Below are 144,179 nucleotides of genomic sequence, written 5' to 3' on the forward strand. Positions count from 1 at the left end.
CTTTCACTTAGCAACTTGTAATTGGGATGCTGATGACTGAACCAGTTTGTTATGAGGATCTGAGCAGTAAAGGAAGCCTAACAGAGGGAAGTGGTCCACAGGAAGGAGAATTGAGATGGATGGAGAAAATAATATATGAGAGACCAATTCAGCCCAGAGAGAAAGACAACACTTTTGCTTATGTTTTAAATTTTATAACAGTTACCTTGGGAAGTAGGCAGGGCAGACGCTATTATCCTTACTCAGCAGATGAAGAAACTAAGGTCCATAGAAGTTGAGTGACTAATCCCAAATCACACAGCAGAATAGGTGCTTACATCAAGTTCTACCTCTTAAGTCTAGACCAGGATTAGAGTGTGGTGAGTGAGACACTCATCTTGAGCACAAAATTTAAGAGGAAGCTGAAAACCTTGGTAATCAAGATAAATAATATTCTAATACAATATTTAAAAATAGAAATTAAGACAAAAAATCCATGATGAAACAAATATCACAATTTTAAATAAAGGTGGGACTCTCCAGGGGCAAGCTGCATCATATTGGAGCTTAGTTATTTTTTTCCCATAACATTAAAGTTGCTGAAAAAATACTGAAAAACTGAAAAGTGAGTATACTGAAACTCATAACATTATTTTAAATTTGAGTGTTTTATTTAAACTCAAACAAGAATTTATTATAATTTTACTTTCCTGGCATTAATTAAAGCAAACTCATCAATCATATTTTCAAAATCTACTTCTGGGAAAAATTAACTATTAAAAATATGTATGTTGGGGAAAACTTCCCCAACCTTATACACAGTATAAATACACAAAGCATAAATGCCCAGCAAACTCCAAATAGAATAAATACAAATAAACCCACTCCAAGACATATTCTTATCAGACTCCCAAATACTGAAGAGAAGGAGCAAGTTCTGAAAGCAGCAAGAGAAAGCAATTCACCACATATAAAGGAAACAACATAAGAGTAAGTTGTGACTACTCAGCGGCCACCATGGAGGCGAGAAGGCAGAGGCATAACATATTTAAAATTCTGAGAGAGAAAAATTTCCAACCAAGAATACTTTATCCAGCAAAACTCTCCTTCAAATTTGAGGGAGAGCTTAAATTTTTCACAGACAAACAAATGCTAAGAGACTTTGTCAATAAAAGACCTGCCCTACTTCAGATACTAAAGGGAGCCCTATCAACAGAGAAACAAAGAAAGGAGAAAGAGATACAGAGAATTTTAACAGACATATATAGTACCTTACATCCCAAATCACCAGGACACTCATTTTTCTCCAGTGATCACGGATCTTTCTTCAGAAGGGACCATAAGCTGGGACATAAAACAAGCCTCAAGAAATTAAAAAAAAAAAAAAAATGAATATACTCAAAGCACATTCTCCAACCACAATGGAATACAAACAGAAGTCAATAATTTTTGAACTGTAACTACACTATTTACTTCCTCCATGATATAAAATACACAAACTCTAATGACAAATGAGTGGTTTTGAACTCAATGTAAAATATGTAATTTTAGTCAACTATATAAAGGTGGGGGAATGGCGGAGTATAGGAACATAGTTTATGTGTCCTATTGAAGTGAAGGTGGTATCAAAGAAAAACAAGATTGATATGGATTTAAGAGGTTAATTTTAACCCCCACAGTAAACACAAAGAAATTATCAGAGAATATAACCATAGAGATGAGAAGTAGAGTTTGGGTTAAGAGAAATGGGGGAAGAGGCAATGGGGAGTTAAGAAATGAATGTAGGGTTGCTGTTTGAGGTGAAGGAAAATTTCTAGTAATGGATGATGGGAAAGAGCATTACAACATTCTAAAGGTGATTAATCCCACTAATAGAATGCTAGAGAGGGGGTGGAATGGGAAGATTTAGGCTGTATATATGTCTCCACAATTGAAAAGAAAAAAAGACAGTCTCAATAGATGACAATTGAATGCCAAGAATGAAATTGAATGGGATTGGAGGATAGAGGACAGGTGGCTCAAAGGGACACAGTTGAGACATAAGGAAAAGAAAATATAGAATGTAAGCTTTGTATCGTTGTTGAATCTCTTGTACTTCTTAGATGCACTTAATGGGATTGCATAAAAGAATGTTCTTGTTCATGGGAAGTGTATACATGAATTATAGTGCATGTTCAAGGATGTGTGCAGCTAGCTCTCATATGTTCAGAAGACAGAGCAATAGATGATGGATGATAGGGAGGGAAAGAAATAGCAATGTGGCAGCACGTTAAAGTTGGTGGATTGAGCTATCGGGGGAGGGGGGACAGGGTAGGATGGAATTCTGTGTATGGGGTTAGTATTGTTTTTGCAACTGTTCCTATAACTTTGAATTTATTTCAAAATAAAAAAATAAAAAAAAATAAAAATATGTAAAGTGCTCACTTTGGCAACACGTATACTAAAATCGGAACCGAGAAGATTAGCATGGCCCCTGCACAAGGATGACACACAAATTCATGAAGTGCTCCATATTAAAAAAAAACACCATAAAAACATGTATATAGTGATGCACATTTTTCATTTTGCCTCAGGCTTCAATATAGTTCAGCATGGCACTGCTAAAGTCTATCTATTAGAGCTAAAATAACCAGGCAGTAGCTTTGGCAAGATAAATTCTTTTCACTTATTCAGGATATTTTCCATCCCTTCAAATTATTCTACATTAGTCAGTGTTAGGATATAAGCAATGTGGTATCCTTTTACTTCATAACCATTTTGTACCTAGAACAATGTCATAGAATAAGTAACTTCTCAGGATATATTATGCAAATAATTTAATTTGTGTCTGTGTCAGTATCAAATGATGAGCAACTTTAAAAATTAATATCAAGTGTCCATCAGCTGATGAATGGATAAGCAAAATGTGGTATATCTATAAAAAGGAATATTATTCAGCAATTAAAAGAAATGAAGTACTGTTACATGCTACAATATGGATGAACCTTGAAAATGTTATGCTAAATGAAAGAAGCCAGTCACAAAAGATCACATATTTTATGATTTAACTTCCATGACATGTCCATAGATACAGAAAGTAGATTAGCAGTTGTGTAGGATTGGGGAGGTTAAGGGGAAATGAGGGAGCGATTGCTAGTGGGTATGAAGTTTCTTTTTGAGGTGATAACTTTCTAAAATTGTTTATCGTGATGGTGAATATACTAAAAACCATTGTGCACTTCAAATGGGTGAATTGTAAGGTATGTGAATTATATCTCAATAAAACTATTACATATAAATAAAAACAATTTTCCCCTCTTTCCCCATCAAACACACATGCATCATCCACCTGGATGATCCTGCTTATTCAGCTCAGGATTCATTTCCTTCTGGGAACATTCCCTGACTCTCCAGGTTGGGTTAGGGATTCTTTGACAATCACACTTCCCTCTGCTTTCCTGAACCACAGTACACTTCACACACCATATTTATTCTGTTGCCTGTGTGCCTCTTTGGGGACAGAGGAATAATACAGAGCACCTGCATTGGAAGAGCTCAAATGTAAGTAGAGCATCAAAGGACAAGAACAAAGCTAGAGGGTATTTTAGGGGCATGGAGGAAAAAGGAGTCAATTCTAACTTTAACAAGTAATGTAGGGTTAAGGTATAACAAAAAAGCCATCCTAGAGATATTTAAGAATCAGCTGTATCTTGAAGAATGAATCAGACTTGGACAGACAGGGATTGGGGAAAGGCAAGGAATATCACACTGTGAATTATGGAAATGGCCCAGAACCTGGAATCAGCACCCTCAGCTCTGCCCCTGTCTTTCTGTGTGACACTGGGCAAGTCGCCCCCCTCAATGGGCTTTCAATTTCCTGGAAGTTAATGGAAGAGTTTGTACTAGATGGTCTCTCAAGGTCTTGCTCCTGCTTAGACCTATAACCTCATAGTACGCAATATTATTTCATTGATTCAAGAAGAATTTATTGAGTACTTATTATGTGTCACTGAGGGTACAATGAGGGTACAAAAAAGATATTTGTATATAGCTGGGGAGAATGCTATCAAGGTCAAGTGCAGACTTTAGTAACAAGGAAATCTGCTTAGTTGAAGATGAGAAATGCCATCTCTGAGAACATGGCATTTGAACTGATATCTGATAGATGAGGAGGGATCCCAGGCAGATGGGGAAAAACTTGTCAAAGGATCAGAGGTGGTGGGGAGTGAGGCTCAGTTGAGTGGCCCAGTAACTCAGCAGTAGAGGTGGGGAATGGGCTAGTGTTGGACTGATGGCAGGCATCAGATCACAGGGGCTTACAAGCCATGGAAAGGAATTTGATCATTATCCTAAGAGTAAAGGAATGGACAAACAAAAGATGGTACATCCATTCAGTGAAATATTATTCAGTATTTAAAAGGAATGAAGTACTGACATATTCTACAACATGGATGAAACTTGAAACATTAGAAAACTTGAAAACATTTTGCTAAGTGAAAGACCACATATTGTATGACTCCATTTATATGAAATGTCCAGAATAAGCAAATCCATAGAGATAAGAAACTAGATTAGTGGTTGCCCAGGGATGAGGATGAGGGGAGAGGAGAACTGAGAGTAACAGCTAACAGGTACTGGGTTTCTTTTGGAGGTAATGAAAAATGTTCTAAAATGGAGAGTGATGATGGTTGTGCCAGTTAGGATATATTATATACCCCCAAAAGCCATATTCTTTAATGCAATCTTGTGGAGGCACACCTATTAATTTTTTTGATTAGGTTGTGACATTTTGATTGAATGATTCCATGGAGATTTGACCCCACCAATTCAGGGTAGGTCTTAATTGGTTTACTGGAGTCCTATAAGAGAGCTGACACAGACCCAGACACCTGCTGATGCTTTGAAATGCTAGCCCAGAGTTTGCTCCAGAGAAGCTAAGAGGGGGAAAAAATGTCCCAAGAGCAACTGAGAGAGACTTTTGGAGAGACACTTGGGGGCTGACAGAGATGCTCAGAGATTATTGTAGTTGTGGGCAGAAGGACATTTGGAGATGCTAAGCTAAGGATGCACAGGAGCTTACAGAGGAGCTGAAACACAACCCAGGGTGAGCAGATGCCAGCCACATGCCTTCCCAGCTGACAAAGGTGTTCCAGACACCATTGGCCTTTCTTCAATGAAGGTATCCTCTTGTTGATGCCTTAGTTTGGACACTTTCATGGCCATAGGACTGTAAATTTGTAACCAAATAAACCCTTTTTATAAAAGTCAATCCATTTCTGATATGTTGTGTAATGGCAGCATTAGCAAACTGGAACAATGGTTATACAGCCATGTGAATATACTAAAAACCATTACAGTGTACACTTTAAAAGGGCAGATTTTATAGATGTGAATATATCTCAGTATTTTAAAAGTAGGAAAGAAAAAATTTGTGGTGATGATTGCACCTCTGTGAACATACTAAAAATCTTTTAATTATACACTTTTAATGGGTGGTTGTATGGTATGTGAATTATATCTCAAAAAAGCTGTTTTTAAAATTAGTGTCACATAGTTTAGAAATGCAATGGAAATTGAGGGCCAGTTTTTCCTATGCCTATAAAACTAGAGGGCAATCTGGGATCAGTTCAAGTACTCTCAGTTTGAAGTAGGGTGAAAGAAAGTTCCAAAAAAGAAAAAAACCTTTTTGCGTTGGTGTCATTAAAGGAGAGCCCTGTGGCACAGTGTCTGCCATTGAAGGGCAAATGTTTGTGCTTGGTCTTTCCCTTTAGAAGGCATCTGGCTCCCAGTACAATCCAGCCTCATCCCTTTACGGTAACAAAGGCTTTTCTTGATTGCCTCCTTGGTAGTTACGTACTACCAAGGATACGCCTCCTTTCATCAACCAGGAAAGAGTGCAATTTATTTTCAATTCAACTGCAAATGCTACTATTTGATTTCATTCATATGAAAATTTTTGTTACATTATGTTTCAAAATATCCCTATTTGCTTAATTTAGTAAGTTAAAAAGCCACTTTCATTTTATTTTTGTTGGTTGAGCTTCTTTTTGTATGGAAGAATAACACCAGCAAAGAGAGAAGCATGTTGGTAAAATCCTAATAAATAGTGCTGCCAAGACAGTAACAAAGACTCTTTTTTATTTTTGAATAGAAGAGCCAAAAAATAAGTATCTAAAACTTGGTAATTCCTACCCCTCTGGACTTAGAAACTCTGAAAATGAAACATAAAATTCAGGACTTACAAAAATAATCAGACTAAACACTCAAAAAATCATTTTTAGCAGATTTAGAGACAGGCTTAAAAATGTTTAATATTTGATATACCTATCTGAGAGACCATAGCTGGTAAATTTAGATCTCCTCAAGAATATTATTTTTCTGGAGTTTATTTTGTAATTTTGTTTTGTTAAAGTACACAATGTCATCTATGGCATAACCTAAACTAAACTTAGGAAAAGTGATAGGGAAACAGTGTTTCTTCTTTAAAATTAAAACTTTCTATAGCCCTGAATTCGAAAAATTTCAATTTTGACCTTGGGAATAAAAAAAATACTGTTCTGTTATATTCTTTCTCTCCTTAAAAATGGTTGGTGGCACCCATTGCTGATAAAATCAATTCCAAATCTTAGTTTGTTATTCAAACCCTCCATAATCTGGTTGCAATCTATTTTTCTAGTCTTATATCACACCATTCTGTCCCTTATCAGACTCCTTCCCCTGTATATGAGGCTACTATTAAATCCCTTGGTGGAGCTGTATGTACCCTAGAAAAACATGTTCTTAAATTTAATCCATTCTTGTGGATGTGAACTCACTGTAAGTAGGACCTTTGGATGAGGTTACTCCAGTTAAGGCATGGCCCAGACCAATAAAGATGGATCTTAATCCTATTACTAGAATCCTTTTTAAGTGGAATGAAATTCAGACACAGAGAGAAAGCCAAAGAAAGCAAGAAGCTGGACATCAAGGAACCCAGAAGAGAAAGGAGATACCAGGAGATGCTGCCATGTGCCTTGTCATGTGTCAGAGAAGTCAAGGATTGCTGGCAGCCAGTCCTAGAATGCTGATTTTGGAGAAGAAAGCATCACCTTGATAACATCTTGATTTGGACTTTCTTTAAACCTCAAAACCATAAGCCAATAAATTTCCATTATTTGATGCAACCCATTTCATGGCATTTGCTTTAGCAGCTTCAGAAACTAAAACAAATCCCAAAATAAGCTCCCTTTCCCCTTGTCTGTGTAATGGTGATCCCTCTGCCTGTGCTGCTCTTCTCCTAATTCTCTGCTAAGCAAAATACCGTTCATTGATTCAAGACTTAGCCTAGGGTGTTTCTGTTATACTGCAGCAGGTTCCTATATGACTTCTCTGCAGTCCACCTTGCATATCACTTTTAAGCTGATCTTAGTAAAATAATAATTTATACTCTTATTATTAATGACTGGGGTTCCTAGTTCAGCATTATAGACTGAACAATTACTGTTAGAGAAGTGGGGAATACAGCACTCCTAAATATTTCATCTTCTGATCTTCAAGAAAGAATGAGGATATCCTCTTACATTGTCACAATAAAATTGTCACCCTCAAGAATTTAATATTCATACAATATTATCTAAGTACAGTTCATATTCAAGTTTCCCCTATTGTCCCAATACTATTCTTTATAGCTTTGAATATGTGTGTGATCCAGGATCTAATCAAGTTTCACATGTTTCATTTAGTTGGCATGCTTCTTTAGTCTCCTTTAATCTAGAACAATTCCCTATTCTTTTATTGTTCTCTCATAACATTGGCAATTTTGAAGAGTATAGGCCAGTCATTGTGCAGAATGTGCTTGAATTTGAATTCATCAGTTTTCTCATGATTAAATTAATGTTAAAAGAAAATGTTTTAGCAGGAATACAATGTCAGAATTGTGTCCTTCTCCTTCTCAATGTGTATCAGGTAAGGAGGCAAATGATGTCAGTTGGTCCCATTTTTGGTGATGTAAGTTTGATGACTTGGTGTCCTGGTTTGCTAATGCTACCATTATGCAAAATACCAAAAATGGATTAGCTTTTATAATGGAAGTTTATTTGGTTACAAATTTATGGTCTAAAGGCCATGAAAATTTCCAAATTAAGGCACCAACATGAGTATACCTTCACCAAAGAAAGTCCAATAGTGTCCAGAAAACCTCTGTTAGCTGAGAAGGCACATAGCTGGCATCTGCTCATCCTGGGTTGTGTTCCAGCTCTCCACTAAGCTCTTGTGCATTCTTCAAAATGTTGCTCTTGGGACATTTTGTCCTCTCTTAGCTTCTCCAGAGCAAACATTGGGCTAGCATCTCCAAAAAGTCTTCTTTCAATAGCTGTCTCCAAAATTTCTCTCTTAGCTTCTCTATGTTCTGTTTGTGAGCTCTTTCATAGGACTCCAGTGATTAAATCAAGACCCATGCTGAATGGGAGGGGCCACACTCCATGGAAAAATCTAATCAAAGTTATTATCCACAGTTGGGTGGGTCAAATCTCCATGGAAACAACCTAATCCAAAGATCCAACCTAATCAATACTAACACATCTGACCCCAAGAGATTGCATTAAAGCACATGGTGTTTTGGGGAACATAATACATCCATATGGGCACACTTGGTTTGATCACTTTTAGATTTTTTTTATTGTAAAAATATATCTTCCCTTTTTAATTAGTATATAATTTGTGGGTGCTCTTTGGGACTGAATAACATGTTCTCAACAAACTTATAGCTAATGTTTTTAGCATACATTGACTTCTTGCATGAATCAAGTATTTCTAAGGAGGTTATAAAATGGTGATTTCATAATTCTATCCTTCTTTGTACATTTATTTGTTGGCTTTCTGTACTTATCCCCTTTAAATTAATAAAAAATTATCAGTATGGACTCACAGATTCTTTTTTATTCAATATGTTATAATCTATTACTACTATTATTTATTTTGATCTCAGATTTACCCAAATTTAACCAAAGTGGACCCCCTTCAAGCTGACTCACTTGTCCTTTTGACATGGTCCTTTTCTGACCACTTTCTTGCTTTAGGTGCATGAAAATGTTTCAGGCTCACTTAGTGCTTTCCTTGCCCCAGCCCTGGAATCAGCCAGTTCTTCAAGAGTATTGGTTCCTTTTAATTGGAGTAGGTTTTAGAAACTGACATCTGGGCATTAATTGTGTTCATTGCCACTGGAATGAGTTACCAATATGAATATTATAAAATGGATATATATAGTATCAATATAAACTATTAGAGGTATCAGTATAAATATATACTCATACATACATAAATACATACACACACATATAAATGTACATACATACGGATACCTCTAATTCTAACCCAATTCCACATCACAGGGTTCTTTCTCTTCTTCTGGGGTTATACTTTACATGAAGGTCAGTAAGGCCCCTCTAAGGAGGTGATACTTGAGACAGAATCTGAATAATATTTAGGGAGCAGCCATGCAGAGATCTGGAAGCAGACCACTACAAGCAGAGATACCTGTAAGTACCAAAACCTAAGGCAGTGAACTTGAAGAGAAGAAAACTGAAATGATTCAGGCTGAGGAAAAGAATGAAAAAAAAAAAAAAAAAAAGCCTGAATGAAGAAAAAAGAGTGAAAAAAGTGAACAAAACCTAACAGGCATGTGGAAAACATCAAGTATACCAATAAATGTATTATGGGTGACCCAGAAGAAGAAGAAAGAGAGGGACAGAGAGAATATTCAAAGAAATAATGGCAGAAAACTTTTAAATTTAATGAAAAGTGTGAATATGCATATTCAAGAAGCTCAGTGAGTCTCAAACAGGATACACATAAAGAGAACCATGCTAAGGACAAGGAGAGATATTATGGGTGGGATCTTTTGATTAGGTTGTTTCCATGGAGATGTGACCAATCCAACTGTGGGTGAGAACTTTTGATTAGATTATTTCTATGGAGTTGTGACCCCTCTCATTCAAGGTGGGTCTTGATTAGTTTACTAGAGTCCTTAAGAGAACTTAGGGGCTGACACAGAAGCTAGATGCTTGGAGATGCAGACATAAAGACATTTGGAGATGCTAAGCTAAGAGATGAAGCCTAGAGTTTGCCCTGGAGAAGCTAAGAGAGGAACCTCAGATGCTTAGAGAGAAATGCTCTGGGAGAACAAGCAACAGTACACAATGTGAATGTTCCCCTGGTAGAAGTCTTCCTTAACAGTAACTACCTTAAATGTAAATGAAGATATTCCATGCAAATAGTAACCAAAAGTGAGCTTGTTTGGCTATATCAATATCAGATAAAATAGACTTTAAGTCAAAAAATGTTACAAGATATTAGAAAGGACATTATATATTAATAAAAGTGTCAATTCATCAAAAAGTCATAGCAAGGATAAACATATATGCACCAAACAACAGTCCCTGAATATATGAAGTAATCATTGACAGATTTGAAGGGAGAAATGAACAGTTCTACAATAATACACCACTTTCAACAATCGATAGAGACTGCAATACACCACTTTCAACAATGGATAGAACATCTAGACAGAAGATCAATAAGGAAATAGAAGATTTGAGCAGCATTATAAACCAGCTAGACCTAACAGATCCATACAGAGCACTCGATCCACCAGCAGAATACACATTCTTCTCAAGTTCACAAGGAATATTCTTCAGGGTAGACCATATGTGTTCTGGTTTGCTAATGCTGCCATTATGCAAAATTCCAGTAATGGATTGGCTTTTATAAAGGGGGCTTATTTGGTTACAAAGTTACTGTCTGAAGGTCATAAAATATCCAAGGTAAGGCATCAACAATAGGGTACCTTCACTGAAGGATGGCCAATGGCATCTGGAAAACCTCTTTTAGCTGGGGAGGCATGTGGCTGGCATCTGCTTGCTCCTAGGTTGTGTTTCAAAATGGCATTCTTCAAAGTGTCAGCTTCAGCTTTCAAAGGCCATCTTCAAAATGTCTCTCTAAGCTGCAGCCAACGTCAGGGGTCCACAACTCCAAGTATTTCTGGGCTAAGACCACTAGCATCTGGGTCTGTGACAGCATTTTTAAAGAACTCCAGGGATTAAATCAAGACCCACACTGAATGGGCAGGGCCACACCTCCATGGAAATAATTCAGAGTTGTCACCTACAGGTGGGTGGGTCACATCTCCATGGAAACAACATAATACAAAGATTCCAACCTAATCAACATTAATACATCTGCCCACACAAGATTGCATCAAAGAACACGGCATTTTGGGGGATATAATAAATCCAAGCCAGCACAATATGTTAGACCACTAAACAAGTTTCAATAAATTTTAAAAGATCAAAATCATACAAAGTATCACATCTGACCACACTGAAATGATGCTGAAAATCAATAACAGAAGGAAAGCTGGAAAATTCACAAATATGTGGAAAATAAACAATACATCCTTAAACAACCAATGGGACAAAGAAGAAATCACAAGGGAAATTAGAAAATATCTTGAAATGAAGGAAAGCAAAAACAGTATATCAAAACTTATGGAAAACAGTGAAAGCAATGCCCAGAGGAAATTTATAGCAGTAAATGCCTATATTTAAAAAGAAGAGAGATATCAAATCTGAAACCTAACCTCACACCTTAAGAAACTAGGAAAAAAAGGACAAACTAAACCCAAAATGCACAAAAGGAAGAAATTAATAAAGATTAGAATAGCAGAGATAAAGTAGAAAATATAAAAATACAATCATTGCAAGCAGAAGTTGGTTCTTTGAAAAGATCAAATTTGACAAACCTTTAGCTAAACCAACAAGGAAAAAAGAGCAAAGATGCACATAACTAAAATCAAAAATGAAAGTGGGGATGTTACTGTTGACCTTACAAAAATAAAAAGGATTATAAGAGAATACTATGAACAATTGTATGCCAACAAGTTATACCATCTAGGTGAAATACATATATTCCTAGGAACACACAAATTACCATGTGAATGCTTCCCAAAGAGTGACATAAGTAGAGGAAGATGTTAATAATCAGGTGGACAAGATGATCTTTTCCATGGATGTCAGTCAGCCTCCTTCAATACCCACCCTTGTCTTTGCCCAAAGGATTCATAAAAAAAAGAGGGCAAGAGATGGAGGCTACTCATGGACTCAGCAATATGGACTCACTAATGCTAATATGACCATAGACACATCTGAGTGCCCAAACTGCCAACAACAGAGACTAACATTGGTTTTCCATTCCCTTAGGGGATGAGTCAGTCATCTGGTGACAGGTGGTTACATTGGACTTCTATCATTCAAAAGTCATCAACTTTGTTCTCACTGGACTATATACTTGCTTTGGATATAGATTTGCCTTCCCAGTTCACAATGTTTCTCTCAATGCCACCATCCATGGACTTCAGAATACCTTATTCACCATCATAGAAGTATTGCTTCTGAACTTCTAACCGGGTAATAATTTTGCTTTCATCAAATGAGGTGTGACGATGGGCTTATTCTCATGGAATTCACTTGTATTACCATGTTTTCATTACCCTGAAGCAACAACCTGATACAATGATAGAAAGGCCACTTGAAGGCTCACTTATAGTGACAGCTGGTTGGTAATACTCTTCAGGGCTCTGGCAGTACCCTCCTGTTCAGGTCCAGACTGAATGCATGCAGAAGCACAGGCTGTTGCTGCTGTGAGACTGAAAAACATGGCAGGCACAAAAATAGACATAGATTTATTGGTACTTATGAACAAGAGAAACTCCCTGGTGGTGGCTGATCCAGAGGTTTAATGCTCCATGAGGAACAGGGGCACAAGGGGCAACATATGATTCTAGGACAAAGACATTACATATAGTATGACATCGAGTCCCTAGTATAACCATTAGAGGGACCTAAGACCTGATGTTTTACTAAGATTAGTGTTTAAAACTAATATACAATCAATTCAATTTTTACATCCATGTTTACATTCTTCCCCCTCTGGGAAGATCATTTTCTTGACCTTTGTATTTTGCTAAACCAGGTTTGTTACAGGCCATTTAGGAGGGGGCCCAAGCCCTGGGCTACAACAGTACACCCCCAACCCCCCGTAACAGGCTGTGTTGGCCATAGGACAGGCATTGCATCCATATACAACAACAATATAAAAGACAACAGAAGAATAATAATCCAGCACATAGGGCAGATAATCCTATAAAGAAATGCCACCAAGGCTGAGTAAGAGAATTAAACTAAGTAGAAAGGGGATCAGTAGTTAATTGATTAATACTGTGTATGTGTTCTTACATATGTTACATATGATTTAAAGCTTGTGAAATATTATGTGACTGATTGGGAATATATACACAATATTGTATGTCCATAAGGGCACAGGTTTCACCTTGTGCCACAATTAAAATTTCTAAAACCATTCTATTATGTAAAACAACTTTCCATAAATGTGTTTTTTTGTCATTTAACAATGATATTGCTAATTTAGATTCATTAAGTGCTTGAGCTGTGTGGTTAACTAAGGCTATTACATGCTTTTTGGTAATGATACCAGCTCCCCCTGGGGCAAGAATAGCTAAAGGATAAAACCACCATGGGGATGCTTCACTCAGTATCTAGAGCTAACCATTTCCGGGTTGCTAGGAGTGTGTGGTAAAGAATCATATAATGTGGCAGAGACATACAGCTCCTCCCATGTACAGTGTCCTGTCCAATTGTAAGGTAGACAAGGGCATCTAAATTGCCCACAAGTCCATAGCCACTCCATGGGGGAGGAATAACACTCCAAATGTTGGACACAATTTGTCACTGGAAAAGATTATCATTTTGTAGCTTAAAAGTAAAATTACACACTTCTGAGGGTAACCACCCCATATCTCATTTCCCATTAAGATGTTGCATGCAGACTGGGACAATACAGTCTACGATTACTCCTTCTGCTCTCAGCCACCCTATTCCATCATGTATAGCATAACCTAATTTAGGCTGGGGCTTATTTACTTGCCCCCATCACAAGGGAAAAGATATAAACCAAAGATTCATTATAAGATGGTAATTAGATTTCAATCTTAAAAAGGAAAGTCTCACTCCAGAATTGTCAGTGTGTTGAATTCTGCCACATCAACAAGGCATTCAGTGTAGACAGTTAGCAGGATCTATGGTCCATGGAAGGCTGGTAGCACCCTATGCTGGTTTGAAACTGTTATGTACCCCAGAAAAGGCCATGTTCTCTTAATCCAGTCTTGTGGATGTGGACTTATTGTGGGTGGGACCTTTTGAGTAGGTCGTTTTCATGGAGCTGTGACCCACCCAACTGCAGAAGACCTTTTGATTAGATTTCCATGGGATGTGTGACCCTGCCCATTCAGGTGGGTTTTGATTAGTTTACTGGAGCCCTTAAGAGAGCTCAGGGGCTGACACAGACCTAGAAGCTTGGAGGTGCAGGCAGAAAGACATTTGGAGTTGTTAAGCTAAGAAATGAAGCCCAGAGTTTGCTCTGGAGAAGCTAAGATAGGACCACCAGATGCTTAGGGAGAAATACCCTGGGAGAACAAGCAATGGTGCATAGGAGCTGAGAGAGAGAAGCTAAGAGAGACAGAGGCTCAGAGACATTTTGGAGAAAGCCATTTTGAAACCAGAACCAGCAGATGCTAGCCATGTGCTTTCCCAGTTGACAGAGGTGTTCTGGATGCCATCAGCCTTTCTTCAGTGAAGGTATCCTCTTGTGTGGAGCCTTAGTTTGGACACTTTTCTGGCCTTAGAACTGTAAATTAGTAACCTAATATATCTTCTTTATAAAAGCCAATGCATTTCTGGTATTTTGCATAATGGAAGCTTTAGCAAATCAGAACACGCCTGAAGATGGCAAGTCCATGCAAACCCAACACTGGGTTCGTTTGTGGGCATGAGTTACTGCCGAAGCCCACTGTAGAAAGGTGTTTGTTAGGGCACTATGGGCAAAAAGAAAGGTGTTTAGGGGGAAAAATATGGGGTAAATCTTGCTGATTTAATAATATACATGCAAGAGTTCCATTGGTAGATAGTAAGGTACCACGCAGAGGGACTTTGTGGGGAGATTTTAAATATTAGATATTCTCCCACTGTAAACCTTGAGAGTCCTCTACCATGACAGCAATCATTAGTCTAGGCATAAGAAGACCCACATATTTATAGGGTTCCTGTGGGAAATGGAGGCCCTGGATTGGTGATAAAAATGTTAACAGGCATTTTTGGGTATAAATTGTGGCCATATCACAATGTTTGGGTGACTTGTATTCACCATGAGCTTAACAGTCCCAAAAAGTGTGGCTTCAGAGGCCAGCACCAAGGCAAAAGGACTGCATTTTCCCCCATTTTATGGTCTTCTGAGGCATAGGCAACAATAAATTATTATTATTCCCTCCTTTAGCCTGTAAAGTGACTGGCCCTTTAATTTGTATACTTAGCACATGCATTGGTCCTTCCATTAGCATTTCAGTAGGAGCTGGGGCTGCAGCCCCCTCCCCATGTAGAATTTAGGTGCGTTAGGGTCTGATAAAACATTTTAGTCCATTGTTGAAGGGATTTGTCATCTTTAGGCTGTTCCTTTGAGGAGCTATTTATTCTTTCCATAAGGCCTGTGCCTGTGGGTTTAGGAGACAGATGAGAAGTCCACATTACATCATAGTCCAGAGCCTATGCTTGGGTCATTTAGCCAGTGAAAGGGCTTCCCCAATCACTGTCTCTTTGTGTAGTATCCCATAGAGGGTACTTACCCTTTCTAGACAGCATATTGTTGCTTGCTGATTAGCTTTACCCACGTAAAAGTTAACAGAAGTCCCATGGCAGTGTCTACTGCAGTGAATGCATACCATGTACCCAATGTAGTCTACTTGCCATTGGGTCACTGGAGCCTGTGATCAGCCAATGTGTCCCATCCAGTGAGGCTGTTGGCATGATTGTTGCAGGGAACACAATGGGCACTCCCATTTGTTGTCTATAAATTATTGGCCTGTGATGGGTAGCTGGAACTGCTGGGCTAAATGCCATAAGGTTTGATACCCTTGGTGTCCACCTTTTCTATGAAACCACTAGGCTGTTTCTCAGGTTTCAGTAATGTGGCTTCAGATTTGAGCAAGGTGTCTGCCTCAACATTCCTGGGTAGGGTGTTAGGAGTGTGGGTGGGAATATGATAGTTACTTTTCCTCACTGGCACACATTCCAGATGTCTTGCCATAGGTCCTGTCCCATAGGGGGTGACCTATGACTGTCCCTTGTTTTTGTTTCCAGGTTGCCATCCAGGACATGAGGCCTTTGTAAACAGCCCAGCTATTGGTGCAGATAGTGCATCTTCTGGTTCATGCATTATAACCATCCATATGGCTCTTAATTCAGCCCAATTGACTACTTTGCGTAGCACCAGTCTCCCACTATACAGTGTCAGTACTGGATTGTACTGCCATGGCTGTCCATGTGGGAGGCTGCCTGTTATCTGATCCATCAGTTTACCAAGCAGGCTAGGGAATTTTTCCTGTGCCCTCTATAGTGGGTATTTCATCAGCTATTTCAGGTGGAGAAATCTTAGTTGTTGAATCTTCTATGTATGACACTGGTCCTAAAAATTCATGCATCCTGGCACTAAGAAGGCCAGTATTTGAAAACACTGTGTTGCAATAAGTAAGCTTTCCACTTTGTTAAGGTACTTAATTGTGCACTGCCAGAGTGTGGCTTATTGGCTGTGTTTGTAATCCAACCCTGTATAGGGAGGGAGGTCCTCAAAGTGACAGGACATTTCCGCATCAGACCTTCCACTTGCAATAGAGCATTATATGCAGCACACAGTTGCTTTTCCAAGGGCTATATCTTCATTTTGCTCCTTTCTATAATTGTGACCAGAATCCTAGGGCTACTCACCTGAAACCAATATCAGTGCTAGTCACATCCAATTCACAGGCAAATCAGGATCTACTCCCCCTCAGTGCTTGTGCCTGTGCTATTGCCCTTTTTGCTTTTTGAAAAGCAGCCTGCTGGAGTCATCCCATTCCCAAGTATGCCCTTTTCTAAGTAGCATGTACAATGGTTTAATATTTGGGCTAAATGGGGAATGAAAGGTCTCCAATATACTAGTAGTCCTAGAAAGACCATTAATTCCTTTGGCATATGCAGCATAGGAAAACATTGTACCTTATCAATTACTGCAGAAGGAATAATTTTTGCCTTATCTGATCATACAACAACCAGGAATTTGACAGAGCACCCAGGGCCTTGTAGCTTGTCATGATTGATGGCCCATCTCTGGCTCTCAAGATGGGATGTTAACATTTCTGACACCTCTTTTAGTCCTGAAAGAGAATTGCCAGTTAACATAATATCATCAATATGATGAAAAAAAGTCATAATTTTGGATTTCTCCCAGTTGTTCAAGTCTTTTGCCACTAGGCCATGGCAAATGATCAGGCTATGTAGCCTTGCGGGAGCATGGTGAAAACTCTTTATCATCCTTCCTAGGTGAAGGCAAAAGCAGATTGACTCACTTTATCTAAGGGAATACTGAAGATAGTATTAGCTAAATCTAAAACAAAATGATAATGACATAAATGAGTGCTAATTTCTTGTAGTAAAGAGACAATATTTGGAACTGCTGCATACAAAGGTGGCATTACTCTAACTTGCAGTGATCTATTGTCATATGCCAGGTTCCATCAGGTTTCCATACTGGCCACACAGGGCTATTAAAAGGACTATGGGTTGGTATTAATATTCCCACTCTTTCTAGTTCCTTAATGGTTGCAGGAATCTCTTGATGTCCCCACTGGGTGTTTATACTGTTTAGCAGCTACAATTCTATGAGGTTGTGGTTCCTTTACAGGGGACCATTTTTCCTTTCACTTTAAGACCACTTTCACTACTCTACACCAAAGGCATAATTCTCCTATGGGAGTTTGTAATGTGGAATTTAATAGAAGATCAGTTTCTAATATTTATTTAGATATAGGAGAAATATATACAATGTATTCCCAGGTGGGGGGCCATCTCCCAACTTGCAACATCAAATTATGCCATTTGGCTCTGCTTGTCTTACCCCTATAGCCATCTATGGCCAGCATGGGTCCATTAAATCAGGCTACATTTCCATAAATTAAGGTACATTCAGCCTCAGTATCTACTAGTGCTAGCACTCTCTGTTAGTAGGGGATCAATAAATAGCTAATTCTACATGTGGCCTCTAATTCCTGGAGTCCCCAGTAATTGCTCATACCTGGGAGTCTTGATTCCTCTCCTATGGGAGGGGAAAGGGAGCTTGCCAAATCTCCTCTGGGAGTATGGAGGGTTTTTGTGTTTTGAAAGGGGGTTTCTTAGTCATTTTATCTTCCCCTTCAGCTGTTCAGGGATTTACTTTAGTAAATCTTTTGTGTTTGGGTAATTTGTTCCACAATGTAACTAAAACAGCATTTGGTTGTTTATCTATGGTTTCTAGTCTGTCCCCACAACAATTACATCAGACCCCACATTTGCTTACATGAGACCTGATTAGGGTCATCATGTTCTCTCTTTTTGCTAAGATTTAGTTGTCCTTTTATCTGTCACAAAACTGTTAACAACCCCGCTGGAGTTTTTAGGGTATCCCCATATTCTTGTGGTGGTACCTATCTATCCAGGAGGGCAGCCACCCCTCCCTACATGGCAATGCAGGCCAACCCAGGACTTCCCCCTAGTCTCCCTTCCCCAGACTGATGCCTACTGCTGCTGGTTGCATCTCTCTCCTGGCTGGCTTGCCAATTGTTCAAGCCCAGACCAAGTTTGTGCAGAGCATGGGCTGGTGTTGTCTTGAGATTGAAAAACACACCAGACACAGAAGTAGACATAGATTTATTGGGTCTTATGAACAGAAGTTCTTTAGTGGCAACCGATCCAGAGATTTAGCACATCGCAATGATCGGGGACACAAGGAGCAATATATGACTTTAGAACAAAGGCATTCCATATAGCATGGCATCAGATCTCTGGTACAACCATTACAGGGGTCTAAGACCTTATGTTTTACTAAGATTAGTGCTTAAGACTAAGATACAATCAATTTTGTTTTTACATCCATGGTTACATTCTTCCCCCTCTGGGGAGATTGTTTACTTCCTTGACCTTTATCCTTGGCTAAAGCACATTTGTTACAGGCCATGTAGGGGGGCCCAGCCCTGGGCTGTCACACCTCCAAGATGTGGTATATGCTCATTTACCAATATATCATGCTGATTGTTTCATAGCTGAGATTCTCAGGTCTAATAACAAGGGGTGAAAATGGGAATGACTCATTATTACTCTTAGTGATCCAGTAGTGAAGTTTTGCTTCCTTTATCCAGAATGATTATGTGAATTTTGCTGCATTTTTTTTTAATAGGAGGGATATTGCTTCACATAAGGTTATTGATTTTGTTAAGGTCATGATTCTCTTATTTTTATTTGAAGGTTTAAATATGGTAAAAGTGTAAATGAGTGCCAAATTGATGGTGGGTGGTCTGTGGTGGTTTGTACTGTGTTAACTTGGTTAAGCTAGAACTGTGTTTCTGAGTGCATTTCCCTGTATTGATTTGGCTTAGAGTGCTCTCAAATAGGAATTTGAGCCATATTTGGAAGGCGGATTTAGGCAGAAGCCATTACTCTATGATGGTCCTAATGCTTAGATTTAGTAACAGAGTGCAGAGAAGCCAGTGGGTTCCAGCTTGTCCTCAGTCTGCTCTGTGCCCAGCTCTTCTTCCCAACATCTAGCTCTTCCTCTCAGCCACTGACCATGTTGTCATATGATAGTCCCAGGTCCGCTACTGGATACTTGGCAGCACACTGTCAAAGGAAGTTGCTACTCAGAGGCAGAGCTTCCCACAGACATTCCCATAAGCCTACATTTCCATTTTCATTGTGGCAGATGCACAAGTGGCTTCTATTAACTGACTGATAACTCCTCTGATTCTCCAGCTTCCTCCTGAAACTTTGCTCCCCTGGATCCTCTTGCAATTGTTTAAAATTTAATTTATAATAAATCCCTTATACCATGCCTAATAGTGGTGGCTTTTTCTGGTTGAACCTTGACTGATAAAAATAAAGTCCTGATGGAATTTGAACCTTTGTTCCACCTTTTCCTGAGCTCACTTACAACCCTGTGCTTCCCACATTTAGTTGTTCTACCATTTGGATTCTATGTGTGAAAGAAAATATTTTTTTCCTGAGCTAATTTGAGTTGGTTTTCAGGTATTTGCAGTCAAAAGAACTGTAATATCCTGTGGCAATGTTAGTGGCTGGATAAGGACTACAATGAAACTATTTCCTACATCAGCGGGGTAAATTGCCCCATCTTGCATTTTTGCAATATATCGGCAATGGGAGCTATATCGTGAAAGACCCATTCTTCATGGGTCTTTCACATTTCTGCATGTCTTAAGACCACCTATGTTACAACTTTCCTTTCAAGGATGTTCATATAGTAAATAGCCTTGGAAAACAGAGACAGTGTCTTCCTCTGGGGCAAAGGGCAGGCATGCTTGTTGTCTAATATTAAATATTTGATTCCTGAAACTTAAGGCACCTTTCCCATGATGCTACCTACTATGTGTTCATATATTACCTGGCCATCTTCACATTATTCTGTGGGAAATGTGGCTCAGGAAACTGAGGCAAAAATGATGATACCCTGGCTGCTGCTACTGCTATGAATAAGAAGTGGCCTTTTGTCTCTGATCAAAGAGTCTTACGTCTTGTGTCAGAATCCATGATACTTTTGCAGGCTCACTGGTCAGTCTGATTGTGGGGCAAAACCTCAGATCCTTCACAGTTACTGAAAATAAGATTATTTAATACTGTTGTATAAGAATTTCATAAGTGCTGCTCAATGGGTTTTTCAAAGAGAACATTGTACACATCTATGATATGGAGTAACATTTTAACAAACAAGTAAATGTGTTGGATTTGAAAAAATAAATTCAATTTATTATATTATTATAGTATAACAATTACCTTGCCTTAGTTTGCTAGGGTTGCTGTAATGAATACCACAGACTACTTGGCTTAAACAATTAGAATTTATTGTTTCACAGTTTTGGAGGCCAGAAATCCAAAAATCAAGGTGTTGTCAGGTCATGCTTTCTCTGAAGACTGTAGCATTCTGGTGGTGGCTTGCCAGGAATCCATAACTCAAGCTCTACCTCTGTCACGTGACATCGGTCTCCTTCTCAGTCATCTATGTCTCTGTCTAGATTTCCTCTCCTTATAAGGCCTCTACTCATATTGGATGAACGACTACCCAGATTCACTTTGGCCTCATGTTAACTAATAGGATCTTCGAAGATCCTATTTACAAATGAGTTTATTCACAGCTCCAGGGTTTAGGGACTTGAATTCATCTTTGTGAGGGACATGATTCAATCCATAACATACTTCATATGCATAGATATCTCTATTTTTCATTTGTAACATGGACAAGAATTTAGTTAGGATGCCTTGGTTGTAAGAACAGAAATAAACTCTTTCTAGTTTATGCAAAATGGAGAATTCATTATAAAGTTATCAGGCTATCTCACCAAAGCCAAGAACAACAGTTAAAGCCAGGCCTCAGGGATAGTGGCCAGCATAGAAAACATAATCTCGCTCGCTGAAGCAAAAAGGAGAATTTATAATTAGGATACAAGGCTACCTTTCCAAGCCAAAGGCAGGATTATGGTGAAGCTTACTTCATGAAAAGCTGGAGCAAGGGAATTGAACACTATTATAAAGCCAAGAATCACACTCTCCTGATCTCTCATCTCTGGCTTTTCACTTTGCAAATACTTCATTGCTTTCTCACTGCAGATTTCCTGTTTTTAAATTCCCAAACCACAAAATGGGATATCACTGCCCCTAGTTCCGCATTTCATATTTCCTCTATTCCAGAGACTAGTCAGACCAAGACTAGAATCTATTATCTCCAACTTCAGATTCCTAGGAGAGTTTGGGGATCTTCCCAAAATTAGAGATTACTTCCTTTTCTGGGATAGGTAGTAAGACAGAAGTTGCAGGATACCAAGAGACAGAGGCCAGTTTAAATTTTTTGTTTCTACTGCTCTTTAGAGAACTTGAGCTGAATAGCTACTGACTTAGGGGTGGATAGAGAGGGATGTGCTTAAAACCCACTAGCATAATTTGGGAAATGACCAGGTGACTGCATCAAAAGAGAGGAGTGTTTTAATCCTTTTTAATATTTCTCCTGGGACAGAAATGATGGGCCTGGATAACTCTATACTTTCATTTAATTTATCTCTTGGGAAGTATGGACAGGTCTGGGTGTGGAGTAAATTTTTTTTTTTAATCTTCATTTTATTGAGATATATTCACATACCACGCAGTCATACAAACAAATCGTACTTTCGATTGTTCACAGTACCATTACATAGTTTGTACATTCATCACCTAAATCAATCCCTGACACCTTCATTAGCACACACACAAAAAATAACAAGAATATAATTAAAGTGAAAAAGAGCAATTGAAGTAAAAAAGAACACTGGGTACCTTTGTCTGTTTGTTTCCTTCCCCTATTTTTCTACTCATTCCATCCATAAACTAGACAAAGTGGGAGTGTGGTCCTTAGGGCTTTCCCAATCCCATTGTCACCCCTCATAACCTACATTTTTATAACAATTGTCTTCGAGATTCATGGGTTCTGGGTTGTAGTTTGATAGTTTCAGGTATCCACCACCAGCTACCCCAATTCTTGGAACCTAAAAAGGGTTGTCTAAAGTGTGCGTAAGAGTGCCCACCAGAGTGACCTCTCGGCTCCTTTTGGAATCTCTCTGCCACTGAAGCTTATTTCATTCCTTTGGGTGTGAGTAATTTAAGCAATTTTGTAGTTACTTATCCCAAGAGAAAGAATAAAAAAAGGATGCTTATATGGAGAGTGTTCAGGAGAAAGAGGGGAAAAAGATCAAGTACAAGGTGGGTGTCAAACAGCCCTCAAGCCCAAAAATAGAAATGTGAGCAAGGGTCTCTTAGACTGAGGAGAAGCTCTGATTCATCTAGCTTGAGGCAGGTACCTATAAATTTAAACTGCCCCCCATTCCTCATCATAGTGGAGGGGGAGCTGAGGGCCATTCCGAAAAAAGATATGGGAGAAGGGGAAGAAAATGATTTTCTGGATTCTTTGCAATGTTCCAGGCTCCCCCATAGAAGCAAAATTATATTGCTTACCAGCTATGATATGATTAAGATTTGAGTAGTAGGTGATTTATGTATTAAAATTCAGAAAAGCTGATATAGGTATTCTCCCCATTCTACCCATATTGAAATAAATTTAAAATGTCAAAAGCATAAGGAAATTCTGTGACTGTTTTATTCAAAAATATATTTGTGCGGAAGATTTCTTAACGTATTTCTACTGCATGCTGAAATGCATTCCTATTATTTATTATGTCCTTTGAAGAGATACAAGGAGTTAAGCTTAATGCTTATGAGATCACTCTGGTTCTTCCTACAGTTCTGTTTCTAAAAATAAGAACCAGCAAGGAAAATAGGGCCACTTTGTGGTAAAGAACAATTCAAGCAATAGTAGCTCGGCCATGTTAAGAGACTGAGAAGCTGGTATTTCAGTTTTAACTTCACCTGATTTCAGTGGTATACAAGGTTTCAAAAGAAAAAAGTCATTCAATATCATTTTGAAGGTTTTGTATTTCAACCTCTGTATTTCTTCGTGAAATTTTTTCCTTAATGCTGTCATCTTTTTGATCATCAAAATGTGTCTTAGTCAGTACATTTTCATTACAATCTTCCAATGAAATGGTTGACAAGTAATGAAATACTTTTTCCATTAGAGGTTCCTTGAGAAGAGGTATTGGAGAGTTCTTTTTCTCTAGAAAATCATCAGAAAAACCAGTCATCTGTTGCTTCTATACTTCGGCTGTAATAAGAATCAGATGATAGTGTTGATAAGCTTACTGTAATACTGGTTGTAAATTTGTTGCTGAGCTAGTCTCTGAGGGGTCACAAATGACCTTTTTTGTTGCAAACGCTGAACTCATCTTTAGAGTTATCTTTACTTGCTGTAAAAGAAATAAGATTTACTGTAAATATTACATATTCATGAACCAAATCTTAACTATAAGGATAATGTTATATTTAAACATTCATACTCTTTTAGGGCTATAATGGACAGATAATGCTGTAGAGATAATTCTGAGTTATCATCATCCATACATATTAAATATGCAATTGGAAATTACAAATATTTTCCTTATAATTAAGAGTAGAAAAGTCTATTCTACATAAAATTAAAAAGAAGTATATGACATAACCTTGTCTTAACAGGAAAAGATTCTAATCAGGTTAGAAATCTGAGTTCTGGAATAACCCTCAAAAATAAAAAAAGTGCAGATATTTTCTTAACTACTTAAAGTCAATATTGCTTTATTCAGAAAAATCAATTAACAAATAAATGCCTCCTTAAGCCTGAAAATTACAAAAAGTTTGGTCCACATAGGAAGGGCCTTTGGGTTAGCTCTTTATCAATAGTGCCTTAAGAATTTACAAAGCCTTTTGATATACCTCCAAATCTCATTTATTGTCTCAATAATTCTTCAAGATAGCTACCATAAGCACAATTTCACAAAAAAGGAAACTGAGAAGTGACTTACCACACTTGACTCAGATAAAAAATGGACTTAAATTAGATTTCCTTTACTCTAAGTCATGCTGTCCCTATTTTATTATTGCACACTTGGTATTAAAAGATAGAAACCCTTATTAAAACAGTACATTTACAACAACCCAAAATACCTTTTATAATATTTTGCATATTATTCTTCAGTATTTCACATACATTTATTTTTAAAGCTGTTTCAAATGCACAATTTCATTTATATTCAGAATTTCTAACTATGTAGGAAGTAATGGTTTGAGGTACTAAAACATAAAATATCTAAGGGATTACAAACTCTCAATGTCTTTTTGACTCTCAGGCATTACTATATGATATCTTTGGATACAAATAAGAGAAAAATTAAAATTTCACATTTTTACTTAAGAAATGACATTGCAAGTTTTGCTTTCAAAAAATAGATGCCCATTCACATAAATAAATTAATGTGTCCTTTGAATTTTTCTGACATTAAAAATAATTAGATAGATTTAGGATAGTCTCTGATTCTTTATGAATTGCTGTGAGTTGATTAAGACCCTTCTAATGAATTATTGAAAAAAAGTACCTTTTATATGCTCTGTTTCCTTTTTTCTTTGGTCCTCCTGCATAAAAAAAATGTTATTTGTATTTTAAAAAGAAAATAGTTATTTGTAATTAAAAAAGTGAAAATATGTAATTCATTTAAATATATGTGATTTATATGTTTTATATGAGAATAATTCATTCTAACATTGTAATAAATTTTTGATGGAATTTTTTCCCCCACAATATGAATTTCTTTTTCACCAGAAAATATTGACAAGAATAAAAAGTGTTCAGGTATCACCTGAAAAGAATTCAGAATGGACTGAGAAGGCAGTTTCCAGGATAGGGGATGAAATGGGTGAACTAGAGTTCAAACAGGATTATTTCTCTCTATCCTTCACTAACTTAGTGTCATTGGTCGAACTAGAGACAGCCAAAATATAATTAAGAATTCCTAGACTTAGTCACTTCATAAACTGAACCACACACACAAAAAAAGTGAATTCTAGTTGAAGGCCTTCAATAAAAATGAGAATATTCTTTTAAAGAAAATAAAACGTGCTTAAACAATACATTACAGATGTGTTCTGGGAAGTGAAATAGTGCAGCAGCTCTCAAACTTCAAGGAATCCAAATCACTTGGTGTGCTTTTAAAACACTCATTCTTAGACATAATCTTACTAACCTACTTATTCAAACAGAATGTCTGGGAGTGGGGTTTGGGAGTCTGCCTTGTAGCATGTTAGTTTGTGTTTTTTGGGGAGAAGGTGTTAGTACTCTGTGCTGAACTGCATCGTCTTGTTTTCTAGAAAGAACACACACATCATTCTAATACATAGGCATTTTCCCCCGAACTAACTTTTACTTCTTTACTACTTTCAACTTTCATTAATAACTGCATTATGGGCATCTTGAACTTACCTTGCCTGGATTTAGGACTAGTTCAATTTGTGACCCTTGCATAAATTATACCAGTGCATTGCTTCTTCTCAGTATCTAATTGTGCCTAGGAATTATCTGGGGATATTGTTAAAAATGCAGATTCTGACTCAGTAGAGGCAGATCTGGGGTGGGTTCTGAGATTCTTCATTTCCTAGTGGACTCTCAGGTCTGGGGACCACCACTTCAAAACAGTAAGGGCCTAGACTGAATTAAAATGCTACCCAAACTAAGTGAATGACAAAAATGGATATTCTTATATACTGTTAGACATAAAATAAATAGAAACTTTCCTGAAGGGCAATTTAACAAATCCATTTCTAGAAATTTAATAGCCAATAAATAATTTTGAATTTGTATAAATATTTAGTTATTACAATGTTTATCACAAATTGTTTAACATTTTAAAAATCTGGAATTTAAAAGGAAATAGTTACATGCATTATGATATATAGTTAATAATACAATAGACACTCTTTCAACTATTGGAAATCACATTACAGTATTGGAGAAAGAAGACCAACAAAAAGACAAACAACCTAGTTAAACAATGGGCAGACTTGAATAGACATTTCTCCAAAGAAGATATAAAAATGGCCAATAAGCACATAAAAGATGCTCAACACCATTAGCCATTAGGGAAATGCAAATCAAAACCACAATGAGACACCACTTCACACCCACCACGAGGCTATTATTAAGAAAACAGAAAATAACAAGTGTTGATATTGTGTGGAGAAATTGGACCCCCTTGCGTTGTTGGTGGGAATGTAAAATGGTGTAGCCACTATAGAATACAGTTTGGTGGTTCTTCAGAAAGTTAAACAGAATTACCATATGACCCAGCCATAGGTCTAGGTGTAAAACCAAAGGAATTTTTTTTTATTTCATTTTTTTATCTTCATTTTATTGAGATATATTCACATACCACGCAGTCATGCAAAACAAATCGTACTTTCGATTGTTTACAGTACCATTACATAGTTGTACATTCATCACCTAAATCAATCCCTGACACCTTCATTAGCACACACACAAAAATAACAAGAATAATAATTAAAGTGAAAAAGAGCAATTGAAGTAAAAAAGAACACTGGGTACCTTTGTCTGTTTGTTCCTTCCCTATTTTTCTACTCATCCATCCATAAACTAGACAAAGTGGAGTGTGGTCCTTATGGCTTTCCCAATCCCATTGTCACCCTCATAACCTTACATTTTTATACAATTGTCTTCGAGATTCATGGGTTCTGGGTTGTAGTTTGATAGTTTCAGGTATCCACCACCAGCTACCCCAATTCTTTGGAACCTAAAAAGGGTTGTCTAAAGTGTGCGTAAGAGTGCCCACCAGAGTGACCTCTCGGTTCCTTTTGGAATCTCTCTGCCACTGAAGCTTATTTCATTTCCTTTCACATCCCCCTTTTTGTCAAGAAGGATGTTCTCTCCGTCCCACGATGCCAGGTCTACATTCCTCCCCAGAGTCATATTCCACGTTGCCAGGGAGATTCACTTCGCCTGGGTGTCTGATCCCACGTAGAGGGGGAGGGCAGTGAGTTCCACCTTTCAAGTTGGCTTAGCCAGAGAGAGAGGGCCACATCTGAGCAACAAAGAAGCATTCGGGAGGAGGCCTCTTAGGCACAACCATAGGGAGGCCTAGCCTCTCCTTTGCAGCACCGTCTTCCTTCCAAGGGTAAAACTTATGGAGAGGGCTCAACCCATCAAACCACCAGTCCCCTATGTCTGTGGTCATCTTAGCAACCATGGAGGTGGGGTAGGCCAATACCCCTGCATTCCTCAACAGGCTCCTCAAGGGGGCACTACATCTTTTTTTCCTTGTTTTTCTTTTTTTTTTTTTAACTTTCCCTTCTTTTTTAAATCAACTGTATGAAAAAAAAGTTAAAAAGGAAACAAACATACACTAAAAGAACATTTCAAAGAGACCATAACAAGAGAGTAAGAAAAAGACAACTAACCTAAGATAACTGCTTAACTTCCAACCTGTTCCTACTTTACCCCAAGAAAGTTACATAATATAGCAACATTTCTGTGAACTTGTTCCTACTATATCCATCAGAAATTAACAGACCATAGTCATTCCTGGGCATCCCCAGAACGTTAAATTTACCCACGATAGCTTATGTGTTCTTATTGGATTATTGTTCCCCCTTCCTTAATTGCTCTCTATTGCTAGTTCCCCTACATTCTACATTATAAACCATTTGTTTTACATTTTTCAAAGTTCACGTTAGTGGTAGCATATAATATTTCTCTTTTTGTGCCTGGCTTATTTCGCTTAGCATTATGTCTTCAGGGTTCATCCATGTTGTCATATGCTTCACGAGATCATTCCTTCTTACTGCCGCGTAGTATTACATCGTGTGTATATACCACATTTTATTTATCCACTCATCTGTTGAAGGACATTTGGTTGTTTCCATCTCTTGGCAATTGTGAATAATGCTGCTATGAACATTGGCGTGCAGATTGTGTCACTGCTTTCCGAACTTCCGGGTAGATACCGAGAAGTGCAATCGCTGGATCAAATGGTAACTCTATATCTAGTTTTCTAAGGAACTGCCAGACTGACTTCCAGAGTGGCTGAACCATTATACAGTCCCACCAACAATGAATAAGAGTTCCAATTTCTCCACATCCCCTCCAGCATTTGTAGTTTCCTGTTTGTTTAATGGCAGCCATTCTAACTGGTGTTAGATGGTATCTCATTGTGGGTCTTAATTTGCATCTCTCTAATAGCTAGTGAAGCTGAACATTTTTTCATGTGTTTCTTGGCCATTTGTATTTCCTCTTCAGAGAACTGTCTTTCATATCTTTTGCCCATTTATAATTGGGCCGTCTGTACTATTGTCATTGAGTTGTAGGATTTCTTTATATATGCAAGATAACGGTCTTTTGTCAGATACATGGTTTCCAAACATTTTTTCCCATTGAGTTGGCTGCCTCTTTACCTTTTTGAGAAATTCCTTTGAGGTGCAGAAACTTCTAAGCTTGAGGAGTTCCCATTTATCTATTTTCTCTTTTGTTGCTTGTGCTTTAGGTGTAAAGTCTAGGAAGTGGCCACCTAATACAAGGTCTTGAAGATGTTTTCCTACATTATCTTCTAGGAGTTTTATGGTACTTTCTTTTATATTGAGATCTTTGGTCCATTTTGAGTTAATTTTTGTGTAGGGGGTGAGGTAGGGGTCCTCCAAAGGAATTTAAAACAGGAACTTGAACAGATATTTGTACACCAAGGTTTATAGCAGCATTATTCACAATAGCAGAAAAGGCAAACAATCCATGTCCATCAAAAGATGGATGTGTTTTTAAAATGTGGTGATCCATGCTATGGAATATTATTTAGCCATAAAAATGAGTGAAGTTCTGCTACATGCTCCATCATGGAGGAATCTTGAAGATACTGTATTGAGTGAAATAAGCCAGGCACAAAAAGACAAAGATTGTATGATTCCACTTATATGAAATATCTAGTATAAGCAATTTCATAGAGACAGAAAGTAGATTAGCATTTACCAGGGTTGGAAGAAAGGAGGGATTGGGAGTTATTGCTTAGTAGGTACAGAGTTTCTGTTTGGGGTCATGACAATGTCTTGGTAATGGATGGTGGTGATGGTAGCACAACATTGTGAATCCAATTAATATGACCAAAGTGTATCCTTAAAATGGTTACAATGGGAAAATTTGTGTTACACACACACACACACACACACACACACACACACACACACACACATTGCCCAAATTTTTTAGAAAAGAAAGGAAGGGAGGACTAAAAAAAATGGAAAAATGCCCAAAAGGCAGAAGGCCCATATTGAAGGGCTGGTTGAATTTGGGGATATTGGGGTATCAAAATAATGAGAATAATGCATTATAATTCACTGAATAAAATAGAAACTGATAAATCCATATTGTTAATAGATTGACAGATAGAAAAGGGGGGCCCTCTTCCTTACAGTAGGAAGTCAAATAATAAATGAGAGAGGGGAATGGTTGAATTGGAAAACCATTTTTACACATCACACAATCATCATAATTTAGTAAAGGTTGGCTCAGGCAAGAATCATCAGTGGATGCCATAGCTAGGAAGTAAAGTTTGATGAAAAGAAAGATATTTGCACAGTTTCAAACTGTCTTCACAAAGATCGCTTATTAATTAAAAGGTAAAAACAGGAATAACACATTTAGGAAAAAAACAGACATTATCTTGATAGTGTGATAAAAACTAAAATCACTAGTGAAGGGAAGACAAATATTGTTGTGCCTTCAGATGTGATAGCCAGAATCTTATCACAAGGAAAATCTAAACTGAGGAGCAGTCTATGATCTATAAAAAAACTGGCTTGTATTCTTCAAAAATGTCAATATCATGGAAGACAAAGAAATGTTGAGGAACTGTCACAGATTAAAGGAGACTAAAGAGACATGACAACTAGATGTGAATGTGATTCTGGACTGGATCCTGTATTAGAAGAAAAATTCTGTGAAGGATATTATTAGGATAATTGACAAAAATGAAATATGGATAGTAGATTATATAAAAGTATTGAATCAATATTAACTTTCCTGAATTTTAAAACTATACTGTGGCAATGTAAGAGAATATCCTTATTTTTCAGAGGTACACTCTGAATTATTAAGGAGTAAAGGAGAATAACAATATAACTCACCCTCAAAGGGTTTAGAAAAAATAAACACACACATTTTTGACACAATTCATAATTCCTATCTTCTTGAACACTTTCTTTATGAGGCTTTTGGGACACCTTGATTCTTTTCCCACCACAATGGCTGCTGCTAAACCTGTAGTTTGGAGTGCCTCAGGAATAATTATAAGTATTTGCTCTTCTCTTCCTAATATCACTGTATAAATCTGTTTATCACAGCCAAACTCCAGTGGTTGCCATTCTCATTTGTAGCCTTCACAGTTATAATAATAACTGGTACTCCTGTTTTCAGTTTGCTTTCCTATTTTTCACCTAGCAACCAGAGTGATCCTTTAAAAATATAAAGTCAGATAATGTAACTTCTGTTCTCAAAACCATCTAAAATTTTCCCATATGACTGAAAGTTAAGTCCAGAGTTCTAACTATGAGCTACAAGGATGTACATGATCTGGCTCTCCCACTGCCTTGCTGACCTCAGCTCCTGCCACTCCTAAACTATCTTCTCCGTACTCTATTCTACCTCACTAACTCCTCTCCTGGCCCAAATCCTCTATTAGAAGGAAATGTTTTCTTCCCAGAAAGAAACTCCTAGAGGAAAAATTATTTTCTCTAAACATTTTTGGTCTCTTATCCCATCCCTTACGTCTCCCTAATGAGATGCAGTAATTACTTTTGGTAGGCAACAGTAAAAAATCCCTTTAAATTGGATGGAAACAATCTAAAAAAAAGTCCTGAGCTCAGGAAATAATAAAGAGAACAGAAATCAATAAAGTATAAAACAAAAATAATAGAGAAAAATATGCACAAAAGTAAATGAGATGGGATTCTAAAGATCAAGTAAACACAAAAGAAATCACAATGGATGAAATGAGGGATATATAAGGTCACAAAACAAGTATCAATAAATTAAAAAGACTGAAACCATGCAAAGTATCTACTCTGAACACAATGGAAGGAAATTAGAAATCAATAATAGGAAGAAAACTGGAAAATTCAGAAAAATGTGGAAATTAAACAATGTACTCTTAAACAGTCAATGGGTCAAAGAAGAAATGACAAAGAAAATCAGGAAACATCTTGACACTTGTGAAAATGAAAACACAGTTTACCAAAACTCAAGGGATTCAGCAAAGGGAGTGCTCAGAGGGAAAATTTAGAGCTGTAAATGCTTACATTAAAAAAGAAAAAAGAAGGAGAGAATTGTGAAAGATGTGGTAGGAAGCTCCAGGAACCACTCCTTCCATCCAAACAATTACTGAACTGGCAGAAACTGTCTTAATCAACTTTCTGTAGCTCTGGCATCTAGTGGAACACTGTACAGCATCCAGGGAAGAGCTGGAAGAAGAGGATTGTAAATTGCAGTAAATATCAGTGAATTTCACCCTCTGTGCAGTGGCTATCATCCACAAAATCTCAACCTCATGGCAGGAAGCAATGGGGACTGTAGCTGGAACTCTAGATGCACTTGCTGGTGTCAGAGTGGGTTAAAAGGACTTGGTCCTTAAAAATCCAGGTGTGTGTGGTCTGATCACTGATCAATGCTTTTGATCAACTACTTCAGATCACTTATGGGCCAGCTTTTGAGGGCAGTCATTGTTCCAATCCCCTTGAGGTAAAAGGAGCAGAAGAATCTTAAAGACAGCACCAAATTTTTTTTCCCATTTTTCTTTCCATTTCCTTTTGGGAGCAAAAATAGCTTGAAAAGGTCACAAATTGATGGCCCTGGCTCTCAACAACAACAACAAATGTAGCAATCCCAGAGCAGTGGGAGAACTAGATTTCCAGAGTTATAACAATACTCAGAATTTTCAGTACCCCCAAAAAATTACAAAACACATGAAGAAACTTGGAAGTATGGCCCATTCATAAGGGGGAAAAAAAATGCCAGAAACCATCCCTGAGGAAGTTCATACACTGGAAAAATTAGTTGAGGAATTTAACTCACCTGTCTTAAATTTGTTCAATGAGCTAAAAGAATCCATTTACAAAGAATAAAGGATATTAGGAAAACATTGTCTGAACAAAATAAAGACATGGAAATTATAAAAAGGAACCAAGAGAAATGTGGAGCTGGAAAGTATAGAAATTGAAGTGAAAAACTTGTTAGATACAGAAGCAGATTTAAACAGGAAGAAGAAAAGATAAGTGAACTTGAAGACAATAAAAATGAAATAGCCCAATGTGAGGAGCAGAAGGAAAAAAAATGAAGAGGAAGGAACAGAGCCAGAGGGACTTGTGGAACACCATCAAGTGTACCAATAAGCATATCATTGGAGTCCCAAAAGTTCAAGAGAGAGAGAAAGGTACAGAAAAAATATCTGAACAAATAATGGCTGAAAGCTTTCCATCTCTGATGAAAGACATGAATATCCACATCCAGGAATCACAATGAACTCCAAGCAGGATAGATGCAAAGAGATCTACACCAAGATATATTATAATGAAATTGTCAAAATCCAAAGACAAAGACAGATTTTTAAAAGCCGCAAGAGAGAAGCAACTTGTTGCATATAAGGTATCTCCAATAAGATTAACAGCACGTTTCTTCAGAAATCATGGAGACCAGAAGATAGTGGGATGGTATATTAAAAGTCCTTAAAGAAAAAAAAATGCCAACCAAGTATTCTATATCTGACAAAATTATTTTTCAAAAATGAAGGAGGAATTAAGATATTTATAGATAAACAAAAGTGGAAAGAGTTTATTACCAGAGGATCTGCCCTACTACAGATGCCAAAGAGAGTTCTTCAGGCTGAAATAAGAGGACACTAGACAATAACTCAAAGTCACAGGAAGAAATAAATATAGTTACCTGTAGTTACCTAGTAAAGGTAACTACAGGTAACTATAAAATCCTGTAATACCATACTCTTGGTTTGTAAATGCTCCCCCCCATATGACTTAACAGGCCAATGTGTAAAAAAATATTGAAAATCTATGTTAATGGGCATACAATGTATAAGGATGTAATCTGAGATGCTAATAATATAATGGGGGATAATAGCTGTAAGTAGGTTAGTACTAGTCAAGCTAGGTTGCTATTACTTTAAGGTGTTAATGGTAATTAAAAAGTTAACCACTAAGAAAATAACTTAAAAATATAGAGAATAGAAAGAAGAAGGGAATCAAAAGTTTACACCATGAAAAAGCAACTAAGTAAAAAAAGAGGAGTATTTGAAGTACAGAAGACATGGCACTCAGAAAACAAACAGCTAAACAGCAAAAGTGAATCCTTTCTTCTAAGTTAATACCTTAAGTTTCAAAGGTTTAAATACCCCAATTAAACGGCGGAGATTGGAAGACTGGTTGCAGTGTACAGGAAACTCAATACAGGTCAAAGACACAAAGAGGTTGTAAGTAAGAGGGTAGAAAAAGATATTCCACGCCAACAGTAATCAAAGGGAGCTGGAGTGGCTATATTATTGTCAGACAAAAAGACTAAGTCAAAAAAGATTACAAGGGGCACGTCTCTGCTCTGGCTCTCCAGACCTGCGCGGTGCTCGTCCCGGTCCGACGCCTCCCCCCACTCGCCTGCTCCTTCCCGCACTCCTCGCAGCGCCACGCGAACCTGCTGCCTCTTTGTCTCTCACGAATACTGAACGGCCCCTGTTGTATTTCCTGAGCTCCACTGAGGAAGCCAAGGCTCGCCATGTTGTGCAGGGGCGCCGGATGCAGCGGTGGCTTGCTCCAGAGTCTCACTCCCGCCGCAGCCAGCGGAGCCCAGGAGTGGGGCAGGAACGGCAGCGTCTCAGGCTGTGCAGACAGATGGTACTCAACCATTAAGCAAAACATGGGAACTCGGTTTATATGAATTACAGCGAAAACCTCAGAGATTGCTTGTATTGGAATCTCAAAATCTTTTGCCAGACAGCATGGAATATATAATTTATGATCAAGATGGTATAATTTTTGAAGATGAAAGAATTCTTAGTACTCATTTAGCCCTAACTACCTGATTTTGCAGGAGGCAATAACGGATGGTCTGGAAATTGTGGTTTCACCTCCAAGTCTACACAGTGAATTAATGTGCCCAATTTGTTTGGATATGTTGAAGAACACTATGACTACAAAGGAGCGTTTACATCGTTTTTGTGCAGACTGTGTTATCACAGCCCTCAGAAGTGGCATTACCTGTCAGAAAAAGCTAGTTTCCAAAAGATCACTAAGGCCAGACCCAAACTTTGATATACTCATCAGCAAGATTTATCCAGATTGTGATGAATATGAAGCTCATTGATAGCGTATTAGCCAGAATCAACAAGCACAATAATCAGCAAGCACTCAGTCACAGTATTGAGGAAGGACTGACGATATGGGCCATGAACAGACTACAGAGAGGCAAGAAACAACAAATTGAAAATGGTAGCGAAGCAGAAGATAATGGTGACAGTTCTAACTGTAGCAATGCATCTATACATAGCAATCAGGAAGCAGGACCTAGTAACAAATGGACCAAAACATCTGATGATTCTGGACTTGAGCTTGATAATAACAATGCAATGGTGTCAACTGATCCAGTAATGGACAGTGCTAGTGAAATTGAATTAGTATTCAGGCACATAAGTATTCCCACACTTACGGAAAAAGATGACAGTGCACAGACAAGATACATAAAGACTTCAGGCAGTGCAACTGTTGATCACTTATCCAAATATCTGGCTGTGAGGTTAGCTTTAGCAGAACATCGCAGCAAAGGAGAATCAAACCAGATGAACCTCGATACAGCCAGTGGGAAGCAGTATAGTATTTACACAGCAACAGCTAATGGCCAATTCACTGTATTAAATGGCTCTTTTTCTTTGGAATTGGTCAGTGAGAGAAACTGGAAAGTGAACAAACCATGAAACTTTATTATGCACCCACAAAGGAGCACAAATAAGCATTTCCTAAAAACAATTCTGAGAATGGACTTTTTAATAGCCTATTTGTTTAATATTAAAGATGCACCCTCATTACTTTTATGGACAGAATTTTGGATATGTTTTCTTTCTGAGCCAGACTCATTTACATAGAGTCTTTTCCTTTTAATTTAGCATTTTCTTTTGGAAGAGACTACAATTATTCTGTACTTGTTCTTTCCTTTAAGGAAATCTGAGTTGTATATTTTCAGAATGTGGTTCTATTTAGAAACTTCTTCTGACCCAGGAATTTTTCATAGTTCTTTATTCTTAAGTGAATATTCAGTTTGCCATCCTTCTTAAAAATAAGTTTTCTAGGCCTACAGAATGTTAAATAATATGTATTGTGACTTGTTTTCCTCCAGAGTCTTGTATATTTATAGTTTTCTGTATAAACTATAGTATCTTCATGAAGACCAAGGCTCAAATTAACTGTGCTTAAAATCAATTCTCATAGGATTATTAATTTCATGGTATTTTATTCCATATCTCATTTAAAAAGAGGTTCTTTCTGAACTTATGTCTATTGCCATGCAATGTTACTTTTTTCCATTTTTTCCTGTAATAATTGTGAAATTTCTGGTTCTGGGAAAGAGCATCCAAACATTTACAGATTTCACTGAAGAAGGAAAAATTAAATTGATTTTATGTAGTCTTCATGTGTGTATCTAAAGAGGTTTTTTTTTTGTATTCTACTGTCACTTCAGTTCCTTAATTGTGTGTGTTTGATGTTTTTGCCTCTTAAAATACCAGAGATATGGAGATCTGCACTTTAGCCTTAATGAAAAGTACAAGATGAGTTCACAGCTTCCCTATTCATTTCTTATTGGTAGCCACATAAGTTTCAAGAATAACATGGCACATAAAAGTTACAATGAGAAAAAGAAGTTTGCTTCTTTTTGAAAAGTGTGTTCAGCATTTTGGCTTGTCATATCAGTTTATAAATTTGGTGCTCTGCTGATTATATGCTAGAGAAGGAGGTTAACAGCTTGACCCTTGCCTTGATATGTGGTGAAGGATAATCTGCAGAAGAATGCAAAGCAGTAGGGTAAAGTCATTCAATTCTTCTTAATTTAGTTTTATGTGGAGAGGAGGTGGGAACAGTCCTGGGTATTTGGGAGCCAGAGGGCTTTATCCTAGCAGGTCAGAAACGATTGACTTGTATATTATTTTTCATCTCTGTCCTGATTCTACTGGTATGTTTCCAACTTCATATTACCACAGTATTTACAGAGATATGTTTGCATTGAAAATTAACCCCTAAAGGATTTCTGATGGGAGGAACTAGTCTTCCAGTGTCATTGTAATTAAAGTCTGTCTAGTTATTGTAAATATTTATCTGTCAATTTTGACAGATTGGGGCCAGCCTGATGTTTTAACTCTTTAGCCCAGTATGAAATTTTCAAAGGCTTATTCAATTTTTTTTACAATTTTAGTTAAATAATTTAAAGTCTGTTTTTACAGGTTTTTTTTGTTTTGTTTTGGTAATCTGTGCGATGGTATTTGAAAACCACCAAAAAGTAAGGGAAAATTTGTATTTAAGTTCTTTTTTGGTATAATGTTAAGTTGTATAGATTATTAATGCATGTCAACTGAATATAACCCTGGTTTTGTGATATAACTGCTTAGATTTTATTGGTAACATTAGATTGGTGGTTGCATTAAATAAATTCCCATTGTGATCATTAATTGAAATTTTGTCTTTAAGCAAAAAGTTATTTGTGAATATAAGCTTTGTGCTTAGAGAATCCATGCGCATTTATCTATCAGTATGGGAGGATTTAAACTCTTTGCATCATTAGTGAATTCATTGGATGTGTAATCCTTTGCATAATATAATTATAGGTATTTGATAGAGCAAAAAAAAATTACAAGACACAAAGAAGGGTATTATATGTTGATAACAGTTCAGTCCAGCAAGAAGTAACAATTATAAATATATCCCCTCACAGCAGAGTCCCAAAATGCATGAAGCAAAAATTGACAGAATTGAAGGGAGAAATAGGTAATTCTATAAAATAGTTGGAAATTTAGTTACATCACTTTCAATAATTGATAGAACATCTAAACAAAAGTACAATAAGGAATAGAGGACTTGAACAACACTATTAACAGTTAGACCTAATGGACATATACATAAAACTCCACCCAACAACAGCAGAATTCAAAGTTTTCTCAAGATTTAACACCATAGATCACATGTTAGGCCACAAATCAAAACTCAATAAATTTAAAAATCAAACCTCACACAAAGTATCTTCTCAGACCACAATGGAATAAAGCTAGAAATCAACAACTGAAGGAAAATTAGAAAATTTACAACTATGTAAAAATTTCACAATACACTATTAAACAAGCAATGAGTCAAAGAAGAAATCACAAGAGAAATTAGGAAATATCTTGGGATGAATGAACATACCCTGAGGGACTGGGGAAAAATGCAGAAATATTAAACTTCCCCAACTGGGGAATTACTGATATTCTGACAAGCAATGGGGACTGCCAGTTTAGAAGGCTGAGCCCTCTATCTTGGGGCTTGCCCTTATAAAGCTTGTTACTGCAAAGGAGAGGCTAAGCCTCCTTATAATTGTGCCTCAGAGTCTCCCCCAGAGAACCTCTTTTATTGCTCAAATGTGGCCTCTCTTTAAGCCCACTCAGCAAGTAAACTCACTGCCCTCTCCCCTTCATGGGACATGACTCCCAGGGATGAGCCTGGATCTGGCATCATGGATTTGAGAAAGTCTTCTTGGCCAAATGGGGGAAGAGAAACAAAACAACATAGTTTTAGTGGCTGAGAGATTTCAAATGGAATTGAGAGGTCATTCTGGGAGTTAGTCTTATGCATTATATGCATTATATAGATATCCTTTTTTTTAAGTTTTTAGTGTGTTGAAATAGCTAGAAGGAAATACCAGAAACTGTTGAACTGCAACCCTATAGCCTTGGTTTTTGCAGATGATTGTATAGCTATGTAGCTTACATGCTGTGACTGTGTGATTGTGAAAACGTGGTTCACACTCCATTTATTTAGTGTATGGACAGATGAGTAGAAAAACGGGACCAAAAATTAAATGAATAATAGGGGAGATAGGGGATGGAGTGTTTTGGGTGTTCTTCTTTACTTGTATTTTTATTCTTATTCTTATTTTTATTTATTTATTTTTTGAGTAATGAAAATGTTCAAAAATTGATTTCGGTGATGAATGCACAACCATATGCTGGTACTGTGAACAATTGATGTACAATGTGGATAATTGTAGGGTATGTAAATATATTTCAATAAAACTGAATTGAAAAGAAAACACAACATACCAAAACTTATGGGATGCAGTGAAGGAGTGTTCAGGGGGAAATTTGTAGCAGTACATACTTACATTAAAAAGAAGAAAGATCACAAATTAGTAACCTAACTTTACACCAAAGGAAACTAGAACAAGAAGAACAAACTAAACCCAAAGTTATTAGAGGAAGGAAATAGTAAAGATTAGAGCAGTGACAAATGAAATACAGAATAAAAAAACAATAAAATCAATGAAACCAAAAGTTAGTTTTTGAAAAGATCAATCATATCAACAAACATTTAGCCAGATTGACAAAGAAAAAAAGTCTGAAGACACCAATAAATAAAATCAGGAATGAAAGTAAGGGCATTACTAATAAGTTTACAGAAATTTAAAAAATTGTAAGAGAGCACAATAAACAATCATATGGCAACAAATGAGAAAATCTAGATGAAATGGACAAATTCCTAGAAACATACAAATTACCTAACCTGATGCAAAAAGAAATAGAAAACCTCAACAGACCAATAACAAGTAAAAAGATTGAGTGAATAATCAAAAACCTCCCAACAGAGAAAACTCCAAAACTAGGTGATTTCACTGCTGAATTCTACCAAATATCTAAAGAAGATTTAACACCAAACATTTCCAAGAAAATAGAAGAGGAGGGATTACTTCCTAACTAATTCTGTGAAGCCAACATTACCTTGATACCAAAACCAAAGAAAACACAAGAAAAGAAATTAGACATTAATATTCCTTATGAATACAGATACCAAAATCCCCAACAAAATAATGGCAAACCCAATCTAACAGTGTGTTAAAAGGATTATACACCATGACCAATTGGGATTTATTCCATGTATGTACAGGTGGTTCAACATAAGAAAACCAATCAATGCAATACACCACATTAATGGAATGAAGAAAAAGACATAATCATCTCATTTGATGCAGAAAAAGCATTTGACAAAATCCAACAACCTTTTATGATAAATAGACTCAGAAAACCAGGAATATAAGGGAACTTTCTGAATATGATAAAGGGCATTTATGAAAAACCCACAGCAAATATCATACTCAATGGCAGAAGACTGAAAGCTTTCCCAAGATCAGGAACGGGAAAAGGATCCCTGTGTCACCATGGTTATTTTACAATTGCGTTGTAAGTTCTAGCCAGAGCAATCAGGCAGAAGAAAGAAAGAAAAGGCAACTAAATTTTTGTACATATGTTATATTTCACAATAAGGAAATAACCATAACTCAAACTGTGGAACTGTAACCCATAACATTTTTTGAAATTTGCTCTCTAACAATTTGTTAAATTGCACTTGGAAAGTTATCACTTCTATGTAAATATATTATATTACAGCATAAAAAATAATATTGAAAAGGCAACCAAACTGGAAATTGACAGTCAAATTATCCCTATTCACAGATGACATGATCCTATATGCAGAAAGTACAAGAATCCATAACAAAGCTACTAGAACTAATAAAATTCAGCAAAGTTGCAGGATACAAGGTAAACATACAGAAGTCAGATGGGTTTGTACACACCAGTAATGAACAATCTGAAAAGGAAATCAAGAAAACAATTCCATTTACAGTAGCATCTAAAAGAATAAAATACTTAGGAAAAAATTTAACCAAGGAGATGAAAGACCTGTACACTGAAAACTACAAAACATTGCTGAAAGAAATGAAAGAGGTCCTAAATAAATGGAAAGACATCCCGTGTTCATGGATTGGAAGACTTAATACTGATAAGATGTCAATACTGTCTAAAGTTATCTACAAATCAATGTAATCCCTATCAAAGTCCAGCATCATTTTTTGCAGAAATGGAAAAGTTGCTCATCAAAATTATATGGAATTTCAAGAGGACCCGAATAGCCAAAAGCACATTTAAAACGGAGAACAAAATTGGAGGACCCACGCTTCCTGAAAGCCAAATCTCCAAAGCACCAGTAATTAAAACAGTGTGATACTGGCATAAGGACAGACACAAATAGAATTGAGAGTCCAGAGATAAATCCACACATCTATGGTCAGTTGATTTTTGACAAGTGTGCCAAGACCATTCAATGGAGAAATAAAAGTCTCTTCAATAATTAGTGCTGGGACAACTGGAAATCCACATGCAAAAGAATGAATGTGGACCCCTACCTTTCACTCCATACAAAAATTTATTGAAAATTGATCAATAACCTAAATATAGGACCTAATATTATGAAACTCTTACAAGAAAACAGGACTTTGTAGTAGGCAATGGATTTTTAGACTTTACACCAAAAGCACAAGTAACAAAAGAAAAAATAGAAAAAATGGACTTCATCAAAATTAAAAGCTTTTTGTGCAACAAAGAACATAATCAAGAAAGTGAAAAAACAACTAAAACATGGGAGAAAATATTTAGAAACCATATATCTCGCAAGGGTTTAATATCTAAAATATATAAATAACTCCTACAATTCAACAACAGAAACGTAAACAACCCAATTTAAAAATGTGCAAAGAACTTGAATAACTATTTCCTGGAGAAGAAACACAAATAGTCACTAAGCACATGAAAAGATGCTAAACATCATTAGCCATTAGAGAAATGCAAATCAAAACCACAATGCCATATCACCTCAATTTTACTAAGATGGCAATTATTTTTAAATATTAGACAATAAAGAATTGTTGGCAAGGATGTAGAGAAATAGGAATGCTTTTTCTTTGCTGGTAGGAATCTAAAATGGTGTAGCCACTATGGAATTCAATTTGATGGTTCCTCAGAAAGTTAAAGTTAGAATTATCATATGAGCTGACAATTCTGCTTCTAGTTATGTACCTAGAGAACTGAAAGCCACGACTTGAACAGATATTTGTACTTCAGTGTTTATGGCACCCAAAACATGGAAGGAACCCAAGTGTCCATAAACAGATGAACGAATAAACAATATATGGTATATTTATACAATGGAATATTACTCAGCCATAAAAAGTAAATAGCTCTGATGCATGATACAATATGGACAAATTTTGAAGACTTCATGCTGAGTGAAATAATCCAGATACAATAGGACAAATACATTATTTCATTTATATGAAATACCCAGAATACACAAATACATAGAGACAGAGAATGGATTACACATCACAGAAGCAGGAATGGGGATAGACATGAGGAATTATGGCTTGATGGCTACAATTTCTCTTTGGGGTGATGAAAAAATTTTGGTAATGGACGGTCGTGTTGGTAGCACAATATTGTTAACTTAATATCACTATATTGTACACAGGATAATGGTTAAAATGGGACATTTTTCTTGTTTGCATTACCACAATACATTTAAAAACCAAATGATAAGAAATAGGAAATATAGTGCTACAGTTATAACACAGTATGCTGTAGTTTAAAGACAAATCATTCTCTACACAGAATACGAAGTTCAAGAAATAGATCAATACATGGACAGTCAACTGATTTTCAAAATGCCAAGCCAGTTCAATGAGGTAAGGCAAGTCTTTAAATGTTTTTTTTTCTGGAAGAACTGTGTATGTTTATGGAGAAGATGAACTTTGACCTGTATCTCATGTCATAAACTAAATTTAATTGGGGTGTATCAGAGACCTAAACATATAACTCAAAACTATAATGTAACTAAAAAAAAACATAGGAGAATATCTTTGCAACCTTAGGAAGAAAATATTTCTTAGATGATACAAATTTGTTTTAAAAGAAAAAAAAAACATAGATTGGACTTCATCAAAACAAAAACAAAATTACTGATTAAAATATACCAATATAAAAATACACTGATAAGCCATCTTCTGGGAAAAAATATTCACAACACACATATCTAACAATGGACTTGTATCCAGATTGCATGAACTCCTACGTGTCTTTAATGACAACAACAGACTAATTTAAAAATGGGCAAAAGACTTGGACAGGTCACAAAAGAAAGTTATACAACTGCCGGTGAACACATAAAACATGTTTGGCATCTTTAGTAATCAGGGGAGTGTAAATTAAAACACAGAGGAGTGTCTTTTCACACCCACTAAATGGGCTAATTTAAAGGTACTAATAGCACCAAATGTTGGCAAGCATGTGGAGCAATTGTAACTCTAACTTATAGCTGATGGGATGAAATATGGTACAACCATTTGGAAACCTTTTTGGTGGTTTCTTATAAAGTTATACACACCTCTACCCAAGCCTCAGCAATTCCATGCTCAAGTATTTACCCAAGAGAAATGAAAATATATGTCCACAAAAAGTCTTGTGCATGAATATTTAGAGCAGTCTTAGTTATAGTATCCAAAAACTGAATACAATTCAAATATCTACCAAGAAGACCTGAGGAAACTTGCTTAGATGATAAAAATATTCTGTATTTTGTCTGGGTGTTGGTTGAACATGTATACAATTGCCAGTGCTCATTGAGGGGAACATCCAAGGTCTCTGCATTTTATTATACATAATTATACATCAATTATATATTTAAAAAATCATATCAGTTTTACCTTCATGGTATTCTTCCCCCAAATCTATAACCCCAGTCTAACTATAAGAAAAACATCAGACAAAACCACATTGAGGGACATTTTACAAAATAAAGGTAAATAGTAAAGGCCAGGTAAAACAAGGAAAGACTGAGATACTGTCACAAACCAGAGGAGTCAAAAGAGACATATGACTTAATGCAATATTGGTATCTTGTATAAGGTTCTAGAAGGGCAAAAGTACATTATGTAAAAATTGGTGAAACCCCCAAAAATCTAGTTTACTTAGTAGTAATGTACCAGTGTTGGTTTCTCAGTTTTGAAAAATTAACCATAATAATTTAGGATTTTAACTATAGGGGAAACTGGGTCAGGGGTATATGAGAATTCTGTATTATCTTTGGAACTTTTCTATAAATCTAAAATTATTCCAAAATTTAAATATTTACTTAAAAATCATCTCACAAAAACAAAAACATATACATTTTCCAATGATAAAAGGTAACATAAGATGTGTAAGCTTTTTATGAAGATAATTATAAAGCTTTATTGAAAGATATTAAAAATAATGTATATAATTTAAGAGACATACCATGTCCAGAGATATAAGGACTTATATTGTAAAGAATTTGTTTTTCTCAAATTGATATAAAATTGCAGTGCAGTTCCCTCAACATAACAAAAGTTATTCAATAAATGCTACTGGACACTTAGATAAACCTATAGAAAAAGTGTAATTGGGTCCCTATTTCCACCAAACACAAAAGTCAATTCTAGAAAGATGGTAGAGTGAGATGCTTTAGGGTTCTGTCCCCCAACAGAAGTTTTGAGCAACCAGCAAACCTGGCACATCTTTCTCAAAGCACCAGAAAAAAGTTGAAGGACTACAGTAACAAGGCAAATACCAAGTTAAGGGCAAGACTACTTAGAAGTGGTAGTACGATCTCATGTGCACTGGCTGGCCCCTCCCCTCTCCTCACCCATTTGGCATGAAGCTGTCCCACACTCCTTATGTGGATCCCTGTTCCCAATTCTGGAGGGAGCAAAGTAACCTTGTGCATGCACTGGAAGGATGTATGTCTGGCCCAATCTGTCTGGTGGTGGCCTAAGGGGCTCACTATCCCAGAATTTACTCTGTATGTAAAAGGCAGCTTATGAAACTCTACTACAGAATGTTTTGGGAGAGCAGTCAAGTCATGCTGCCTGAGGCAAGGGATTGCTGACTGAAGGACATACACTGTTTCCTAGGGAAGAGGGGACATTCCAAACCACTTAAATGGGGGACTTCCTAGGACCACATTTGCATGCCCAAGACAAGAAGCATGCACAGAAAGGCTCAGACTCATCCTTACACACTGGTATGGAGCTATTCTCTAAACTCGTTGTGTGGATAAACCCTGAAGTATTCATACAGGTCAATCAGCAAAGACTGGAAGTGTGTTTTCTTTTTCTCCTTCCTTCTCTTCCTACTCCTTCTCTTTCTCCTCCTCCTTCTCTTCCTTCTTCTCCTCTTCCTTTTTTTTTTTTCTCTTAGCTCCTGGCAATCAAGGAATCTCTGTCATAATACTAGCGGGATACAAGCTTACAGAACAGATCCCTCAGAGTCTAAATTCCATGGTAACATGTCCAGGTATCAACAGAAGATTACAAAACATACAAAGAAACATGGCAAAGGAGAAGATTAAAGCATTAGAGACTGTCAATGAAGGAGACCACACCTGGGATATACCAGATAAAGAATCTTAAAATATGTTCTCAAAGAGCTAAAGGAAAACATGAACAAAGCACTAAAGGATATCAGGATAGTGATATATGAACACAAATAGAATATCAATAGAGAGATGGAAATTAAGAAAAGGAATCAAACAGAACTGATGATCACAGTAACAGAAATTAAAAATTCCATATAGGGGTTCAACAGCAGATTGGAGATGACAGAAGAAAGAATCAGAGAACTTGAAGATAAGACATTTGAACTCATAAAGCTTGAGGAGCAGAAAGAAGAAAGAATGAAGAAAAGCTGGCAGAGCCTGAGGAACCTGTGGGACCCCATCAAGCATGCCAATAGACACATTTTTTGAATCCCAGAAGGAGAAGAAGGAGAAAAACAAATAGAGAATATTTAAAGAAATGAGCTGAAAATTTCCCAAATTTAACAAAAGATATGAATATACACATCCAAGATGCTCAACAAACTCCAGACAGGATAAACCCAAATAGACCCATGCCACAGCATTTTATCATCAGTCAAGTGCTGAAGATAGAGAATTCTGAAAGTATCAAGGGAGAAGGAATGTGTTATGTACAAGGAAACCTCAATTAGATTGTGCCAATTTCTCATTAGAAACCGTGGAGGTAAGATGGCAGTGGGGTGACGTATTTAAAGCACTGAAAGCAAAAAATGCCAACCAAGAATTGTCTATCTATATCAAGACTGTCCTTCAAAAATCAGAATGAAATTAAGACATTCTCAGATAAACAAAAGCTGTGGGTGTTTGTCACCACTAGACCTGCCCTTCAAGAGATGCTAAAGGGAGTTCAGCAGGTTGAAAGGAAAGGACAACAGATTGAAGCCACGTGGAGAAACAAAGATCTCTGGTGAGGGTAATAACATGGGTAGATATAAGTGCCAGTACTATTGTATTCTTGGTTTGTAATTCCACCTTTTACTTCCTACAGTATCTAAAAGGCAAATGCATAAAATGTAATGATAAATCACTGGTTTTGGACTCAATATATAGACATGTAATTTGTGATAAGAAGTACATAAATATAGGGGAGATTGAGGAGTATAGGAACATAGTTTGTGGATACTATTGAAGTTAAGATGGTGCATTAGTCAGGGTTCCTAGGGAAACAGAACTGACAGGATTTATACACACACACACACACACACACACACACACACACATATATATATGAAAATATCATGAAATTTTTATAAGGATTGTCACACAACTGTGGGGATGGGAATTCCAAATTCCATAGGGAAGACCTCAAGCTGGGAACTCTGATGAAGGTTTCTGTGAATTCCCCAGGAGAAGCTAGAAGCTAACTGGCTGAGGTAAAGATGGAAATTCTCTCTTCTGACTGATGAAATCGTCAGTTCTCTTTTTAAGGCCTTCAACTGATTGGATGACTTCTCTCATTGTTTGAAGGCAATGTCCTCAGTTGATTGTAGATATAATTAGCCATAGATGCAATCAGCTTAATGATGATTTAAATCTATGAAATATCCTAACAGTAACAATCAGGCCATTGCTTGCTTGACCAAACAACTGGACACCATAACCTGACTAAGTTGACCCATGATCTTAACTGTCACAGTTGGTATCAAAGCAAACCAATTTGTTATAGATTTGGAATGTTAAATTTAAACCCCATGGTAACTACAAAGAAAATACTGGAGAATATGCAAGCTTATAGAGACAGAAATTAGAGTACAATGTGCCAGGGTCAGGAGGAAGGGGGAATAGGGAGTTAATGCATAATGGATGTAGGGTTTCTGTTTGGCGCAATGGGAAAATTTTAGTAATGGCAGTGGTGAGGGTACTGCAATATTGTAAATGTGATTAATCCCATTGAATGTAAGCTTGAGAGTGATCTAGATGGGAATGTTTATGTTGTACAGATGTTCCCACAATTAGAAAAAAGAAAGAAAAAGCAACTGAAGAGACAATGATAATTAAATACAATACATTTGGATACACAAAACTTAAAACGTGATATATGCATACAATTCATATACCAGTAAAAATAATGAACTATGGCTATACAAATTAACCTTCGATAGACTCTAGCAAGGGATCAGAAAATTCTCAAAGGGGCATCATTGGAACACATGAACAAATTGGAATATAGACTCTAAGCTTTATATCAATGCTAAATTTCTTGAACTGGATAAATGCACTTAAGGTGGTTACATAAGTGAATATCCTTGTTCTTATAAAATGTACATGGCAGTATTACATGTTCAAGGAGCATGTTGTATACAATCTACACTCAAGTGTTCACAAAATGGGTAAATAATAGATAGATAAGAAATGAGAGAAAGCAAGAAAGAAGGAAAGAAAGAAAATGGCAAATGTGTCAAAATGTTTAATGGATGGATCTGGGTATCTGAGAGGCTAGGAGTATGTTGGAATTCCTGTATGGGGCTTGTATTATTTTTGCATCTTTCCTTTATGTTTGGAAGTATTTCAAATTAAAAAGTTAAGAAAAATCAATTCTAGATTGATTGGAGACCTATGTAGATAAAATTATAAAACCTATGTAGACAACATAGATGAGTATCTTATGACTTAGGACTAGGGAAGAAAATACTAAATCATAAAGGAAAATGCTGAGAAATTAGATAACATTCACAATTAAAGAATTTTTGTTCATCAAAATAGAGCATAAAAAGAGGAAAATGAAAAGCCACAATATGGATGAATATATTGAAATTAATGTAATGGACAGACTTACTATTCATAATAATAACTCTTTTAAAACAGCAATAAAAAGACAAAAAAAACCTAATAGAAAAAAAAGGGGTAAAAGTTTGAACAGGCATTCCACGTAACTGGAAACAATAATAGCCAGTGAACTTTAGAAAAGTTTTTAAAAGGAAAATACAAATGAAAACCACAGTGAGATACTATTAAACATCCATTAAATTGTCAAAAATTTAGAAGCCTGATAAGATCAATATTTGTTGATAATATGAAGCATTCTGAGCACTACCACATGTCTTGGGGAAATATATATTGATGTAGCTACTTTGTAAAACAATTTGGAATTATCTAATAATGTTGAATGTGCACATACTCCATTATTCAACAATTCCACCATTAGATATATTTCTTTTAGAAGTTTTCCAGAGAAACAACTGTAAGCAACCCAAATACCCATAACTTAAAATGCATACAATTCATATAATAATAAAAATAATGAACTATGGCTATATGTTTTAACATGGATGAATCTCAGAAACACATTGAGCAAAAAAGGGAAGAATATATTATATATGGAGACCAAAAGGAATATAACATTTAATAATATATTGTTCAGGAATCCTTATCATTTGTGGTAAAACTATAAAGAAAAGCAAGGAAATGGGTAACTGTGATTATAGGATAATGGTTTCACCAGTGGAGAGTGTGTGTGAGCAGAATGAAACTCAGGATACCTCAAAGGTCCCTGTAACATTCTATTTCTTATTCTGGAAGGTGAGTATCAAAATGCCATTTATTATTCTTTAAATTATACATATATATTCTCTTGTATGTATTCCATATTGCACAATAAAAGCACTTTAAAAAACCAAGCCCTAATTCTTTCTTATATTAAACCATATTTTTTTCTTATAGTTTTCATCCTCCTGACACATAGGGGAAGTCTGTCTGTAGTAGAAAACAGAGAGGCAGAAATTGAGATGAAAAGCAGAGGGAAATGAGAAAGAGTCATTTCATCCTGAAACTGATAGTAACTGAAGTCAGCTCTATCTTTATCTTTTCATACCATGTTTTTCTTTATTCTAGTCTGAATTGAGTTTCTGTCATGGAATACTAAGAATCCCAAACAACATTTTGAGTTTGATTGTAAAATATTTAGCTCTCCCACTAGACTATAAATTTCATGAGAGCAAGGACTCTGTCTCTCTTGTTCACCACCAAATTCTGAGTTGCCTAGAACAATGCATGGCACATAAGCACTTATTATGTTTGTTGAATGAATAATAAACTACCTACTTAAAATTTAGTATTCCTATACATGTAGTTCTTCCTTATAGTATTCATAACACTTTTGTAATTGTCTGTGTTCTGTGTCCACCATTAGATGAGCACTAGTGCCTAGTAATATGTCTAGCATGGGAAGGGTGCGCAATAAATTCAATTAATATTAAATGCATACATGGAAATATTTGTTTCCTCTGGGAAACAATCTCTTTTTCAGACTGTCTTTCATTTGAAAGTTAGAACTAATGGCCTTGAGAATTAATTTGATCTTGATGTGCTCCTTCTTAAAAAGACATCCAGGAATAATAATAGAATACTTGTATGGTGGTCACTGTGTGGCTGGGCATCCTTCTGGGTGTTTTTCACATATGAATTCATTTAATCCCTATGACAACCTATAGAGGTGAAATTATCCTCTTTATGTGATAAGGAAACAGAGATACAGAGAAGTTAAGTAATTTGCCTAATGTTACACATCCCATAATGCCTCCAGTGGATTTGTATAAAGTATGCATTAAATCCAAAATCCTCAGGGTGTAAATGAAGCTCATGATAATCTCATTTCCAGGTTCTTTCCCCACCACTCCTTACTATGAATTCTATACTTCAAACATTATGACATTTTTACTGAACATGTTACTTCCTTTCATAGTTGCAAGCCTTTGAACATAGAATGTCCTTCATTCTCTTTCCTCCTGGAAAGCTTCTATTCATTTCTCAAGATCCAGCTCAAAATTCTTCTCTGTGATTTCTTCTTCCCATTGTTCATTACTACTGTACAGAAATACAGTAGTATTTTGGGGTGTTGATATTATACCCTGCCACTTTTATGAATTTATTTGTTAGCTCTAAGAGCTTCATTGTGGGTTTTTTCAGGATTTTCTGTCTACAGGATAATGCCATCTACAAATAGGGAAAATTTTATTTCTTCCTTTCCAATTTGGATGCCTTTCATTTTTTTTTCTTGCCTTATTGCTCTGGCAAGAACTTCTAGTATAATGTTGAATAATAGTGGTAACAGAGGGCATCCTTGTCTTGTTCCTGATCTTAGAAGGAAAGCAATCAGTCTTTCACCATTAACTTTGATGTTAGGTGTGAGATTTTTATACATGCCCTTTATTATGTTGAGGAAGTTTCCTTCTGTCCCTTCTTTTCTGAGTGTTTTTATTAGGAAGCAAGGCTAGATTTTATCAAATGCCATTTCTTTATCAATTGAGATGATCATGTTTCTTTCCCCTTCATTCTGTTAATTTGGGGTATTATATTAATTGATTTTCTTATGATGATAAGATCATGGTTTATAATTCTTTCCATGTGCTGTTGGAGTTGTTTACTAGTATTTTGTTAAGGTTTTTTACATCTATATTCATAAGAGATACTGCTCTGTAACTTTCTTTTTTGTGATATTTTTATCTGGAATTTGTATGAGGGTGATGTTGGCCCTGTAGATTGAATTAGGGAGTAGTTCCACCTCTTCAAATTTTTGGAAGAGTTTGAACAAGATTGGTATTAATTCTTCTTGGGATGTTTGGTAAAATTCACCTGTAAAGCTGTCTTCCATTTACAATAGCAACTGAAAGAATCAGATACCTAGCAATAAATCTAACCAAAGATGTAAAGGACTTGTACACAGAAAACTACAAAACATTGTCCCAAAAAATCAAAGTCCCAAATAAATGGAAGGACATTCCATGTTCATGGATTGGAAGACTAAATATTGTTATGATGTCAATTCTACCCAAAATGATTTACAGATTCAATGCAATCCCTATCAAAATTCCAACAACCTTCTTTGCAGATGGAAAAGTCAATCATCAAATTTTTATGGAAGGGTAAAGGACCCAAAATAGCAAAAGTCAACTTGAAAAACAAAGTTGGAGGACTCACCCTTTCCAATCTTAAAATTGATTACAAAGCCACAGTAATCAAAACAGCATGGCGCTGGCACAGGAACAGTCATATAGACCAATGGAATTGAACTGAGATTTCAGAAATCAACCTTCACATTTATGACCTACTGATTTTTTTATTCAATTTTATCGAGACATAATCACATAACATAAAATCATTCAAAATGTACAATCAGTTGTTCACAGTATCATCATATAGTTGTGCTTTCATCACCACAATCATTTTCATTACCCCCAAAATAAAATTTAAATTAAAAAGAACATCTAGAACATCGTATTCTCCTCCTCCCTCCATGATTCATTTACTTTTTTTTAAAATTGAGATTGTTCATCTACCATACAATTATTCAAAGATCCAAAGTGAACAATCAATTGCTCACAGTACCATCATACAGCTGTGCATAGTTTGCAGTAGGTATATATATTTTCCTATATGCCCCTCTATTATTAACTTCCATTTATAGTGTCATACATTTGTTCTAGTTCATGAGAGAGATTTCTAATATTTGTACAGATAATCATGGACATTGTCCACCACAAGATTCACTGTTTTATAAATTCCCATCTTTTAACCTCCAACTTTTCTTCTGGTGACATATGAGACTCTGTGCTTACCCTTTCCACCACATTCACACACCATTCATCATTGTTAGTTATTCTTACAAGGTGCTACCATTGCCTCTGTCCATTTCCAAATGTTTAAGTTCACCCAAGTTGAACATTCTGCTCATAATGAGCAACAATTCCCCATTCTATACCCTGCTAATATTTTTCATGTCTATGAGTTTACATATTATAATTAGTTCATATCAGTGAGACCCTGCAATATTTGTCCTTATGTGTCTGTCTTGTGTCACTCAATATAGTGCCCTCAAGGTTTCTTCATCAACCCATTTTTTTTTTAGGACAGTTTTCTTCTCACACACTGTTTATTCTGTCCTAAGTAAACAATCGATGGTTCCCTGTATGTCATGTATTTATGTATTCACCACCATCACCTCTATCTATATAAGGACATCTCCATTTCTTCCACAAAGAAGGAAGAGTCAAAGAAGGTAGAGAGACAAGAGAAAAAGAAAAAAAGAAAGAGAAAAAACAAAACAAAACAAAACAAAACATGACAACTAGGAAGCAACAAAAGTAAAGATAGCATTAAACTAAAGTGGAGTAAAGAGTCAGACATCACCAATGCCAAGAGTCCAATACCCTTCCCATATGTCACCCCCATATGCCTTTAGCTTTGGTATATTGCCTTTGTTGTATTAAAGGAAGCATAATAAAATGTTTCTGTTAATTATAGTCTCTAGCTTGCATTGATTGTATTTTCTCCCCAATTCCACCCTATTTTTAACACCTTGCAATGTTGACATTCATTTTTTCTACCTCATGCAAAAACATATTTGTACCTTTTATTACAATTGTTGAGCACCCTAGGTTTAACTGAGCTATACAGTCCCAGTCTTTATCCTTTCTCTTTCCTTCAGGTGTCCCACATGCTCCTAACCTTCCACTTTCAACCATACTCACAGTCATCTTTGTTCAGTGTACTTGCATTGCTGTGCTACAATCTCCCAAAATTGTGTTCTAATCATCTCACTCTTGTCTTTTCCTTTCTGTCTCCAGTGCTCCCTGTAGTGTTTCCTGTACAGCACGTATCTTGTTCATAAACTCTGTCATTGTCTGTCAGAGAATATTTTAAGCTCTCCTTCATAGTTGAAGGACAGTTTTGCTGGATATAGGATTCTTGGTTGGTGGTTTTCCTCTTTCAATGTCTTAAATATGTCACACTACTTCTTTCTTGCCTCCATGGTTTCTATTGAGAAATCCACACATAGTCTTATTAAGCTTCCTTTGTATGTGATGGATTGCTTTTCTCTTGCTGCTTTCAGGATTCTCTTATCTTTGATGTTTGATAGTCTGATTATTAAGTGTCTTGGCATAGGCCTATTCAGATTTATTCTGTTTGGGGTATGCTGAGATTCTTGGATCCATAATTTTATGTCTTTCATAAGAGATGGGAAATTTTCATTGATTGTTTCCTCTATTATTGCTTCTGCCCCTTTTCCCTTCTCTTCTTCTTCTGGGACACTAATGACATGTACATCTCTGCATCTTGTGTTGTTGTTTAATTTCCAGAGATGTTGCTCATATTTCTCCATTCTTTTCTCTATCTGTTCTTTTGTGTGTAGGCTTTCAAGTGTCTTGTTCTCCAGGTCCTGAGTGTTTTATTTTTCTGCCTCTTGAGATCTTCTGTTGTATGTCTCCATTGTTTCTTTCATCTCTTGTGTTGGGCCTTTCATTTCCATAGATTCTGCCAGTTTTTTCCCAAACCTTCAATTTCTACCTTATGTATGCCCAGTGTTTTCATTATATGCTTCATCTCTTTTGCCTTAACTTCCCTAAACTTTTTGAATTCATTTAGTATTAGTTGTTTAAATTCCTGTATCTCAGTTGAAGTGTAAGTTTGCTCCTTTGACTGGGCCGTAACTTCATTTTTCTTAGTGTAGGTTGTAGTTTTCTGTTTTCTAGGCATCTGGTTACCTTGGTTACCCCAATCAGGTTTTCCCAGACCAGAACAGGCTCAAGTCTTGTAAGGAGGGAATAGTATCCAGTTTTCTAAGAGTGTGTCTTAGAAGATTGGTACATGCTGTGAGGCCTCAAGTCACTGTGCTTTTCCACCCAGGAGATGGTACCTGTCGGCCTGTAGCTCCCAAAGACTGGTGTAAGGAGGTGTGTCCTGTGGCTGTTTTCCCCCAGGTTCTGGGGTCTGGTTCTGAATGGAAGGTGGGTAGTAGAGCTGGGCCCCACCTCTTTCCTCTTAGGGAAGATAACCCCCCTAGGGAGAGGTCATTAGCATTTGAATAGACTCTCTGCCTGTGCTGTCTCCACCCTTGTCTGGGTCAGAGCACTGGGAACTGAAAATGGCTGAGGCTTTCTCCACTGAGTCAAAAAAGGGACAGAAATCCCCCCTTCAGGGCCAGTCCATGGCCACCCTCAGTTTCACCCATCAGCTGGTCCTCTGGGCTACACTACCCTCCCAGAGAGTTCCTCTGGCTCTCCAAGGTCAGTCATTACCAAAAGCCTCTGTCTGCTTGTTGGAGATTCATAGCTTGTATTGAGCAGTCCATGTTTGCCAATTAAAACCCCAGTTGCAGCTCAGCTGAGCTATATTCACTTGCTCAGAGAGTGCTGGTCTCCAGCACTGTGAGGGTTTGCAGTTTGGGCCATGAGGGAGGGGGGCTCCTGGCTTGGATCCACAATTTTTACTTACAGATTCTATGTTGCAATCTTGGGCATTCCTCCCAATTCAGCTTGATGTATGATGAGTGGATGGTCATGTTTGTCCCCCAATAGTTATTCTGGGTTATTTACTAGTTGTTCCTGGTTGTTTATTAGTTGTTCTAGGGGGACTAACTAGCTTCCACTCCTCTCTATGACCTATTGATTTTTAACAAGAGCCAAAGACTACTCAACTGGAAAAGAAGAGTCTCTTCCACAAATGCTGCTGGGAAAATTGGATCTCCATTTGCAAAAGATTGAAGGTGGACCCCTACCTCACACCATATATAAAAATCAACTCAAAATGGATTAAAGACTTAAATATTACATTGAGAAATATAAAACTCATAGAAGAAAATGTAGACAAGATCTCTAGTTTCTTAGACTTTACACCCAAATCACAAGCACAAGCACCAAAAGGAAAAATAGATCAATGGTACAACATCAAAATTAAAAAAACTGTTAAAGTGCCTCAAAGGACTTCATCATGAAAGTAAAATGACAGCCTACATAATGGGTGAAGATGTTTGGAAACCACATATCTGATAAGGGTTTAATATCCAGAATATGTAAAGAAATCCTTCAAAACAACAAAAAGACAAACAACCCAATTATACAATGGGAAAAAGACATTTCTTTGAAGAGGATACACACATGACCAAAAAAGTACATGAAAAGATGCTCAACATCATTAGCTATTAGGAAAATGCAAATTAAAACCTCAATGAGAAACCATTTCACACTCACTAGAATGGATACTATTGAAAAATGGAAAATTATAAGTGTTGGAAAGGATGTGGAGAAATAGGAACACTCATTCAATGCTGGTGAGAATGTAAAAATGATGCAGCTGCTGTGGAAGATAGCTTGGCACTTCCTCAGAAAGTTAAATATAGAATTACCATATGACCTGACAATCCCACTTCTAGGTATATACCCCAAAGGTTTGAAAACAGGGACTTAAATAGATAATTTCACACTAAAGTTCATAGTGGCACTATTCATAATTGCCATAAGACGGAAGCAACCCAAGTGTCCATCAACAGATGAATGAATAAACAAAATGTGTACATACAATGGAATATTATTCAACCATAAAAAGGAATGAAGATCTGATACATGTGACAACATGGATGAACCTTACAGACATCATGTTGAATGAAATAAGCTAGACACAAAAGACAAATATTTTATGATCTCGTGATATGAAATAATTAGAATAAACTCATAGAGTCAGACTCTAGAATATATGTAACCAGGGCACAGGAACAGGGACTTATGGCTTAAAATGTACAGAGTTTCTATTTGGGATGATGGAAGTATTCTGGTAATGGATGGTGGTGATAGTACTACAATATTGCAAATGCAATTAACAGCACAGAATTATATATTTGAATGTGGTTAAAAGGGGAAATTTTTAGGTTGTATATGTATTACTAGAATAAAAATTTAAAAAATCCATGGACCTGCACAACACAAATAGTGAACCCTAAGTTAAACCATGGACTAGAGTTAATAGCACAATTATTAAAATGTACTTTTGTCAAATGTAGCAAATGTACCACACCAATGCAAGGTGTAATAATAGGGTGATATATGGGAACACTATATTTTATGCATGATTTTCCTGTAAACCCACAACTTCTCTAATAAAATTAAAAAAATTTTTGTAAGCCTTCTCTATGAAGCTTTCTGAAATTCAAACTCCTTTGCTATACTTTTTTTACTATGTCACTTTTATCACATTATGTTGCAATTATTCATTTATATGTTTTTCTTCTCTACTATACTTTGGGCTTATCTAGGACTGGGCTCATATTTATTTATGCAGCCTTAGTGTCTAAACTAATGCTGCCATATATAAGGCACTCAGTAAATATTTAACAAATGAATGAACACTGAGTTAGTTCAATATTTAAGATTCATAGTGAAACTTTGACATCCTGTGAGTTTGTCACTATTTTCTATTAATGCAATAGACCACTAATCTGCTTTTTGCTTTATTTTGCTTTTGCTTTTTTGTTTATTTGTTTAGCCGTATCACAGTTTTAAATTTCTACTGGTCTCTACACATTGTTTTGGCACTTACCACAAGACACAAAGTTAATTATTCATCTGCCTCTCCCACTTTTAATACACAAGCAGCATATTTTACTACCACCAGCAGGGAGGCCTATATTGTGGTATATAAGAAAGATTCAATAAAGCCATGTCAAATTGAATTCAATACATAGTCTGGCTGTCTGAATATCTCTTATCTCCGAGTCTCTTTCCTCTGACTGGCCTGGTACTTTTGCTTTCAGTTTTTTGTATGCCATTTGCTCATTATTTATCTTCATTACCAAAGCAATCCCACTATGGGGAAAGTAGGTTTTAGGGCTAGAAATATAGAGAAGCAACTAAAGATGGCGGCATATTTTAATTTATTTTTTTTATCTTTCTATAGGATAAATTCTAAGTTTGAGTACTTTAAAGATCACTTAGTTCCATATTATTGTCTCTAAAATTTATAGATAATAGTGCAAATTTAAAACTTTAAAACTTAAAGACAACATGCTAATGACATGGTTGTCAAAAGAAATTATTTTAAAATATTGCTATAAAATATTACACACTACCTGTAATTGGAATCTTCCAGTATGAAAATTTCGAGAAATAAAAACACACTGAGAATGAGATTTAGTCCTCATCTTTGGTGGTCTTTGCCTGCATCTCTTAGCAGTTGCCATGGATTTGGAATTTTGAAATATTTCTCTGCAAAATATTTTATAGAGTATTATTAAACATGAATTAGATTATAAACCAATTAAAATTAAATTATTTCTAATATTTATACACAAAGATTTTTAAAAATAAGAATAACTGTTTATACATTTATTTTTAAAAGCACAAGTAACTTTTATACTCTCACACAAGGTAACTGATTTCATTACATCTATTTTATTCATATTTTGTAAATAAAGCTACTTCACATGCAGGATTAATTTTTTCAGTCTGAAGATTAACCAGAAGTCTTTGATATCCTTCTTTCTGGTTGTGACATAATCAAATGATCTTAATGTTAATTAGCCTCTTCATAAATTTGCCTTTACTGGCAAAGGAAATGAAGAGAAATGAAACTCATTGGCCATTTTTGATATTTCAAAATTGACATTTTATATTTCTCTGGCAAACAGCAAGTAGATGGAAACTAAGTTGAATTTAATGACTTATAATAGAAAGTCCTTTTCAATTATGCATGTAACCAAAACAAATGAGAAAGGGTTAGAAATAATGAATCAGCAAGAAAAATCCCAGCTATTCAAAAGCATGTAGTTGAGTATAAGAGGATGTAACTTCTAAAACTAAGGATTTGAGAAATAATGCTGATTGCCATCTCTTCTTTAAGCAGTACTAGAAAATTTCCAAATTAATGAGTGGATCATATTATGTTATTCAGTGAGATATAAATACATTAGGATTCATTCATTCATTCAATTCAACTCACTTCCCAAATATTTATTGCGCTCAAGGAGTCGTAACATTAGTAGGGAAGAAAGACATTAATAAAATAATACAAGAAAATGAAAAATTACAACTGTGGAAAGTGTTAGGAAAGCTACCTTGTACTGTGTGAGTATATGACATAGGGAATTAACCTAGTTAGAGAGGTCAAGGCCAGCTTTCCTGAGGAAGGGATGACTGAATGGGCATCTGAAGAAATAGTAGTTTCAGGCAAAGCGTGGTGGAGGAGGGGAGATGTAGAAGGAAGAATGTTGTAGGCAGAAAGAATAGCAAGTACAAAGGCCCTGTGGCCAGATTAGGATAATGTAATGGAAGCACAGAAAGCAAGGGAGAGAGTGGAAGATGAAACTGGGAAGCTTATGCCTGGGCAGACTGTATAGGGTCTTTAAATGATATCATTTAAAGGCCCTATACATTAAAAAGGCCAATGGTAAGGCCTTTTTAATCTGATGGAGGTAAGATAGAGGGTATGATTTGATCAGATTTACATTCGGAAAACAGCTGAAGTGCAGGAAGAGATCAAACAAAGACAATAGTTAAGGGAGGTGTTCAATAAGAAATAAAACTGCAGTAGTCTATGTGGGATTAAGCATGATAATGGACAGAAATAGATTTTAGTGATTTATGAGGTTAAAAAAAAAAGAACTTGGTGATGGTTCAAATTTAGTGGGCCTCAGAGGAGCTAAGATGCTGGCATAGAGAGGAGTGGAAGACTGTTAGTCCCCCCCAGAACAATCCATAAATGACCAAAAAACTAGTAAATAACCTGGAATAACTGTGGGGAGACAAATGTGACCGTCCACTCATAATCCACCAACCTGAATTGGGAGGAATGCCCAAGATCACAGCATAAAATCTGTAAGTAAAACTGCGGACCAGTGCTGAGAGCCGAGAGCCCCTCCCTCACGGAAGCCTTGCAGTTCTAGAGAGCAGCACTCTCTCAGCTCAGCTCCAACTGGGATTTTAATGTTAACTGCTCAATACAGACAGCAAATCCTCAACAAGCAGATAGAGGCTTTTGGTGACAACTGACCTTGGGAGAGTCGGGGGACATATCTGTCTCAGAACAAGGACCCCAGAGGTTTGGGTGCTATCTCTGGCTGATGGGTGGACATGGGAACTTTTCTGTCCCTTTCCCTCTCTCTGGAGAAAACCTCAGCTGTTTTCAGCCCACAGTGCCTTGCAGTAAAGACAGCCTCAGCCATTTTAAAATCAAAACACTTTGATCAGCAGAGTCAGAGAAACAAAGAACTTATTGATATGCAGGGACCTCTCTGGAGGGGGCATAGCTTCCCAAGAGGAAAGGGAGGGGCCCAGCTCTACTGCCTGCCTTTCTGGAACCAGACCCCAAAGCCTGTGGGAGGAGAGCCAGAGGCCACACTCTCTTACATCAGCTGGTGACAGGCTGACAGGTGCACCTGCTGGGCAGAAAAGCACAGGTGTATCAATCTTCTAAGAAAAACCATCAGGGAAACCAGATACTGAATATTTCCTCCTTCTGTGACCTAAGCCTGTTCTCGTCTGGGAAAACTGGATTGCGGTGGCCTAGAAGGTCAGATGCCTAGACAACAGAAAACTACAAACTACACTAAGAAAAACGAAGCTATGGCCCAGTCAAAGGAACAAACATACACTTCAACTGACATACAGGAATTTAAACAACTAATGCTAAATCAATTCAAAAAGTTTAGAGAATATTTTGCAAAAGAGATAGAAGCTGTAAAGAAAACACTGGGCATACATAAGGCAGAAATTGAAAGTTCAAAAAAACAACTAGTAGAATCTATGGAAATGAAAGGCACAACCCAAGAGATGAAAGACACAATGGAAACATGCAGCAGCAGATCTCAAGAGGCAGAAGAAAACACTCAAGAACTGGAGAACAAAACACCTGAAAGCCTACACGCAAAGGAGCAGATGGAGAAAAGAATGAAAAAATATGAGCAACATCTCCAGGAACTTAAGAATGAAACAAAGTATAAGAATGTATGTATCATTGGTGTCCCAGAAGGAGAAGAAAAGGGAAAAGCAGCAGAGGCAATAATAGAGGAAATAATCAATGAAAATTTCCCATCTCTTATGAAAGACATAAAATTACAAATCCAAGAAGTGCAGCGTACTCCAAACAGAATAGATCTGAATAGGCCTAAGCCAAGACACTTAATAATCAGATTATCAAATGTCAAAGACAAAGAGAGAATCCTGAAAGCAGCAAGAGAAAAGCAATCCATTACATACAAAGGAAGCTTAATAAGACTATGTGCGGATCTCTCAGCAGAAACCATGGAGGCAAGAAGGAAGTGGTGTGATATATTTAAGATACTGAAAGAGAAAAACCGCCAACCAAGAATCCTGTATCCAGCAAAGCTGTCCTTCAAATATGAGGGAGAGCTCAAAATATTTTCTGACAGACAATGAAAGACTTTGTGAACAAGACACCTGCCCTACAGAAAATACTAAAGGGAGCACTACAGAGTGATAGAAGAAGACAGGAGTGCGTGGTTTGGAACACAATTTTGGGAGATGGTGGCACAACAATGTAAGTACACTGAACAAAGATAACTATGAATACAGTTGAGAGAGGAAGGTTGAGAGCATGTGCGACACCAGAAGAAAGGACGAAAGATAAAGAATGGGACTATGTAACTTGGTGAAATCTAGAGTGTTCAACAATTGTGATAAAACGTACAAATATGTTCTTTTATGAGGGAGAACAAGCAAATGTCAAACTTGCAAGGTGTTAAAAATGGGAGGCATTGGAAGAGGGATGCAATCAATGTAAACTAGAGACTGTAACTAACAGAATCATTGCATTATGCTTCCTTTAATGTAACAAAGGCGATATACCAAGATAAATGCAGGTAAGAGGGGGGATAGGGGAGGCATGTTAGACACTTGACATTGGTGGTGTTGTCTGACTCTTTACTCTACTTTGATTTAAGGTTACTTTTCCTTTTGCTACTTCCTAGCTGTCATTTTTTTTCCCTCTTTCTTTTGCCTCTCTACCTTCTTTGACTCTCCCTCCTGCCTTGTGGAAGAAATGTAGATGCCCTTTTATAGATAGTGGTGAAGGTGGTGAACACATAAATATGTGACCATACAGAGAACCATCGATTGTTCACTTACGATGGAATGTATGGTGTGTGAACAAAACCATCTTAAAAAAAAATGGATTGATGACAAAACCTCAAGGGCAATATACTAAGTGAAATAAGCCAGACACATAAGGACAAATATTGCAGGGTCCCACTGATAAGAACTAATTATAATATGTAAACTCATAGACATGAAATATAAGGTACCAAAATATAGGACGAGGCTTAAGAATGGGGAGCGGTTGGTTAGTATGAGCAGAATGTTCAACTAGGATGAACTTAAATGTTTGGAAATGAACAGAGGTGTCGGTAACAAGAAGTGAGAATAACTAACAGCGCCGAATGGTGCGTGAATGAGGTGCAAAGGGGAAGCTCAGAGTCATATATGTCACCAGAAGGAAAGTTGGAGGTCAAAAGATGCGAATGTATAAAACTGAATCCTATGGTGGGCAATGTCCATGATTAACTGTACAAATATTAGAAAACTCTTCCATGAACCAGAACAAATGTATGACAATGCAACTAGAAGTTAATAATAGAGGGGCCTATAGGGAAGAAATATATACCTATTGCAAACTATATACTACAGTTAGTAGTATTTCAACATTCTTTCATAAACAGTAACAAATGTACTATACCAACACTACGAGTCAACATTTGAGGGGGATTGGTTAGGGATATGGGAGGATTCGAGTTTCCTTTTCTTTTTTTTTTCTTTTTTCATCTTTCACTTTATTTCTTGTCTGGAGTAATGAAAAGGTTCTAAAAATTGAACAGAAATTAAGTGCAGAGATGGATGCACAGCTGTATGAGTGTACCGGGGCAACTGATTGTATACTTTGGATTTTTGGATAATTGTATGGTATCTGAACAACCCCAATAAAAATTAAAAAGAAAAAAAAAATTAGTGGGCCTCAAAGAGAGATGGAAATACGAAGTGTGTCTTTCATCATTAGAAAAAAAGCCTTCCTTGATCCCATGTTCTCTTCAGCTCCTGTCCCAAAAGTATGTCCCAAAACTGTCATAAATTCTGGAAAATTCACAGGCATTATCCTTTAAAATGTTGCTTTTTCTTTATTCCTTCTCTACTCTTCTTCTAAAACTCTGATTAGATGAATATTAGACTTTCTCAATCTATCCTTCCTGTGTCTTGAACTTTTTAATTTTCTCCTGTGCAGTTTCATACGATTTATTCAAATTCATCTTCCCAGTCTTCATTTTGAGTGTAAGATTTTCCATTTCTAGAAATTCTGTTGCTTTCCATATTGTGTTTGTTATTTTAAAAAATATTCTGTCACATTTATCAGTTCCCCTTCACAAAATCTTCCTCACAGGGTGCTCTATAATTGTCTCAATTTTCTCACCTCTGGTTTTCTCCTTAAAGGTGAGCTTCTGAACCAAGCACCCTACCAAACTGCTCACCAAGGTCACCAATGACCTCCATGTTGCCAAATCCTCATCTTTTTCAACTTCTAGAGCACTTTCAACATTAACTGGCCACAACCTCATTGAAACATTTTTAAATTTTGGTTTTCCTGACACCACAGCTTTCTGCTTCTCTTTCTTCTCAGATTTTGTTGATTCTTCCTCTTCTGCCAAATTTCTAAATGTTGGTGGGCTGAAGGAAACAGTCCTAGGTTCTTCTCTTCTCTTTCAACAATCATTCCCTGCATAATCTCATCTACTCCTATGACTTTAGATACCTTCTATGTATCAATAACTTGAATATTCAGCCCTGACTTTTCTCCTGAACTTCAAATGTGAATATCTAATCACCTATTTGACTTTTCTCCTGGATGTTTAATAGGCTTTCACATTCAACTCCTAGTTTATTGCCACCCACTCTCCCAACTTGTTTTCCCCCAAATGTCCTTTAATCTCAGTAAATTGTGTGACTAACTACTCAATTGATCAGAGTAAAAATCCAAGTGTCATCATTTATTCCGTCCTGTCACTAATCTTTCCCTACTTTATTCAATCCATCAACTAGTCCAGTTGGCTTTACTTGCAAAACATACCCCAAATCCAACACCTTTTCATCTCCTCTGCTTCCGTGCTATTCCAAGTCACAGTCACTTCTTACAATAGCCTGAAGAGGAGACAAGCACTTCCTGTTTTAGTTTCCCAGCTGCTAAAACAAACACCATGGGATGGTTTAAACAATGGGAATTTACTGGCTCATGGTTTTGAGGCTAGGAGAATTCAGCAAGGCAATGCTTTCTCCCCAAAGACTGTGGTATTCTGGAGCTAGCTGCACCTGACCCTTAGGTCTTGGCTTTTCTGTCACATGACAATACACATGATGGCTTCTTCTCCTTTCTCTTCTGGGTTCCACTGATTTGCAGCTTCTGAGTGCTCCCTGTGGCTTTTTCCTCTGTGACTTTCCCTATAAGGCCTCCAATAAGAGGATTAAGACCCGTCTTAATTCAACTTGACCATACCTTAACTAAGTAACCTCATCAAAAGGTCCTACTTACAATGTGTTCACACCCACAGGAAAAGATTAAGATAAAGAACATGTTTTTCTGGGGTATGTAACTTCAAGATATCATACCTCCTAACTTGTCTTTCTGCTTTTATTCTTGCTCTGTTACAATTTAGGCTTCACACAGCAGTACGAAATAGGTTTTAAAAATATAAATCAGAACACTCATGCATTGCTGGTGTGTATATAGAATGTTATATCCACTTTGGAAAACTGTTTGGTGGTTTCTTATAAAGTTAATCATATGCTCCAGCAATTGTACTCTTAAGTATTTACCCAACAGAATTGAAAGCATGTGCACAAAAAACACAAGAGTGTTCATAGCAGCCTTACTCTTAAGAGCTGAAAATTGGAAATGAGCCAAATGTCATTGGATCAACTGTCAATGGATAAAGAAATTGAGATATTTTCATACATTGGAATACAACTCATCAATAAAAAGAATAAATTATGGATAAATGCAACAGCATGAATGAATTTCAAAAATACTATGCTGAGTAAAGGAAGCCAGAGATTTTTTTAAAGTCTATATGATTCCATTTATATGAAGTTCAAGAATAGGTAAAATTAATCTGGTGATAGAAATCAGGAAATGGTTGCCTCTGGGGTAAGAATGAGGAGCGATGCCTGGAAAGAAGCATAAATGAACTTCTTAGGTTGATGGAAAAGTTCTATATCTTGAGTGGGGTTGTGGTTGCAGGGGTATATATTTGTTGAAATTCATCAAACTATACACTTAAAATCTATGCATTTTATTATATGTGAATTATACCTGAATTATAAAAAAGTGTTATAAAAATGTCAGTCAGCTATAGGAGCTATTACAGAGTCTTTAAAATGGGAATATTACTACTACCTCATAAAGCTGGTATGAAGTCTAAATGAGATAACATATAAAATGCTTAGAACCATGACTAGCATATAGCAAACATTCAATAGTAGCTATTTTGATGATGATACTGTCATTCCCCTACTTAATACTTTCTAATGACACAATGGATAAAATTCAAATTCCTTATTCCCGCCTACAAATTCCTATCTGTCCCCTGCCTCTCTCTTCAACTGTACTGCATATCATTTTCTTCCTTTCTTACTATCATCTATCCACACTGGCCTTCTTTCTGTTCTCTGGACAATGACAAGATCATTCCCACCTTGAGGGTCTTTCTACTCATTATGCTTTCAGCTTAGAAAGCTCTTCTCCAAGGTCTACACATGCCTGGCTCTTTCTTTTAGCTCAGGTCTCAGCAGTTTCTGACCACTTTATCTATTTGCTCATTTTATGTCTCTTCCCAGTGGTACTGTAAGTCTATGAAACAGGATCGTTGTCTGACTTATTTACAGTTGTATCCCCAGTAACTAGGACAATGGCAGGCACTCAATAAATATTTGTTGAAAGAATGAATAAGTGAATAATTTCTAGGTTTCTGACTTGTGCATGTGGATGCCTTGCATGTGTTCATTTTCTGAGACAAGGAATGCTGGAAAAGGAACACGTTTGTGTGTGTGGGAACATCAGACAAAGCGAAAACTGAACTGCTTCAATAATTAGAAACATCAGATTTTAGGATTGAAATGAACTGAGGTGTCAAGTAATTTATCTTTCTGTTTCTGGTAGAAGACTACTTTTAGACCATTACAGAGCATCCCGTCAGCTCTTTTAAATATTTCCCAAAGAGAGTCCTCCTCTCTCAGTAATGCTTTTAACATCTAAACTGGGAATAAACATATTTTATTATCTAGCCTTGTATTACTATTCAAAACCAAGTCTTCTAGAGAACAAAATGGATTTCATATTCCTTAAAGTTTTAATGCAAGAAAATTTTTATGCTACTCTGAGACTTCTCCTTTCAGACTATTTAAAACATGTAAAGCCTCCCACCCCCTCCCAACTAAAGGGCCTATCATCCAAGTCCCAAATTACAGAGTCAATACTCATATAGTTATTTAAGTTTAATACCATTTGAAAAAGTCTTTCATTGAATTTTTAAAAGAAAAAAAGTTAAACAAACATCTAATAAATCCTACCTTCGTCTGCAAATCAGGAACCACAAAGCCGATGCCAAAGCAAAGAAACCAATTCCCAAAGTAACAGCACCAGCAGCCAGAAAATAGGTTAAGTGGTTAAAAAAACCTATACAAATAAATTATAAAAGATGATTTCATGCATGTATCTTCATTTGCTAGGTAAAATTAAATGATATTTTTATTTCAAACGATATAATATCGGGCAGTGTTAAGACATTAACCAGGTGGTTGGAAACCTGAATACCAGTCCTGTCCAATTCTAATAAACTTTGAGATCCTGAGTTAGAGAATTATACACAGCCTCCTGCTGATTAGGGCCCAGGGCATACTTTTCTGACCCTGCCAGGTTTTGAGACCAAGGCTTTGTTTGCTTTTCTAACAGTTGCCACCTCCTTCTTTTCTTATATGGTTTTGTTCCTGCCCAGTCCACCCATGAATTTTTGTTATTTCTGCAGTATCATTCTTTGCAGTTCTCCAACATAAGAGAGTTTTCATTTTAAGAGTCATATTGTTAATCACTACAAGGAGGCAGATGAGGATAACAAAATAGGAAATGAGAAATTTTTAAGATCTTGGAAATCTCAAAAAGTTTTATTGCTACTTTATCTCAGGCACAGTAAAAGATCATAACCAAAAGCTAAATAAAATAATAGTCTATTACAAGTTGTAGAACTGGAAAAGCCTACAAGAATGTTATGGTATAATCCCTTTATTAAAACTGAGGTCCAAGCAGGACAAGTAACTGAACTAAGGCTACTCAGTAAATGAAAGCCAGTCCTCTGTTTTTCCTATCTTATCCCTGCTATCAAACATCTAAATACTGGTATGTATTTCAAAGAATCAGGAATAAAGAAAGCATGAGGTGATTATAGTCAGGCTGGCCAAGCTTTCATTAAGATTCTGAAATCTGCTACCTCAACATAAACAAGCTGTAGAAAGCTTTCACAGGCCGAACAGAAACTAGATGGGCCTTAAGACAACTTAGGAGCATGTTATTTGGAAAAAAGGGTTGAGAATTATAAAAATAATTGAAGGGTTTTTTTTTTATGTGAACATATCACTAAATTCCACTAAGGGCATGACATGATAAAGATTTTGTTTCTGTACTTTTGTTGTTTCCTAAGTAATTTTCAGTTTCCAAGATGTTGCTTCTCAAATCTTACTTTTCTTTGGTTTCAGAAATGTCTATATTCAGGAATTAATTAATAGCACACACAAAAAAAAGATATATAAGGCTATTTTCAAAGTGATACTTACAATTCAAAAAAAAAAAAAAGGCAAAGTAAGCTAAATGTCAAAATTTAGAAAATCAATTAAATGAACTATTTTGATGATGTATATTAAAATCTAGTATTCTTTAATTATTTAGTGCAAGGTTTCTCAGCTGCAGCACTACTAACATTTCAGAAAGGCTAATTCTCTGTTGTGGGGGAATTGTCCTATGCATTATAGGATGTTTAGCAACATCCATAGCTTTTGCCCACTAGATGTCAGTAGCATCCTTCCCACTCCCACAGTTGTGACAACCAAAAATATCTCCAGACATTACCAAATATACTCTGGGAAGCCAAATCACCCACAGTTGAGAACCACTGATTTAGTGGTAAAGAAAATACCAAATAATATTAAATGATGAAAGTAAGATAGAAAAAACCTGTATTTGAAACAATGTAAAAAGACAGTTGCCCTCAAATACAAGATAAAGATCTGTATAGCCAAGAAAAGAAACATAGAGAAGTAAGTAGGGGCAGAAACCATGGGAATACTGGGTTCTGAGTTCTGGAAGCAGGAATAAGCTAAAGCAAGCAGAGAAAATCACTGAAACAAGACCTAGGCCAACCATCTTCTGGTACAGTGAATTTGTATTACCAAATCATTGAGAGAAGGGAATCCTAAGCCACCAACAAAAGACCAATTCAAAAAAGGACCAATGAGCTTAGGATGATTGTACAGTATGTGACTCTATCTCAATAAAATCAAATTATAAAACAAAAGGACCAAAGAGGACTCCTGGAGCTGAAAAATTCCAAAATTTAAAAATGGAGTAAACTTTACTTTGAACACAGTCAGGGAAAGAATTAATGAAATGAAAGATAATACTGAAAAATTCACCCAATTAGATAAAGAAATGAAAAATATGATAAAGAAATTATGAGACATGGAAAAGATTAAGAGGCTATAACATAAAAATACTAGGAGTTCCAAAAGAGAGAATAAAGTAGAGAGAAGTAATATTTGCAAAGATACAATCTAAGAATTTTTTTACTTAAAAATTTTTTTTAATCTACATAGAGTAAAATTCACATTTTTGGTGTGCATAGCTATAAGTTTTGACAAATACAAAGAGTGTTTAATCGCCACCACAGCCAAGTTACAGAGCAGCTCCATTATTCCCCCTCCCCCCAAATTCCCTCATTCTGCCTTTTTGTGTCAAGCACTAACTGCTAGTAACCCATTTTATTTTCCATCCCTAGTCTTTATCCTACTTAATAATTTTGCATTTTTCAGAATTTCAAATAAATGTGTTCATACAGAATGCAGCCTTTTGAGTCTGGCTTTTTTTCACTTGGCATAATACATTTGAAATTCATCCATGATGTTGGAAGAAAGTTCATTTCTTTTTATTGCTGAGTAGCATTACATTGTGTAGATGTGCTGCAGTTTGTTTATTTCCCAGTTGAGGGACATTTGAGCTGTTTCCAATTTTTGCTCATTAGGAATAAGGCTACTATAAACACTTGCATACAGATTTTTGATTGAACATAAGTTTTATTTCACTCACACAGCAAGTATATATTTAAATATATAGGAAACTGCCAGATGGCTTCCCAACATGGCTATACCATTTTGCCTTTCCACCAGCAATATTCAAAGACAGGTCCATGTTCTGTATCATGGCCATCAGTTGATAATGTCATTTTTTCTTCACTTTAGCCATTCTAATAGATGTGTAATGTTCTCACATTGTGGTTATAATTTGCATCTGTTTAATGATTATTGGATGTGGAACATATTTATATGTGCTTATTTGCCAGCCGTATATTTTATTCAGGGAAGTACCTGTTCAAATCTTTTGCCATTTGAGAATTCAAATGAGTTTTGAGAATTCTTTATATGTTCTAGGAACAAGTCCTTGGTCAAGTTTCTGATTTGCAAATATTTTCTCCCATTCTCTAGTTTGTCTTTTTAATTCTCTTATCAAATCTTTCAAAGAGCAAAAACGTTTTAATTTTGGTAAACTTCATTCCATCACTTTTTTTTCTTTTCTGGATTGTGCTTATGAGGTCATACCTAAGAACTCTTTGCCTAACCCAGGTCACAGAGATTTTCTCCTTTGTTTTCCTATAAATGGTTTATAGTTGTATGTTTTTTACATTTATGATCCATTTTGGATTCATTTTTATATAAGGTGTAGATTATCAGTCAAGTTATTTCTTTTGTTTTCCTTGGGGGGAGGGCACATAGATATCCAATGGTTCTGACACCATTTGTTGAAAAGGTGATGCCTTCTTCATTAAGTTGCCTTTGCATCTTAGTCAAAAATCAATTGGCTATATTTGTGTATGTTTATTTCTGGACACTCTGTTCCATTGATTTATGTTGTCTATCCTTTCACCATTACCATCAACACTAATATCTAATATTTATATGGCAAATATTATAAGCCAGGCATTGTTCAAAGTGCTTTACATATATTAACTCATTATTCCTCATGACTCTATGAGTTAAGTACTATTTTCCTATTTTACAGATGAGCAACGGAGGAAAAGAGAGGCTAAGTAACTTATTCAAAGGCATACAACTGGTAAGAGGGGAATAGGAATAGTCTAAAGATTGCCAAAACTCTTCCTTGTTTAGACTGGATGAAGGCTAGAGATACTGAATATCTTTAGACTTTGTTAGGAAAAATAGATAAGTGGGGATGTTAAAAATTTAAGGATGTCATAAAAAGAAGTCTAAGGGGTCAACAAACATATGAAAAACTTCCTTAATTATGAGGGAAACACAAGTTAAACCACAATAGGATACTACTACCACCATCCATAATGCCTAAAATGAAAGTGACCAAAAATATAAAGTGGCAAAGAGGCAGGGTAATTTAAACTCTTATTCACTGCTGTTGGGAATGTAATTTGGTAGAATACTTTGGAAAACTGTTTGGTACTATTATTAAAGTTGACTTTGTTAAAGCTATGACCCAGCAATTCAACCTCTAAAGCATAAACTCAACTGAAATAAATATATATGTTTACTAAAAGCATGTACTAGAATGTTTATGGCAGCACTATTTGAGATAAGCACAAACTGGAAACTGCCCAAATGCTTTTCAAGGTTAAGGGGATAAATTAAAAAGTTAAGTGGATTAAATAAAATAGAATATTCCAAAACAGTGGGAAAGAATGAACTATAACAATGCACAACAAAATGGATGCATTTCATAACCATAATGTTGGGCAAAAGAAGCCAAACATGAAGTTCAACAACAAGAATCTGGGGAATTTCTGGGGTGCTAGCAATGTTCTTTTCTTGATCTGGGTACTGATTACACAGGTGTGCTCAGTGAATATTCATTAAGCTGAACACTTATGACTTATGAATAAACTAGATCCATAGATATCGGCATGAATAGCACTAAGAAACAATGTTCAGTGAAAATAGCAAGTTCCATAAATTTATATTCAATGATTCCAATTATGTACTGATTCCTTTTATGTACATTTAAAAAACCAAAATAATTTTTGCAATTAAACATAATAAAACTATTAAAATACACCAAATTCATATTATTTGCCTCTGAAGAAGAAATGAGGGGAATGGGACTGTGGTTGGAAACACAGACTTTGTCTGTAACGTTTTATTTCTAAAAGAAAAAATGAAAGAACTAAAGCTTATATGGCCAAAAGTGTTAATTTAGGAGGTGTTAAAGAGGTATTTGTTATTCTTTACACTTTTTTCTTTGCACTTTTCTGGTTTTCTCAAATATTTAAAAGTGTATAAACAATATGATCTCAATTTTGTAAAAAAAAAAAAAAAAGAAAGAGAGGAAGAAAGAGGAGGAGGAAGATGAGAAGGAGAAGGAGAAGAAGAAGAAGAGGAAAAAGAAACAGAAACATTTGTATAATGAAAAGAATCAACATTGGTTATTTCTGGGCTAAGAGCTTATAGGAAAAATTTTCCACTCTAGACTTCTATGTATATTCAAATTTTCTACCATGAATATCTAAAAGTTAGAAAATCAGAAAAAAATTTTTGAAACTTCATACATAATTTCCAAATCCTTTACTTAGATTTTACAGGTCTCCTTGTCAGACCTAAGGGTTTATAGCTCACTTAATTTTCTCTTCCTCAGGGTCTCTGCCCTCCTCCCAATCTTCTCTTCCTTTTAAAAATTCTCCATCAGGGCAGAAAAATAGGTATAATCAGTACACCATTCCAGCCCCTAGTTTTCTCAGGGGAATTTCAGTGGGAGTATAAAGAATCTGAAAGTTCCCAAACCACTTGATCAAGAAAAATGCAAATTATGTGTTTGCTAATATCCTCAACAAGTCACAATTTCTCTGTAAATCAGTGTGTAAAATGAGAAAGCGTGACTCTGTGATCACTAAGGTCACCTCCCACTCCGAAGGTTCAGTCAATATATATTATAAAACAACATTAATACACAAAGGTAGCATTTTTACTTTCTTGAGTCTGCCCTCAACTATCTAAAATGATGACTCAACAGTTTACCATATTACTCTCTTTCTTGTCTTTAATAATCACTATTATATAAATAATCTTCTTTAACTATTAATTAATTGTCTATTGTTTGTCTTCTTCCACTAGATTATAAGTCTTGTTCTGATTGCACAAGAAATGATAGAATTTTTAATGAATGAATGACAGGCATTGTACTAGATGCTAGCATTAGAAAAATGAATAATATAAGGTTCTTTCCCTTAAGCGTGTTGTTTAGTAGAAGTAACACACATGCAATAAACAAATAAGTGGAATAAAACATACTATAGGTGTTATAATGGAAGAAATAAGTACAAAATATAGACACAGGAAGATCTATAGGAAGAGAGAAAAAAGTTAAAAAAAAAAAAAGCTTCCATATTTCAGTTAAACATTGCCTGAGAATTTTCTATTGCCAAACCCTTGTCAAGAACTGGTGATTCAAAGATTATGTCATATAACCATGGAGTTTACAATTTGGAAGGCAACAAGACATTTAAACAGATTTGTTTGTCAAAATATTCTAAGTGCTATGCTAATGACCTGATGACCAGTTCTAAGGCAATAGAAGCATTTGGCCCCAGAGCAGAAACAGTTTCCTAGAGATGACATCTGAGCTGGGTATTACAGATTGAATAAGAGATAGATAGCCAAACAGATTAAGTCTTAAATCTGATTATGACTCTCCCATCTTAAAATAAACAAACAAAACTCTCTTTACCTACAGCATGCTCCAGCTTATAATTTACCCTTTTCTTATCATTTACAGCTAAAATTCTTAAAATGAAAATTTCTACATCTTCACAACTTCTATTTCCAATGTCACTAATAACTTCATTAGCACTAAATCCAAAGGTCACTAGTGACCTTTCTCTCCTTGAAATGCCTTGCCTTGGCATCTGTGACCTGAATTCATTTGGTTTTGTTCCTATTTCTCCGAACATAGTTTCATTGCCTTTGTGAGTCCCCAGACTACCTATCCTTTAAGTTAAATATAAATATATTTATGTATTATATAAACCTAAATAAACAAATTTAACCAGCATTACCAGGTATTTTCACCATGAGTATTTTCAGAATACTTTTTGCAAAGCTTCCAGAACTACAAGTCCTGCTTTATTTTCTAAGTATTCATGAACTACCTGTTTATCATGCTCTTTTAGAGTTTTGATGCATTTCAACCTCAGGCTTATGTTTTTTATGAGTAGTTTAGTCCAATTCAATAAACAGCTATTGAACACGAAGGGGAGATAAAAAACTACTTAAATAAGAATGAATTTTTGCAGTGAGGATTTAAAAATCTACAATGAAATATAAGCAGGGCTGATATGCAACCAGGATATAAAATATGACCATACTTGCTCATATTTGGCGACTTCTCTATTGGATATAAGACCAACTGTGAATTTGAGAAAGTAACTTAATATGGTGGCTGAATTTCAATGTTTTCATTGAAAAAAAGGACTCATAATATCTCAAAAATTGCTGTAAGGAATAAATAAGGTAATTTTGAAAGGAATTACTAATATAACAAATAGAAAAGCTGTAAACCAAACTCAACAAGTTTTATAAAGTCATTATCATACTAACATATTTTTTGAACTCATGTGTTAAAGAAGAAATCAATGGAAATCAGAATACATAGAATTAAACAATAATGAAAGTACTGTATATAAATACTTGTAGGAATACAGCTGCAGTCAACTTAAGGGGAAACATATAGCCTTACAGCCATATATTAGAAAAGTGGGCTAGAAAAAAATGAGCTTAGCATCCAAATTACACCTTGAAAAAGACAAGCAAAATAAACCCAAAGAAAGTACAAGAAAGAAATAATAAAGAGCAGAAATCAATGAAATAAAAATTAAGATTTTTGATAAAGACTACTAAAATTGACAAATCTCTGTTGAGATTAACTAAATGAAAAAGGCATAAAAATAGAAGGCAAATTAAAATGAAGAAAAGTATCCAAGGAAACATGCAAAGAACTCTTAAAACTCAACAGTAAGAAAACAGCCCAAATACAAAATGGGCTAAAGAACTGAAAAGACACCTCACCAAAGAAGATATACAGATGTAAAGTAAGTACATGAGTAGATGCTCAACAGCATGTCATTAGGGAACTGCAAATTACAACAACAATCACTACACAACTATTAGAATGGTCAAAATCCAAAACACTGATAATACCAAATGCTGGTGAAGATGTGGAACAACAGGAACTCTCTTTCATTGCTGGTGGAACTGTAAAATGGTACAGTCACTTTGGAAGAGAGCTTGGCACTTTGTTACAAAGCTAAACACAGTCTTATCATACAATCCAGTAATCACAGTCCTAGATATTTTCCCAAATGAGTTGAAAACTTACGTCACACAGAAACCTAAACACATGTTTATGGCAGCTGTGATGGTTTGAAGCTATTATGTATCCCAAGATAGTGTTCCTAAAGCTAATCCACTCCTGTGGGTGCAGACCTATTGTGGGTAGGACCTTTTGATTAGGTTATTTCAGTCGAGGCATGTCCCGGGTAAGTCTTAATTCTCTTACTGGAGTCCTTTATAAGAAGATGAAATTCAGAGACAGAAAGAAGGAAGCACACAGAAGCTGCTAGAGAAAGCTACAGAAGCTTGGAGATAAAGCTTTAGAGGGAGCAGCAAGAAGCTAAAAGCAAGGAAACCCAGAAAAGAAGGAAGACACCAGCAGACAATGCCATGTGTCTTGCCATCTGACAGGGGAGCCCAGCAGCCCAGGATCACTGGTAGCTGTCATTGGAGAGAAAGCATTGACCTGTAGATGCCTTCATTTGGACATTTTCATGACCTCAGAAATGAAAGCTTGTAAGTTAATAAATCCCCACTGTAAAAGCCAACCCATTCTATGGCATCTGCATTTAAGCAGCTTTAGCAAATTAAAACAGCAGTTTTATTTAAAACTGCCAAATTTTGGAAGCAATCAAGATGTCCTTCAAGAGATGACTGAACAAACAAATGGGTATGTACATACAATGGAGTATTATTCAGTGATAAATAGAATAACTACCAAAATATGAAAAGATGGGGCAGAAACTTAACCAGTTTTAAAAACCTACATATTGTACGATTTCAAATGTATGACATTCTGGAAAAGGCAAAATTATGAAGACAGTAAAAAGATTAGTAGTTGCCAGGGGTTCAGGGAGAAGGGGGAGGGAAGAATAAATGGGGGCACAGAGCATTTTTTAGGGCAGTGAAACTATTTTGTATGATACTGTAAAGGTGAATACATGATATTATGCATTTTCAAAACCCATAGAACTATACAAACCAAAGAGTGACCCCTAATGATACATATAATGTATCAATATTGATTCATCAATTGTAACAAATGTACTACACTAATGTAAGATGTTAATAATAGAAATTGTGAGTGTGGGAAGGAGAGGGGGTAAATGGGAACTTTCCATACTTTCTGCACAATTTTTCTATAAACCACAAACTGCTTTAAAAATAGTCTACTGAAAAATGAAGAAAACACAATTACAGGCACAGCAGAATTAAAATTAGAAAATACTTTAAACAATTTTATGCTAATGTATTTTAAAACTTATACAAAATGATATATACCTAAAAAATAACTTACAACAAGTGACTCAAGGAGTAATAGAAAACCTAAATGAATATGTATCCATTAAATTGAATCAATTACAAAGTTCCCCCCAAAGAAAACAGCAGGCCCCAATAATTTTACAATTTCTACTGTATACCCATGATTCAAGTATTTCTTATCTTATACAAGCTCTTCCAGAGAATGGAAACAGATTGCTGGCTGTTTGTCCAAATACATTTTCCTCTTCTTTCCAGGCAAAAAAGCTAGACTACATTTCCCAGCTTCCCACACCGTTAGGTGAAGCCATATGACTGAGTTCTAACCAATGGAATTTAAGTGGCAGTGATGTCATAAAACCCTCCTAGGAACCCTTGTCCTTGCTCTTTCTCCCATTAGGGTGACTGTGATGGGGATTATCCTGGGAAAATTTTGGAAGCTGTGTGTCAGTTTTGCCACCATTAAAAAACTGGATCTGTCTTGACATTTGTAGAACGCTCAGTCCTCAACAGAAGAATGCACATTTTTTTTTTTTTTTAGTACTTTTAATGATACTTTTCTCCTACTTTTTTTTTTTCTCTGCATGGTCATACATTTATGTGTTCACCATCTTCACCACTATCTTTATAAGGGCATCTACATTTCTTCCACAAGGCAGGAGGGAGAGTCAAAGAAGGTAGAGAGGCAAAAGAAAGAGGGGAAAAAAATGACAGCTAGGAAGTAGCAAAAGGAAAAATAACCTTAAATCAAAGTAGAATAAAGAATCAGACAATACCACCAATGTCAAGTGTCTAACATGCCTCCCCTATCCCCTCCTCTTATCTGCATTTACCTTGGTATATCACCTTTGTTACATTAAAGGAAGCATAATACAATGATTCTATTAGTTACAGTCTCTAGTTTATGCTGATTGCATCCCTCCCCCAGTGCCTCCCCATTTTCAACACCTTGCAAGGTTGACATTTGCTTGTTCTTCCTCGTAAAAGAACATATTTGTACATTTTATCACAATTGTTGAATACTCTATAGTTCACCAAGTTACATAGTCCCAGTCTTTATCTTTCCTCCTTTCTTGTGGTGTCTCACATGCTCCTCACCTTCCTCTCTCATCCATATTCATAGTTATCTTTGTTAAGTGTACTTACATTGTTGTGCTACCATCTCCCAAAATTGTGTTCCAAACCACGCACTCCTGTCTTCTATCACCCTGTAGTGCTCCCTTTAGCATTTCCTGTAGGGCAGGTGTCTTGTTCACAAAGTCTCTCATTGTCTATTTGTCAGAAAATATTTTGAGCTCTCCCTCATATTTGAAGGACAGCTTTGCTGGATATAGGATTCTTGGTTGGCAGTTTTTCTCTTTCAGTGTCTTAAATATATCACACCACTTCCTTCTTGCCTCCATGGTTTCTGCTGAGAGATCCACACAGTCTTATTAAGCTGCCTTTGTATGTAATGGATCGCTTTTCTCTTGCTGCTTTCAGGATTCTCTCTTTGTCTTTGACATTTGATAATCTGATTATTAAGTGTCTTGGCATAGGCCTATTTACATCTCTTCTGTTTGGAGTACGCTGTGCTTTTTGGATCTGTAATTTTATGTCTTTCATAAGAGATGGGAAATTTTCATTAATTATTTCCTCTATTATTGCTTCTCGCCCTTCCCCTTCTTGTCTCCTTCTGGGACACCAATGATACGTACATTATTGTACTTTGTTTCATCCTTGAGTTCCCGGAGACGTTGCTCATATTTTTTCATTCTTTTCTCCATCTGCTCCTTTGCATGTAGGCTTTCAGGTGTTTTGTTCTCCAGTTCCTGAGTGTTTTGTTCTGCCTCTTGAGATCTGCTGTTGTATGTTTCCATTGTGTCTTTCATCTCTTGTGTTGTGCCTTTCATTTCCATATATTCTACTGGTTGTTTTTTTGAACTTTTGATTTCTGCCGTATACATGCCCAGTGCTTCCTTTACAGCCTCTATGTCTTTTGCAATATCTTCTCCAAACTTTTTGATTTGATTTAGCATTAGTTTAAATTCCTGTATGTCAGTTGAAGTGTACATTTGTTCCTTTGACTGGGCCATAACTTTGTTTTTCTTAGTGTAGGTTGTAATTTTCTGTTGTCTAGGCATGGTTTCCTTGGTTACCCAAATCAGGGTTTCCCAGACCAGAACAGGCTCAGGTCCCAGAGGGAAGAAATATTCAGTATCTGGTTTCCCTGCGGGTGTGTCTTAGAAAATTGCTCCACCCTTTGATGCCTCAGGTCACTGTGCTTTTCCGCCCAGCAGGTGATGCCTGTTAGCCTATAATTCTTGACTGGTGTGAGGAGGTATGGCGGTGTTCCCCTAGGCTCTGGGGTCTGGTTCTGAATGGAAAGGGCCCCACCCCTTTCCTCCTAGAGAAGACAGAGCCCCCAGGTGGAGGTCATTAGCATTTCAATGGTCTCGCTCTCTGCTTATGCTGTCTCCATCCTTCCCCAAGTCACAGCCCTGGAAACTGAATATGACTGGGGCTTTCTCCACTGAGCCAAAAAAGAAACAGATAGTCCCCTTCAGACCCAGTCCAAGGTGACACTCCAGCTCTCCAAGGTCAGTCATCACCCAAAGCCTCTGTTTTTTGGGGATGCGTACCTGTAGTGAGCAGTTCACACTCGCTACTTAAAACCCCAGTTGGAGCTCAGCTGAGCTATATTTGCTTGCTGGGAGAGAGCTTCTCTCTGGCACCACCAGGCTTTGCAGCTCGGGCTATGGGGGAGGGGGTCTCACAACTTGGATCTGCAGGTTTTACTTACAGATTTTATGCTGTGTTCTTGGGCATTCCTCCCAATTCAGGTTGGTGTATGATGAGTGGATGGTCTCGTTTGTCCCCCTGCAGTTATTCTGGATTATTTACTAGTTGTTTCTGGTTTTTTGTAGTTGTTCCAGGGGGACTACTTAGCTTCCACTCCTCTCTATGCCGCCATCTTGCCCTGCCTCCTCTCCTACTCGAATGCACATTCTTTTCAAGTGCACATAGTGCATTATCTACTAGGGAAATAGTTGAAAACCAGATAACATACTTCTAAATAATCCATGGGTAAAAAGAGGAAGTCTTAAGAGAAAACAGAAAATATTTTCAATGGAAATAAAGTTAAAATACAACGTATCAGAATTTGTGGGATGCCACTAAAGCAGCACTTAAGGGGGAAAGCTATACCAAAATATGGTATATTAGAAAAAAATCTCAAATCAATTTTAGAAAAAATTTCAAAACAATGACCTTAAAAACTAGAGGAAATTAAACCCAAACAAGAAAAAATTATTAAAAATCAAAGAAATATGTAACAGAAAAACAAGAGGGAAAATTAAAGACACAGTTTACCAATATCAGGAATAAGAGAGATGGTATCATTACAGATTCTATAGACATCAAAAGAATAATAAGGCAATATTATGAACAGCTTCATGCTAGTAAGTTGAACAATTTAGAAGAAATGAACAAATTCTTTGAAAAAGACAAATTTTCAAGCTCACTCTAGAAGATATAGATAGCAGGTCGTCGTGTGCATCGCCACGTGATGGAAAAGCCGAAGAACTGCTAGGTTTCCCTGCCAGCCGGAAGATACCTCCTGGGGAGCAAGCAAGCTTTCTAGCCTCTGAAACTGTGAGACCACCAGTTCCTGCTATTAAGGAACCTACTGTGTGTGTTTCAGAAGAGCATGGGGGAAATACAGAACAGAAGGGAGTAGCCATTACACGTGAAATATTGTCGAGGACACTGAAACTCCCAGTTCTTAAAGCTGACTTCTGGAGGCTCTTTGGCAAGATCGAGGAGAAGGCGGCGGACAAAGAGTGTTTTCAGGGTCTCCAGTAACCAGTCACACATCAGATGCAAGTTTGAAATTGGAGGAAAAGCTGAGATTGCAGCGAACACTGTTGAGGGACTAGGCTGGGCTTGAGAGGAGACAGAGTACCCACAGTGTCTTTGAATTCCATATTCACTACTGAAGGCCTCCACCCCCATCTTTAATTGGCAACTCAGGCTGACCAAGGAATCTACCTGGAGAGGCCCCAAAGAGGAGAGAGGAGAAGGGAATAGTGCCCCTGAGAGACAACTGGAGTTCTGAGGATTGGGAGAGTGGAGGGAGGCCCAGCTCAACTGGCAGTCCTCCTTCTGGGAATTCAGACCCCAGGGGCTGGAATTCAGATTCCGGCTTCAGTCAGCCACGCCCCCGACAGGATCAGAGTCACCAGGAGAACTAAAGGCTCCACACCTCCTTACACTGGTGGGGGAGCTGCGGGCTGGCCAGCGCCACCTGCTGGACAGGAGAGGAAAAGCACCAATTCTAAAGGCCTCATAGGAGGGTCTCATTCTCAGGGAAACTCCATACCCTCCCAATGAGACCTGGGCCTCACTAGACTGGGAAAATCTGACTAGGGTCGACCATATCTGAGGAGACCCACTCACAAAAAGGTTACATAGAGGCAGAGCAAGAAACAGAACAAACAAGAGGGGAAAAATTCTGATCAACTAAATAGAACCTAAGTTAGAGGTCTAGAATAAGTTGAACTGAATAACAGAGGCCAGAAAACAAAGCCAACCAACAAGAAAACCACTAGGTAAAAGACAGAAAACAAGCTCCAAAATAAACTAATCAAGAAAATCAGATGCCTAGACAACTTAAGATAACAAGCCATACCAGGAAACACGAAAACATGGACCAGCCAAAGGAACAAACTAATAGCTCAGCTGAGACACAGGAGTGGAGGCAACTAATGCTAAATAAATTTGATGAAATGAAGGAAGATATAGCAAAAGAGCTGAAGGATATAAAGAAGACACTGGCTGACCATAAAGAAGAATTCATAAACTTAAAAAAACAAATGGCAGAACTCATGGGAATGAAGGCCACAATGCAGGAGATGAAAAACACAATGGAGGGACACAACAGTAGATTTGAACAGGCAGAAGAAAGGATCAGTGAACTGGAAGACAGGTCATTCGAATTCATACACACAAAAGAACAGATGGTGAAAAAAATGGAAAAATATGAGCAGGGTCTTAGGGAGCTGAGTGACAACATGAAACGCACAAATATACGTGTTACGGGTATCCCAGAAGGAGAAGAGAGGGGAAAAGGGGCAGAAAGAGTAATAGAAGACATATTCACTGAATATTTCCCAACTCTTATAAAAGACAGAAAATTAGAGATTCAAGAAGTACAACGTACCCCAAATAGAATAGATCCCAATAGACCTACTCCAAGACACTTACTGGTCAGATTGTCCAATGTTAAAGACAAAGAGAGGATTCTGAAAGCAGCAAGAGAAAAGCAATCCATCACATACAAGGGAAAGTCAATAAGACTATGTACAGATTTCTCTGCAGAAACCATGGAGGCAAGAAGACAGTGGCATGATATATTTAAGATACTGAAAGAGAAAAACTGCCAACCAAGAATTCTATATCCTGCAAAACTTTCCTTCAAAAATGAGGGAGAGATTAAAACATTTTCAGAAAAACAGACACTGAGAGAGTTTGTGAATAAGAGACCGGCACTACAAGAAATACTAAAGGGAGTGCTACAGGCTGATAGGAAAAGACAGGAGAGAGAGAGTTGGAGAAGAGTGCAGAAATGAAGATTATCAGGAAAAGTAAAAGAAGAGGAAAAAATAAGATATGACATATAAATTCCAAAAAACAAAATGGTAGTAGAAAGTACTGCCCTTACAGTAATAACACTAAATGTAAATGGATTAAACTCCCCAATAAAAAGACACAGACTGGCAGAATGGATGAAAAAACAGGACCCATCTATATGCTGTCTACAAGAAACTCACTTTAGACACAAGGACAAACATAGACTGAAAGTGAAAGGTTGGAAAAAGATATTTCATGCAAACAACAACCAGAAAAAAGCGGGAGTAGCTATATTAATATCAGACAAATTAGACAAAAGCAAAACAATTAAAAGAGACAAAGAAGGACACTATATATTAATAAAAGGGTCAATTCATCAAGAAAACATAACAGTCATAAATATTTATGCACCAAACCAGAATGCCCCAAAATTCATGAGGCAAACACTGCGGTCACTGAAAGGAGAAATAGATACCTCTACAATAATAGTTGGAGACTTCAATACACCACTCTCATCAATGGATAGAACATCTAGACAGAGGATCACTAAAGAAACAGAGATGTTGAATTGTATGATAAATGAACTAGACTTGACAGACATTTATAGAACACTACATCCAACAACAGCAGGATACACTTTTTTCTCAAGTGCTCATGGAACATTCTCTAGGATAGACCACATGTTGGGTCACAAAGCAAGTCTCAACAAATTTAAAAATATTGATATTATACAAAACACTTTCTCAGACCACAATGGAATGAAGTTGGAAATAAATAAAAGGCAGAAGGTCATAAAATTCACAAACATATGGAGGCTAAACAACACCCTCTTAGAAAACCAGTGGGTAAAGGAAGAAATTGCAAGAGAAATTAGTAAATACCTCGAGGCAAATGACAATGAAAACACAACTTATCAAAACTTATGGGATGCAGCAAAGGCGGAGCTGAGAGGGAAATTTATTGCCCTAAATGCCTATATTAAAAGAGAAGAGGGAGGGCGGGGCAAGATGGCAGACTGGTGAGCTGTATGTTTTAGTTACTCCTCCAGGAAAGTAGGTAGAAAGCCAGGAACTGCGTGGACTGGACACCACAGAGCAATCTGACTTTGGGCATACTTCATACAACACTCATGAAAATGTGGAACTGCTGAGATCAGCGAAATCTGTAAGTTTTTGCGGCCAGGGGACCCGCGCCCCTCCCTGCCAGGCTCAGTCCCGAGGGAGGAGGGGCTGTCAGCTCCGGGAAAGAGAAGGGAGAACTGCAGTGGCTGCTCTTATCGGAAACTCATTCTACTGATACAGACTCCAACCATAGATAGACTGAGACCAGACACCAGAGAATCTGAGAGCAGCCAGCCCAGCAGAAAGGAGACAGGCATAGAAAAAAAACAACACGAAAAACTCCAAAATAAAAGCGGAGGATTTTTGGAGTTCTGGTGAACATAGAAAGGGGAAGGGCCCTGAGGCGCATATGCAAACCCGAAGAAAAGCTGATCTCTCTGCCCTGTGGACCTTTCCTTAATGGCCCTGGTTGCTTTGTCTCTTAGCATTTCAATAACCCATTAGATCTCCCAGGAGGGCCCGTTTTTTTGTTTTTTTTTTTTTTTAATCCTTTTTTCTTTTTCTAAAACAATTACTCTAAGAAGCCCAATACAGAAAGCTTCAAAGACTTACTATTTGGGCAGGTCAAGTCAAGAGCAGAACTAGGAGAGCTCTGAGACAAAACGCAATAATCCAGTGGCTGAGAAAATTCACTAAACACCACAACTTCCCAAGAAAAGGGGGTGTCCACCCACAGCCATCATCCTGGTGGACAGGAAACACTCCTGCCCATCGCCAGCCGCATAGCCCAGAACTGCCCCAGACAACCCAGTGTGATGGGCGTGGACATTAGCCTTCCCTGCAACCTCAGCTGATTCTCCCAGAGCTGGGAAGGTGGAGCAGTGTGAATTAACAAAGCCCCATTCAGCCATCATTTCAGCAGACTGGGAGCCTCCCTACACACCAGCAGCCCAGAACTGCCCTGGGGGGACGGCACTCACCTGTGACATAGCACAGTCATCCCTCAACAGAGGACCCGGGGTGCACGGCCTGGAAGAGGGGCCCACTTGCAAGTCTCAGGAGCCATACGCCAATACCAAGGACTTGTGGGTCAGTGGCAGAGACAAACTGTGGCAGGACTGAACTGAAGGATTAGACTATTGCAGCAGCTTTAAAACTCTAGGATCACCAGGGAGATTTGATTGTTAGAGCCACCCCCCCCTCCCTGACTGCCCAGAAACACGCCCCATATACAGGGCAGGCAACACCAACTACACACGCAAGCTTGGTACACCAATTGGACCCCACAAGACTCACTCCCCCACTCACCAAAAAGGCTAAGCAGGGGAGAACTGGCTTGTGGAGAACAGGTGGCTCGTGGACGCCACCTGCTGGTTAGTTAGAGAAAGTGTACTCCACAAAGCTGTAGATCTGATAAATTAGAGATAAGGACTTCAATTGGTCTACAAATCCTAAAAGAACCCTATCAAGTTCAGCAAATGCCACAGGCCAAAAACAACAGAAAATTATAAAGCATATGAAAAAACCAGACGATATGGATAACCCAAGCCCAAGCACCCAAACCAAAAGATCAGAAGAGACACAGCACCTAGAGCAGCTACTCAAAGAACTAAAGATGAACAATGAGACCATAGTACGGGAGATAAAGGAAATCAAGAAGACCCTAGAAGAGCATAAAGAAGACATTGCAAGACTAAATAAAAAAATGGATGATCTTATGGAAATTAAAGAAACTGTTGACCAAATTAAAAAGATTCTGGACACTCATAGTACAATACTAGAGGAAGTTGAACAACGAATCAGTGACCTCGAAGATGACAGAATGGAAAATGAAAACATAAAAGAAATAATGGGGAAAAAAATTGAAAAAATCGAAATGGACCTCAGGGATATGATAGATAATATGAAACGTCCAAATATAAGACTCATTGGTGTCCCAGAAGGGGAAGAAAAGGGTAAAGGTCTAGGAAGAGTATTCAAAGAAATTGTTGGGGAAAACTTCCCAAATCTTCTAAACAACATAAATACACAAATCATAAATGCTCAGCAAACTCCAAATAGAATAAATCCAAATAAACACACTCCGAGACATATACTGATCACACTATCAAACACAGAAGAGAAGGAGCAAGTTCTGAAAGCAGCAAGAGAAAAGCAATTCACCACATACAAAGGAAACAGCATAAGACTAAGTAGTGACTACTCAGCAGCCACCATGGAGGCAAGAAGGCAGTGGCACGATATATTTAAAATTCTGAGTGAGAAAAATTTCCAGCCAAGAATACTTTATCCAGCAAAGCTCTCCTTCAAATTTGAGGGAGAGCTTAAATTTTTCACAGACAAACAAATGCTGAGAGAATTTGCTAACAAGAGACCTGCCCTACTGGAGATACTCAAGGGAGCCCTACAGACAGAGAAACAAAGAAAGGACAGAGAGACTTGGAGAAAGGTTCAGTAATAAAGAGATTCGGTATGGGTACAATAAAGGATATTAATAGACAAAGGGGAAAAATTATGACAAACATAAACCAAAGGATAAGATGGCTGATTCAAGAAATGCCTTCACGGTTATAACGTTGAATGTAAATGGATTAAACTCCCCAATTAAAAGATATAGATTCGCAGAATGGATCAAAAAAAATGAACCATCAATATGTTGCAAACAAGAGACTCATCTTAGACACAGGGACACAAAGAAACTGAAAGTGAAAGGATGGAAAAAAATATTTCATGCAAGCTACAGCCAAAAGAAAGCAGGTGTAGCAATATTAATCTCAGATAAAATAGACTTCAAATGCAGGGATGTTTTGAGAGACAAAGAAGGCCACTACGTACTAATAAAAGGGGCAATTCAGCAAGAAGAAATAACAATCGTAAATGTCTATGCACCCAACCAAGGTGCCACAAAATACATGAGAGAAACACTGCCAAAACTAAAGGAAGCAATTGATGTTTCCACAATAATTGTGGGAGACTTCAACACATCACTCTCTCCTATAGATAGATCAACCAGACAGAAGACCAATAAGGAAATTGAAAACCTAAACAATCTGATAAATGAATTAGATTTAACGGACATATACAGGACATTACATCCCAAATCACCAGGATACACATACTTTTCTAGTGCTCATGGAACTTTCTCCAGAATAGATCATATGCTGGGACATAAAACAAGCCTCAATAAATTTAAAAAGATTGAAATTATTCAAAGCACATTCTCTGACCACAATGGAATACAATTAGAAGTCAATAACCATCAGAGACTTAGAAGATTCACAAATACCTGGAGGTTAAACAACACACTCCTAAACAATCAGTGGGTTAAAGAAGAAATAGCAAGAGAAATTGCTAAATATATAGAGACGAATGAAAATGAGAACACAACATACCAAAACCTATGGGATGCAGCAAAAGCAGTGCTAAGGGGGAAATTTATAGCACTAAACGCATATATTAAAAAGGAAGAAAGAGCCAAAATCAAAGAACTCATGGATCAACTGAAGAAGCTAGAAAATGAACAGCAAACCAATCCTAAACCAAGTACAAGAAAAGAAATAACAAGGATTAAAGCAGAAATAAATGACATAGAGAACAAAAAAACAATAGAGAGGATAAATATCACCAAAAGTTGGTTCTTTGAGAAGATCAACAAGATTGACAAGCCCCTAGCTACACTGACAAAATCAAAAAGAGAGAAGACCCATATAAACAAAATAATGAATGAAAAAGGTGACATAACTGCAGATCCTGAAGAAATTAAAAAGATTATAAGAGGATACTATGAACAACTGTATGGCAACAAACTGGAGAATGTAGAGGAAATGGACAATTTCCTGGAAACATATGAACAACCTAGACTGACCAGAGAAGAAATAGAAGACCTCAACCAACCCATCACAAGCAAAGAGATCCAATCAGTCATCAAAAATCTTCCCACAAATGAATGCCCAGGGCCAGATGGCTTCACAGGGGAATTCTACCAAACTTTCCAGAAAGAACTGACACCAATCTTACTCAAACTCTTTCAAAACATTGAAGAAAATGGAACACTACCTAACTCATTTTATGAAGCTAACATCAATCTAATACCAAAACCAGGCAAAGATGTTACAAAAAAGGAAAACTACCGGCCAATCTCCCTAATGAATATAGATGCAAAAATCCTCAACAAAATACTTGCAAATCGAATCCAAAGACACAATAAAAAATCATACACCATGACCAAGTGGGGTTTATTCCAGGCATGCAAGGATGGTTCAACATAAGAAAATCAATCAATGTATTACAACACATTAACAAGTCAAAAGGGAAAAATCAATTGATCATCTCAATAGATGCTGAAAAAGCATTTGACAAAATCCAACATCCGTTTTTGATAAAAACACTTCAAAAGGTAGGAATTGAGGGAAACTTCCTCAACATGATAAAGAGCATATATGAAAAACCCACAGCCAGCATAGTAGTCAATGGTGAGAGACTGAAAGCCTTCCCTCTAAGATCAGGAACAAGACAAGGATGCCCGCTGTCACCACTGTTATTCAACATTGTGCTGGAAGTGCTAGCCAGGGCAATCCGGCAAGACAAAGAAATAAAAGGCATCCAAATTGGAAAAGAAGAAGTAAAACTGTCATTGTTTGCAGATGATATGATCTTATATCTAGAAAACCCTGAGAAATCGACGATACAGCTACTAGAGCTAATAAACAAATTTAGCAAAGTAGCGGGATACAAGGTTAATGCACATAAGTCAGTAATGTTTCTATATGCTAGAAATGAACAAACTGAAGAGACACTCAGGAAAAAGATACCATTTTCAATAGCAACTAAAAAAATCAAGTACCTAGGAATAAACTTAACCAAAGATGTAAAAGACCTATACAAAGAAAACTACATAACTCTACTAAAAGAAATAGAAGGGGATCTTAAAAGATGGAAAAATATTCCATGTTCATGGATAGGAAGACTAAATGTCATTAAGATGTCAATTCTACCCAAACTCATCTACAGATTCAATGCAATCCCAATCAAAATTCCAACAACCTACTTTGCAGACTTGGAAAAGCTAGTTATCAAATTTATTTGGAAAGGGAAGATGCCTCGAATTGCTAAAGACACTCTAAAAAAGAAAAACGAAGTGGGAGGACTTACACTCCCTGACTTTGAAGCTTACTATAAAGCCACAGTTGCCAAAACAGCATGGTACTGGCACAAAGATAGACATATAGATCAATGGAATCAAATTGAGAATTCGGAGATAGACCCTCAGATCTATGGCCGACTGATCTTTGATAAGGCCCCCAAAGTCACTGAACTGAGTCATAATGGTCTTTTCAACAAATGGGTCTGGGAGAGTTGGATATCCATATCCAAAAGAATGAAAGAGGACCCCTACCTCACCCCCTACAGAAAAATTAACTCAAAATGGACCAAAGATCTCAATATAAAAGAAAGTACCATAAAACTCCTAGAAGATAATGTAGGAAAACATCTTCAAGACCTTGTATTAGGCGGCCACTTCCTAGAGTTTACACCCAAAGCACAAGCAACAAAAGAGAAAATAGATAAATGGGAACTCCTCAAGCTTAGAAGTTTCTGCACCTCAAAGGAATTTCTCAAAAAGGTAAAGAGGCAGCCAACTCAATGGGAAAAAATTTTTGGAAACCATGTATCTGACAAAAGACTGATATCTTGCATATATAAAGAAATCCTACAACTCAATGACCATAGTACAGTCAGCCCAATTATAAAATGGGCAAAAGATATGAAAAGACAGTTCTCTGAAGAGGAAATACAAATGGCCAAGAAACACATGAAAAAATGTTCAGCTTCACTAGCTATTAGAGAGATGCAAATTAAGACCACAATGAGATACCATCTAACACCGGTTAGAATGGCTGCCATTAAACAAACAGGAAACTACAAATGCTGGAGGGGATGTGGAGAAATTGGGACTCTTATTCACTGTTGGTGGGACTGTATAATGGTTCAGCCACTCTGGAACTCAGTCTGGCAGTTCCTTAGAAAACTAGATATAGAGTTACCATTTGATCCAGCGATTGCACTTCTCGGTATATACCCGGAAGATCGGAAAGCAGTGACACGAACAGATATCTGCACGCCAATGTTCATAGCAGCATTATTCACAATTGCCAAAAGATGGAAACAACCCAAATGTCCTTCAACAGATGAGTGGATAAATAAAATGTGGTATATACACACGATGGAATACTACGCAGCAGTAAGAAGGAACGATCTCGTGAAACATATGACAACATGGATGAACCTTGAAGACATAATGCTGAGCGAAATAAGCCAGGCACAAAAAGAGAAATATTATATGCTACCGCTAATGTGAACTTTGAAAAATGTAAAACAAATGGCTTATAATGTAGAATGTAGGGGAACTAGCAATAGAGAGCAATTAAGGAAGGGGGAACAATAATCCAAGAAGAACAGATAAGCTATTTAACGTTCTGGGGATGCCCAGGAATGACTATGGTCTGTGAATTTCTGATGGATATAGTAGGAGCAAGTTCACAGAAATGTTGCTATATTAGGTAACTTTCTTGGGGTAAAGTAGGAACATGTTGGAAGTTAAGCAGTTATCTTAGGTTAGTTGTCTTTTTCTTACTCCCTTGTTATGGTCTCTTTGAAATGTTCTTTTATTGTATGTTTGTTTTCTTTTTAACTTTTTTTTCATACAGTTGATTTAAAAAAGAAGGGAAAGTTAAAAAAAAAAAAAAAGGAAAAAAAAAAAAGATGTAGTGCCCCCTTGAGGAGCCTGTGGAGAATGCAGGGGTATTCACCTACCCCACCTCGATGGTTGCTAACATGACCACAGACATAGGGGACTGGTGGTTTGATGGGTTCAGCCCTCTACCACAGGTTTTACCATTGGGAAGACGGTTGCTGCAAAGGAGAGGCTAGGCCTCCCTATGGTTGTGCCTAAGAGCCTCCTCCCGAATGCCTCTTTGTTGCTCAGATGTGGCCCTGTCTCTCTAGCTAAGCCAACTTGAAAGGTGAAATCACTGCCCTCCCCCCTACGTGGGATCAGACACCCAGGGGAGTGAATCTCCCTGGCAACGTGGAATATGACTCCCGGGGAGGAATGTAGACCCGGCATCGTGGGACGGAGAACATCTTCTTGACCAAAAGGGGGATGTGAAAGGAAATGAAATAAGCTTCAGTGGCAGAGAGAATCCAAAAGGAGCCGAGAGGTCACTCTGGTGGGCACTCTTACGCACACTTTAGACAACCCTTTTTAGGTTCTAAAGAATTGGGGTAGCTGGTGGTGGATACCTGAAACTATCAAACTACAACCCAGAACCCATGAATCTCGAAGACAGTTGTATAAAAATGTAGCTTATGAGGGGTGACAAGGGGATTGGGAAAGCCATAAGGACCACACTCCACTTTGTCTAGTTTATGGATGGATGAGTAGAAAAATAGGGGAAGGAAACAAACAGACAAAGGTACCCAGTGTTCTTTTTTACTTCAATTGCTCTTTTTCACTCTAATTATTATTATTGTTATTCTTATGTGTGTGCTAATGAAGCTGTCAGGGATTGATTTGGGTGATGAATGTACAACTATATAATGGTACTGTGAACAATCGAAAGTACGATTTGTTTTGTATGACTGCGTGGTATACGAATATATCTCAATAAAATGAAGATTAAAAAAAAAAAAAAAAAAAAAAAAGACATAATGCTGAGCAAAATAAGCCAGGCACAAAAAGAGAGATATTGTATGTTACCACTAATGTGAATTCTGTGAAAAATGTACAATGTTTTATACTGTAGAATGTAGGGGACCTAGAGATACCAATTAGTGGAGGGGGAATGATAATCTAATAAGAACAGATAAACTATGGAGGGTAATCTCAATGTTATGGGAATGCTCAGGAATGATTATGGTTTGTAAACTTTCTTGGATATAGTAAGATCAAGTTGGAAGCAATAGAGTTATTTTAGGTTTTTTTTTTCTCTTATTCCTTTGTTTTCTTAGGGGTTGTTAATTTTCTTGGGGTATGGAAGGAACATGTTGGAAGCAATGTAGTTATTTTAGATTATTTGTTTTTCTTACTCCTCTGTTTGGACATGGTTTATTAATTTTCTTGGGGTATGGTAGGAACATATTGGAAGCAAAGTAGTTATTTTAGGTTATTTGTTTTCCTTAATCCATTGCTTTGTTTGAAATGTTGTGGGGTTTTTTTGGTTGTTGTTTGCCTGTTTGTTTTTAATTTTTTGATAAACAAAGTTAAAAAATTGAAAAAAAATCAGTAGAAAAATGGGAGTAAAAACTAAATGACAAATAGGGTGGGATGGGGGGATGGTTTGGGTATTCTCTTTTCACTTTTATTTTTTATTCTTATTCTGATTCTTTCTGATGTAAGGAAAATGTTCAGAAATAGATTGTGGTGATGAACGCATAACTATATGATCATACTGTGAACAGTTGATTGTATACCATGGATGACTGTATGGTTTGTGAATATATTTCAATAAAACTGAATTAAAAAAAAAAAAAAAAAAAGAAGAGAGAGCAAAAATTGAAGAGTTAACTGCTCACCTGGAGGAATTAGAGAAAGAACAGCAAACTAACCCCAAAGCAAGCAGAAGGGAAGAAATAACAAAGATTAGAGCAGAAATAAATGCAATTGAGAACAGGAAAACAATAGAGAGAATCAACAAAACCAGAAGTTGGTTCTTTGAGAAAATCAATAAAATCGATGGACCACTGGCTAGGCTAACAAAAAAAAAAAAAGAGAGAGCAGATGCAAATAAATGCAATCAGAAATGGGAAAGGAAATATAACTACCGACCCTGCAGAAATTAAGGAGATAATGAGAAGATACTATGAGCAACTATATGCTAATAAACTAGACAACTTAGATGAAATGGACAACTTCCTAGAAAAGCATAAACAGCCAACATTAACTCAAGAAGAAATAGATGACCTCAACAAACCAATCACAAGTAAAGAGATTGAGTCAGTCATCAAAAAGCTCCCAAAAAGGAAAAGCCCAGGACCAGATGGTTTCACATGTGAATTCTACCAAGCATTCAAGAACGAATTAGTACCAATCCTTCTCAATCTCTTCAAAAAAATTGAAGAAGAGGGAAAGCTACTTCACTCTTTCTATGAAGCCATCATCACCCTAATACCAAAACCAGGCAAAGATACTACAAAAAAAGAAAATTATAGACCAATTTCTTTAATGAATATAGACACAAAAATCCTCAACAAAATTCTCGCAAATTGAATCCAGCAGCACATTAAAAGAATTATACACCACGACCAGGTGGGATTTATTCCAGGTATGCAAGGCTGGTTCAACACAGGAAAATCAATTAATGTAATACACCGCATCAATAAATCAAAGCAGAAGTACCACATGATCATCTCGATTGATGCAGAAAAGGCATTTGACAAAATTCAACATCCTTTCCTGATGAAAACACTTCAAAAGATAGGAATAGAAGGGAACTTTTTCAATATGATAAAGGCAATATATGAAAAACCCACAGCTAACATCACACTCAATGGGGAGAGACTGAAAGCTTTTCCTCTAAGATCAGGAACAAGACAGGGATGCCCACTATCACCATTGCTATTCAACATTGTGCTGGAAGTTCTAGCTAGAGCAATTAGGCAAGAAAAAGAAATAAAAGGCATCCAAATTGGAGAGGAAGAAGTAAAACTTTCACTATTTGCAGATGACATGATTCTATATGTAGGAAATCCAGAAAAATCTACAGCAAAGCTACTAGAACTAGTCAATGAATACAGCAAAGTAGCAGGCTACAAGATCAACACACAAAAATCTGTAGTGTTCCTATACACAAGTAATGTGCAACAAGAGGAAGAAATCAAGAAAAAAATCCCATTTACAATAGCAACCAAAAGAATCAAGTATTTAGGAATAAAGTTAACCAAGGACACAAAAGACCTTTACATAGAAAACTATAAGAAACTGCTAAAAGAAATTGAACAAGACCTGAAAAAAATGGAAGAACATACCATGTTCATGGATTGGAAGACTAAATATAGTTAAGATGGCAATTTTACCTAAAGTGATTTACAGATTCAATGCAATACCAATTCAAATCCCAACAACTTACTTTACAGAAATAGAAAAACCAATAACTAAATTTATTTGGAAGGGTAAGGTGCCCCGAATAGCCAAAAATGTCTTGAGAAAGAGGAGTGAAGTTGGAGGTCTCACACTACCTGACTTTGAAGCATATTACAAAGCTACAGTGCTCAAAACAGCATGGTCCTGGCATAAGGACAGATATACTGATCAATGGAATCAAACTGAGTGTTCAGAAGTAGACCCTCACATCTATGGACAACTGATCTTTGATAAGGCAGTGAAGCTGAAGCAACTGGGAAAGAGCAGCCTGTTCAATAAATGGTGTTTGGAGAACTGGATATCCATTTCCAAAAGAATGAAAGAGGATGTCCATCTCACACCTTATACCAAAATTAATTCAAAGTGGATTAAAGACCTAAACATTAGCACCAAGACCATAAAACTCTTAGAAGAAAATGTAGGGCAATATCTTAAAGATCTTGTGAAAGGAGGTGGTTTCTTAGACCTCACACCCAAGGCACGAGCAACCAAAGAACAAATAGACAAATGGGATCTCCTCAAAATTAAACACTTTTGTACATCAAAGGACTTTGTCATAAAAGTAAAAAGGCAACCTACACAATGGGAGATGATATTTGGAAACCACATATCAGATAAGGGTTTAATATCCCGAATATATAAAGGAATCCTGCATCTCAATACCAGAAAGACAAACAATCCAATTAAAAAATGGGCAAAAGACATGAACAGACATTTTTCTGAAGAAGAAATACAAATGGCTCAAAAGCATATGAAAAAATGCTCAACTTCACTGGCTATTAAGGAAATGCAAATCAAAACCACAATGAGATATCATCTCACACCTACCAGAATGGCCATTATCCAAAAAACAGAAAATGACAAGTGCTGGAGAGGATGTGGAAAAAGAGGCAAACTTATTCATTGTTGGTGGGAATGTAGATTGGTACAGCCACTCTGGAAGACAGTATGGAGGTTCCTCAGGAAGCTAAATATAGATTTGCCATATGACCCAGCTATTCCATTGCTGGGTATATACTCAGAGGAACTGAAACTTAAGACACAAACAGACATTTGTAAACCAATGTTTATTGCAGCATTATTCACAATTGCCAAGAGATGGAAACAGCCCAAATGCCCATCAAAGGACGAGTGGATAAACAAACTGTGGTATATACACATGATGGAATATTATGCAGCTGTAAGACAGAACAAAGACATGGATCATGTAATAATGTGGATGAACCTTGAGGACATTATGTTGAGTGAAGTTAGCCAGAAACAAAAGGACAGATTCTGTATGGTCTCACTAATATGAACAAACTTTGGGAGTTAAAAGCTGACAACACAGGCGACCAAGAGATAGAAAGAGGGCAGAGATCAGCCATCTGATGCTGAAGGAGTACAGAATGTTTAGGATTGATTGCATAGATCCAGAAATAGATAGCATAATGCTGTGTGATGGTAGCACGGTATTGTAAGTACACTGAACAAAGATGTCTGTGAGTAAAGCTAAAAGAGGTGGGATAGGAGAATGTATGACACCAGAGTTAAAGATAGATGATAAAGACTGGGACTGTATAACATGGCAAAAACTGGAGTGGCCAATGACTGTTACTAAATATACAAATATAAAAATGAAAAAAAAATGTTTCTATACTCCAAGATCATGAAGATATTCTATATTTTATTCCACTTGCTTTACTTATTTAGGCATTTAATCCACTTGGAATTTATTTTTTTGTGTGATGTCAAGTGGGATTTTCCAATAGGATGGTCAATTGTTTTAACACCATTTCTCGAATGAGTTATAATACCAGTGAGTTTCCATGGATCTGTGTGTCTGTCTCTGGGCATCTCTGTTCTCTTAATTCATTTATTACTGTATGCCTATGTCAATAATTCACTATTTTAATTAATATACTTTTATAATAAGTTTATTTGGAGAAGTCCTTCTTTTTCAGAAATATCTTAGTTATTATTGGCCTTTTGCTTTTCTGTGTGAATTTTAGGATTAGCTTGTTAATTTAAAAATATTGATATTTTTGCTAGAATTTAATTGGGGGACATTTTCAACTTTAGGGTATTGCATATACCTTTTTCGAACATTTATTGAGTGTTTCTTTCAAGTCTTTCATTGAAGTTTTTATGATTATCTTTATATGGGTATTGGACTACTTTTGTTAGATTATCCTTAGTCACTTTATAATGATGTGATAATGGATGAGGACTTTTAAAAAATTGGGCATTATAGTTGATTGTTGCAGATAGGTAAAAATGCTATTTTTTTTAAATTGATACTGTATCCAACAACCTTGTTGAATTCTTATTCGTTTTAATAATTCATCCACAGTTTCTGTTAGATTATCTATGTAGGCAGTTATGTTATTTGCAAATAAAGACTTGGAAACAGTAAAAAAAAAAAAAAAAAAAAAAGAAGTTATAGATAGCAGAAATAGACCTATATGTAACAAAAAAATTGAAATTGTAGTTAAAAATTCTCCCTACAAAGAAAACTCCATGCCAAGAGAGCCTCACTGGTGAAATCTTCTAAACATCTAAGGAAAAACAATATCAGTCCTCCTCAAATGCTTCTAAACATTTGAAGTTAATAGAATACTTCTCAATACATCCTATGAGGTTAACATTACCCTGATGCCAAAACCAGGCAAAGAAAAGAAAATTACAGACAAATATCTCCCATGCAAAAATTCTAAACAAAATTTTAGCAAATTAAATCCAACATTATAGTAAAAGGATAAATACATCATGACAAAGTGGGGTTTATCCCAAGAATACAGAATTGATTAAAAACATTCTAAAACCAATCAACAAAATTCATTGTGTTAACAAGTTAGAAGAGAAAATCCAAATGTAATAAAGATGGACCTATGTCAATAGACAAAATAAATATTCGACAAAATCCAATATCCTTTCCTGATTTAAAAAAAAAAACTCTCATAAAACTAGGAATAGAACTTCCTCAACCTGATAAATAGCATGTACAAAAAATATACTTAATGTTGAAAGGTTGAATGCTTTCCTCCTAATATCAGGAACAAGACAGGAATGTATACTCTCACAACTTCTATCCAATGCTACATTGGAGGATCTAGCCATAGAAATAAAATAAAATATGAAATGAAATTAAACAAATAAAATAAAATAAAATAGTAATCTAGATTGGAAAGGAAGAAATGAGTGTTTATTCTTGTGGAGAACATGATTATTTATGTAGAAAATCCTGTGGAATTTGCAAAAAAGATACTAGAACAATTAAGTGGGGTTAACAAGTTTGTAATAAACAAGATCAATATACAAAAATAATTGTATTTCTATATGCTATTAAGAAAAAATTGGAAATTGAAATTTTTAAAAATTACAGTTTTTACCCCTGTAAAAATTTATCAGGGATAAATCTGATAAAAGATTTGAAATACTTATACATTGAAAACTACAAAATATTTCTGAGGGAAATTAAAGAAGGCTTAAATAAATGGAGAGCTATACCTTGTTCATAAGTCAAAAGATCTACAATTGTTTAGATGTCAATTGTCTCCCAAATTGATATATAGCTTCAATGCAATTCTAATCAAGATCCCAGACTATTTTTTTTTTAGAAAGTGACACGCTGACTAAATCTACATGGAAATGCAAAGGACCAAGAATAGCCAAAACAACTCTAAAAAAAAAAAGAAAACATTGGAGCGATAACACTACTTGACTTGAAGAATTATTATAAAATGACAGTAATTAATGCAACGTGATATTGACACAAACATAGACAATGGAACAGAATAGAGGGTCTAGAAATGAACTCACACATAATTGGACAACTGATTTTTGATAGAGGAGCAAAGGCCATGCAGCGGTGCTAGAACAATTAGATATCCATATGCAAAAAATGAACTTGGATCCATTCCTCACACAGCATGTAAAAATTAACTCAAAATAGATCAAAAACCTAAATGTTAAGCTAAAATTATAAAACTTCTAGAAGAAAACATAGGAGAAAAATCTTTGTGATCTTAGATTAAGTAAATATTTCTTTAAAAATGCATCAAAACCACAATCCGTAAAAGAACAAATGGATAAATCAAAGTTTAAAACTTCTGCCCTTCAAAAGATACTGTTAAGACAACGAATGACAACCTGCAGACTAGGAGAAAAATCTTAGGAAAGCATATATCTGATAAAGGACAGAATATATAAAGAACTCTCAAAATTCAACAATAAGAAGATAAAAAATTAAAAAATGGGCAAAAGATATGAACAGATACTTCAGCAAAGATGTTATATGGATGACCAGCATGTGAAAAAATGCTTCACATCATTAGGCAATAGGGAAAGATAAAATAAAATTAAAGTGACACATCTATTAAAGATGCTAAAATTAAGACTGACCACATGGAGGATTGTTAAGGGTGTGGAAAACTGGAACACATACATTGCTGGTGGAAATGTACAATGGTACAATCACTTTGGAAAATAGTTTGGCAGTTTCATTAAAAGTAAAACACACCTGCCATGTGATCCAGCCACTCAATTCTTAGGTATTTTCCCAAGAGAAAATGAAACATATGTCCAAACACTGCACATGAATTTTCATAGCAGCTTTATTTGCGATAGCTGAAACTATGGGGTAGGCAGAAAGCTAAGATGGTCTGTAAGATGCTCAGCCCCTGCTATGCACACAGCTTATCCTAGTTCTTCAAACACTAAGCTAGGCATTATTGTGAGGGGATTTTGTAGATGTTATTAAGTCCAAAATCAGTTGTGTTTAAGACAGGTCATCTGGGAGGACCTGATTTAACAATGTGAGCACTATAAATCTGGGTCCAGAGATCAGGGACTGGGGAAATCAGAGGTTTGAAGCATGAGGTGGATTCAGTACAGAAGTTCTCTGTTATTGCCTTGAAAGTTCAGGGAGCCACATGGCAAGGAATGAGGTGGCCTCTAGAAGCTGAGAGCAGCTCCTAGCTGACATTTAGCAAGAAATTGGGAACTTGCAGTCCTACAACTGCAAGGAACTGAATTTGTTCAATTACTTGAACGCATTTGGAAGCTGGAATTTTGTTAGTCCTTCAAAGTAAAGGGCCATATATTATTCACTCTTGTGTTCCTTGACACTTATTTTAAATTTATTCTTAAATAAACTTATCTTGCTGCCTGATGCACAGTAGGGATTTAAACGTAAATACTTCATTATACCATTTGAAGAACTGCCACACAATAGGAGTGGAATTCATTAATTTTGCAAATATTTACTAAGCACCTGTTATGAGCTGGACACTGTTCCAGGAGCTGGTGATACTGTGGTGAACAAGATGAGGGTCCTGGGGCTTATATTTTAGTAGGAGGAGACAGATAATAAACACTTTCAGAGAGTGATAAAGGTCTTGAAGAAATCACCTAATGACGAGGTGGAAGTTGGAAAGCATGCCTTAAGAGAAGATGTACTTTCATGCTACCATCCCTAGAAAGATCTGAATTGTCACTCTGAAAGGAGCACTACTTGTATTTGTCACTGATTCACCCATTGATGGGACTTTTTTTTTACTTTTTTTGGTTTGCTTGTTTAAGGATGTAGAAGGTGTTGAACATTATGGAACCACTAGAATACACCTCAAGAGTCTGTTGATCTTTACTAAGGTAGTCTCCCAATTTTTTTTCTCTCAAATTTCTTCTGCATTTTCTTAGGTTCTCTTCACTATAACCTTTCTTCTAAAAGGTGGGTAGGTCATAGGCTAAAAGATAAATGTTCATCTCTTTAAATGTTAGTTTCCCTGGTTGACATGGTGTCACTAAGGCCATTCTTTTCCTGTCTTTCTCCATGCAGTAGCAGCATCCTCTGGTGGGCATTAATTTATTCTGTAGTTTTTGAGAAGAGCTTCTACAGCTTTTATAGCTTTTGACATATTTTAGGGGTAAAATATGTAATACTTCATTATTATTTTCATTGTTATCAACTTCACACAGCATTAAGCTAGTGTTTATTGTCAGATTTAAATAAATACCTGAGATAAATGTAATTATGTAACTACAAATAATACTGATATTACTAATAATAAATGTTAATATGCTATTCTGAAAAGTCTTCAATTTGAATTTTAAAAGAAAAACGAATTTTCTCATGCGTTTTAAATTCTTTAATTGTGCGTATCCTTTTGTATATTTTGTCTGGTGTACCTTTATTACCCATTCAAAATATTAAAAAGCACAGCCAGGAAAAAGCAAAATAAGTTAGTTAAGTTTTATCTAAAGGGGTAAAAAGTTATTTTGTTTCTAATGAGTAATACAAAATTGATGAAATAAAATACTGTAATTAATAAAATGATAGCAAAGATCCTTTCTTTTTATAGGATGCTTCTCAACCCAATCATTAAAAATAAGTATATAGGTGTATAATAGAATGTATAAATTAAGAAAAAGCTGGAGATCAGTGCTATTTTATTTCTTAAATCTATTTCCCTTCTAGTTATATATATATTGCTGCTGTCCAAAGATATCCGGTAATAATAAGCAAAAAGGGTTTCAAGAGATCCACAAAACAAAGTCATGATTATGGGATTAATCAACAACTCCAAAGTCCTGAGTTTCCAAATCAGAGATAGGGGTTGTTTGTCAGGAAAGGAAATTACATATGGCTATCACATCATTAATGTTAAATCAAATAACTGAAGAGGAGGTGGGACTTGCATCAGAACTTAAAGGACGCATACGGCAAAGGTAAGTGGAAAGAAGGAGGGAATCAAATGCTTCGGAACTGAGAAGGGGATTCCAAAGTTAGGAAGTTCCTACCAGAGAAGCACCTGCAGCTGCTGTCTAGGCACAGCGAACAGAGCTTCTGGTAAGGTAAGCACTTAGCCAGCCTAGAAGAGAGTCACTAGGGCGTTCTCATGCTACATTAAGATTTCTAGAATGGCTGCAACTGTTTGATAATTCCAAATTTGTAAACTCTCCTACCCCAAATTAACACTTGGTGTAAGATTGGTACTCTGGTTGCCACCTAAACTGAGACTGACTGCTTTCCCGAAGTGAACTTTCCATGGTGAACTCTTTGCTGGGATGACCGAATTCCATGTCCCCAGCACATAAAATATCAACACAATTAGCAAGACTGCAGAAAACCTTGTAGATGTGTTCTGTATACATTAGAAATGTTTTTATATAATTCCATTTATTTTAAACTATGTAAATATGCCATACCAGAAAATTTACCTTCTGATCTTTTATTATCAACAAAATTATATTCATAAGCCTTGTTTTTAAAATGGCAACATTAATGAACAAAGAAAAACCTTTCCAACAGCTTAAGCTGTCTTTTAAAGAGACTATTACAAAGGGGAAACAACATTGGATAAGAAGGCAAAATGGTTTTTACAGAAGGACTAATTGAAATTACACAAAAGTAAATACAAATGGAAGAAAAACAGTTTTCCTTACTTCCTACCATCCCTTGCACTGCACCAAAAATTTCTGGTTTTGAAAAGACAACTGCATGGAGATTATGCAAAAGTTGACCTATTTGTAAGAAAACTCGACACGTTGCATAACTCAAGCCAGAAAATGTTAAATTAAACAATCCCTTGGCACAATACCATCTTTCTCCTTCAACTCTCCCTTCTGCTCCTTTCTTTGGCACAGCGGAATGTTTTACATTTCCTCTTCATCAAGTCAGGGACTCAGGCTGTACTTTACTCTTTCCCAGCAAGGGGCGTCAATTCATAATTTGTCTGGCTTTCCTTATTCCCTGAAGGATGTTGGATGCTGTTCTTAAGTTATCACTGGTCAGAAATCTAGCCAAGACAGGAGGGTGCATATCCACACTCCTTTTGGATTCCTCAATTCACACCCACACACAACCACACACCCACACACATACATGTCACACTGTTCCTTGGAGCAGAACAGAGGGGGTAAAACTCTATCACTCTTCATTCTATCATCTTCCTTGTAAACTCTATCTTTTCTCTTCAGTCTCCTTTAAAATTCTCCAACAGGATTTTTTAAAAAACAATTCTTGTTATTGCCATGTAGGCTTCATTTTTTCTCCTTATTTTTTTAATCTCACACCTATCATAGTGTCCTCTGATCTCAGCAGTTTAGAATCCAGTGTCTTTGCTCTTGGTGATCAATAACATTCCTTTCCCTATTCTAAGTTATTAGCCTGTCACTAATTAATATTCAAAGATCTTCATCTTATTTGTGGTAGGCCCCAAAAGTTTCATGCCCTCTAGTGTTCATGTCCTGTATAGTCCTCTCCCCTTGAATGTGGGTGGGACCTGTAAATACAGTGGGATGTTACTCCTGTGATTAGGATATGTTATATGACATGGGTGAGGGGATTCTGCAGATGTAATGAAGGTCTCTTATCAGGTGACTTTAAGTTAATCATTTCAAAGGGAGATTATCCTGGTTGGGTCTGACCTAATCAGATGAGCTGTCAGAGAGGATTTCGTAGTTAAAAAACAAAAAAAAGAAGTCAGATTTTCCTGCTGGCCTGGAAGGAGCAAACTGCCATGTTGTGGAGAGGGCCAAGTGGCAGGTAATGGCAAGCAACTTCTAGGAGCTGAGACTGGCCCTTGGTTTACAGTCAGCCAGAAAGTAGGGACTTTGATTCCGCAATTACAAGGACCTGAATTCTGTCAACAAACAGTGGACTTGGAAAAAGGCTCCAAGGCTCAGATGAGCTTGCAGTCCCATTTGACACTTTGATTTCAGTGCTGTGAGACCCTGAGCAGATAATCCAGCTAAGCTGTTCAGACTTCTGACCTAAGTAACTGTGAGCTAACAAATTTGTATTGTTTTTCTCTAGCAACCTGGGATAAATTTCAGTGTAATGACATAAGCCTAAATAATGCAAATTGTAGAATTGCTTAACTTTCACAAGCATAGCTTAAGAAATTCTTGGACAAATACACTGTAGACTACTTATTTAAATGTTTGAGTATTAAGAAATAACATTTTAAAAATCTAATAATATGCATTCATACAGAAGAAAAGCATTAGGTTCAAAAGATAATGTACAGATATAGAGAAAGTTTCATCATCTGTGGAGTGATTCTTTTATTTAAGATACTCAAAGGAGCAGGCTTATGAAAATTCCGTTTTGATGATGAGTGATTCATCTCATTAAGGTGTATATAAAATTGACTACTAGTTTCCCCATCTTTGTTTATCTGACATAAGGCTTCTTGCCTTCAAGTTTTAAATCCACCAGAAGAAAGTTATACTTTATTACATTTGTGAAAAATATTCCTGTGTTTTCCCCTGATGCTGCAATTCTCTTCGTTTTTTTTAAAACAAGGATATTTTAAGAAGACAACAGTGTTTTTAGTTTTATATTCAACTTTTTAGGACACTGTCATTAATTGACCAATAAATGTGATATTTACTTTTTTGATATAAATACATTATACAATAACATAAATGTGACATTGGCTATAGTTCATATTTGAAAATTTTCATTTTGCTTCCTTTTTCAATTTTTTTTTTTACTTCAGATACCTGTTTTTGTGATTTCTTCCTGTCACTTATCAATTTAAACATTCTGCATACAATGTCCAGTCCTTCTGTGACATCTTCCATCTGGCTTCAGTATCTTTTTTTTTAAAGAACTGGATGAAATTCTTTCAAAATGTTCTAAAGTTTCCATCATATGACCATATTTAAATCTCATTCTTTGCCACTTGAAGAGTATCAATTTAAATCGACACAGGAATTTTAGCTTTTCTTGAATAAATTCTGAAGCTGCTGCTCTACTTTTGCTTTTTAAAATAAATTCAATAACTGTTCCAAACTATCAATCACTTTACTCCAAAGGTTTATTGAGTTATTTTGCATATGCTTGTTCTATTACAATCAAAACTACGTTTTCTGGAACTTGTTGACTCTTTTGACCTTTGGTTATTTTTGTTTCATAGAAGTTGGGATGGCTAAAGGACTTTTACTTCTCCTCTTGGGTACATTTTGGTAAAGGATTTTTCTGAGAATACTTGCCAAGTGTTTATATGATTTTTTAAACTATTTAAAGACCATAGTCCTCCATGACATGCTTTAAATAAAATATTGTGGAGTTTTCCCCTTTATTTTCCTATTAAACACATAAAACATTTTTGAATGCAATGATTTAAACAGATCATATGGTTTCCATGTTCTGAAACTCTTCTTTGAGTTAAGAAATGTCAGAAATCTACTAAAAACATAATATTTATTTTCATTTTTAGTTGTTTGAAATGATTGCTTTCATTGTCCTTTAGAGAGGGTTTGAATTTAATACTGACATGCTTACTAAGTCTTTTTTATTCCCATTAGCTACCTTCCTCCCTCCCTCCCTTCCTTCCTCCCTTCCTTCCTTTCTTCCTTCTCTCCCCCACTTCTTTATTAGTGAAGTTGTGGGCTTACAAAACATATAGGATTCCCATATGCCACCCACCACTAATACCTTGCATTGGTATGGAACATTTGTTATAGTTGATGATAGAACAATTTTATAGTTTTACTATTAATTACAGTCCATGTGTTTGTATAGTGTAGTTCTATGTATTTTTGAAAATTTTTATTCTGTTACCATATGTTCAATCTAACATTTCCCCTTTTATTCATATTCAGATATATATTTCAGCACTGTTAACCGTGTTCTCAATGGTGTGCTACCATCACCACCATCTGTTATCAAAACATTTCCATCTTTCCAAATATGAACCCTGTATATTTTAAGCCTTAACTTCCCATTTCCTATCCTACCCCATCCTCTGGTAACCTATATTCTACATTCTGCCTCTATGAGTTTGTTTATCCTATTGTTTCAAATCAGTGAGATCATACAATATTTGCCCTCTTGTGTATGGCTTATTTCACTCAACATGATGTCTTCAGGGTTCATCCATGTTGCAGCATGTATCAAGATTTCATTCCACTTTACAGTTGAATAACATTCCCATTGTATGTATATATCACATTTTATTTATCCATGCATCGGTTGATGAACACTTGGGTTGAATAATGCTGCTATGAACATCGGTGTGTAAATATCTGTTTGAGTCCCTGCTTTCAATTCTTTTGGGTATATACCTAGCAGTGAGATTGCTGGGACATATGATAGTTCTATTCTTAGCTTTCTGGGGAACCACCCAACTGTTTTCACAGTGGCGGCACCATTTTACATTGCCACCAGCAATGAATGAATGTTCATTGTTATTTTCCATTATTTTTTTGTAATAAGCAGCCATTCTAATGGGTGTGAAATTGTACCATGCTCTTGTTTGTTTGTTTTTTTACCTTTTTTTTTAATTAAATTCAGTTTTATTGAAATACATTCACACACACCATACAATCATCCATGGTATACAATCCACTGTCCACAGTATGATAACATAGTTATGCGTTCATCACCACAATGTATCTCTGAACATTTTCCTTACATCAGAAAGAACCAGAACAAGAATAAAAAATAAAAGTGAAAAAAGAACACCCAAATCATCCCCCCATCCCACCCCATTTGTCCTTTAGTTTTTATCCCCATTTTTCTACTCATCCATACACTAGATAAAGGGGATGTGATCCACAAGGTCTTCACAATCACACTGTCACCCCTTGTAATCTACATTATTACATAATTGTCTTCAGGAGTCCAGACTGCTGGGTTGGAGTTTGGTAGTTTCAGGTATTTACTTCTAGCTATTCCAATATATTAAAACCTAAGACGTGTTATCTATATAGTGCATAACAATGTCCACCAGAGTGACCTCTAGACTCCATTTGAAATCTCTCAGCCACTGAAACTATTTCGTCTAATTTTGCATCCCCCTTTTGGTCAAGAAGATACTCTCAGTCTCATGATGCCTGGTCCACATTCATCCCCGGGAGTCATATTCTGCATTGCCAGGAAGATTTACAACCCTGGGAGTCGGGTCCCACGTAGGGGGGAGGGCAGCGAGTTCACCTGTCGAGATGGCTCAGTTAGAGAGAGAGAGGGCCACATCTGAGCAACAAAGAGGGTACCAAGCTCTTTTGATTACTGTGGCTTTGCAATAAGTTTTGAGCTGGGGAAGTGTGAGCCCTCCAAATTCATTCTTCTTTTTCAAAATTGTTTTAGCTATTCAGGGCCCCTTACCTTTTCAATAAATTTGGTGATTGGATTTTCCATTTCTGCAAAGAAGGTTGTTGGAATTTTGATTGGGATTGCATTGAATCTATAAATTGCTTTGGGTAGTATTGATATCTTAATGATATTTAGCCTTCCAATCCATAAACGCAGACTATCCTTCCATTTATTTAGATCTCCTTTAATTTATTGTAGCAATGTTTTGTAGCTTTCTGTGTACAAGTCCCGTACATTCTTGGTTAGATTTATTCCTAGATATTTGAGTCTTTTAGTTGCTATTGTGAACGGAATTCTCCTCTTGACTTATTCTTCCAATTGTTCATTGCTTGTGCATAGAAACACTAACTGATTTGGGGGTGTTGAAATTATACCCAGTGACTTTGCTGAATTCATTTATTAGCTCTAGGAGCTTTGCTGTGGATTTTTCAGGATTTTTTTTCATATAGGATCATATCATCTGCTAATAGATAAAGTTTTACATCCTCCTTTCCAATTTGGATGCCTTTTATTTCTTTTTCTAGCTTAATTGCTCTCCAGTACAGTGTTGAACAATGGTAGTGACAGTGGGCATTCTTGTCTTGTTCTTGATATCAGAGGGAAAGCTTTCAGTCTTTCACCATTAAGTAGGATATTAGCTGTGGACTTTATGTATATATCCTTTATCATATTGATGAAGTTTCCATCTATTCCTATCTTTCAAAGTATTTTAATCAAGAAAGGGTGCTGCATTTTTGTAAATCCCTTTTCTGCATCAATTGAAATGATCATGTGGGTTTTTTCCTTTTTTCTGTTTATGCGTATATTACAGTAATTGATTCTCTTATGTTGAAGCAACCTTGCATACCAGGGATAAATCCCACTTGATTATGGTGTATAATTCTTTTAACATGCTGTGGGATTCAGTTTGCTAGTACACTGTTGAGGATTTTTGAATCTATATTCATAAGAGATATTGGTCTTTAGTTTTTTCTTGTGGCATCTTTATCTGGGTGATGTTGGCCTCCTAGAATGAGTTAAGGAGTGTTCCTAGCTCTTCAGTTTTTTGAAGAGTGTGAGTAGAATTGGAGTTGTCTTGCTTGAATGTTTGGTAGAATTCCCCTGTTAAGCCATGTTTTCCTGGGCTTTCTTTGGAGGTTTTTTGATTTCTGATTCAATCTCTTTACCAGTAATTGGTTTGTTGAGATCTTCTATTTCTTCTTGAGTCAATATAGGTAGTTTGTGTGTTTCCAAGAATTTGTACATTTCATCTAGGTTATCTAATTTATTGCCATACCGTTGTTCATAGTATCCTTTTATAGTCCTTTTTATTTCAGTGGGGTTGGTAGTAATAACCCCTTTTCATTTCTGATTTTATTGTATCTTCTCTCTTTTTTTGTCAGTCTAGTTAAAAGTTTGTCTATTTTATTGATCTTTTCAAAGAACCATTCTTTGTTTTGTTGATTCTCTCTATTGTTTTGTTTGTTTGTTATTTCATTTGTCTCCACTCTAATCCTTGCTATTTCTTTCCTTCTGCTTTCTTTCGGTTTAGTTTGCTCTTCTTTTTCTTGTTTTTAAAGTTTTGAGGTTAGCTCTCTGATTTGAAGTCTTTCTTCTTTTGTAATGGTAACACTTAAAACTATTAAGTTTCCCTCTCAGCACTACTTTCACTGTTTTGATAACATTAACATTTAGATATTTTCATTTTCATTTTCATTTGCCTCAAGATATTTCCTAATTTTGCTTGTGACTTTCTGTTTAACTGATGGATTGTTTAAGAGTATGTTGTTTAATTTCCATTTATTTGTGAATTTTCCATTTCTCCCTCTGTTATTGATTTATAGCTTCATTCCATTGTGATCAGAGAATATACTTTGCATGATTTCAATATTTTTAAATTTATTGAGACTTGTTTTGTGACCCAACATGTGGTCTATCTTGGAGAATGATATATGTGCACTTGAGAATAGTGTGTATTCTGTTTTTGTTGGCAGTGTTCTATATATGTCTATTAGGTCTAATGGGTTTAGTGTATCATTCAAGTCCTGTACTTCCTTATTGATACTCTAACTAGATGTTCTATCCATTATTGAGAGTGATGTGTTAAAGATACCTGTTCATGTAGAACCATCAATTTCTCCATTCAAATCTGTCAGTATTTGTTTAACATATTTTGGGGCTCTGTTGTAAGGCATGTACACACACACACACACACACACACACACACACATATATACATATATGCATACATACATAATTGTTATATCTTCCTGTTGCATTATTGCCTTTATCAGTATGTAATGACCATTTTTGTCCCTTGCAGCTGTTTTTGACTTAAAGTCTTTTTTTAAAATCTGATATTAGTATAGCCATGCTAGCTCTCTTTTGGTTACTAATTGCATGGTATATATTTTTCCATCCTTTTGCCCTCAATCTACTTGTATCTTTGACTTTAAGGTGAGTCTTTTGCAGACAGCATATAGCTAGGTCATATTTTTAAATCCATTCTGTCAATCTTTGCCTTTTGACTGGAGAGTTTAATCCATTTACATTTAAAGTTATTCTGATAATACATGACTTTCTTCCACCATTTTGCTATTAGCTTTTGTAAGTCTATACCTTTTTTATCCCTCACTTCCATTAATGCCTACTTATACATTTATTTGCTTTTTTTGTGTTGTGCCATATTGAATGCCTTCTCACTTCTATATGGATATATTTTCATCTATTTTCCTTCTTGTTAACAGGGGGTTAATATTTAACATCCTAAATATATATCAATCATATTTGGTTTGTACCAACTTAACTTCAATAGCAGACACATATGCTTTCCCTATACCTGTCTATCCCACCATTTTTCTTTTGTACTTGTTGCCACTTATTTCTTTGTACATTGTATATGTGGAAACCTAGATTTATCATTACTTTTTATGCATTTGCATTTTGGCACCGTAGGAAGTAAGAAGTTGAGTTACATAACAAACAATAAAATACAATAATATTGGCATTTGTAATTACCCAAATTGTTACCTTTATCACAGGTCTTTATTTCTTTATGCTGCTTCAAACCACTGCCTATTGTCCCTTCCTTTCAGTCTGGAGAATTCCCTTTAACTTTGCTTGTAGGGCCAGTCTAGTGGTGATGAACTCCTTCAGCTTTTGTTTATCTGAGAATGTCTTAATCTCTTCCTCATTTTTGAAAGAGTCTTGCTGAATATAAAATTCTTGGCTGGCTGTTGTTTCCCTTCAGCACTTTAGGTATTTCAACCCACTGCCTTCTTGCCACCATGGTTTCTGATGAGAAATTGGCACTCTATTTGGGATTTCCTCATATGTAACATGTTGCTTTTCTCTTGCAGCTTTCAAAACTCTTTCCTTGTCCTTTGCATTTGATAGTGTAATTTATATATGACAAGGTGTACTTTTCTTCATGTTTATCCTGCTTAGTGTTCTCCGAGGTTCTTGGATGTGTATATTCATGTATGGCTAAGTTTGGGAAGTTCTCTGTCATTATTTCTTTGACTATTCCTTCTGCCCTTTCTTTCTTTGTTCTCCTTCTGGGCCTCCCATAATGCATATATTGGTGTGCTTGATGGTGTTCCATAGCTGTCTTAGGCTAATTTCTCTTTTAATATTTATTTTTCTTTCTGGTCCTCAGCCTGACTCATTTCAAGTGTCTTGTCAAATTCTCTTTCTTTCTTCTGCAAGCTCCAATCTGCTCTTGAAACCCTACTAGGCATTTTTCATTTCAGTTATTGTGGTCTTCAAGTTCTGTTTGGTTCCTTTTAAAATTTTCTCTCTTTACATAGGTTCCTATATTGTTCATTCATTGTTTTCCTAAAATCCTTTAGTTGTTTCTCTGTACTTGCCTTCATTTCTTGAACATTTTTAAGATCATTTTTTAAAGGCTTTTTTTCTGTATGTCCACATTCCCATCATCTTCATTTGTGTATACTGTATTTTTATCCTCTTCCTTTGGATGGGCCATCAGTTCCTATTTCTTTGTCTTGCACTCTTTTTGACACTGTGCATTTTAATATTTTAAAGTGTTAGCTCTGGAATTTATTCCCTGGGATGTCTGTTTCTTGCTTTTGTAACCACCTGGTGATAATACCCAGATTTTCTTGAGCTTCAGCCCTCCCATCAGGAAGGTCTCTGCAAGACAAATGCATTGTGCAGGGTTTTCCCTGTCTTTCTGGGCCTGTGGGCTTTTGCTTATTAGTTGTTTTGGAGCTCCCCTGTTTACAGGAGTTTTGTTGTCCCCTCTGTTTCCCAGGAGACACACCTCCCTTTCCTGTGTACTTGATGCCTGCAGGCCTTTGCCTCAGACTGTCCTCCTCTATAGATTTTTATACTCCTTTCATTGTCTTACCATTTCGTCTGGAGGGCAAATTCTGGGAGGAGGGTCACCTCAGAGAGGACTTTCTCAAGTCAGTCTTTCACAGCGAAACATAGGCCAGGTCCCATGAAGTGGACAGAGACTGGCTCCAAAGCACCCTGTGGAGAGAGGGTCAGGAAGGGCACCAAAAACTTCTCCCATGGCTCCCCAAAGCTGAGCTTTACTGGCCTGCCCAGCAAATGCAGCCCTTCACTAAATGTTCCCTACAGCCCTGAAGAAGTGCTGCATCTTTAAATATCCACCACTTCCACCCTGTCCAAGGAGGGTTGAAACAATGGCTGCCACTGCTTTTGTCCAGGGCAGAGTTCAAACAATGGTTTCCACTGTCTTTGTCTGGGGCAGGATGAAACAGTAGCTGCCCTCAGAGCCAGGATCCAGTGATCTGAATTTGCCAATCAAAAGCTGTGATCAGTGATTGACCATGCCCACCCCTGTTCTTGGGGAAGAGGATTTTCGTGTCCCTTTCTGTCAGCAGCAGCTAGCCTGGGGCAGGGTCTGTAGCAAATTGCTGCAAGAGTGGGGGATGAGACTGGTAGTAGCAGCTCTTCATGAGAGCAATTACAGTTCTTTACCATAATTTTTTAGCCTATTCCTCTCACTCTTCCCTGGATTCTGCATGTGTTCTTCTGGCCTCTGGAGTTTCAAAATAGTTGTTTCAGACAGTCCTTGCCTGTTTAATCATTGTTTTGGTGGGAGGACTGAGTCTTGGAGCTCCCTAATCTGTCTTCCCCCTCCATGAGTATTTAGCAAGGCATTTTTACCAACCATGGTTTTCAGATCACACTGTTATTATTTGTTAAAGTATGTTGAATGGTATTCTTTTCAACTGCCTTTTATTAAAGTCATTTAAATCTCCTTTATAATAAGTAATCTGAAATGTCTGTTCAAACATCTTATAATTCCAACAATATCATTTTTGTTGTGAAACTAGTACTAAGGGAGGAAGGGCAAGATGGCAGCATAGAGAGGTGTGGAATTTAGCCAGTCCCCTGGAGCAACTAATAAACAACCAGAAACAGCTAGTAAATAATCTGGAACAACTGCTGGGGAACAACCGTGACTGTCTACACATCGTACACCAACCTGGATTGGGTGGAATGGCTGAGATTGCAGCATAAAATCTGTAACCAAAAACTGCAGAACTATGCAAGGAGCCCCTTCCCCCCACAGCAGCCTGAGCTGCAGCATACAAAGAGCAAGTGAATATAGCTCAGCCTAGCTCCAACTGGGGCTTTAATTAACAATTGTGGACAGCTGAATACAAGCTACAAACATAGACAAACCCCTAACAAACAGTTAAGTACCCTGAGGTCACTCCCAGTGGAGAGGAGGTGGGGCTGATGGAAAAAAATTAATTTAAAAAAAAAAGAAGGAAAAATACAGAGGCTTTTAATGACAACAAAGCTTAAAGAGACAGAAAATGCCTGTGCCCTGGGAAAAGGAGCCCAGAAGACTAGGTGCTCTCTCTGACCAACGGGTGAAACTGGGGGCCCATGGACTGGCTCTGAAAGGGGGCTTTCTTTCCCTTTTTCTCTCTCTCAACTTGAGTGGCTCAGTGGAGAGAGCCTCAGCCATTTTTAGTTCACAGCGCTCTGACCCAGAAGGGGTGGAGTTAACAGAGTCAGTGAGACAAAAGAGCTATTAAAATGCAGAAGATAGCTTCCTAGGGGGTCTATCTTCCCTAAGAGGAAGGAGATGGGGCCCAGCTCTAGTGCTGGCCTTCTCTTCAGATCTCAGACCCCAAGGCCTAGGGGGAAAGAGTCAGAACAGAAACAACCTAAGCACAGAATTAAGGAGGCCACACCTCCTTACACCAGTCGGGAGTGACAGGCTGACAGGCACCTCCTGCTGGGCAGGTTAGGAAAAGCACAGTGGCTAAAGGCCTCACAGGAAAGTCTGTGAATCTTCTAAGACACACCCTCAGGGAGACTTGATACTGAATATAGCCCCATTCTGAGACCTGAACCCATTCTGGTCTGGGAATATCTGATTGGGATAACCAAGGAAACCAGATGCATAGTCAACAGAAAACTACAAATTACACTAGGAAAAACAAAGATATGGTTCAGTCAAAGGAACAAACTTACACCTTAATTAAGATACAGTTGAGATACTGCTGTACTTTAAAGAAACAATCAATTAATGATTTTCAAAGAATTATGCTAAACCAATTCAAAAACCAAATCAATGAGTTCAGGGAAGATATGGCAAAAGAGATGAAGGATATAAAGAAAACACTCGGGGAACATAAGGTAGAAATTGAAAGTTTGAAAACCAACTGGCAGAATCTATGGAAATGAAAGGCACAACACAAGAGATGAAAAACATAATGGAGGCATACAACAGGATATCTCAAGAAGCAGAAGAAAACAATCAGGAACTGGAGAACAAGACACCTGAAATCCTACACACAAAAGAACAAATAGGGAAAAAAATGGAAAAATATGAGCAATGTCTCAAGGATTGAATGACAAAAAGAAGCATGTGAATGTACATGTCATTGGTGTCCCAGAAGGAGAAGAGAAGGGAAAAGGGGCAGAAGCAATAATAGAGGAAACAATCAATTCATATCTCTTATGAAAGACATAAAATTACAGATCTAAGCAGTGCAGCGTACCCTAAGCAGAATAGATCTGAATAGACCTACGTTAAGATACTTAATAATCAGATTATCACATGTCAAAGACAAAGAGAGAATCTTGAAAGCAGCAAGAGAAAATTGATCTGTCACATACAAGGGAAGTTTGATGAGACTGTGCAGATTTCTCAGTAGAATCCACGGAGGCAAGAAGGAAGTGGTGTGATATATTTAAGATACTGAAAGAGAAAAACCACCAACCAAAAATCCTATATCCAGTAAAACTGTCCTTCAAATATAAGGGACAGTTTAAAATATTCTCTGACAAACAGACAGGAATTACTAAAGAGAGCACTACAGAAAGATAGTAAAAGACAGGAGTGAGAGGTTTGGAACACAATTTTGGGTGATGTTAGCACAAGAATGTAAGTACACTGAACAAATTTTTGAGTTTGGTTGAAAGAGGAAGGTTAGAAGCATGTGGGACACCAGAAGGAAAAAGAAAACATAAAGATTGGGACTGTGTAAATCAGTGAACCCTAGAGTGCTCAACAATTGTGATAAAATGCACAAATATGTTTTTACATGAGTGAGAACAAATGAATGTCAACCTTGCAAGTTGTTAAAAATAGTGTGGTATTGGGGAGAAAAATACAATCAATGCAAACTAGAAACTATAGTTAACAGAAACATTGTATTATGCTTCCCTTAATGTAACAAAGGCAATATACCAAAGCTAAATGCCTATAAGAGCTGGACATAAGGGAGGGGTACGGGACTCTTGGCATTGGTGATGTTGTCGGACTCTTTTATTGTACTTTAGTTTAATTCTATCTTTTCTCTTGTTGCTTTTTAGCTGTCAGTTTTTTTCTTTCTTTTTCTATTTCTTTTCTCTCTCTACCTTCTTTGACTCTTCCTCCTTCTTTGTGGAAGAAATGGAGATGTCCTTATATAGATAGTGGTGATGGTGATGAATTTATAAATACACAACTATACAGGGAACCATTGATTGTTTACTTAGGACAGAATGTATGGTGGGTGAACAAAACCATCTTTAAAAATGGGTTGATAAAGAAACCTTGAGGGCACTGTATTGAGTGAAATAAGTCAGATGTATAAGGACAAATATTGTATGGTCTCACTGATATGAACTAATTATAATATGTAAACTCATAGACATGAAATACAAGTTACCAATGTATAGAATGTGGCTAAAGAATGGAGAGCAGTGCTTATTATGTGCAGAATGTTTAACTAGGTTGAACTCAAGTGTTTGGAAATGGACAGAGGTCATGGTAGCACATTATTTTGAGAATAAATAACAGTGCTGAATGGTGTGTGAATGTCGTGCAAAGGGGAAGCTTAGAGTCATGTATGGAACCAGAAGGAAAGTTGGAGGTTAAAATACGAGAATGTATAAAACAATGGTTCTTGTGGTGGACAATGTCTGTGATTAACTATACAAATATTAGAAATCTCTCTCATGAACTAGAACAAATGTATGACACTATAACTAGAAGTTAATAATAGAGGGGTATACGGGGAAAATATACCTATTGCAAACTATGTACTACAGTTAGTATTTTAACATTCTTTCATCAACAGTAACAAAGTTACTATGCCAATACTATGAGTCGATAATGTAGGGGGGTTGTTAGGTGTATGGGAGGATTCAAGTTTTCTTTTTTGTCCTTCCTTATTTCTTTCTGGAGTAATAAAAATGTTCTAAAAATTGAAAAAAAAATGTATTGTGGTGATGGATGCACAGCTGTATAATGGTACCGTGAGCAACTGATTATGCACTTTGGATCTTTGGATGATTGCATGGTATGTGAACAATCTCAATAAAATTAAATGAAAACAAAACCAAAAACAAACCTTGTTGTAAAAGCCAACCCATTTCTGGTATATTGCATTTCAGCAGCTTTAGCAAACCAAAACAGAAAGTATAAGCTTGACTAAAATACCTAAAGATTATAATGTAGCTACCATGTAACAGGGGGAGTTGAACATGAATTGAAGATTAGATGATGCATCCATTTACAAGTGTTATAAATTACATTTAACCACACATATTACTGAATGTGGAAGAAAGCCTACTCATTACATAGTTACTCAAATAAATAAAAGTAAAAAGAAACAAATAGAAAAGATGAGTTACTGTGCCTGAGAAATAATCAAGAGCACACCAAATTTAATTAAATTACATTAATTTAGTGATATGAAATATATATAGATCTCATGTCAGATACGTGATTCTCCTTTTACTTGAGTAAGATTAAGGTATTGGAGTTTGAATAGTAGACATAAAGGAAGTATGAGTGGGCCAAAACTTTATATGGGTAATATTTTTCTAGTAGAAATAAAAGGCATGCAGATTTTTTTTTTAAATGAGTGAGATTTTTGATAAGCAGAAAAGAGGGAAGAATTTATTTCTGACCACTGTGCTCATTGAGTCTTCTTTGAGTATAATTATTGAAATCTAAATAATCTCAGATTTCATCTGTACTTTCCTCTCCTGATTCAGTACCTGTCAAAGCTATTACTAAATACTGAGTTGACTAAATACTCTTCCTTTCTTTTTCTAATATTAATTAAAATCTTGTTTCCATGATAAAAATCTCCTACAGAAAATGATTTGGAAGATCACATAAATTTCCCCTTTTCTGATTATTAATTCACCCCTCTTTATGTATAGTTTGACTCCTGGGTTTGAGCTCTGCTTCCAAAAAGTTACATAAATTCTCAAAGCCTTAGTTTTCTCTATCAAATGGAAATGAGAGTAACTAACTTATTGAAGATTGTGAGGCTTAAATGAGATAATACTCATAAAGTACTTGGTATATTTCCTAGCACTCTAAAAGCTTAATAAATGATAGCTATAATCACTTTCCCCTCACTCTCCATGAACCCTCACTCCTGTGTCAAAATGCTTCACCTATGAAATTTTAACTACTATAGTCTACTCTTTGATGATAGTAGGTTTCTCTCTGATGATTTCATCAGTTTTTACTACCTTAATCCCAGTAGAATTTTAATTTTACTTCATTGCTATTTCCAATTTATTAACACCTCCTGACTTTACTTCCAGTCTAATTTCTTCCCCTATCCAGCATAAAAGCCCACAGTCCACTGCTTAGTTGCACTCCCTTGGGTTTTGTTAAATTAAAGGTGTATCAGTCATAGAAACTGATGCCAGAGAAACTTTGGGTTTAAACTCTGACTCTGTCACTTACAAGCTATGAGAACTGAGCAGGATGTTTAGCTTCTCTTGATATGGCATATATATTGATGATTATGAGAATTAGAGGCAATAATGTATATAAGAGCATTTACCAGGGAGGCTTCCATACATTAGACCTTCAATGACTCTTAGTTCCTTTCTTTTCCTGTCTCTCATTTCCTTCAGCAACTACTCCAAAATTTCATCTTTTTCTTCAAACTGCCATTTCATTACTTCTTCCTACTAGCTCAGTGAATGACCTAGCTTCTTACATCACAGAGAAAAACAGAGCCATTAGGCCAAAACTCCTTCAATTTCCTCTACACCACTTACCAACTTATCTGCATCAGTTCTCATCTTGATCTCATTCCTTCTAGTCTCAGAGGAAGATCCTCCTTCTCTCCAAGTCTTAATGTTCCACACCTGAACTTCCAACCTCCTCAGGACTCCTCATCACTTCTCTCTTCTGTACCATTCCTTCCCCTGACCCAGCTCTATTGACCTTTTCCCTTAACATGTATGCATTCTATCTAAAGCCTCTTCCATCTTCTAGACAAATAAACCCTTTATTATTCTTCATTGTCAAATGTCTTAGAAGAGTTGTTTACTCTTGTTGTCTCTGTTTTTTCACCACCCATTCACTTCCCAATCCACTCTAATCTGACTTCTGCAACACCATTCTCCAAAGCTGCTCTCAGTAAGGTCAACTTTGATCTCTACTTTATGGTTGATATACTCTTTCTGCAGCAATGGCACTGCTGACCCCTCCATCGTTCATGAAATTTTTCTCTTCCTTGGCTTCTATGCCATAGTTTTCTCCAGGATTCCCGTTCTTGCTTTAATCTTCTTTTCAGGCTAATCTTCTAATGCTCAACCTTCAAATGCCCATCATTCCCTAGGGCTCTATTTTGAACCTTTGTTTTTTCTCATATTCCTTAGGTGATCCATCTGAATTTGAGGCTTTAATTACACCAGCTATATGCTGAAGACTCATTAAACTTTATTTCCTGCCTAGGCCTCTAGTCCAAACTCCAGATCTTTTACCCAACTAGCTAGCAAATCTCTTCTCTTAAATATCCCATAAATACTTCAAATTCAATAAGCTGAAAACTAAACTCAAACTTGGACCCATTTTAGCCAATAGTAAGCAACCATCTTCCATACAATTACCCAAGCCTTACTCAATCTAGGTTCTATATCTGAAACAGATAAGTTACATTCATGACTATTTTTTTTCCAATTCTCCTAAGGATCTGTACATAATTAGAAGTATTCTTGATGCATAGGAAATTAATTCATTACATGCCATAGATGCCTTAGGACATTAGGTTTTAATTCTCTCACAGAATTTGTTTGTGGTAAGTGCTCTTTAACCTTCTATATCTAGGCACCAAGTTCTGTAGCTCTTACCTCTTATCTCTGGTATCCTCCATTCTCTCCTTTTGTTAGTATACATTCTCACCCCTTGTCTATTAGACTGCAGTAGTAGTCACCAAATCTGGGTTGGTCCAAATCTAACTCTAGTTTGATTTCCTGACACTTTCCTTCAGGTTTATTATGCCATAGCCATACCATTATACATGCACTTCCCTGAATATGATGCATTCTCCTGAGCCAAAGTGTCTGTGCCTTTACTCTTTCCTCTATCTGATGTCCCTTCACTCCCTTTAATCAAGCTAATGCTATTGTTTCTTTAATTACACAAGTGATGATTACACATCTTTATAAAATATTCATAAACTCCAGAAATATAGAGTAAAAGGTTAAGTATTCCTTCATCTTGACTTCACTCCTCTTACTCCACACATATTGAAACACACTTTCCTCCCTTCAGATAACCATTGTTAGCAGTCTGATCTGTATCTTTTCAGACTAAATTCTATTTATTCACCAACTCTAAGCTTATGAGTCATCTCCTTCTAAGGCTTTCTCTGACTCTCATAGATATACAGCATCAGTTAACTCCTCTATTTGCTTCTATAAAACCTTGAGTTTACCATTATCAAATGATCATAATGTATTTTAGCTGTTTAATTTTCAGTTTATATATAGCCCAAACTGTGAACATACTGAGAGTGAGGGCTTTCTTTTTCGTCTTTATATTCCTCAGTTTGGCATGGTGCTGCATATTTTTTTTCTATTAGAGAAGTTGTAGTTTACAGAAAAGTCATGCAGAAAATATAGTTTCCATACTCACCCCCACACATGCAGTTATCCCTACTATTAACATGTTGCATTAGTGCTACATTTGCTAAAATTGATGAAAGAATATTATTATAATTAACTTAGTCCATAGTTTACATTAGGGTTCAATGTTTGTGTTGCAAAAAAAATTTTAGTTTAGTAACATACATACAACCTAAAATTTCAGTTGTAACCACATTCAAATATATAATTCAACAGTATTAATTATATTTGCAGTGTTGTGCTACCATCACCACTATCCATTACCAGAACTTTTCCATCACCCCAAACAGAAATTCTGTACCAATTAAGAATTAACTCTTCATTCCCTACCCCACCCCAGCCCATGGTAACCTGTATTCTAGTATCTGACTCAATGAATTTGTTTATGATATTTATTTCATACAGTGAGATCATACAGCACTTGTCCTTCTGTGTCTGGTTATTTCACTCAATATGTCTTGAAGGTTCAACCATGTTGTCACATGTATCAGAACTTTATTCTTTTTGTGGTTGAATAATATTCCATTGTATATATATACCACATTTTGTTTATCCAATCATCAGTTGAGGGACACATGGGTTGTTTCCATCTTGTGGCAACTGTGAATAATGCCACTATGAACATCAGTGTGCAAATACCTGTTCAAGTCCCTCCTTTCAATTTTGGGGGGTATATACCTAGAAGTGGGATTGCCAGGTCATATGGTAATTCTATTCTTAACTTTCTTAGGAACTGCTAAACTGTTTTCCACAGTGGCTGCACCATTTTACCTTCCCATCAACAATAAACAAGTGTTTCTTTTTTTCCATATCCTCTCCAGCACTTGTTGTTTTCCATTTTTTGAATAGTAGCCATTCTAGTGGGTGTGAAATGGCATACATTGTAGTTTTGATTTGCATTTTTCTCCTGACTAATTATGTTGAGCATCTTTTCATGTGCTTTTTGGCCATCTATGTATCTTCTTTGGAGAATATCTATTCAAGTTCTTGGCCTATTGGGTTGGGTTGTCTTTTTATTATTGAGTTGTAGGACTTCTTTGTATATTCTGGATTGTTAACCTTTATAAGATATATGCTTTCCAAATATTTTCTCCCATTCTGTAGGTTATCTTTACACTTTCCTGACAATGCCTTTTGATGCACAGAGTTTTTTTTTAATTTTGATGAAGTCCTATTTATTTATTTTTTCTTTCGTGCTCACGCTTTTGGTGTCATAACTAAGAATCCACTACCAAATTCAAGATCATGAAGATTTATCCTTGTTTTCTTCCAAAAGTTTTAAGGTTTTAGTCCTTATATATAGGTTTTTGATCCATTTTGAGTTAATTTTTCTATATAATGTGAGATAGGGGTCCAATCTAATTCTTTTGCATGTGGTAATAGAGTTGTATCAGCACCATTTGGTTAAGAGATTATTCTTTCCCTGTTGAATGGACTTGGTATTCTTGTCAAAAGCAATTGCTATAGATCTGAGAGTTTATTTCTGAACTCTCAATTCTATCCATTAATCCTATGTCTGTCTTTGTGCCAATACCATACTGTTTGATTATTATAACTTTGTAATAAACTTTGAAATTGGTAAGTGTGAGTCCTCCAAATTTGTTCTTTTTCAAGGTGGTTTTGGCTATTCCTTACCCTGCCTTCCTGCAAAGAAAGCTATAGAAATTTTGGTTGGGATAGTGTTGAATCTGCACATTGCTTTTGGTAGAATTGACATCTTAACTATATTTGGGCTTCCAATCCATGAATATGATATGTCCTTCCATTTATTTCTTTTTTTAAACCATTTTTATTGAAATATATTCACACACCATACAGTCATCCAAAGTGTAAAACAAGTGTTCACAGTATCATCATATAGTTGTGCATTCATCATCACAATCAATTTTTGAACACTTTCATTACTCCAAAATAAAAAAAGGATAAAAATAAAAGTAAAAAGAACACTCAAAACTTCCCATACCTCTCTTCCCCCATATTACTCATTAATTTTTTTTCCCATTTTTCTACTCATTTGTTCATACACTGGGTAAAAGAAGTGTGAGCCATAGGTTTTCACAATCACACAGTCACACGATATAAGCCATATAGTTAGTTATATGCTCGCCTTCAAGAATCAAGGATACTGGATTTCAGTGAAACAGTTTCAGGTATTGCCTTCTAACTATTCTGATGAACTAAAAGCTAAAGACAGATAGCTATATAATGCATAAGAGTTACCTCCAGAATGAATTCTCAACCCCATTTGAAATCTCTCAGCCACTGAAATTTTATTTTGTTTTGTTTCTCTTTCCCCTTTTGGTCAAGAAGGCTTTCTCAATCACATGATGCAGGGTTCAAGCTCATCCCTGGGAGTGACAACCCACACTGCCAGAGAGATTTACATCCTGGGAGTCATGTCCCATGTAGGGGGGAGGGCAGTGAGTTTACCTGCTGAGTTGGCTTAGAGAGAGGTCACATCTGAGAAACAAAAAAGACCCTGTGGGGGTGACCCTTAGACATAATTAGGAGTAAGCTTAGCCTCTCCTTTACAGTAACAAGCTTCATAAGGGCAAGCCCAAAATCAAGGTCTCAGCCTACTAAGCTGGTAGTTCTGATGCTTGTGAGATTTTCAGGAATTCCACAGCTGGGGAGGTTTAATATTTCCTCATTCCCCCCCAGTCCCTCAAGGGGGTTTTGCAAACACTTTTTATTCTCTGCCCAAATTACTCTGGATTGTATCAGGGCTTCATGCTAATCTGTCCAAACCAACCAGATATCACTCCCTATTCAAGGTTCCATGTAATTATGATATCTGAGTAAACTGACCACACAAGTTAAATTATATAGTGTACTACAGAAAATACAGATTTTGCACCAAACAAACATCTCTTCCTTTGGTCTCACACAGAAGCCAAAATTTTAAAACATAGTTAATATCATCCTCTATCCTTTAGTTTGATCTACCCCAATTTCAACCAAGTCCATTTCATTCATATCTCCAATCAAACTCTGATCCCCTTTTCAGCCTCTTTAACAGTTGATTCATGGGGCAATACTGACACTCTCTGCTGCCAAACTCTGGATCTGAGTCCCAGACACCACACAGACACCTGAAGCTCCAGGGACTGACCATGTCACACACAAACAGCTCAGAATCTCAAACTTTAGAAATAACTGTTACAAGTCATGAATAGATGTAACTACTGTAAGAGCTTACAATCTAGAAACCTTTACATAAACCTTCCCCTGATAACCCATGCTCCCAGATTCAATTCTCAGAGTTTGCACATTATTATTAGTTCATATTAGTGAGGCATTATAATGTTTTTCTTTTCATTTCTGGCTTATTAACTGAAACTACTGTCCTTATGCTCCATTCACCTAGTTGCATACCTCACAACTTCATTCCTTCTTGCTGTTCCCTCATAAAAAAACATTCTTATATTTGTACATTTAATCACACTCATTGACCACTCCAGGTTTCACTAAGTTATACAGTCCTAGTCTTTATCTTCTATCTTTCCTTCTGGTGTCATACATACCCTAACTTTCTTCTTTCAACTGTGTTCACAGTCATCTTTTTTCAGTGTACTTACAATACTGTGCTACCATCACATAGTATTGTGCTATCCATTTCTGGATCTATACAATCAATCCTCTAGAATATTCTATAGTCCTTCAACATCAAATAGCTGATCTCTGCCCTCTTTCTATCTCCTGAAATGTTCATTTCTACACTCATCTCCAAACCTCTCTCTCCTGTCTTTTCCTATCTGTCTGTAGCACTCCCTTTAGTATTTCCTATATAGGAGGTCTCATGTTCATGAACTCTCTCAGTGTCTGTTTATCTGTAAATATTTTAAACTCTCCCTCATTTTTGAAGGACAGGTTTGCCAGATATAGGATTCTTGGTTGGCAGTTTTTCATTTTCAGTATCTTGAATATGTCATACCACTGCCTTCTCACCGCCATGGTTTCTGCTGAGAGATCCACACTTAGTCTAATCAAGCTTCCCTTATATGTGATGCATTGCTTTTTTCTTGTTTCTCTCAGAATTCTTTCTTTGTCTTTGACATTTGACAATCTGATTAGTCAGTGTCTTGGAGTAGGTCTATTTGGATCAATTCTGTTTGGGGTATGCTGTGCTTCTTGAATCTGTAATTTTATGTCTCTCATAAGAGTTGGGAAATTTTCATTGATTATTTCCTTTATTATTCCTTCTGCCCCTTTTCCTTTCTATTCTCCTGCTAGGACACCTATGACACATATGTTCATGTGCTTCATGTTGTCATTCAGTTCCCTGAGACCCTGTTCATATTTTTCCATTCTTTTCCCTCTCTGTTCCTTTGTGTGCAGGATTTCAGATGTCTTGTCCTCCAGCTCACTGATCCTTCCTTCTGCATCTCCAAGTCTGCTGTTTTATGCCTCCATTGCGTTTTACATCTCCTCTATTGTGCCTTTCCTTCTCATAAGTTCTGCAATTTGTTTTTTCAAGCTTGCAAATTCTTCCTTATGATCACCCGGTTTCTTCTTTATATTCTTCATCTCTTTTGCCACTTTCTCTCTCAACTCATTGATTAGATTTAAAAGATTTGCTTGAACATCTGTAGTTAGTTGTTTCAACACCTGAGTCTCAGTTGAGGTGTTAGTTTTTTCCTTTGACTGGGCTATATCTTCCTGTTTCTTGATGTGGCTCATGATTTTTTTGCTGTCTAGACATTTGATTTTCTTGATTGATTTATTCTGGAGGTTGTTTTCTCTCTTTTGCCTAAAGTGTTACTGTTGATTGACTTTGATCTCTATCTTTTTTGTTTGTTTGTTTCTCTCCTTGGCCACTTGTCAGATTTGCTCTATCTCCCAGTCTTCCTCCCCCCCCAAATCAAGCACCCACCATGGTCTGCCACAGGGTTAGGAGGTAGGCACTGGTCACCTCAGCAAGTTCACTGTGTGTGGTAATACAAAACTGCTGGCTTCCAGTGGTGCTCTATTTTCCACTGGCTAATAAGAGGTGAGTTTGTTTTGGGGACCTGCTTTAACAGTTGGGTCTTCCCTATTTCTCAGCCAAAACAGGGCCAGGTTTCTGTAACAGGCATGTAGGCCAGCTTCTGTTCTCCTAAGAAAGAGTCTGAAGCATCTTTTAAAAGTATTTTACTTCCCTTGCACTTTATGAACTGTCCGGTAGATGGAGCTGTTTGGTAATGTAATTGTCCTCAGAGGCTGTTTTGCCTTCAAGCACAGGCTCTGTATGACCCAGCTGGGCTGAAACTATGGTATTCCTATGCCCTCACTTTGCCAGCCAAAATCTGGCTTGATGTGGGGCTCCACCTGTGGCAGAGTACTCCCTCAGTTAACCTAGCACTCCAGCTGTCTCCAAGGCAAGGAAATGGCTGCTGGCTGCTGCTTCCCTCAAAGGTGGGGGAAGGGCTTTCAGACCCAGGGCTGGAAACGGTCTCTGTCCACATTTTCTCAGTCTCTTTGTCCCTCACTGATCTGGGCCTTAAAATGTCCTCCTCTGTGCACCAGATCTTCAAACAGTGAGTGTACTTTTTGCTGCTGTGAAAGATTTTAAAATCTATGTCCCTGATGGGAGGGTTATGGTCTGCTATTTCTGTGCCTTTCCTGCATGGAGACTGAGTGAGGGGTAGGGGAGAGGGCTGGCTGGTCTGGGACAGAAAATTCCTACCTGATATTTCTTCTCTTTCTTCAATTTGGCATTTGCAAGGTCTTTCTCCAGTCTATATCCTTCTCCAGAGTTTCAAACAATTTAGAATTGTCCTTTTTTCATTGAATCTCTGGAGAGAAGTTTTCAGTAGCTGTTTATGTCACCATGTTGATGACATCACCTCCATTTATTTCTTTCAGCAGTGTTTTGTAATTTTCCATGGACAGGTCATTTACATCCTTGGCTAAGTTTATTCCCTCATATCTGCTTCTTTTAGTTGCTAAAGTATGTGGAATTTTTTTCTTGATTTCCTTTTCAGATTGTTCATTACTGGTATATAGAAACACCACTGAATTCATTTATTGCCCTCAGAGCTTTCTTGAGGGCTCTTTGGGGTATTCTATACAGACATACCTCATTTTATTGCACTTCACTTTATTGCACTTTGCAGATATTGCATTTTTTACAAACTGAAGGTTTGTGGCAATCCTGAATGGAGCAAGTCTATCAGTGCCATTTTTGCAACAGCATAGGCTCACTTCATGTCTCTGTGTCACATTTTGGTAATTCTTGCAATATTTCAAACTTTTCAATTATTATTGTATCTGTTTTGGAGATCTGTGATAAGTGATCTTTGATGTCACTATTGTAATTTTGGGGGGGGTGCCACAAATCATGCCCATACAAGACAGAGAACTTAATCGATAAATGTTGTGTATGTTCTGACTGCTCCACCAACTGGCAGTTTCCCCATTTCTTTCCCTTTCCTCAGGCATCCCTATTCCCTGAGACAGAAAAATATAGCCTCTAAGTGTTCAAGTGAAAGGAAGGGTTGCACATCTTTCACTTAAATCAAAAGCCAGAATTGATTAAGCTTAGCAAGGAAGGAATGTTGGAAGGCAAGTTAGGCCAAAAGCTAGACCTCTTGTACAAGTTAGCCAAGTTGTGAATGCAAAGGAAAATAAAAGTGCTACTCCAGTGAATACATGAATGATAAGAAATTGAAACAGACTTATTGCTGATATGGAGAAGGTTTTTGTGGTCTGGAAAGAGCATCAAACCAGCCACACCATTCCTGTAAAGCAATGTCTAATCTGGAACAAGTCCTTAACTCTCTCTGAGAGATGGGAGGAACCTGCAGAAGAAAAGTTTGAAGCTAGCAGAAGTTGGTTCATGAAGTTTAAGGAAAGAAGTCATCTTCATAACATAAAAGTGCAAGGTAAAGCAACAAGTGCTGATGTAGAGGCTGCAGAAAGCTATCCAGAAGACTTAGCTAAGATAATTGATGAAAGTTCCCCTATGCCAGCTAAGTCCCCAAACCCAGAGGCAGTAGCCTCTTCAAGAACATCAACTAGATGTGTCCCCTTTGTTCATAAAGTTGACACCCCTTTTCAACATGAATAGCTTACAGTGCTTACTGCCTAGACATCCCTGAAGATTAGGAAAGTGAATAAACTAGAGGAAGCAGAAGCAACAAAGATGGAATTTAACAAAGGATTTTGAATAGTGAATCTTTATATAATTTTCTTTTTCTTAGTTGCTAGGGTATTAGAATAGCTAGAAGGAAAGAGTTGAAATGGTGGAACTGTAATGCATAGCATCCTTTGAAATTTGTTCTACAGCTACTTGTTAAATTGTAATTTGAAAGCTATACCTTTCTGTATATATATTTCACAATAAGGAAATAAGTGAAACTATGGTACTATAACTTATAACAACTTTGTAAATTTCCTATATATCTACTTGTTAAAACATACTTTGAAAGATATTACCTTCTTGTATATATATTTCATAATAAGGAAATAACTGAAACTGTGGAACTGTACCCTATAAGCTTTGAAATTTGCCTTCTAACTACTTGTTAAATTGCACTTGGAAAATTATTGCTTCATGTATATATGATATATTTGACAATAAAAATATGATTTAAAAAAAGATAATTCATGAAGGTGGCTACACTAAACAACAGATTTTCAATGGAGAAGAAACAGCCTTGTATTGGAAGAAGATGCCATCTAGGGTTTTCATAGCTACAGAGAAGTCAATGCGTGGTTTCAAAGCATCAAAGCGTAGGCTGACTCTCTTGTTAGGGACTAATTCAGCTGGTGACTTTAAGTGGAAGCCAATACTCATTTGCCATTCTTAAAATCTGGAGCCCTTAAGAATTATGCTAAGTCTACTCTACCTATGCTCTCTAAATAGAACAAAGAAGTCTGGAAGACAGCACATCTCTTTACTACATGGTTAACTGACTATTTTAAGACCACTGTTGAGACCTACTGCTCAGAAAAAAATATTCCTTTCAAAATATTACTGCTTTATTGATAATGCTCCTGGTCATCTAAGAGCCCGATGGAGATGCACAACAAGATTAATATTGTTTGCATCCCTGCTCAAACAACATCCATTCTTCAGCCTATGGATCTAGGAGTGATTTTGACTTTCAAGTCTTATTATTTAAGAAATTATTTAAGGCTATAGCTGTCATAGACAGTGATTCTTCTGATGGATCTGGGCAAAGTAAATTGAAAACCTTCTGGAAAGGACTCACCATTCTAGATGCTATTAAGAACATTTGTAATTCATGGAGAGAGGTCAAAATATCAACATTTACAGGAGTTTGGAAGCAGTTGATTCCAACCCTCTTGGATTGGAAGAAGTAACTGAAGACGTGGTGGAAATAGCAAGAGGGCTAGAATTAGAAGTGGAGCCTCAAGATGTGACTTAATCTCATGATAAACTTGAATGGATGAGGAGTCACTTCTTATAAATGAGCAAAGAAAGTGGTTTCTTGGGACTCTACTCCTGGTGAAGATGCTGTGAACATTGTTGAAATGACAACATAGGATTTTTAAACTTAATTAATGAAGCAGTGGCAGAGTTTGAGAGGATTGACTATAATTTTGAAAGAATTTCTACAATGTGTAAAATGCTGTCAAACAGCATCACAGAGAAATCTTTCATGAAAGGATGTCAGTTGATGAGGCAAACTTTATTGTCTTATTTTAGGAAATCATCACAGCCACCCCAAACTTCAGCAACACCACCTGGTCAGTCAGCAGCCATCAACATTCAGGCAAGACCCTCCACCAGCAAAAAGATTATGACTCACTGAAGGCTCAGATGATGGTTAGCATATTTTTTAGTGATAAAGTGATTTTAAATTAAGGTAATTATATTTTTTGACATAATACTATTGCACACATAATTGACCATAGTGTAAGGATAATTTTTATATGCACTGGGAAACCAAAAAAATTCATGTGACTCACTTTATTGTGATATTCGCTTTTCTTGTGGTGGTCTGGAATGAAACCTGCATTAGCTCTGAGTTATGCCTATACTGATGTAGCTGTCTGCATGCTGCTTCTGCATGCACAGCAAGTTCTGGGAGAGTGAGCCAGAGATGACTGTCCCAGTTCAGTCTTTCAGGCTGCCACCGGATAGACTGGCACTGTCATACATATACCCCAGTATTTGCATTGGGGTTATTCTGCTCTCTTCAGAACCAGGACCAGAGACCTGCACTGAGAGCAAAGGCTGGCTCCAGACTAAGCCAGGAAGGAAGTAGGGGTAGGGCCAGCAAGGTCTCAAGGAGGTTTTCCTACTGTTTATTTTTAAATATTTATTATGAAGTATAACATATATACAGAAAAGTGATAACTTTCAAAGTATAGTTTAACAAGTGGTTATAGAGCAAATTTCAAAGTATAATGTTGGTTACAGTTTCACAGTTTCAGTTATTTTCTCCTAGCTCTTCTAATATACTAGAGACTTACATGAAATCTCTATATAATGATTCAATAGTCATAATCCTTTTTTAAATCCTATCCTGTCTGTTTCTACTCCTCCCTCTTATTTGATTACTGTCTCAATCTTCAGGGGTATCTGGGCAATGACTGCTCAAACTTGTTGATATTGAAAAGGCATGTCAACATCATGTGGAAGGGGATGCAGCTGGCTGATTTCTTGAAGAGACTGTAACCTCTGGGTTTTGAGATTTATCTGGCATAGGAACAATCTGGAAGTTTTAAGTTTCTGAAAACTGAACTTAGTGAGTGAAACTTTTATTGAATGTCTGATAGGAACCTGGGTATTCTTTGGGATTTTCAGGAATACTGTTGGTTTGTGCTTGACTTACAATGGTCATTTGCGATTTCTAGCTGAAGTTTGCATAAGAGTAACCTCCAGGTTCCTGCTGTTTTTAAGTCGCCTTTTTTTCTTAATTTGGAGATACTTAGTTGCTGCAATCCTTTCACTGCTTTCTGGATTCTGAGGAAGGTGGCTTTGCTAGTTTTTGCTAGTTGTTTAAGATTCTGTGGGAGATAGGAACCCTGGAGTGGCTCACTTTGTCCTCTTGGCTTACCAATATATAGCATTCTTGACAATGAATAAAATTAATTGCACTTTTTTTCCTGTTGATACATTTTTATTTTCTGAGCTATAAGAAAATATTTCAGAAAGGTCTTTTAAGATGTTAACGCAGACAATCTTTGTAGATGTGAAATTCCATAGGGAGAAGTAGTATAATATGGGATCAAGAAAGAGTAGGTGTGTTTCTTTTTTTTCTTTTTTCTTTTTTCTTTATTTATTGTTTTAATATTCATTTTATTGAGATATATTCACATACCATGCAGTCATACAAAACAAATCATACATTCAATTGTTCACAGTTCCATTACATAGTTGTACATTCATCACCAGAATCAATCCCTGACACCTTCATTACCACACACACAAAAATAACAATAATGATAATTAAAGTGAAAAAGAGCAATTAAAGTAAAAAAGAGCACTGGGTGCCTTTGTCTGTTTGTTTGTTTGTTTGTTTCCTTCCCCTATTTTCCTACTCTTCCATACATAAACTAGGCAAAGGAGAGTGTGGTCCTTATGGCTTTCCCAATCACATTGTCACCCCTCATAAGCTACATTTGTATACAATTGTCAAGATTCATGGGTTCTGGGTTATAGTTTGATAATTTCAGGTATCTACTGCCAGCTACTCCAATTCATTAGAACCTAAAAAGGGCTGTCTATATTGCGCGTAAGAGTGCCCACCAGAGTGACCTCTCGGCTCCTTTTGGAATCTCTCTGCCACTGAAGCTTATTTCATTTCCTTTCACATCCCCCTTTTGGTCAAAAAGATGTTCTCCATCCCACGATGCCAGGTCTAGATTCCTCCCCGGGAGTCATATTCCACATTGCCAGGGAGATTCACTCGCCTGGGTGTCTGATCCCACATAGAGGGGAGGGCAGTGATTTCACCTTTCAAGTTGGCTTAGCTAGGAGAGAGGGCCACATCTGAACAACAAAGAGGTATTCGGGAAGAGGCTCTTAGGCACAATTATAGGGAGGCCTAGCCTCTCCTTTGCAGCAACAGTCTTCCCAAGGGTAAATCCTGTGGTAGATGGCTCAACCCATCAAACCACCAGTTCCCTATGCCTGTGGGCATGTTAGCAACCATCACGATGGGGCAGGCCAATACCCCTGCGTTCTCCACCTCAAGAGGTCTCTGCATATTTTTTCCCTGCTTTTTTTTTAACTTCTTTTTTTTAAATCAACTGTATGAAAAATAAAAAAAAAACATTAAAAAAATTAAAAAAAAACATACAATAAAAGAACAATTCAAAGATACCATAACAAGGGAGTAAGAAAAAGACAACTAACCTAAGATAAATATTTTACTTCCAGCATGTTCCTACTCTACACCAAGAAAGTAACCTAACATAGCAACATTTCTGTGAACTTGTTCCTACTATACCTATCAGAAATTAACAGACCATAGTCATTCCTGGGCATTCCCAGAACATTAAATTTACCCACGATAGCTTATGTGTTCTTATTGGATTATTGTTCTCCCTTCCTTAATTACTCTCTATCGCTAGTTTCCCTACATTCTACATTATAAACCATTTGTTTTACATTTTTCAAAGTTCACATTAGTGGTAGCATATAATATTTCTCTTTTTGTGCCCGGCTTATTTCACTCAGCATTATGTCTTCAAGGTTCATCCATGTTGTCATATGTTTCAGGACTTCGTTCCTTCTTACCACCACGTAGTATTTCATTGTGTGTATATACCACATTTTATTTATCCACTCATCTGTTGAAGGACATTTGGGTTGTTTCCATCTCTTGGCAATTGTGAATAATGCTGCTATGAACATTGGCATGCAGATATCTGTTCATGTCACTGCTGTCTGATCTTCTGGGTATATACCGAGAAGTGCAATCACTGGATTGAACAGTAACTCTATATCTAGTTTTCTAAGGAACTGCCAGACTGACTTCCAGAGTGGCTGAACCATTATACAGTCCCACCAACAATGAATAAGAGTTCCAATTTCTCCACATCCCCTCCAGCATTTGTAGTTTCCTGTTTGTTTAATGGCAGCCACTCTAATCGGTGTTAGATGGTATCTCATTGTGGTCTTAATTTGCATCTCTCTAATAGCTAGTGAAGCTGAACATTTTTTCATGTGTTTCTTGGCCATTTGTATTTCCTCTTCAGAGAACTGTCTTTTCATATCTTTTGCCCATTTTATAATTGGGCTGTCAGAACTATCGTCATTGAGTTGTAGGATTTCTTTATATATGCAAGATACCAGTCTTTTGTCAGATACATGGTTTCCAAAAATTTTTCCCATTGAGTTGGCTGCCTCTTTACCTTTTTGAGCAATTCCTTTGAGGTACAGAAACTTCTAAGCTTGAGGAGTTCCCATTTATCTATTTTTTCTTTTGTTGCTTGTGCTTTGGGTGTAAAGTCTAGGAAGTGGCCGCCTAATACAAGGTCTTGAAGATGTTTTCCTACATTATCTTCTAGGAGTTTTATGGTACTTTCTTTTATATTGAGATCTTTGGTCCATTTTGAGTTAATTTTTGTGTAGGGTATGAGGTAGGGGTCCTCTTTCATTCTTTTGGATATAGATATCCAATTCTCCCAGCCCCATTTGTTGAAAAGACCATTATGACCCAGTTCAGTGACTTTGGGTCCTTATCAAAGATCAGTCAGCCATAGATCTGGGGGTCTATCTCCAAATTCTCAATTTGATTCCATTGATCTATATGTCTACCTTTGTGCCAGTACCATGCTGTTTTGACAACTGTGGCTTTATAATAAACTTCAAAGTCAGGGAGTGTAAGTCCTCCCACTTCATTTTTCTTTTTTAGAGCGTCTTTAGCAATTCGAGGCATCTTCCCTTTCCAAATAAATTTGATAACTAGCTTTTCCAAGTCTGCAAAGTAGGTTGTTGGAATTTTGATTGGGATTGCATTGAATCTGTAGATGAGTTTGGGTAGAATTGACATCTTAATGACATTTAGCCTTTCTATCCATGAACATGGAATATTTTTCCATCTTTTAAGGTCCACTTCTATTTCTTTTAGTAGAGTTATGTAGTTTTCTTTGTATCGGTCTTTTACATCTTTGGTTAAGTTTATTCCTAGGTACTTGATTTTTTTAGTTGCTATTGAAAATGGTATCTTTTTCTTGAGTGTCTCTTCAGTTTGTTCATTTCTAGCATACAGAAACATTACTGACTTATGTGCATTAATTTTGTATCCTGCTACTTTGCTAAATTTGTTTATTAGCTCTAGTAGCTGTATCATTGATTTCTCAGGGTTTTCTAGATATAAGATCATATCATCTGCAAACAATGACAGTTTTACTTCTTCCTTTCCAAGTTGGATGTCTTTTATTTCTTTGTCTTGCTGGATTGCCCTGGCTAGCACTTCCAGCACAATGTTGAATAACAATGGTGATAGCGGGCATCCTGGTCTTGTTCTTGATCTTAGAGGGAAGGCTTTCAGTCTCTCACCATTGACTACTATGCTGGCTGTGCATTTTTCATATATGCTCTTTATCATATTGAGGAAGTTTCCTTCAATTCCTACCTTTTTAAGTGTTTTTATCAAAAACACATGTTGGATTTTGTTGAATGCTTTTTCAGCATCTATTGAGATGATCATTTGATTTTTCCCTTTTGATTTGTTGATGTGTTGTAATACATTGATTGATTTTCTTATGTTGAACCATCCTTGCATGCCTGGAATGAGCCCCACTTGGTCATGGTGTATGATTTTTTTAATGTGTCTTTGGATTCGATTTGCAAGTATTTTGTTGAGGATTTTTGCATCTATATTCATTAGGGAGATTGGCCGGTAGTTTTCCTTTTTTGTAGCATCTTTGCCTGGTTTTGGTATTAGATTGATGTTAGCTTCATAAAATGAGTTAGGTAGTGTTCCATTTTCTTTGATGTTTTGAAAGAGTTTAAGTAAGATTGGTGTCAGTTCTTTTGGAAAGTTTGGTAGAATTCCCCTGTGAAGCCATCTGGCCCTGGGCATTTATTTGTGGGAAGCTTTTTGATGACTGATTGGATCTCTTTGCTTGTGATTGGTTGGTTGAGGTCTTCTATTTCTTCTCTGGTCAGTCTAGGTTGTTCATATGTTTCCAGGAAATTGTCCATTTCCTCTACATTATCCAGTTTGTTGCCATACTGTTGTTCATAGTACCCTCTTATAATTTTTTTAATTTCTTTGGGATCTGCAGTAATGTCACCTTTCTCATTCATTATTTTGTTTATATGGGTCTTCTCTCTTTTTGATTTTGTCAGTCTAGCTAGGGGCTTGTCAATCTTGTTGATCTTCTCAAAGAACCAACTTTTTGTGTTATTTATCCTCTCTATTGTTTTTTTGTTCTCTATGTCATTTATTTCTGCTTTAATCCTTGTTATTTCCTTTCTTCTACTTGGTTTAGGATTGGTTTACTGTTCATTTTCTGGCTTCTTCAGTTGGTCCATTAGTTCTTTGATTTTGGCTCTTTCTTCCTTTTTAATATATGCATTTAGCGCTATAAATTTCCCCCTCAGTACTGCTTTTGCTGCATCCCATAGGTTTTGGTATGTTGTGTTCTCATTTTCATTCATGTCTATATATTTAGCAATTTCTCTTGCTATTTCTTCTTTAACCCACTGATTGTTTAGGAATGTGTTGTTTAACCTCCAGGTATTTGTGAATTTTCTAAGTCTCTGATGGTTATTGACTTCTAATTGTATTCCATTGTGGTCAGAGAATGTGCTTTGAATAATTTCAATCTTTTTAAATTTATTGAGCCTTGTTTTATGTCCCAGCATATGATCTATTCTGGAGAAAGTTCCATGAGCACTAAAGAAGAATGTGTATCCTGGTGATTTGGGATGTAATGTTCTATATATGTCTGTTAAATCCAATTCATTTATCAGATTGTTTAGGTTTTGAATTTCCTTATTAGTCTTCTGTGTGGTTGATCTATCTATAGGAGAGAGTGATGTGTTGAAGTCTCCCACAATTATTGTGGAAACATCAATTGCTTCTTTTGGTTTTGCCAGGGTTTCCCTCATGTATTTTGTGGCACCTTGATTGGGTGCATAAACATTTATGATTATTTCTTCTTGTTGCATTGCCCCTTTTATTAGTATGTAGTGGCCTTCTTTGTCTCTCAAAACATCCCTGCATTTAAAGTCTATTTTATCTGAGATTAATATTGCTACACCTGCTTTCTTTTGCCTGTAGCTTGGAGGAAATATTATTTTCCATCCTTTCACTTTCAATTTCTTTGTGTCCCTGTGTCCAAGATGAGTGTCTAAGATGAATATGAAACATATTGATGGTTCATTTTTTTTGATCCATTCTGCGAATCTGTATCTTTTAATTGGGGAGTTTAATCCATTTACATTCAACGTTATAACCATGAAGGCATTTCTTGAATCAGCCATCTTATCCTTTGGTTTATGTTTGTCATATACATTTTTCTCTCTCTCTATTAATATCCTTTAATGTATCCATATGGAATCTCTTTAGTACTGAACCTTTCTCTATGTCTGTCTCTCCTTTCTTTGTTTCTCTGTCTGTAGGGCACCCTTTAGTATCTCCAGTAGGGCAGGTCTCTTGTTAGCAAATTCTCTCAGCATTTGTTTGTGAAAAATTTAAGCTCTCCCTCAAATTTGAAGGAGAACTTTGCTGGATAAAGTATTCTTGGTTGGAAACTTTTCTCACTCAGAATTTTAAATAAGTCATGCCACTGCCTTCTCACCTCCATGGTGGCTGCTGAGTAGTCACTACTTAGTCTTATGTTGTTTCCTTTGTATGTGGTGAATTGCTTTTCTCTTGCTGCTTTTCAGAACTTGCTCCTTCTCTTCAGTATTTGACAGCCTGATCAGAATATGTCTTGGAGTGGGTTTATTTGGATTTATTCTATTTGGAGTTCACTGGGCATTTATGATTTGTGTATTTATGGTGTTTAGAAGATTTGGGAAGTTTTCCCCAACAATTTATTTGAATACTCTTCCTAGACCTTTACCCTTTTCTTCCCCTTCTGGAACACCAATGAGTCTTATATTTGGACATTTTATATTATCTATCATATCCCTGAGGTCCATTTTGATTTTTTCAATTTTTTCCCCATTCCTTCTTATGTGCTTTCATTTTCCATTCTGTCATCTTCCAGGTCACTGATTCATTGTTCAACTTCCTCTAGTCTTGTACTATGAATATCCAGAATCTTTTTAATTTGGTCAACAATTTCTTTAATTTCCAGAGGATCGTCTATTTTTTATTTAGTCTTGCAATGTCTTCTTTATGCTCTTCTAAGGTCTTCTTGATGTCCTTTATATCCTGTGCCATGCTCTTCTTCATGTCCTTTATATCCTGTGCCATGGTCTCATCGTTCATCTTTAGTTCTTTGATTAGTTGCTCTAGGTACTGTGTGTCCTCTGATCTTTTGATTTGGGTGCTTGGGCTTGGGTTATCCGTATCATCTGGTTTTTTCATATGCTTTAAAATTTTCTGTTGTTTTTGGCCCCTTGGCATTTGCTTAACTTGATAGGGTTCTTTAAGGATTTGTAGACCAATTGAAATCCTTATCTCTAATTTGTCTGTTCTACAGCTTCATGGAGTACACTTTCTCTAACTAACCAGTAGGTGCCATCCACGAGCCACCTGTTCCCCTCAAGCCAGTTCTCCCCCACTTTGCCTTTGTGGTGAGTGGGGGAGTCTTGTGGGGTCCAATTGGTGTACCCAGCTTGCGTGTGTAGTTGGTGTTGCCTGCCCTGTATATGGGACGTGTATCTGGGCAGTCAGGGAGGGGGGCAGCTCTAACAATCAAATCTCCCTGGTGTTCCTGGAGTTTTAAAGCTGCTGCAATAGTCTAATCTTTCAATTCAGTCCTGCCACAGTTTGTCTCTGCCACTGACCCACAAGTCCTTGGTATGGCCCCTGAGACTTGCAAGTGGGTCCCTCTTCCAGGCCATGCACCCCCTGGTCCTCTGTTGAGGGATGACTGTGCTATGTCACAGGTGAGTGCCATCCCCCCAGGGTGGTTCTGGGCTGCAGGGCTGTGTAGGGAGGCTCCCAGTCTGCTGAGCGGATGCCCCCTTTTTCTTGGGAAGTTGTGGTGGTTAGTGAATTTTCTCAGCCACTGGATTATTGCCTTTTGTCTCAGAGCTCTCTTAGTTCTGCTCTTGTCTTGACCTGCCCAAATTGCAAGTCTTTGAGGCTTTCTGTATTGAGCTTCTTAGAGTAATTGTTTTAGAAAAAGAAAAAAAAAAGGTGGGAAAAAAAAAAAGGGCCCTCCTCGCAGATCTAATGCGTTATTGAAATGCTAAGAGACAAAGCAATTAGGGCCATTAAGGAAAAGTCCAGGGGGCAGAGAGATCAGTTTTTCTTTGGGATTTGCGTATGAGCCTCAGGGCCTGAGCTCTGCCCTTCCCCTTTCTATGTTCACCAGAACTCCAAAAAGCCTCTGCTTTTATTTTTGGGCTTTTCTTGCTGTTTCTTGCTATCCCTATCTCCTCTCTGCTGGGCTGGCTGCTCTCAGATTCTCTGGTGTCTGGTCTCAGTCTATCTGTGATTGGAGTTTGGATCAGTAGAATGAGTTTCCAATGAGAGCTGCCACTGCAGTTCTCCTTTCTCGTTCCCAGCACTGTTGGACCCTCCTCCCATGGGACTGAGCCTGGCAGGGAGGGGCGCAGGTCCCCTGGCCACAAAAACTTACGGATTTCACTGATCTCAGCAGTTTGATGTGTTCATGAGTGTTGTATGAAGTATGTCCAAAGTCAAATTGCTCTGCGGTGTCCAGTCCATGCAATTCCTGGCTTTCTATCTACTTTCCTGAAGGAGTAACTAAAACATACACCTCACCACTCTGCCATCTTGCCCTGCCCCAATTGCATTTTGAAAAACATATTTGATGGATTAAAATAATGGTAACTATATTTAAATAGAATTGGTTGCTTTTATCATATTCTATGCATTATTCTTTTTTAAGGGTCCCAAATCTTAATTTTGGAATGTCATAGACATTACTTTGTACCTCAAAAGAGTTTACACATCATTAACATTGCAGTCCCTGCACAACTTAAGGACATACATAAAGAAGAGGCTCTTGACTTTTATCTTAATTAGCACTTGGTGGGAAGATTAGTTTCTTTCCAGAAAATGTTCAGATGTAAGGAAGAGGGAAAGAGGGTTATATCATTATTCCAAAGGCCATTTCAGAAGGACTGGAATAGGGTAACTTTTTAAGTTTTAGAGTTAGCACTTTCTTCCTGAAATTAAGAAGATTTGGGCCTTTGCCTTACAGCAGAGTGTCTGCTAATCCAAAACCAGGGCATCAATCAATTAGATCACAGACTGTTCCAGGTATTCTAGATTGGGAGAAAAGCCATTGGCCCCAAATCTCCAAAGCCAGTAGATACCAAAGTAGGGGGAAGCAAAAGAAAACAAGAGAGAAATTAAAAGCCAATGTCACTATCTCAGAGCTGCAACAGGAGACTCTGCTGAGGCTGCCAATCTCCACAGGAGAAGGAAATTTTTCCCAGAGATTTGAAGCTTGCTGGGATGGCAAGAAGGAAAAAATAGAGATGACCAGGACTCCTGCATAAGCTGCTGCCTGGACCACACCTGGGTCTTATAAAGGCAGGGAAGGCCAAAGGGGACCATTCCTAAGTTCCTTTATAATGCTTTGGTTCTTGCAACTCTGACTATGCAGACCCTCAGGGTAGATGGGAGGTGGGCAATTCTCCATGGAACTGTCTGCATTCTGAGGTGAAGAAACTGGGTCTTAGAGAAGGGGGAAAAGTCAAAAAGAATCAATTCAAAATGTGTGTAGTGAGGAGCTGGGTTATTTTTTTCCCCCACAACTTCAGCCATTTTCATTACTGTAAAATATAACATACACACAGAAAAGTGTCATCTCTTGATGTACAGCTCAACAAGCAGTCGTCATATGGATACTTTCAAAAATTATTATGGTTACAGTTCCACAATTTCAATTCTTTCCTTAGTATGCAATACAAGTTATATACAGAAAGGTGAAGACCTTCAAGACAATTCAATGAGAACTATAGAGCAAATCCCAAGGGATGCTGTGCCAGTTTGGATGTATTATGTCCCCCCAAAATGTCATGTTCTTTATGTAATCTTGTGGGGCAGATGTATCAGTGTTTGATTAAGTTGTAATCCTTTGGTTGACTTTCCATGGAGATGTGATGCAATCAACTGTAGGTGCAATGTTTCATTAAATTATTTCTATGGGGTGGGAAATAATTCAGGGTGGGTCTTGATTTAATCACTGGAGTTCTATAAAAGAGCTCACAAACAGAAGGACCTGACAGCAGCTGAGTGTGACATTTTGGAGATGGCTGCTGAAAGCAGCCATTTGCTGACACTTTGGAGATGCTAGCTCAGTGTTTGCTCTGGAGAAACTAAGAGAGGAAAAATGCCCCAAGAGTAACATTTTGAAGAACAAACAGGAGCTGAGAGAGGAACTGGAACACAACCCAGGATCAGTAGATGCCATCCACATGCCTTCCCAGATAACAAAAGTTTTCTGGATGCTATTGGCCTTCCTTCATTGAAGGTATACCTGTGTCAATGCCTTAGTTTGGACATTTTCATGGCCTTCAGACTGTAAATATGGAGCCAAATAAACCCCCTTTATAAAAGTCAATCCATTTCTGGTATTATGCATAATGGCAGCATTAGCAAACCAGGACAGATGCTATAGGCGACCATTCCACCATGTGATTTACCTCATTCCAGCCATTCCAACACCCCAACATCCAAATATATATATATATATATATATATATATATATATATATATATATATATATATTTATATAAAGTTTCAGTATTCATAGACCTTTGTTAAATCTTATCTTGTTTGTTGATACTCTTCCCTCTCACTTAATTACTTTCTCCAAGTTCAGTGGTGTCTAGGCAGTGACCACCCTAACTTGTCCATATTAAAAGGGGTGTTATGATGGAATACTATGCGGCAGTAAGAAGGAATGATGTCATGAAACATATGACAACATGGATAAACCTTGAAGACATAATGCTGAGCAAAATAAGTCAGGCACAAAAAGAGAAATATTATATGCTACCACTAATGTGAACATTGAAAAATGTAAAATAAATGGTTTATAATGTAGAATGTAGGGGAACTAGTGATACAGAGCAATTAATGAAGGGGGAATGATAACCTAGTAAGAACAGATAAACTAACGTAGGTAAATGTAATGTTCTGAGAGTGCCCAGGAATGACTACAGTTTGTTAATTTCTGGTGGATATGGTAGGAACAAGTTCATAGAAATGTTGCTATATTAGGTTATTTTCTTCGGGTAGAGTAGGAACATGTTGGAAGTAAAGTAGTTATTTTAGGTTGTCTTTTTCGTACTCCCTTGTTATGGTTTGTTTGAAAATTTTTTTTATTGTATGTTTTTTCTTTCCAAAATTTTTTATATAGTTGATAGTTAACTTAAAAAAAAAAAGTTAATTTAAAAAAAGGAAAAAAAATGCAGAGCCCCCCTGAGGAGTTCATGAAGAATGCAGGGGTGTTGGGCTTCCCCACCTTGATGGTTGCTGATGTGCTCACAGACATAAGGGACTGGTGGTTTGACTTGCCCTTGGGAAGACTGATGCTGCAAAGGAGAGGCTAGACCTGCCTATAATTGTGCCTAAGAGTCTTCTCCCGAATGCCTCTTTGTTGCTCAGATGTGGCCCTCTCTCTCTAGCTAAGCCAACTTGGCAGGTGAAATCACTGCCCTCTCCTCTATGTAGGATCTGACACCCAAGGGAGTAAATCTCCCTGGCAATGTGGAATATGACTCCTGGGGAGGAATCTAGACCTGGCTTCATAGGATGGAGAACATCTTGACCAAAAGGGGGATGTGAAAGGAAATGAAATAAGCTTCAGTGGCAGAGAGATTCCAAAAGGAGCTGAGAGGTCACTTTGGTGGGCACTCTTACACAGAATATAGACAATCTTTCTTAGGTTCTAAAGAATTGGAATAGCTAGCAGTAGACACCTGAAACTATCAAACCCAACCCAGAACCCTTGAATCTTGAAGAGGATTGTATAAAAATGTAGCTTATAAGGAGTGACAATGTGATTGGGAAAGCCATATGGACCACACTCCCCTTTGTCCAGTGTATGGAGGGATGAGTAGAAAAATGGGGGCAAAAAAAACAAAACAAAACAAACAAAAAAACTCCCAGTGTTCTTTTTTACTTTAATTGTTTTTTTCACTTTAATTTTTATTCTTAATATTTTTGTGTGTGTGGTAATGAAAATGTTCAAAAATTAATTTTAGTGATAAATGCACAGTTATATGATGGTACTGTGAACAATTGAATGTATGCTTTGTATGACTGCATATGTGAATATATCTCAATAAAATTGAATTTTTAAAAAAGGGAGTGTTGACAGTATGGGGAAGGGGGCCACATCTGATAGTTGATCTTAAAGTGGCTATTGTCTCTGGGTTTTAGAACTTGTCTGGTATAGGAACACTCTACTGGATTTAACTTTCTGACAGGTGAAACTTAGTGAGTTCATCTTGTATACAGTATCAGGTAGGGATGTAGATATTTGGGGATTACTTTTGGTAAGAGCATGATATGCTGTGGCCAATTGGGATATCTAGCTGGAGCTTCCCTAAGATAAGCCTCCAGGATAGCCTCTCGACTCTATTTGGGATCTTTCAGCTACTGTGACCTCAGCTTGTTACCTTTCTTTTTTTCCCCCTTTTGGTCAAATGGGCCAATGCCTACTCACTGCCAGGGCCAGGCTCATTCTTGGGAATCATGTCCCACCTTGCCAGGGAGATTCATTCCCCTGGGAGTCATGTCCCTTGTTGTGGGGTGGGAGGTTACATAATGTATTTGCTGAGTTGGGCTTAGAAAGAGAAAGGCCACATTTGAGCAACAGAGAGGTTGCCTGGAGGTGCCTCTTAAGCATAATTATAGGAGAGCTCAGCCTCCCATTTACAACCCTAAGTTTCACAACAGCAAGCCTTAAGTCGAGGGCTTGATTTATTAAGTAATGGGTTCCTAACTGCACTTAATATATATTCTATCCCAAGATAAACAGTCAGGTTTTTACATTATCTTCACTTAGTTGTACAATCATCATCACTCTCAACTTTAAACAAGTATCATAATATAATATATCCCAGCGCTCTTATCAGCTGCTAATTATTCTTCCCTAGTATCAGTGTAGAGTTGGTAAGATAGTCCTATTAAATACAGTCATTAATATGTAATGGTAGTTTTTCCACAGCACTCTATTGCTAACCATCTGCAGCCATATCATACCTTGTAAGTATATCATGCTAAAACTTATTTAGGTTTGTGCTGCTACTCTGTGGGTTACTTACTTTAAACAATCATTTATGAATGTATTCATCTTCCATGCATCACTGATACTTATAATCTCAAAATGAACCTCAGTCATTCTTGACCATTCCCATATCATTAAGGTCATCCTCATTATCACAGCTGTATGTATTAAATTATTGTTCCACCTTCATTTGGTTCTGACTATCTATAGGTCCCTTATATTCTACATTATAAGATACTTACTTTACATTTTTCACAGAGTTCACATTAGTGGTAACATGCAATATCTCTCCTTTTGTGTCTGGTTTATTTCACTCAGCATTCTCTTCAAGGTTCATCCATGTTGTCATACGTTTCATGAGCTCATTTCTTACTGCCACATAGTATTCCATGGTGTGTATATACCACATTTTGTTTATCCACTCATCTGCTGAGGGACATTTAGATTGTTTCCATCTCTTGGCAATTGTGAACAATGCCACTATGAACATCAGTGTGCAAATATCTGTTCATGTGCTTTCAGGTCTTCTGGGTATATATATAGAAGTGAAATTGCTGGATCACAGGGTAACTCACTATCTAGTTTTCTGAGGAACTGTCAAACTGTCTTCCACAGTGGTTGTGCCGTTATACAGTCCCAACAGCAATGAATAAAATTCCAATTTCTCCACATCTTCTCCAGCGTTTGTAGTTTCTTGTTTAATAGCAGCCATTCTAATTTGTGTGGAATGATATCACATTGTGGGCTTGAGTTGGATCTCCCTAATAGCTAGGGAAGATGAACACTTTTTCATGAGTTTTTTAGACATTTGAATTTCCTCTTTGGAGAAATGTCTTTTAATATCTTTTGCTCATTTTATAATTGGGCTGTATGTACTATTGTCATTGAGTTGTATGATTTCTTTATATGTGCAAGATATCAGTCTCTTATCAAATATCTTTTCCCATTGATTTGCCTGCCTCTTCACCTTTTTGACAAATTCCTTTGAGGTACAGAAGTTTTAAATTTGAGAAGTTCCTATTTATCTATTTTTTTCTTTCATTGCTTGTGCTATAGGTGTAAGGTCTAAGAAGCAACCTCCTAATATGAGTTCTTGAAGATGTTTCCCTACATTATCTTCTAGGAGTTTTATGGTATGTGTCTTATATTGAGGTCTTTGATCCATTTTGGGTTATTTTTTGTGTAGGTTGTGAAGTAGGGGTCCTCTTTTATTCTTTTGGGTATGGATATCCAGTTCTCCCAGCCCCACTTGTTGAACAGACTGTTATGTCCCAGTTCAGTGGATTTGGGGGCCTTATCAAAAATCAGTCAACCATAGGTCTGGGGATCTATTTCTGAATTCTCAATTTGATTCCATTGATCAATATGTCTATCTTTGTGCCAATACCATGCTGTTTTGACTACTGTGGCTTTATAGTAAGCTTCAAAGTCAGGAAGTGTATGTTCTCCCACTTTGTTTTACTTTTTTAGAATATTTTAGCAATTTGAGGCATATTTCCCTTCCAAATAAATTTGATAACTAGCTTTTCCAATTTTGAAAAGTAGGTTGTTGGAATTTTGATTGAAATTGCACTGAATCTGTAGATAAGTTTGCATAGAATTGACATCTTAATGACATTTAGCCTTCCAATCCATGAACGTGGAATATTTTTCCATCTCTTTAGGTCCCTTTCTATTCTTTTTCATAAAGTTACATAATTTTCTATGTAGCAGTCTTTTACATCCTTGGTTAAGTTTATTCCTAGGTACTTGATTTTTTTAGTTCCTATTGACAATGGGATCTTTTTCTTGAGTGACCCTTCACTTAGGTCATTTCTAGTATATAGGAACATTACTGACATGTGCATTAATCTTGTATCCTGCCACTTTGCTAAATTTGTTTAGTAGCTCAAGTATCTGTGTCATTAATTTCTCAGGGTTTTCCAAATATAACACCATATCATCTGCAGATAGTGACAGTTTTACTTTTTCCTTTCTAATTTGAATGCTTTTTATTTCTTTGTCTTGCTGGATTGCTCTGTCTAGAACTTCTAGCACAATGTTGAGTAATAGTGGTGACAGCAGGCATTCTCAATATAAGACACATACCATAAAACTCCTAGAAGATAAAGTAGGGAGAAGGCTTTCAGTCTCTCACTATTAAGTACCATGCTGGCTGTTGGTTTTTTATATATTTCCTTAATCATGTTAAGGAAGGTTCCTTCAATTCCTACCTTTTGAAGTGTTTTTATCAAAAAAAGATGCTGAATTTTGTCGAATGCTTTTTCAGCATCTATTGAGATGATCATTTGATTCTTCCCTTTTGATATGTTAATGTGTTGTATTACATTGATTTTCTTATGATGAACCACTATTGCATGCCTGGGATGAACCCCACTTGATCATGGTGTATGATTTTTTCAATGTTCCTTGTATTCTATTTGCGAAGTATTTGCTTGAGAATTTTTGCATCTATGTTCATTAGGGAGATTGGCCTGTAGTTTTCCTTTCTTGTAGCATCGTTATCTGGTTTTGGTATTAGAGTGATGTTGGCTTTATAAAATGAGTTAGGTAGCATTCCATTTTCTTCAGTTTTTTGAAAGAGTTTAAGTAGATTGGTGTCAGTTCTTTTTGGAAAGTTTGGTAGAAGTCCTCTGTGAAACTATCTGGCCATGGGCTTTTATTTGAGGAAGGTTTCTGATGACTGGATCTCTTTGCTTGTGATTGGTTTATTGATGTTGTCTATTTCTTCTCTTGTCAGTTTAGGTTGTTCATGTGTTTCCAGAAAATTACCCATTTCCTCTAAATTATCTAGTTTGTTGACATACAGTTATTCATAGTATCCTCTTATGATTTTTTAAAAATTTCTTCAGGATCTATAGTAATGCCCCCTCTCTCATTTATTATTTTGTTTATTTGGATCTTGTTCCAGTTTGCTAATGCTGCTATTACGCAAAGCACAAGTAATGGATTGGCTTTTATAAAGGAGGTTTATGTGGTTACAAATCAACAGACTGAAGGTCATGAAAATGTCCAAATTAAGGCATCAACAGAAGTATACCATCAGTGAAGAAAGTCCAATGGTGTCCAGAAAACCCCTGTTAGCTGGGAAGGCAAGTGACTGGCATCTGCTGACCCTGGGTTGTGTTCTAATCTCCTCTCTCAATTCCTGTGGATCCTTTGAAATGTTGCTCTTGGGGCGATTATCCTCTCTTAGCTTCTCCAGAGCAAAAACTGGGCTAACATTTCCAAAGTTTCAGCAAAAGTCTGCTTTCAATGGCCATTTCCAAAATGTTTCCACTGCTCTGAGCTCCTTCTGTTTGTGAGTTCTTTATAGAACTCCAGTGATTAAATCAAGACCCATCCTGAATGGGCAGAGTCCATATCTCCATGGAAATTTTCCATTCTACTATTTCACTCACAGTTGATTGAGTCATATCTTCATGGAAACACTCAATCAAAAGATTCCAACCTAATCTACACTAATACATCTGCCCCTCACAAGATTGAATCAAAGACCATGGCATTTTGGGGGACATAATACATCCAAACTAGCACAGGTCTTTCTCTTTTTTGTTTGCCAGTCTAGCTAAAGGCTTGTCAGTCTTGTTGATCATCTCAAAGAACCAACTTTCGTTTTACTTATTCTCTCTATTGTTTTATTTTTGTTCTCCATATCATTTATTTCTGCTTTAATACTTTTTTATTTCTTTTCTTCTACTTGCTTTAGGATTAATTTGCTGTTCATATTCTAGCTTTCTCAGTTGTTCCATTAGGTATTTGATTTTAGCTCTTTCTTCCTTTTTGATGTATACATTTAGAGATATAAATTTCCCACTCAATACTGCCTTCATTGCATCCCATAAGTTTTGATATATTGTGTTCTTGTTTTCATTCATCTCTAGATATTTAGCAATTTCTCTTTTGACCCACTGATTGTTTTGCAATGTGTTGTTAAACCTCCAGGTATTTGTGAATGTTCTAGATCCTTAATGGTTATTGACTTCTCATTGTATTATACTGTGATCAGAGAATGTGCTTCCACTGATTACCAATTTTTGAAATTTATTGAGGCTTGTTGTATGTTCCAGCATATGATCTATCCTGGAGAAAGTTCCATGAGCACTAGAGAAAAATGTATATCCTTGTAATTTGGGATGGAATATTCTATATATGTCTGTTAAGTCAAATTCATTTATCACATTGTTCAGGTTCTCAATTTCCTTATTGGTCCTCTGGTTGATTTATCTATAGGAGAGAGTGATATATTGAAGTATCCCACAATTATTGTGGAAACATCTATTGCTTCCTTCATTTTTGCCAGTGCTGGTCTCGTGTACTTTAGAGCACCTTGATTGGGTGCAAAAATGTTTATGATTGTTATTTCTTCTGGGTGAATTGTCCCTTTTGTTAGTATATAGTGTCCTTCTTTGTCTCTAATGACATTCTTGCATTTAAAGTCTATTTTATCTGAGATTAGTATTACTAGCCCTGCTTTCTTTTGGCTGTAGCTTGCATGCAATATTTTTCCAACCATTCACTTTCAATTTCTTTACATCACTGGGTCTAAGATGAGTCTCTTGTAAGCAACATATCAATGGTTCATATTTTTGAATCCATTCTGCCAATCTGTATCTTTTAATTGGGGAGTTTAATCCATTCACATTCAATGTTATTACTGTGAAGGCAGTTCTTGAATTAACCATCTTATCCTTTGTTTTTTACTTGTCAGATGTATTTTTTTCCCTCTCTCTGTTTAGTTCCTTTAAGATACCCTTACTAAAACTCTTCAGTTCTATTCCTTTCTCCATACCTCTTTCTCCTTTCTTTTTTTCTTTGCTGGTAGAGCTCCTTTTAATATTTTTTGTAGGGTGCATTTCTTGTTAGCAAATTCTCTCTGCATTTGTTTTTACATGAGAATTTTAAGCTCTCCCTCAATTTTGAAGGAGAGCTTTGCTGGATAAAGAATTCTTGTTTTGCTATTAGATTGATGTTAGCTTCACAAAATGTGTTAGGTAGTGTTCCATTTTCTTCAATGTTTTGAAAGAGTTTAAGTGAGATTGGTGTCAATCTTTTTGGAAAGGTTTGTAGAATTCCCCTGTGAAGCCATCTGGCCCTGGGCATTTATTTGTGGGAAGTTTTTTGATGACTGATTGGATCTTTTGCTTGTGATTGGTTGGTTGAGGTCTTCTCTTTCTTCTCTGGTCAGTCTAGGTTGTTCGTATGTTTCCAGGAAATTGTACATTTCCTCTATATTTATCCATTTTGTTGGCATACAGTTGTTCATAGTATCCTCTTATAATTTTTTTAATTTCTTCAGGATCCACAGTAACGTTACCTTTCTCATTCATTATTTTGTTTATGTGGGTCTTCCCCCCTTTTTGAGTTTGTCAGTCTAGCTAGTGGCTTGTCAATCTTGTTGATCTTCTTGAAGAACAAACTTTTGGTGTTATTTATTTTCTCTACTGTTTTTTTGTTCCCTATGTTATTTATTTCTGCTTTAATCCTTGTTATTTCTTTTCTTCTACTTGGTTTAGGATTAGTTTGCTGTTCATTTTCTAGCTTCTTCAGTTGCTCCATTAGTTCTTTGATTTTAGCTCTTTCTTCCTTTTTAATGTATGCATTTAGTGCTAAAAATTTCCCCCTCAGTACTGCTTTTGCTGCATCCCATAGGTTTTGATATGTTGTGTTCTCATTTTCGTTCGTCTCTATATATTTAGCAATTTCTCCTGCTATTTCTTCTTTAACCCACTGATTGTTCAGGAGTGTGTTGTTTAACCTCCAGGAATTTGTGAATTTTCTAAGCCTCTGATGGATATTGACTTCTAATTGTATTCCATTGTGGTCAGAGAATGTGCTTTAAATAATTTTAATTTTTTTAAATTCATTGAGGCTTGTTTTATGTCCCAGCATATGATCTATCCTGT

General features: G+C 36.7%; 2 protein-coding genes and 1 non-coding gene across 3 annotated transcripts; 2 read left to right on the forward strand and 1 right to left on the reverse strand.

Moving 5' to 3' along the window:
* The first annotated feature begins 2,395 nt into the window (after positions 1–2,395).
* LOC119528286 lies at positions 2,396–2,497 on the forward strand. The gene has a single exon (XR_005215603.1). It is a non-coding gene; the product is annotated as a U6 spliceosomal RNA (small nuclear RNA).
* A 21,069-nt stretch (positions 2,498–23,566) lies between these two features.
* Positions 23,567–75,015, reverse strand: C2H1orf185 (chromosome 2 C1orf185 homolog). The gene is given in 8 exon segments (XM_037816766.1): positions 23,567–23,794; positions 23,796–23,876; positions 23,879–23,938; positions 23,940–23,965; positions 25,127–25,163; positions 56,911–57,046; positions 65,405–65,510; positions 75,000–75,015. Coding segments are annotated over 8 exon segments (690 nt in total).
* LOC119528183 (E3 ubiquitin-protein ligase RING2-like) lies at positions 32,139–35,583 on the forward strand. The gene is given in 6 exon segments (XM_037828840.1): positions 32,139–32,183; positions 34,192–34,315; positions 34,365–34,543; positions 34,669–34,937; positions 34,939–35,543; positions 35,546–35,583. Coding segments are annotated over 6 exon segments (1,260 nt in total).
* Positions 75,016–144,179: the final 69,164 nt, after the last annotated feature.

The sequence above is a fragment of the Choloepus didactylus genome, chromosome 2, assembly GCF_015220235.1.
Source record: "Choloepus didactylus isolate mChoDid1 chromosome 2, mChoDid1.pri, whole genome shotgun sequence".
NCBI classification, from domain to species: Eukaryota; Metazoa; Chordata; class Mammalia; order Pilosa; family Megalonychidae; genus Choloepus; species Choloepus didactylus.